At 49.2% G+C, this 140,293-nt stretch overlaps 5 protein-coding genes, 1 long non-coding RNA gene and 2 other non-coding genes across 12 annotated transcripts; 3 read left to right on the top strand and 5 right to left on the bottom strand.

Annotated features, from left to right (window-relative positions):
• Positions 1 to 704: 704 nt before the first annotated feature.
• TRNAR-ACG lies at positions 705 to 777 on the bottom strand. The gene has a single exon. It is a non-coding gene; the product is annotated as a tRNA-Arg (tRNA).
• Positions 778 to 1,657: 880 nt separating this feature from the next.
• TRNAW-CCA lies at positions 1,658 to 1,729 on the bottom strand. Its single transcript has one exon. It is a non-coding gene; the product is annotated as a tRNA-Trp (tRNA).
• Positions 1,730 to 12,064: 10,335 nt separating this feature from the next.
• LOC119150370 (gallinacin-11-like) lies at positions 12,065 to 14,861 on the top strand. The gene is made up of 3 exons (XM_037392868.1): positions 12,065 to 12,540; positions 13,487 to 13,615; positions 14,638 to 14,861. Exons 1-3 carry the CDS (start codon positions 12,486 to 12,488, stop codon positions 14,763 to 14,765), a joined length of 312 nt encoding a protein of 103 aa, XP_037248765.1. The 5' UTR covers positions 12,065 to 12,485; the 3' UTR covers positions 14,766 to 14,861.
• A 40,471-nt stretch (positions 14,862 to 55,332) lies between these two features.
• On the top strand, positions 55,333 to 67,305 carry CTSB (cathepsin B). 2 transcript variants are annotated; one of them, XM_037391378.1, is made up of 10 exons: positions 55,333 to 55,418; positions 61,054 to 61,205; positions 61,755 to 61,840; positions 62,253 to 62,367; positions 62,620 to 62,738; positions 63,453 to 63,538; positions 64,242 to 64,388; positions 65,072 to 65,188; positions 65,735 to 65,863; positions 65,957 to 67,305. In XM_037391378.1, the coding sequence occupies exons 2-10, from the start codon at positions 61,080 to 61,082 to the stop codon at positions 66,052 to 66,054; spliced, it is 1,023 nt and encodes a 340-aa protein (XP_037247275.1). In that variant the 5' UTR covers positions 55,333 to 55,418; positions 61,054 to 61,079; the 3' UTR covers positions 66,055 to 67,305. The 2 variants fall into 2 exon arrangements, with proteins under 2 accessions (XP_037247275.1, XP_037247276.1); XM_037391379.1 differs by lacking the exon at positions 55,333 to 55,418 and adding an exon at positions 57,270 to 57,315.
• Positions 66,180 to 82,605, bottom strand: FDFT1 (farnesyl-diphosphate farnesyltransferase 1). 2 transcript variants are annotated; one of them, XM_037391376.1, is made up of 8 exons: positions 82,431 to 82,605; positions 80,898 to 80,995; positions 75,825 to 76,008; positions 73,185 to 73,313; positions 72,519 to 72,710; positions 71,296 to 71,472; positions 70,873 to 71,025; positions 66,180 to 69,625 (listed from the first exon to the last, which is right to left on the bottom strand). In XM_037391376.1, exons 1-8 carry the CDS (start codon positions 82,545 to 82,547, stop codon positions 69,404 to 69,406), a joined length of 1,272 nt encoding a protein of 423 aa, XP_037247273.1. In that variant the 5' UTR covers positions 82,548 to 82,605; the 3' UTR covers positions 66,180 to 69,403. The 2 variants fall into 2 exon arrangements, with proteins under 2 accessions (XP_037247273.1, XP_037247274.1); XM_037391377.1 differs by lacking the exons at positions 80,898 to 80,995; positions 82,431 to 82,605 and adding an exon at positions 80,304 to 80,824 and having other exon boundaries at positions 69,332 to 69,625.
• Positions 82,606 to 83,572: 967 nt separating this feature from the next.
• Positions 83,573 to 88,931, bottom strand: NEIL2 (nei like DNA glycosylase 2). The gene is made up of 4 exons (XM_037392079.1): positions 88,016 to 88,931; positions 86,657 to 86,988; positions 85,233 to 85,429; positions 83,573 to 84,761 (listed from the first exon to the last, which is right to left on the bottom strand). Exons 1-4 carry the CDS (start codon positions 88,151 to 88,153, stop codon positions 84,445 to 84,447), a joined length of 984 nt encoding a protein of 327 aa, XP_037247976.1. The 5' UTR covers positions 88,154 to 88,931; the 3' UTR covers positions 83,573 to 84,444.
• A 3,065-nt stretch (positions 88,932 to 91,996) lies between these two features.
• On the bottom strand, positions 91,997 to 121,769 carry GATA4 (GATA binding protein 4). 2 transcript variants are annotated; one of them, XM_037392077.1, is made up of 6 exons: positions 120,903 to 121,769; positions 101,710 to 101,879; positions 98,885 to 99,010; positions 97,639 to 97,726; positions 97,228 to 97,370; positions 91,997 to 96,115 (listed from the first exon to the last, which is right to left on the bottom strand). In XM_037392077.1, the coding sequence occupies exons 1-6, from the start codon at positions 121,426 to 121,428 to the stop codon at positions 95,933 to 95,935; spliced, it is 1,236 nt and encodes a 411-aa protein (XP_037247974.1). In that variant the 5' UTR covers positions 121,429 to 121,769; the 3' UTR covers positions 91,997 to 95,932. The 2 variants fall into 2 exon arrangements, with proteins under 2 accessions (XP_037247974.1, XP_037247975.1); XM_037392078.1 differs by having other exon boundaries at positions 101,710 to 101,876.
• Positions 121,770 to 121,971: 202 nt separating this feature from the next.
• LOC119150549 lies at positions 121,972 to 125,793 on the top strand. 2 transcript variants are annotated; one of them, XR_005105119.1, is made up of 3 exons: positions 121,972 to 122,090; positions 122,899 to 123,208; positions 125,137 to 125,793. It is a non-coding gene; the product is annotated as an uncharacterized LOC119150549 (long non-coding RNA). The 2 variants fall into 2 exon arrangements; XR_005105118.1 differs by lacking the exon at positions 121,972 to 122,090 and having other exon boundaries at positions 122,874 to 123,208.
• The last annotated feature ends 14,500 nt before the right edge of the window (positions 125,794 to 140,293 follow it).

The following is a 140,293-nucleotide window of genomic DNA, read 5'->3' as shown; positions in this document are numbered from 1 at the left end:
CTCCCCTACCTCAGTCACTGTCCCTGGCACCCACCAGGCCCCTTTTGAACCAGCTGAAAACTTACCTGCTTACCCCCTCTCCTCATGCCTTGGTTGCAGCCCTCTCCCTTCCTCACTCCCTCCTTTTATCCCTCTCTCTTTCCCAACTTCATCAATGACACAAAATTTGGGAAAACACCCTTCCCTCATATTTGGCCAGAACCTCCCATTTATACCTATTGCCTTTCATCCTCTCATCATAAAACACTGTGAGGCACCTGGCTTGAGGACCTCCTCATAGATACAGGAGAGTTGCTACCAGGTCCTCATTGAAACCTCTTCTTCCCCAGGACAAATAAACCCAGTTCCCATGGCTTCTCCTCATATAGCAAGTGCTCCCACACCATACCATTTTGATCGCTCTCAACTGGCCTTGTTCCAGTTGATCACTGTCCTTATACTGGGAGGCCCAAAGCTGCATGCAGTATTCTAGTACAGAACAAGAGTAAGCAGCAGAAATAGAAGGGTGTCAGTAAGGAAAGCAGGAGAGTGATGAGACAAGGTGCCCAGCTCCACCATAAGGTCTGGAGGAACTCTTTCCTTCCTGCAGGGCAAGAGGACACCTCAGCAGTTTTGCCTAGCAGAAGGCCCCAAGGATGGATGATGGCCAGCAAGAAGGCAACCTTCGTGGAGAGAGAGAAGGAACCTCCCCAGGCTAAAAGTGTCGAGCCAGGCAGGAGTCGAACCTGCAATCTCCTGATCCGTAGTCAGGCGCGTTGTCCATTGCGCCACTGGCCCTGGCCCCTCACCACCCCTGTGGTCCTGGCAGGCTTCCTGTGTCCTTCATTCTGGAGAACTTCCCCTGAACCCATCACAAGGACACCAAAGAACATCCGAAGCAACATCAAGCAGTGACGAACATCAGCTGGACAATCCAGCCGCCCTGCGATTCAGCTTAGGCTCTTTGTGACCTGCTACAGTGATAGGTCTGGGAGGCCCTGTCAGAGATCAAATCGTACTCAAGATAGATGGTGTTCCTTGGTCTCCTCTTGACCACTGAGGAAATGATCTCTTCAAAGAAACCTATCGTGCTGGCAAAAAGTGGTCTGGTGTTGGTAAATCCATGATCCCTGTTTCCAGTCATTTTCATGTCCCTCCTCCATTTGGGCATGGCTTTCAGGAATATTTCTTCCACCGCCTTCATGTGGGCTCTGAACTGATGCTGACCAGATTAGAGGTCCCTAGACACTCCTTCTTAATCTTCTTGAAAAAACCTCTCATGTTATTCTTCAGAAAGTCTCCCTGTTGCCATGGTCTTTCATTGAGTAATTGCCCCTGACCCCCTCCAGAAATCCCCTGGACTGACTGTACCACCTCATGTTAGCCTCCTGGGCAAGTGTTGCCTGAGGACAAGTCCAGGTTCTCCAGGAGCACTTCAGAGAGGAAGACTTCTCTTCTTTCTGCTTGTTGATGAGGTCACCTGCTGCGGATACCCACCACGACAAGCCCCTGAACTGGAGCTGAAAGGAAAACTCTGGGCATCACATTTCCCCCTCCCCTCAGCCACCCCTGAGGTGCACCCTTATAGCTGGGCTGGCCGATGTCTTGCAGATACAGGCAGGGCAGCCCCCCAGAAAAGTAGGGGCAATACAGAGGGCGGCCAGTGGTGCCCCAGGGCTGACCCCGGTGTGATTTGAACACACAACCTTCTGATCTGGAGTCAGACGCGCTGCCCTTGCGCCACGAGGTCAGGGTGGAAGGATGCAGCTCCCCACCGGGAACACCAGCCTGGGTGGTGGGGAAGTCTTCTCCATGGGGACCACCCCAGGGGTGTCTGAGCAACCCCCTCAGCAAGGCTGTAGCTATGGAGAGAAAGGGGCAACCTGAGGAGAGGGTGGCCAAGGCCTGGCTGCAGAGAGGAGTCCAGGCTGCAGGATGAATATGCAGGGTGGGGTGGGGTGAGCCGCAGCGTCAGTGTGAGCGGGAGCCAGGCTCAGGGATGCTGTGAGGGAGAATGGCAGCCCACGGCAGAACACAGGGAAGGGACCAGGTCCCCTCCTGCAGCACAGCCAGAGATGGGGTTTGGGTATGTACCCAGAAATGGTGGTGGACAGTGTCAAGAGCAGGCAGCCCATGGGCTCAGTTCAGTCACAGCTGGCACTACAGCTCCTGAAGTCCTTCCCCAGCCACAAGCCTGTATTGGCTGATAATGGCAGCTAGACCTTCTGCAAGGAAGGCACGACATCCCTTCAGTGCAGGCAAGGTCCACCACCAGCTCTGGGTGCCCAGTCCTTTCCTCACTGGTAGTTAGCACAAGGTTGTCATGGACAAGGGTGTCAGAGAGGAGGTGAAACCTTCCTTCTTCCTCTTCAACTCCATGCCCACCCCAGCCAGCATGCTGGAGGAAGACTGAGGCAGGAAAATGGTGTGGGCACAATAAGAGCAGGGGGCTGGGGCTAGCAGGGCAATGGACAAACCACCAGGAGACTCCTGTCTGGCTCAACCTACTCTTGCCCACAGGCTGGCCGTGGTGGAGGGATGGGGATCAGGCTGTCCTGGTGTCCTTCTGGAAGTGGTGGATAATGCACCATGGGTTTTGCCCTGGCTCTGGCTTATCACCTTTCTCTGACATGTATTCTGCCAGCAATAACACATTTTTCTATCAGAAATCCATCAGGCATTTTTCCCAAAAACAGTTGTTGTTACACCTCATTCGTGAATGTCTCATTTCATCTGGCACTCCTGCAGACTGGATAGAGGCAGAGTGGCTGTGCCTCCGTTTGCCCCATTCCCTTTCTCTTTCTGAGCATGTTTTCTTCTGCTCAACCCATCTCTGCTTTGCTCCACCTCCAATTCATCCCACATTGTTCTCCACTGCCCCTGCCTTTGGCCTTGTGTCACAGATTCTGACACCTTTAAACTCCGTTCCTGTTTGCCTCAGAGCTCATATTAAAAACCTTATAGCTAGAGCTCTGACACCGTTACTAATATGTCTCTTTCCTTTTAAAGAAACTATTTAATGTAAGTGCACCAATTTGTGATGCAATGCTGAATTTATTGTTGCCATTAACAATGATCCATTTCAGAAAAATTCTTTAGAAATTAGGACAAAAATCAAGAAAATGGTTTATAAATGTAAATAAAAATTAGAGCACCCAAATAAGGAATGGCATAATTGATAGTTTAATGGATGCATTTATTTTCTGCAGTGGATGTAGTTAACTATCTATGCTTAAGGCATTTTGCTTGAATTGCCCAGCTAATGAGCTACTTGTCCACCATCTGTATGTACTGTGTACAAGTACATGAGAAGATATACAGTATTCATTTGGAAGGAAAGACTGTGATGATCTTTATTAGATTTCTACTTGTGGATAACTGTTTGGGAGCAAGCAACAACACTCTCACCTGGGCTAGCAGTAGGGTACAGTTTTACATGGAAAGGTTCTTCTCGTGTGCAAAAAGAAAGCACAAGACTCTCTGAAATCCTGCATTTTCAAGCTTTTGAAAATTAGTTTTATTTAAAAATAAATAAATAAATGACATCGTGTGGTTACTGCTTTCTGACTGTATGAGGCAGCATTGATTAGCAAGGCATGAAGCACTGGGGGAAGGTCTCCTGCGGTGGGATGCTGCTTTAGAAACTTGAATGTGTCTCGAGAGAAGATGCTTACCTGTGCACTAGGCAGCAGAGCTCCCGTTATTACTATAGTTACAAAGTTTTTTTAAAGTTATATAAATGATGTAACATCATAAGTTAGCTTTGTTAGTTATACACCCATCCTGAACGTGAGCAGCTCGCTCCGGTCCCTACAATCCAATCTCAGACACCAAAACCCGTCCCTGCGCTCCAAATGTATTAACAAACAACAAGCATTTACTACGTGAATGGTCGATGCTGAAGATGAGCGAAGAAGCAGGCACCTACCTTTTCCCCCTGAGCAAACCCTGCCCCACCAGAAGGGCCTTGCTGTCCCTTCCTCCGCAGCAAGTCGTCCCGCAAGAGGGAGCCATGGACCGGCTCACGGGCTCCGCAAGCTGCAAAGCCGGACCGGAGGGGCGTTCTGCTCGGTGGAGGATGCTCCGTCCCTAGGCTGCGCTGGAAATTCAGCTGGTTTCCTTCCTGGAAAGACGGTTCTTTCTCCACAGCCCATATTAGATTTTGGTTTTTCAGTCCCACTGGTCTCTGTTAAACTTTCCCCCCATCAGCCCAGGGTTTTCTAGAAGTGAAGCCTCAGATGTGGCCACAGGCTTCACCTGATGCCTGCTCCCTGCTGACCACCTCACAGTGGCACCTCTCCCAATTTATCCCACACTGGAGACACTCAGCTGCCTAAATTCAGATATCTAGTGTTGTGTTATGGGATATGCTGCCTGGTCTCTATTTGCCCCTTTGGAAACACTGAGTATCCCACACATTTCTGTCCCATGCTAATATCTTGGATGCTTCAGGACATCTGTAGTGATACTGTGTCCAGGCAGCTGAATCCTGCCTGAGGGTGGGAGTGAGCTCAAAGATTCGAACATTTAAAGTAGGTGTCTCCACACAGGGGCGTGTAGTCGTGTGTTAGATAGTTGATACAATATTAGGGCCATAAAGTATCTTGAAGAGATTCAGGAGATACTTCTGGACACTTGGCTTTGCTGTGTCTATTTGTAAACAGAATATATTGAAGTCTATATGGTATCAGTTGATAGAATACTGAAATTTTCAAATTTCTCAGCAGAACACTCCATTTCCCCCGCCCCCCTTATATTGTTATAAATAAGGTCAGGTTTTCAGCTAGCTCAAGGAGCACTAAACCCCAACTGCAATCAAATTCTGCTGATTTATATTGCCACTGCAAATCTGTGCAAGTGCTTGGGGGAAGCAGATTTATCTCTGTGCCCTAGATGAAACAGAAACAGCCATCTGTTTCAAGGTTGTTGATTCAAGGCCAGATTGGATGGAGCTTTGGGCAACCTGGTCTAGTGGAAGGTGTCCCTGCCCATGGCAGGGGCATTGGAACTAGATGGTCTTTAAGGTCTCTTCCAACCCATACCTTAGATAGGGTTGAAGTCTTCCTGTATCTCCATTGACCCTGAGGGAAAACTAGAAGATGGGGATAGATTAGACAGCTGGAATGGATTTCATCCCATCTCTTTTGGAGGCTGACAGTAGAGATCCCTCCATCTGAACTAGTCTTCTGCATTCCTTTTATAGTCAATGGAGAGAAGCAAGCACTGGATGAGCCTGCCAGAATATCACACTGTAGAAAGGACACTTGGCTACCTGAGTGGCTCCAATGCAGGCTCTAAATTGTAAACATCTTAAGCAGGATGAAGGGACCCCCACTTGTAATTTGGATTTATCTAATGTAAGACATACTCCACCAAAAGCCACAAAATTGAAGATCCCAAATCATGGGTGATTCATCTTAATAATGCTAATGACTAAAATAGTGATAAAAATGACCTAGCTCAGACTTTGGCAGTTGTTGGCATTTTCACACCCTGCATGGAAATGCATGAAAAAATCTCCAGCAGTCCTGTCTGCTGGTAAACTGGATGAACTGGAAACAGGCCTTTCCTGTGACCATTGCAACACTGAGCATGAGGAAGCAGTGACTTTATGGAGGGTTGGTGACTTTCTCCAGCCCCAGATGCAGCTCATTAGGCAAGGTGCAGAGCTTTCCCCATGTGTAAGTATTTCTTCTGTGATCTGTGTAAACTATGTCTTACGCCTGGAATAACCTGGGAGAGGAGGAGGAGAACAAAAAAGAGCAAGTGAAGTGCTGAGGCATCAAGGTAGAATGAGATGGCACTCCAAATTGGAAGACTTTTCCTGGGATAAAATTTCTGATCATAATTTGAAGGGGACTGTGACTGTATAATCATGTATAGTCTAATACTGAGGACATTAATCCCTAATGGCTAGAAATTATAGGGAAGGATTTTGAATGTAAGATAACTCAACAAGCACTCCTCTTCTACCAGGTTATTAACACACTCGAGATTTTGCATTTGTCCTTCATTTCCCATGGAAAAAAAAAAAAAGGTACAAACATTTCGAGCCCATCATTGCACAGAACAGGACCGTTTTTTGAAATTTTAAAAATAACACAGTGCTGGATCCTATCTGAGAGCTGAGATACTTCCTTGGCTTCAGTGGGAACTTGAGCCAGCTGAAGGTTTCTTGTCAAGGTCTTTGTTTCATCTATTTCCCTGGAGTGCCTGAAAATGGGTATAAATAGTTCTCCTGCCACATGGCTGCCCGTGACACTCAACCACACCTGTAGATTTGAAATTAAAAGCTAGCAAAGAAACCAGGAAGGCAGAGAACAATGCACATTGGCTAAGGGGAAGGTTTGTATTGTTGGTATCAAGGCCACTGGGTCAGAACAACATCAATAAATATCATGTATAGAATCAGGCTCAAGGAAGTGACACTGGTTTCTTCTGCTCTGACGGAGAACCTGTGCTGTCAGCTACCGTTTGTTTCACTATGACTGTTGGCAGTGCAGTTCACTGTACAGGCAGATCCTTATGGAAACTGTATCATTAATCTCACTTGTTCTGTGCTCTTTGCACACCTGCAAAACTGAGGGTGATGCTCGTGGCACCTGCAAACTGATAATCTGCACCTCAGGTATGACCCTGCTGTATGTCCTGTGATACAACAATGGTTCCCAAGAGAAAGCAATAAGGAGTAATGGGCATCCCATCCATAAACATACCAAATAATTTTATTCTGTTCCTTGAGGAAAAAACAAAAATCCTTTTTGTTTGTCAAACTATCCTTGAAAAGCCAGAAAAGTGAAAAAGCATTCTCTCAGGGCTCCCTGGAGAAGAGAGAGCACAAGCACTCATTTCTAGTTTATGGACCTCCCTAAAGCATTTGATCCTGTTTAAGAGAACTGCATGAGCACCTGGGAGTAAAACAATGGCTTTAGGCAACAGGTACAGGATCCTGCAGCACTGACCACTTTTAAGATGGTAAGAAATTACTTTTTAAGTAGAAAAATGGCATTTCTAATAATACAACAGAATTTCTGTGGAAATGAAGTCCTGGCAGCCCGAGCACAAACCAAGATGGTTAATTCCAGACTGCTGTAATGCCTTGTTCTTGGAGTATGGCACTAGCATTTGAGGAACTGAAGTGTGGCAGAGCAGTGGAATGTACACAACCCTGGGGAGACTTTCTGGTGATTTCCACATACTTTTATTTAAATGCATTATGAAACCAAATGCAATCTCTGCAGAAGTGCAGTCATGCATTCTTACTGACACATTTTCCAGAACACCCACTCAAACTGAAACCATGTGAGAAGAACCTTAATTAATCTGCACAGCTTTCTTAATAACTTGCTGCTTTACCTCTAAGGTGTAAGTTCTTACTTCTTTAATATTCAGATGTTTGCTCTGCATGATGTAAGAGTGGAGATGGGAGATGACTCATGGTCTGTGCTGGCTTGACCAGGATGGGTTAACTAGCCATCTGAATATTTGCCAAAGTGTTTGAAAGCAAAATGAGCAAGTGCAGCATCCTGGAGACATGGTTCCTAGCCACTGAGAAGATCTGTACTTTCCAGTGCAGCCTGGAGACCAGGGTCCAAGGCAGATTTGGCTTTCAAGGTAGGAAGCATGTGGCATAGTAAGTGGGGAGAAATGGGGGTAGAGGAGGTATGGGGCACAGGATTTTGCCTGTCTTTCTGATGGTGTAGGGAATGAGTTAAAAGGATGGTAGATTTGGGTTCAGGAGGTCAAGGGTGAACTAAAAAAAGGAAGAGCTGACGGAAAGCAAAGCCAAATCCCCAGAAGAAGAGTAGGGAGGTGAAAACCATTTTTCCTTGCTCCCATACATCCCAGGGTGTGCATGCAGTTGCTTTCAATATCCCCCTACATCTCCACAAGATCATGCTTTTGTGACACCCCTATCATAAAATCACAGAATGGTTTGGGTTGGAAGACACCTTCAAAGGTCATCTAGTTCCAACCCCCTTGCCATGGGCAAGGACACCTTCCACCTTGTAAGAAACTCCTCCTCAGCTTTCTTGCCGGCTCCTTTAGGTACTGGAAGGTGCTATAAGGTCTCCTTTCTCTTCTCCAGGCTGAATAACCCCAAGTCTCTCACGCTGTCCCATAGGGGAGGTGCTCCAGCTCCCTGATCATCTTCTTGGCCCTCCTCTGGTCTCAATCCAATAGGTCCATGTCCTTCTTATGTTGGAGACCCCAGAGCTGTACACAAGCACTGCAGGAGGGATTCCACAAGAGCAGAGTAGAGGGGCAGAATCACCTCCCTCGACCTGCTGGCCATGCTACTGGTGATGCAGCCCAGGATATGATTGGCTTTCTGGGCTGTGAGCATGCATTGCAGGGGCTTGCTGAGCTTCTCACCAACCAACACCCCCAAGTCTTTCTCCACAGGACTGCTCTCAATCCAGTCTCTACCCAGCCTGTATATGTGCTTGGGATTGCCCAAGTGTGCAGGTCTTTGTACTTGGCCTTGTTGATCCTCATGAAGTTCGCATGAGCCCAGCTTTCAAGCCTGTCAAGGTCCCTGTGGATGGCATCCCTCCTGTCCAGCATGTTGACCACACCACACAGCTTGGTGTCATCAGCAAACTTGCTGAGGTGCACCTGATCCCACTGTCCATGTTGCCAACAAAGATGTTAAACAGCACCAGTCCCAGGACCAGCCCCTGAGGAACACCAGTCATCACTGGTCTCCACTTGGACATAAAGTCTTCGCAATAATGCAATAATGCAATAATTTGAGTGTGACCATCCAGCCTGGGGTCTATCCGTGAAATACATGTCTCTCCAGTTTAGAGACAAAGATGTCATGCAAGACAGTGTCAAATGCTTTGCACAAGTCCAGGTAGATGACAGCAGTTGCTCTTATCCACCAGTGTGGTAACGCCATCATAGAAGGCCACCAAATTTCTCAGGCACCATTCACCCTTAGTGAAGCCATGTTGGCTGTCACAAATCGCCTCCTTATTTTTCATGTGCCTTAGTATAGTTTTGAGGAGGATCTTCTCCATGATCTTGCTGGGCAGAGTTGGGACTGACTGGCCTGTAGTTCCCTGGGTCTTCCTTTTTTCCCTCTTCAAAAATGGGGGTTACATTTCCCCTTTTCCAGCCAGGGGGAATTCATATCTCAGATATGATGGATGGTAGCTTAGTCACTCAGATGCCTAGCTCACATGGAGACAGCATGACTACGTGGTTGAAACCCACTTCAGTTTTCTAAGTCATGCCCTGCACTTTAATGCAGAAGAAACAGCAGGAGACATCATAAGACTTGCTCCAGAAGAGCCTGTTGGCTAAGGCAATGCCAAAAACCAACAGGAGAGAGTTTTGGACCTGTCTGTCTTGTCCCCTGAGGATTAATCACCTCACGTGATTAACCACCCCAGAGTAGAGCAAGGATCCTTTCTTAGTAAAAAAAATAATAACTTGATGTTTGTATCATTTGCAGCAGTTTGGACTTGAAGCTTTGAGGGGATCTGCAAATGGATTGCAGGTATTGGTTACGTTTATTAAATCATTCTGGAGAGAAAACAGCATGAGTTTCAGTTGGAGATGCTGGCTGTTCCTCAGCTATTTTCTACAGATGAAAGACAGGCTGGGGTTTGGTTCCTTCTGCTGATTAAAAGTCTGAATAAAACTAAAGCAGCACCACTTCATGGGCGGGGTTGTAAAGACCCAACTCTTACTTCCTTTGTGTCTCACACCTGCACAGCACAAAAAGTTTCATTTCACTACGAATGGAAATGTTCACATTAAGTGAAATAATGTATTTTATTTTCTAATGGTAATTTCATAGCAGTAACCTGGCGAAGTCTCAGCTCACTTCAGTCCAAATCAAACCCCTTTCTGTTTTCCAGCTTGATGCATCACTCAGAAGTTTACCTATGCATACAACATGTAGATTACTCGCAGGCAATGCAACCAGAAGCCCATTGATCTTGTATTTTGTGCCTATCCTTTTTCATCAGAGTACAAAATGTTTTCTGTGTACAGGCGTCAGGACCTGGGATGTCTTGGACAACTTCTGATGTGGTTTAAGAGGGAGCTGCAGAGTTTACTGCCACATAAATGAATATCTGATTGCAAGCTGCTTCTATAACAAATAAAGATGCTGTATGAAATACCCAGGAATATTCCCAAAGCATAAAGAAAAAGGAGGCGTGTTCTTAGCTTCAAAAATATTTCTGCTCTTTAACTTACACTTATTCGTGATCCTTTGATAAAAGGATTTTTCTTCTGTTTTTGATGTTGAGTGTATGTTTTTCCTGTTTTTCTTATGGAGTTAACTTCTCACACTGCTAGATGCAACAAATTGGTTTAAGGGGACAAATTCCTATTTTATGCACTATAGATATAACAAATTAGACATGTCATTCTGACAATGCACCAGATTTCTGTACCTCACACAAAGGAGGAAGTTTTGTATTTTATTAAGACTATATTTTATATGTTAACTAATATTTTACTAAGCTTCTGCTGTAACACATTTGTTGTAATGACTGAGACAAAAGTACATACATATAATTAATGATATATTCCCAGTTTCTCTGAAGACAATTATGTGGATGGTTTAACAATTTTGATTAATGTGTAAGATGAAGAGTTTGGAAAAAAAATCTTCTATACTTCACTTTATCAGAAGTTTCAATGGAGTTTTTCAGGTAAATCTCTCAAGAGGGAAAATAACTATGCCAGCTGGATATCTCAGTCCATACATATTCAGATGCACAAGACTAGATATCCAAGCATGAAAATTAGTGGAAGGCTTGCTCTTCAAAATAAATTTGGATTTTGTTACACCAAGGCAAGTCGTAGATGCAGCTTGCATTCACTGCAACAATTCATATGGAAGAAAGGCTTTCCAGGGCTATTCCATACAACACTGCTGGATAAGAGGACATCACTACTTTTTTTGTCTGACAGCTTCATAGCTAGCTCCAGTTGTTTTTCCCTGGGCTACTTAAAATTTTGTGTTAAACCTTTTAAAACATTTTAAAACTTAAATCCTTTATTGCTCCTTTTCAGACTATCAAGTACTGAAGAAAAGTGTTCAATTTACCTTCTTTACCCTGTTGTATGTGGTATAAAAAAAAAAAAACAACCATACATCTAGTGGAGAGGAACAGTACCCTGGGTCTCCTGCTTTACACAAGGCTAGCTGACACTGTGCTATTTTGTGCCAGGATCCCTTGCTACTAGAGGTGCTTTATTTTGTATTAAAGCTTTTGTTCATTGCATCACAAATGATTCTATAATCTCTTTTTTTTCTTTTTTTTTTTTTCCTTCTACACAATGGTCACAAACAGAAGTTCACCACTGAGAAGAACATTTAGGAACTGACCCAGTTGCCCACTTGCCCACACATAGAAACTAGAGACATCTGAGAGGCCCCATGACTTTAGAAATGTCACTGTCTGCCTGGGGCTGGTAGATATCATGCAGGAGCTATGGGGGATCTGCACCCTCATGGAGCAGCAGCTGGAGGCCAGATGGGATCCCTGAAGCATCTTTAATGACAATAGATGCCCTTAGCTCTGGACTTGGCCAGCTAAGTACAATTATGTTCAGTGCACTTGTGTGGGCTCCTAAGGTCCCACTATAGCTAAACAGGTGATTTGAGACCTAGAGCCACTAATTAAACACCTCATTCCCACACAGCCACATCCATTTTAGATGCCTACATCTCAGTGTGTGAGTGTAGCACTGATCACTGCCGTTGAGTGGTCAGTTGACCACACATGAGTGTCCAGTGCCATTGTAAATAAATGAGACCACACACATGGCCATCCATTTGCCCCTGTATTCGTATGCAGATTGTCTCAGAGATCCTGTGTCTGACCAGGTAGCCCCATGAGTTAAGGCCCCTAACTCTTTGGGCACCCCGCAGGAGTTAGGCCTGTATGTGTGGGCAACTGAATCGAGTCCATAATGTCAACCGACTAATGTTTTCAGAAAGAAAACTAGTTGTTTAGTTGGTTCAAATTTCATTATTCAGTTAGAAAAATTATGCAAAAAGTAGGTTCTTTGCATCGATGAATGGAGACTGCAAACATTGCAGCAGCTCCTTGCACCCTCTGCTATTCTCAGAATCATCAACAGTCTTCTGATATTCCAGGTGCCTTCCCTCCCACCAAAACAATGCCTAATTTTCTCTGGGTGGTCCATTACCAAGCATGTTGATCTTTGAAGTTAACAAGTAACAAAGATGCTCTCCATGTGAGTCAGTATTAAGAAGCAGCCTTCCCAGCGGCCAAGCAGGGAGGTGTAGTTACTTCTCTGCTTGCTTTTGTGATCTTCTGCCATTGTTCAGGTTTAGCCATGTGCAGCGGTCAAGCTGAACTCATTGCCTTCTGTACCCACCACTGCCAAGGTCCCCTGGACAGCCAGATCTGCTCCCACAGCCCTATAAATGCAAGAGTGCTCCCTCCTCCCCTGCTCAAAGGCCCTGGTGTTGTGGCCCTGGCTCCGCGCTGCAGCTGAGACCTTCCACCATGAAGTTCTCCTGCCTCATGGCTCTTCTCCTTTTCCTCCTCCAGTCTGTTCCAGGTAAGAGGCAAGACCCGTGCTGGGGTTTGCCTGTGTAGGAGATACAAGTAGCTTGTGCATTGGTGCAGAATGTACTCCTCCATGTTCTTCAGCTCCTTTCATTAGACCTATTCCCTATTTCTTAGTCTAGAAGCAGAAGTGAAAAATTAACGTATTGGTGGCCCGATGTCAAACCAGAACGTCCCCACAGAAGCCACTACCAGGTGTTGGCTCCTTACGACTTTTTGAAGTCTCTTTATGCCATTTTGTGGCACTATTGGAAGTTGGTACCATGGAAATCACTGCCTCTTCTTACCCCAGGGTCATAACTTGTCTCCTTTCTGTACAGTAAAAGAGTGGCAGAGGCATTCTCTTGTATTACTCAAGTTGAACTTCACCAGTGAAGTTTATTTAAGATCTCTGAATATGCTGTTTCCCCTTCCTCAGCCCTTCTGCTGCACTGACTCCTTTACTGACTCTGCTTTTAGCCTAGCTTTTCTTCATGCTTAATGAAACTCCCCATCCTGGAGTAAGGCTTTCAGAGAAGGAAAGAACTGGGCAAACGACTTGTCCCTATTAACTGGGACATATCCCAGCTTTTGATTTTTATTTTTGTAAGTCATAGGTACATCCCAGGGCGTACGAGCACCATGCTGCCCCTTGCACGAGCAGCCTGCAGCATTGCAGGCCCAGAACTTGGAAGCATCCAAAGGCTGGGATGTCCCTATTCACTACAGCATGCCTGCCCAGGATATGTTCAGAAATTTGCCATCAACAGCTACGTTTTTCTCTAGTTGTACAAAAGCCTTTCTTGGAGGCTGTTAGGTCCCACGAGGCTTGTCAAATCTTTCGGAAAAGCCGCCTTGGCCTTTGCGCGTATTTGTATCAGACCCCAAACCGGGGTCCATGAGGTTTCAGCAGGAGGAAGACCATGAGAAATGGTCTGGGAATCCCATTCTTCCCGTAGGTCTCAGCTTGCCCAAAGACACCTTACGTTGTGTTGGATACCATGGTTTCTGCTTCCATTCAAAATCCTGCCCAGAGCCATTTGCTGCATTTGGAACTTGCTCTCGGCGTCAGAAAACCTGCTGCATAGGTATGTGTGGAAACCCTGCCAGGCAGGCAATGTCTGGAGAGGAGATGACAGAAGTTAGCAAAGCACACTCTTACTGTCCTTGTCTCCAAATGGCCCAAGCCATCTCCCCCCACCTACAAAGACGGACCTGTCTGTTCCTCCACTAATGTCAGCATGGAGTACAGGAACAGAATGGCCATTTTGGGCCAAATACCATGTAGCCCAGTGTCCCATCTCCAACAGAACAGATGACCATGGAAATACAATAAAAATTATGGCACCCACAAGTCCTCCTTCCTTGATATATATTCCTATAATCATGTTAGAGGGCTGCTGACTGCATCCTCATGGCTATGTTTAATAGGTGCCGGCTGACCTCTTCCCTATAAATGTATCTAATCCTTGTCAGATTTCCTTATCTTTGGAGCCCCTCAATAGTCAATGTATATAATTAATCAACACATGCTTTATAGCCAACTTTACTTATCAGGCTAAGGTTCATCTGATTCAGCATCCTGTATCTGTCCGTGGCCAGAAGTGGAAGTTTCTGTACAGTTACTCTGTGTATGTAAAGTGACTATTAACGAACACCACAACCATATAGTTACACTTCTTTATATATTCTCCTGGATTTCATGAATTTGCAGCTCAAGATTTTTAGATTTAGGCATCTTTGTGTTTAAAAGTCCTTACTGGATTTTCCACCTTTAAATTAGGAAATCCTTCTGTTCATTTTATAACCTCTTCCCTCATAATTTTATTTAGTGCCACCTACTTATGTACTGCAAATGTAGTGTAGTCATTCTGCATCCATCTTCTTCATACCTTTACAATAGCTTTCCTCCAGCCATTTCTTTTTCAGGTTGGTGGGTCACAAATTCCTATTTACAGAAGTGCTCTGACAAGCCCCATATCCTCTGATAAGCCTTTGTCTTTGCTTTTGGAGACACAGTAACCAGAACTTCATGACACTTCCCATGCACGAGTTCTTTCAGATGGCGGTGTAATGTTTTCTGGTTTGACTTAAACCTTTTTCATTGCAGACACGACATCAAACTTCCACACTTGTCAAGATGAGGGGGGTCATTGTGTACCTCCACAAATCAAATGTCTGCAAGAACAGGTGGGACTTTGCCCTCACAGAGATTGGAAGTGCTGCACAGAAGTGTGATAAAGACCTCACGGAACTGCAGAAAACCACAGAAATGCATGGACAATCTCTCTTCCTAGTGTTGTAGAGAAGAGGTGTGGTGTTCTTATCATGCAAAGTGTATAGTTAACCAGACTTGACATGTTTCTTTACATAACAAAGGTAATAAATACTAAATGAACAGGTATAACAGTCAAATACATAAGGAAAGAGGCAGAATGTCTCTCTATTACACTCACACACAGAAATCCACAGAAATTTTGCTGTAACATCCTTGGAAAATACATTCCCTTGTAATCCAAAATTCTCTCCCCCTCTTCTGTCTCCTTTCCTTTCCTTTCCTTTCCTTTCCTTTCCTTTCCTTTCCTTTCCTTTCCTTTCCTTTCCTTTCCTTTCCTTTCCTTTCCTTTCCTTTCCTTTCCTTTCCTTTCCTTTCCTTTCCTTTCCTTTCCTTTCCCTTTCCCTTTCCCTTTCCCTTTCCTATAGAGGGCAATGTCTTCTCCTATTAAAGTGATAGAAACAAGGAGTGTCCAACTGGCATGGCCAGGCCATATGTACACTACTCAACTCCCATTCTCCCAAGCAGGATGTCAGTCAACTGCCCTTCCCCACCTCCCTCTTTCCACCAATAAACTGCACCCATTTGAGCCCAGGTACCACCTATGGGAAGTCTTCATGTGTGACTGGGCAAACCTATCTAAATTCATTTTATGTGGTTTGTGCTTCCCTCTGTGGTAAGTTTGAATTTATTAACTGTAGAAGTTTCATTCAGAATGCAGACAAAGAAGTGTTTGCTTCTGAGCATCATCTTCATGTGCTCAGCAGCTCCCAATCATGACTGCTGGCTTTCTAATTTCTCTAGTTGAAGGCGGAGTAGCCGGACATCTTTGCAAAGGAACACAAGGAGGGGTGGCATTCATCTCACAAGCTGTGGCACCTACCTTGGATGGGAGGCAGCAAACGTCCATTATTCTGTATCTCAACAGCTGAGACATCCTTTCCTCTGGCCTGAACTAATGCAAATGGCTTGTTCACGTCCCCACCACACACTTCAGAAAAGTCATTCTCTAGATCAGCATTTTAAACATCACCCTAGTCATCCTAGGCTGCTCTTCTGGTTTACAAAGAGGAACAGATCCACTGGCAACATCATCACACTCATCCCTCACTGACCAAAGAGTGACCCCACTTTTTGTCAGCCAATATTTAGACAGCTGAGATGACCTTTGTGAAACACTTTTTTCCTCCATTCTTAAGATGTATAAAATGCTACTGACCTCTGCCAATGTGAAAACTGTTTCAGTAACAGCATCATCTCTCCATAGGAAAGTCTAGGTAACCAAGCAAGAGCCTAACAGGGCTTCTTAGTAACTGGACCTGAACCCTCTTCAGATGAGATTTCCAATCAGTTGTTCAAACTAATTTAGTTAATTTTCTCCTAGAAGTATTCATGCTGCAAGAAATTCTTTGCACTCTCTTAAAATCCCTGAGGGTGTTTTCTGCCATGTCTATTGCTGATAGTTCAGGGACTATTTTAGGATTCTAGGTAGGTGTTCCCTGAGTTTGTATCACAAATCAGGCAGGTATGTGTGGCTTGGAGCTGTTAACAGCAGCACCTTTCTGAAGCCTTTTTTTTTTTTTTTTTTTTTCTTTACCTAAGATGGAGTACTAAAGGGGAATAAAGGTTTAGAAATTATCTGAGAATTTTTTTAAGCATTTTGGCTTTGACTGCTGTCTGCCCTTTGTATTTTTGGCTAAAGAGGGAAGGCAATTTATACAACTACATGCAGGGGAAAAAAGCCTCAAGAAAGGAAAAAAACCTACAAATATATAAGCATTATGTAGCAGATGCCAGCTCAGGCCTATGGTCTGCCTACACCAGTTAATCTGTGTTATTTTAGGAGTTTTAAATGTCAGCAGCTCTTCCTGGAGGAGTCTTGGCAGGATGAGCAAGAACAGAAAGACATGGAAAGAGAAGCAATGCTGTAAATGGCTTGTCTGCTTCAGAAGCCAGTAAAGGCAGCCAATTTTCTCTCATTTCTTAAGAAACTGAGTTTTCCTGAGAAAACTGTGACAGTGACTATGTTTGTAGGAAGCCGCTGCCCCTGGCACTCTGCTTCACCCCAATACTAAACATCGTGCACTGGGGGGAGTCATCAAAAGGAAACATCTACTTGCAGAGCTATCTCTCTGTTACAGTCTTCTTGATTAGCCTTATCTTACCTACCAGCATCATGCTGTTGTTATACTTGGTTGCTTTACAGGACTGAGGACAATTAAGCATTTTTTATTGAAGGAAACAGCTAACGAAGTGAAGCACAGAAAGAATTTGCAGGTGAGAGGCTGCTCTCAGGTTACTCCCCATTCCATTATGGCTCTGAGGGTTGAATGACATGAGCAGACCAAGATCTATACACAGAGAAAGCCAGCTGCCACAGCTGGAAAAGCTGGACAGGTTTGAGCACAAACCTGAAACAAAAGTGGCTCTTCCAAAGCTCAATGTATGTTGACGAAAATGCTTTGTTGATCTATCCTTGACGGTGTGTGGAAAGCAGAATGTTTAATGAGCCAAGGACCACCTCTTCACTGACTCAGGCATTCAGATACCCAGGTGTCCCTTATCAAACACCATGCCAAGCACCAACACTGCCTGCTCCTCCCCATGAGCTATGCGGGTTTTGCGGGGCAGGAGGATTTAGGTGATACTTAATTCATCATCAGTAGTGGTGGCTCTGAGTGCCCTGCTGAGCTGTTTACAGGTCGTGCCCCCAACCAGGACAGCTGCTTTAGCAGCCTCAGGAGCAGTTGCTATTACAGGGAAGATGAGCTCGCCACTGGTTATCAACAGGCATTACCATGCTGCAGACAGAGAGATATTCAGAGTTGGCAAAGGAGTCACCCATTGGAGAGTCATCCCAAGACTTCAGTTTGGCCTTGAAACACATGGTAGTTCTGCTTTCATTAAAATAAATTCCTGCTAGAAGGATTTTAGGGTACAAAGCTCCTTCTGCTTTGCTTCTCTGATCCCCTCCCATCCACCTCTCCCTAGTGCCATTGCAAGTTATTTTCCAGGAAGAATTTATTTTAAAATCTTAATAGCCTAGTTGCTTCTGTCTGGCCACCCACTGCTCAGCATCTGCACATATCACTGTCTTTCAGACAGAAAGACTCTCAGTGTGCCTAGGAGTACCAGCAACACTGACTCCCCCTTGGGACCCCCCATATCTACATCCATGGTGGCCTTTACCCAGCACAAATCTAACTCAAAATCTAGACATGCAAAGCATCAGACAAGCCTTTGAGATATGTCAAGGTTGAAGTCCTGATGTGAATTGCACCACCCAGGCGCTTTACTGAAGTGTGGACAAAATCAAATGTTGGGCTGTCTCTGGAGCTGTGCTGTGCTTGTAAAATACACAAGCCCAGGCTATGGTGCTGCAGCTGGATGGTCTATGGCAGTACGTTGTCAGTGTGGTCTTTGACATGGTTTTGGCTGTCTTCTTCCTTTTTTGGGAGTGGGGAAAGGTGTTTCAGAGGGATGGGGATTGATCATCATGTTTAGATCGGACAAAAGATGGGAGGGAAGGTAGCAATGGAATGATTTGCAAATCAAACCCAGATGCAGGAACAGCCAGAGGACAGGTGTCCCCTTTCCCTAATGACTCCAAAGCCCAAGAACATACTGCCAATCTGTGCAAGCTGGGGACAGAACCCAGGTCTTCCCCAGCCCTTATATCTTCTAAACTGGCAACTCACTCTTAGAAAACTCAGTACATTTTCATGCCAATTCATTATTTGAATTGCTAAAAATGTTCTAGTAAACTGAGCAATCTCAGGGGCTCTTGTCTAGCCCTGAAGCCAAATATCATAATCCAGCCACGTCCATCCTCTCCTCTAGAAACAGATGGCTGCATCCAGACTGCTTGATGGAAGCAATCCCTGATCCCAGACACACTTAGAAATTGTTTGAGAGAGAAATACTTAGCCTGGACAAAAACCTTTCCAGGAATATGCTAAGCATTTCACAGTTTGGTTGACCAAATCCCAGTGCTTGTATCCTGCCCTGTTTTATTTACTAGTAAGGATGTATTGAAGGAGTTCAAGCTTTGATAAAGTGAAAATGTAGGAGAGGAGATTAATACATCCTTTTTCTAATGGGATTTTTTTTTAAATGAAATCCCCATGAACTACTGAAATCAAGTGAAGTCAATAAATTGGCTTCAGTTTCTGTTCTCACTGAGTCTTCCCACATGTAAATACACCCCCAGTACCACACCAGAGTCAGCCTCTCCTACCTGGTCCCCAGACACATGGCTGGTGCCTCTGTAGCCTGTTTGCCACCTCCCTGAGTCTGAGTAGTGGTGTGCCCATGCAGGACTCAGTCTGCTCTTGGGTGCCTGGTGAGAGGTGGGAGATGTCAACACTGGTTGTGGTCCTGTGCAACAACAGGTAAGGACTGGTCAATGTTACACCATGCTCTGCTGCTGGTATATATGAGGAACTTAGAAAATGTGGCGTCCTGAAAGGTCCCATTCCAGCACATATGGCAGCTGTGGGAGCCTCAGATCTTCCTCAATAAATGCTCCCTTGTCCATAATCAACATAATGACAGTGAAAGTGAAATTGTTTTCTTACTTTGGCATGTCTTCCTTGCTTCTCATTCATTTCTAAGGGACATTTTTTCATCTGAGACCTGGAGGTGAATTGATATTGCTTAAAGCTGAGCATGAAGGTACTTTCAGAGCTAATGTGAAGACACTGTCCTCACACTGGTCCAGGACACTGGTGAACCAGGACACTGATGAACCAGGATGCTAATTCCAGAGGACAGTACAGAGGCATCCAGAAAGTTTAGATCAGATGTAGGACCTAAGACTTCCGATGTCTTACATATGGGCTCTCACCATTAAGCCTTACTTTCATTTTCTTTCTTCTCACTTTCTTTCCATTAGTTTTAGCTGATTTCGGTTGGGTGGTAACAGTTTGTAGTTTGTAGCTGCTTTGCTCATTTATTCAAGAACTCAGCTTCCTTGAATCATGAAGGAGGGCAATGCTCAACTTTAGCATGGGGGGGTGGGGTGGGGAAGAGGCACTGTAACTAGCAAGTTAATGGCTTGCTAGAAAGTTTCACTGAGCTGCTATCAGATATGAGTCAAAAGACTAAAGAACCTGCTATTCGCCCCAGATTGGGGCCTGTGTGCACATAGAGCACACAGAAAAGAGTATGGTCTGCACAGCTCCCAAGAAAACTCATCGAGGGACTCACCAAAGTCACCACAACCACGGATGAAAACCTTGCCATGAAAGCCATTCACCCACTCGCAAAGGCATGTTGCAAACCCAAAACACGGAAGGATCTGGGGGTGTGAAAGAGACGCATGGCTCAGCAGCCACGGAGACTGGTGGAGGACAAGACCCCAGCAGCTGCAGCTGCCCAGTCAAGTGTTCATCGTTTCTCAGAAGATGCTGGGTCAATGCCAAATGGAAAGGACAGCACTCAGATTTGCAGATGGTGTGCATCCAACTGACTGCTATGTCATGAGGTGATTTTAAAGCTAGCACCATGTTCCTCCAGCCTTCCTAAGACACACACAGCCACTATCCATGGACCAGGGCTATCTGGGGGAAGGAGGAGGGGCTCGTTGAGGTATATACCCCAACTCTGCCAAAGAGGTGTAAAGGTTCTTGCTTATCCATGTAAGTAAAGGCTTACTGCCCTCAAAACCCCGGCACTGAGTATTTTGCCTTTGTTACCCCTGATTTCATTAAGAAATGTTTCTCCCCAGTCCAGCTGCAAAATTTAGCATTAGTAGCCCCTGGAATTAACACAACAGTATATTTGGACATTCACCCACCCCTTTGGCATGGAGATATTGGGCACTGGATTGTCTATACTGTATTCTTAACCATTTCCACCCCATTTCCACTCTGGAGAGAACCAACTATGTACCTGAGTATGGAAAGCCACACGCAGAATCACACATGGTGAGGATGGGCCTGTCCACAACACTTGGCCCAGGGAACACAGAGAAGATGCTATTAACAGTGATAGTACTTAGATATCCACAGGTGTATAGTGTATATACAGTGCACTCGATATGGTAGATTGATAGCGTACATGTCCGAGGGAGATTTTAAGATGGCCATGCTTTAGGCTTGGGATGGACTGCAGAAGTCCCCTCAGACCTGATTTTTAACTGATTCTAGCAAGCTGCATGAATGGTGTGCTATCAGTGGGACAAGTCCCTTTTGGGAACAGCTGTCTCAAAAAGCAAAGAATTATTTCACACAGGCAAAAAGCAAAGAGGTGAGGTGTTCATGTTTTACAAGACTGCAACATGTCTTGCCCCTTCCATGCAAGCTCTTGTCCCACATCCAGACACAAAAGATGTCCAGATGTGCACCCACAAAAGACCCTCCAGAGACTCTTTGCGAGGCTGACCTGATCCACACTGTCATGGGCCACTGGCAGGAAAGATCTTTCTTTCCTGCTCTATATGCAGAGCTGTTACATTTCCCTGCATCCTTACTGAGTGGACCAGCACACAGGGCAGCAAGCAAAGGGTCCTGCCCTACCATGCACCTTCCAGTCTCAGAGACAGTAAGGAGCAGCAAGCAGTCCTACAGCCCCTTCAAGAGAAGGTACATCTCACCCTCACACAAGGGAGACAAAGATACAGCACACAGTGAGGCATGGGACCAGCCACGCTTTGTCATCAGTTATAAGGCATGAAGAGGATGAGGAGAGGGGAGCAATGTTGCTTGGGAGGGGGCCTCAGGGGATAAAATCCAGCCTACACCCCTCTGTTGGAGTGGAAACGCACTGAAAAAGCAACACATCAAAAAAATGGCCTGGGGAGAGGAGGTAGAAAAACTCTGTCCTTTGCAAAACCTGAGCAGGCCAACTGGCAACTGTTATCACAGTGCAGCAGGCAGTCTGCTGACTTGGCTGTTCCTTCAAGATCAGAATCTATCTGGCATGAAATGGTCCACAGCTTCCAGCTCTTTTGCCAGACCTGCCTTGCAGGTTTGCCCACCACACAGCCCAGAGGGGCAAATCCAAACACCACAGTGCTCAAACAGTTGTGCAAAGGTCCCAACCAGTTCCTTGCTTTAAACCCAAGGGAACAGTCCCACTCCCAAGGGGCTAGTTCTCACTCCAAGAGGGTGGTTGGACCTATTTCTGGTCCAGCAGGTGACCATGGAGTGAAGAGGTAATCAGAATATTAAGTGGACAATGAAAACGGAGGGTTTGCCAGCACTTGGCTGCCCTAGATCAGGCTGACTGGTCAACCTTTGAGCAAGATGCTTTAACGCAATTGAGCCTAGAGAAAGATGAAATCTGTCTTTTGTCCTTCTTGGCCTCAGGGCCCTGCTCAGTTGCCCACAGCTGGATATTGGTGCCACTGGAGATGACTCCAGGTATCTGGTTTTCCAGAACGTCTTGTCTGCAACTAACACTCATGCAGAAATCCACACTATCTAGGCATCGCAAGTGACATAAATCAAGCTCCTCATGCCTACTGATCCAGGACAGCAAACTTCGACTCTATCAGTCAAGTACATCTGAACTGCAGGTTTTTTAGAGAGAAGGGAATTTTTTAATTTGAAAGAACCTTGATCTTTCAACTACTCAGGTTAGCATGCATTCACACAAACAGTTATATTAACACAGCTGAAGGGACAGCAGGACCAGGCAGGGACAGCAGCTGGGCAAAGATAGCTGGACTATCACAGGCTGATTTTACAGCAAGAGCTGTGTATCTGTCACATAATTACCACCAAGTGGTGCATTGCTGAGCTAGCCAGCTCCCTCCTCCACCAGTGCTGTGTGCTCAATCACCCTTAGGAATGAAGCCTCCTAAATTCCACAGAAGCCAAAGCTGGAATGGCTTTTTTGGCAGGAAAAAAATCACACCCAGGTTTCAGCTAGAGAAAATATTCACATGAGCTCAGATTTAAAAAAATTAATCACTCCTAGCCTGCACCGTTCTCTTCCTTGCAGCTCCTCAGGAGTCTCTCTTTGCTGGACGCCACCCTCCCACCCATCGGCTCCCTGGGGACTTTGCTCCTGCAGGTGAAGGGCAGAGGATCCCCCTGAGCCTCTTTTTTCCACCAAGCTGCCTGCAGCTGGCAATCTACCAGTCCAAAATGCTAGCTGCCGGGGAGAGGAACCGGGGAAGTCGATAACCAGCAAACGTGAAGCAAGTCAACATTGTTTGGAGCCGCAGCACTGGGTCAGAACGACACGGAAGGTTTCTCAGCAGCAAGTGTTACTCCCGAGACTGGAATATAATTAACTCCTGCCTACTCCCTCCCTCTTCCCGGATGCCATCCAGCATGCCAGCAGCACACAGAAGCTTCTGCAAAATCTCACACTCAGCCTTGCAATTTTCCAGCAGAACCAAAGCAATGGAAATCCTTTGTTTCATTTTAATCTTCATCTCCTTGACCGGTCACGGTAAGACCAGGAAGGCCGAGGGTGGTAAACAGAGGTATCTGGGAACAGGAAAAATATTTCCTCACTGTGTAATCAAATCAAAACATTGTAGGTACTGAGGAAAGGTGTCCTGAGGTTTCTGGATGAGATAGAGGGTGAGGTACTTTGGCAAAATGCATGTTTTAATTCCTCAGGGTAATGCAAAAATAAGCAGGGAAGCAGCTGTGAAAATGGGGGACTTGGCTGCCTTTGTAGGAGCAAACTGGTTGGAGAAGCGCTAGACGAGACATCCTGTGCTCTGGGAAAATGTTTCTGCCTTTTCCCAGGCTGTAGTTGCCTCCTTGGTGAGGCAAGAAGAACTGCTCCAACCTCCTATGCGCAGCCTTTGCCAACATCCTGAAAAAACAACTGCATGATAAAATGTTCCTTGAGTGAGGTTGGCTCTGCATCTTGGGATTTTTAATACAGGTGTCCAAAGCTGTCCTTTGGCACGGGGATCCTGGGTGTGCTCCATGCAGCCACGCATGCCCGGGCTCCACGCACACTTGCACCGTTGGCTTGGCTGGCCAGGGACGTGGTGCCCGAGGAAGCCTCCTGCATTTTACTAACTAATTTGCTCCTTCTTTGTACAGGAGATGCGCATGGACCAGACAACTGTAACCATGAAGGGGGCTTGTGCCGAGTCGGAAACTGTGTTTCTGGTGAATATCTGGCCAGTTACTGCTTTGAACCCATCATTCTCTGTTGCAAAAGTTTGTCACCCACTACTGCAAAAAGCTGAAGATTTCCAAAGGAGCAAACCGCAATATGTGGAGAGCTGCAGGCTCCACTGACAAGGAATGACCTGCTGTTGCAAAGGAAATGTTGTGCCTTTCTGTGACTGTTGCTCTCCTGGAAGAACATGGCTGTGGATTCACTTGTTAACTTCCAAACACATTGCTTTTTGCTATTGCTGTGACTTTGTCGGAAACACTGTGACAAGAAATTGGGGCCACCCAAACTATTTGGCATCTGGTTGTTACCTGTCACGCACAGATGAGAAATTGCCTTTCTCCTTACCTGAAAGCAATAAACCTAAAAGTTTAACACAACAGCAAGTGGCCGTCTGTGACTCCTGCTGACACTCAGCAAAGCTGCTGGCGGTGGGATGCACTCTCTCCCACCAACCAGGAGTGAACACCGCAGCCCACACCTTCCCAGCAGAGCAGGGTGATGCTGTTTCCTTTGTTTCACTTCCCAGTGAACACAGTTGCAATGGGGACAGACTGTTTCCCCATCACTTTCGATGCAAAAGCTACCTGGTTTGACATAAAGTCAACTGTGGTCTGTGTTTCTCAGGCAAGCCCCCTCCCATATCTACTCTTCCTTTCCAGGCTGGGCCAGATTCTTACAGGCAATGGAAGGGGCTGGCCAGAGAAATAAGACACAGAAAAGGAGCAGGGATCCCCCTCGTGCATATAGACCCCTTTGCCCATGGGATTCACAGCAGGAATGTGCTGTCCACCAGCCAACACCTAGACCAGAAAATACAAAATGAGCAGGGCTGTCTCAGGTACGTCTCTCTTCCACAACACAGCAAGACCAAGGGAAAGCCCAAGCTGGCTTGTTTTAAACATGGTGGGAAAGGGATCTGAAAGTTGTGTGCCATTGCCTTTGACAGGCTCTCCTCATCCATGGACTGCATTTCTGGTGCTCCTCTGTAATCACCCAGCAATAATCCCAAAGCAATTAGCCTGTTTGCACCTAGCAGCTTTCTGCCTAAGAGTTGCATCAGCCTAAATCCATTAGCTCTCCAGATCCAGCCTCAGCCCTTCTGTGTTTTTTCAGCATGAAGTTTTGACACTCCCCTGCCTTTGTCAGTTAGCTCTTGGTCTCCCTTTCCAGGTAAAATATTTCTCTCTGGGTCAATCATTTCTGTGAAAGCCAGAAAACAATGATGTAATGAGAGAGCTATGCCAATTAGCAGAGGCGTTGGTCAGAGCCAGGGAAAAGTCCTCCCTGGGAGACAAAATTCTTCCTCTGATGAATCAAACGGGAAAATTCCCATTGACCTTACCCGGGTCAGGACCTGTTGCCAGAGGTCCAACAATTAATTCATCCAAGCGACTCCATTCTCCTGTGAGCAGCCCAGCTATTCTCCTCAGGTCATCATAACACAACCCAGGACACCAACACACATAGGGAGAGGCCAGCGCTCCCCTGGAGGTCTGCTGCAGTTGGATGAACTGGGTTACCCAGAGCTGGCTGTTGGCTTGGGAACCGATACTGAAAACAGAGACGAGGGCTGAGCCCAGAGCCAAATTCCTCCCCAGATCCAGCCCATCTCTCCAACACATGCTGATGTACAAGTAGAGCACAGGCAGGCTTTCATATCAAGGCACCTCTCCAAAAAAAACAGTTTATTTCTCACATTCATCCACAAAGCTCATGATTCCTGCCTTTTGAGGGATGCTTAGCCACCAAATTTATAGCCTGGTTTCCTCAGAAAGTTAAATTTATGGGCTCAAGTATCTCACCTTGTAACTCTCCCCACCTGTGGCTGGACCTTCTGCCCCTCTACATTTTGGACCTGTTGGCCAGCCAGATTTCAATCAGGGAAGGTGGGAATGCTCTGACAGTTTGTAGGCAACATTGCCTCTCTGGAAGTAATGTAAATGCAAGCTGCTGCTACAAGGCACGGTCCCACTCTCCCCCCAGTGTCTGTTCTCCCGCTTGCTGATCTGGCTGGAAATAAATAAATAAATAAATAAATAAATAAATAAACCCCAACAACAACAAAAAAAAAGAGCAACAAAACCCCATCATCATTTCTGTCTGATGAATAAGATGAACTGACTTTCCTTTCAGCTACCTGGCCTAACACAGAGGGGAGGAGAGAGAAAGCACTAAGGACGTGGTGGAGGGTGGAGAACAGCACCCTCCAGTCCATCAACGCTACACAGCTGCTCCTTGATGTGGTTTCTTGACCCATTAACTCACCTGGGGCAGAGAACCCAGCCACCAGCACAGCTCATGAGGAGCTGCTTAAACAGCATAAACAGTACAAGATGCTTTGATAAGGAATGCTGCTCAAATTAATTATGCCCAGGTTGGTGTACACTGTAACCCCAGGGAGGAGGACGCACTAAACTCCTCTGGCTGAGGGACCATGTTCACCCACTCAGCACAGAGCTGTTCAGCTGCATGTTTTCATTCACCATGAAACCACACCCCTACAGCCCTCAAACACCATTTTCCAACCCTTTATATCCAAATATCCCCCAAATATTCATTGTTTGAGGCACTCAGTAAAAGTCACCTCCCCAGTGTGACCCTTTGCCAGAGAACTTCCACCCATGACCAACAGTCCTGCCAAACTGGGACTGTTTCCCAGAGCAAAGACCCACAAGTGGAGTTCATCTGAATCCAACCTTTTACCTGCAGGATTGCATGCAGGAGTAGAAAGGACAGTCAGGCAAGCTAAGGGGGAAGCCAGAATGGCAGAATTAAGGAGAAGGTGAAGTCTACCATCCCTTAAAAGATACAGGCTGGTGAGAATTTAAATCAGGCTAGTGGTTCACTCTGAAGTCTCCCATGCCTTTATAGGAGAAAGACAAATGAGGAAGAGGATTTTTGTGGGAAAGGCTTGGTTAAGCCTTTAACTCCAGCTACCTGTACATGACAGAGCTCAGAAGGCTACAAAACAGGGGTTCTTCAGTACTACCCTAGCAGACCTATACCAGCTCCTAAGAGAGACACAAACCATCCAGACATCTTGGGAGGTATATTTGGCATCTTAGCAGCTATACGGACAGCCACGGCACAGCCCTACCCTCATTCCCATCTGTCAACCAGCACAAGCTTCATGAATAACTGGAGACATTAGTTCCCCAAAGTGTGGCGTGAACATCCCCCTCGCTGGAGTTTGTTTGCTGTTCCCAGGCAACAGGACAGTGTTTGTCTGGCAGAGAGACAGGTGGAGATGAAACCTTCCGCTTCTGCCCTAAAAATGCCATTGTAAACAGAGTTGGTAATCAGGAGCAGGACACTGGTGGGATGGGCTCCTGCTTGGGGAATGTGAGATCTCACAGCCTTGGGCAAGCCACCTAGATCCAGGTTGTCTCTTATAGCTGCAGCAATCCCATGCAAACCTGCAGTCACCTGCATGCCTGGCCCTTCCTTCACCCCCATGTGAAGATATCATCACCCTACCACAGCCCAGCTCCAGGGGCATGCTAGGAAGATAAAATGGATCTGGATTCAGAGGCTGAATCCATGCTTCTGAATTACACAAGTAAATCGAATTGCATGAGGTTCAGTCTCAGGAATTACCAGGTACCCACACATGCTGTCAGCAAACTAGCACTTTGCCAAACTGTTTCTTGGCAGAATTTGGAGACAGGCACATGCCAGGGACCACCCATTATAGACATGTGGATGAGGCCATGCAGCTGGCAGGGAAAGCTTAGCTGTGCAGACACAAGGTATACTGTGCCTATTTGCTGTGGGGCAAAGAACAGCATTTTGAAAAAAAAAAATAGGGAGAAAGGAGGGATTTGCAGATTCAGACCACATAAAGTGAAATATTATTCCACTCAGACAGCAAATAATCTGCAATATGTTGTGAGACCAGGAGCATAGGAGATTTCACAGGTGGAGTAGAGCATGATACAGGCTGAGGCCAGTATGAAGTGTGGAAGCCAAGGTAATCAGTGTGATGTGGCTCACACAGCAGGTACCAGATGTGTTTGAGATGTCCAGGGTATCAGCCCTGACCTCCAGCTGCCACAGCAGAAGGGCACATAGATCTAGTGTCACACCTTCCAGTCCAGTGTGGGTGTCTTGGTTACCCCAGGGCATCCAAATGCTAACAGATGCCGGTTTAGGTGTCTGACATGAGTGCTGGATCTCCATGAATTTTAGCAAGCACTTAGATGTCTTAAGGGCCTGAAGACCTATGTGTTTTCAGGGATATGTATGACCCACCAGACACCTGCAGTCCTGAACATGCGTAGGGTTTTGTGCTTATCTCCAAACATCTCCCCTGGGCTGACAGGGGACCTGGGGAGCAGGCAGGAGGCACAACAGAGCCTTCTGGACAGAGGCTGAGTCCAGAAGCATCTCTTGCAAAGCAGGACTGGTGTTGGGTGGTTTTGGTGGGATATGGCAGAAGTCTAAAGGATCAGAAAAGTGCTGAAACGTCTGGAGGATAAATGGGGTCTGAGCGTTCATAGTCTCATCATGCACAAGAACTACTGGGAAACTGGTGAGAGACACATTTAAAAAAAAGAAACAAAATTATTCCTTTATGTAACTGGTTGCAGTCCTATGAAACTCGCCGTCAAAGAATATTAGTGTGGAAGACTTCACTCTTCAGACCAGAAAATAGCCTGAGAGCAGAAAAAAGGTTGAGATAAATATCACAGACATACTGTGCTTACTCTAATTCAGACCTACCCATGTGGCCACTGTTATGGGCAGGAGGTGGATGGTCCCATGGACTGGGTGAAGCTGATTGTGTTGCAGTCTATAACGAAAGCCTGCCTAAGGTCATGGGAGGGGTGTCTGGGCCAGGGCTGAGCCCACAGATGAGCCCACGGTCAGTTCTTTATGGGCTGAACTTCAGGGCTGCATGAGTGCTTGCTGGGCTCTAGATTTGGTAAAAAGCCACCAGGGGGATGGGGAGGCAGAGGTGGCATTGCGAGCTGGCAAGGGTTCAATCACCAAAGCATTTGCTCCCGCTGGCACAATTTATCCCAGGCTGCATTTAAAATTCAGACTGCTCAGGTCCCGACCCAAAGGCAGATGAAGTCAGTGGAGACATCCTTCCCATATGGGGCCACGGGGTAGATGCAGATTGACTTGACTCCTCCTCCACCTCAAAACCTCTAAGGCACCCAGGAGCTAATTTCTGTGCCAAGTGCCGCTGAGCACAGATCAGCCTTTGTGCATGGTGGGCTCTGAAAAAAAATCTGGTGGCATGTTGGGGAGTGGGGAAGGGTGGGAGGCTGCCGGGCCAGCCCCAGTAGGCTCACCAGAGGCTGAGGCCAACACGGCATAGGGACCATGCCAGAAGGAGGAAGCCCAGCTGTTGTTTGAGCAATTACCCAGGGGACAGAGACTTCCATCCCCTGATTTCTGGGGAAATCTGCTTTATGTTGGCACTGGCTGGTTTTGGCTTTCTTTCCCAAGACACATTCTGCAGCTTGGCCCATGCACCACAGCTGCAGAGCAGGGGCTTGTGGTGGTGTGGAGGTTGCATCCTGGCCACTTTTTTGCCTGCCCCTGTGGAGCCTGCAGCATTCAAACAGCTCCAGACACAGCTCATCCTCTGAGATGGTGCTGCTCCCACCAAGGGAGAGCAGCTGAGCTAGAGATAAAACATGGCGTTTTGCCATCAGTCATCAGGAACACCATGGCCATGTGGTACTTTGGCTCTGTGCTAAACTTCCTGCATACACATGTTCAGACACGTCAGGTCACATACTCAGAGCAGGACACTGATATGAGCATCCACACGCTCCTCCCTGCTTGGGCTGTAGCTCAAGAGCTGCAATCTCATCTCTACTAGAGAAACTCTGCCCCAGCCCCATTGCACCATCTCTCTCGTTGGAGAGACATGGTGGGGTTATGGTCTTCCACCACCACACCAAGCAGTGCCACCAAATCTGCAAAGCACCCAACACTTGTAAAGAGGCTCTGCACATGCCCGTGCTAACAACCCCGCTACAGATGGGGTTACAGACTCATTTTCATTCCCTGCATTCGGTGTGGCTAGTTTGCACGACACCCTGTTCAAACAGTGTCCCGTGATCCAAAGTCCAGCTGGTGAAGGGCCCCTTATCTGCACTGTTTGATGAAGGTGATCCTTGTTCTGTTCAAGCAGCCTGAAGGCCGTTGGGTTTACCTGGCATCCAGCCTCCAAATAAAAAGCCATCAAGGTGACTTATTAAGGAAAAATGGAAGACTTAGTGATGCCCTCTGCTGTGTCATTGCTGTAAAAAGAAACCTTTATAAAGTTTTTATTTCCTCTTCCTCTATTTGTTATTGTTAGGGGAGATTTCTGCTTGTTATTTGCTGTGTGTTATTTTCCAAAGCTGAAAGTCAGGTCCCACCTCTACTGATTTCCTGGAACTGACCTGGAGAACTAGTACAGACCAGAAAGCCTGCCAGCTTTCTTGGGAGAGGTGCAATACACAACCTTTCCTAACGCTCCTTCTCCTGATAATTATGGAGAGGTATCCCAGCTTTCTCATTTAATAAATATATAAATCAATAAGATGCTAAATTGCCTTTTTTCTTGACAGTTGTAAACAAAACCTTGGCAAACAGTCTCTGCAGCCTAGAAATTGGGAAACGCAAACAGACCTTTGATTTTTTAAGGATCACATGATTTTCAAGCTAACTTTGTGTGTCAGGGAGTGCTGAAGAGGAAACTGGATTTTTTCATGCTTGACTGTGTCAGTGCTAAACACAGAGACTGGGAGCTGGAAATGGAAGAAAAAAAACCAACCACTTTGATACTGCAAACACTTGGATGGGATTTTAACATCAAATGCTCGAGCCCACAAACACAAGACTGGGTCAGCCCCAACATCCTGTCTCCAGGAGCAAGCAGTAGCAGACTCCCCAGTGCTCGGTGCAATTTGTTGAAAAAAACCTCTTTCTTTTTTTTTTTTCTTTTTTTTTTTTTTCTTTTTTTTTTCCTGTAACATGGTGTGTTCAAGAATGGGCACATCCCAGTGCAACTGTTTGCTGTCATGTTGAAATGCATCTGAGATTGACAAAGTTCCCTCTGCTCCAGGAGCATTACACAACCCCTCGGGCAATATAAATCCAGGACTTCCCTCTTCTCCATCTCTTCACAGCCCTTCACTCCTCCTCGTGGTGGAACCTCCACCCACATTCAGCCATGAAGATCCTCCAGCTGTTCTTTGCAGTCATTGTCATTCTCCTCCTCCAGGACATTCCCGGTAAGGACAAAATACTCCCAGGGGATTCTGCAGGACTGTGGAGAGAGAACAGACAGGTTCCTACCCTGAGGTAGAAAAGGACAAGACGGGGCCCTCAAGTCAAACCAAGGCTGACCTGACTCTTGCTTCCAATTTTCTTCTGAAATGGTCTCCATGAAGTTCCTGGATGCAGGTGTTCCAGGTTCATAGACTGTACATCCCCTCCTTTCCACCCCTCAAACCCACCCAGAAATGCTAAGCCTAAGCCAGGAGCTTGAGCTCTGCTCCTGACCAGGATACAAGCCTCATCCTCCACAAAGCAAAGAGAACACCATGAAATCAAAAGCATCTTTCAGGGGAAAAGAAGCAGGGGGAAAGACTGCTGGTTTATTTTTTTGTTCATGTTTTCTTCTGCGATTCTGTTTTAATAGAAAAATCTTCCTTGGCTTGGCTTTTTCACTGGTTGCTTGTATATATATGTTAGGAATTCAGGTTTCATTCAGCTGTGAGGTCACGATGATGTTACTAGGACTATGGTGGTATAACTTTCACAGAAAACAAACCTGATAACCAAGAAGATATTTACTTGCTCAGCCTGTTTATGTTCTTGTTTAGCTAACTGAAGTCCTAGGGATAAAGAAGGGAGAGAGAAGGGTTTGCCCACTCCACTGATGGTGGATGTCCACCACTGCCTCCAGAAACCCCAAACTTGGTGTTCCTGCTGTGTGTAAAGAGAAGCAGCACATACCCTTTTTATCAAAACAGGCAGATTTGAAACAACCAAACCAACGCAAAACACCAAGAAACCAACAATCACAAGAATCTCCAAACAAACCAATAGGTAAAACACCTCTATCAAAAAGACACTTCTCTGACTTTTGATATTACCTGAGGGATCTGCTTCACCTAACTCATCTAACCCAGCTTAGCCAACCCAGAGCTAGCCATCTCACCTAGGCTAGTCATTAAGAGACTCCCAATGCTTGCTGGAGGGAGGTGCTCCTCCCAAGCACATCCAACCTTCACCATGAAGCCAGCTGAATTTCCCTGTTGCCAACTGCAAGCATCTCATTGCTCAGCCACCAACACCAGCAGGGCTCCAAGTGGGTTTGCAGGTCCCCTAAGCAGGTCTTCTGTCCCCTTTCCCCCTGCAGCAAGAGGCCTTTCAGATAGCCAGCAATGCAGAAGTAACCATGGCCACTGCCGGAGGCTTTGCTTCCACATGGAGCGCTGGGAAGGGACCTGCAGCAATGGCCGTCTGCGCTGCTGCCGATGAGAGTGGCTGCGCTGCGATGGACCCTGGCACCCCAGGGGGACCAGCCCAGTGACCCTGCAACCACAACTGTACATAGATCTGCTCTCAGACACCTGCGCGCCTACACCAGTACCTTGGTTTGTGCATCACCAATAAACCTGTTGGGTTTGTATGTCCTTCTGGGTCCAAAGTGCAGCTGTGTTTCCCTCTGAGATGGACCATCCTGCCTAATGCTTGGGGTCTGATGCTGCTTGAGATGCGCTGGGGTATCAGGAACATTTGCGCAAGGCTGGCAGATATGGCACTTGACCAAGGGGACACCTGTGCCCTTCCAGTGTGACAGTAAGAGAGGGATCTTCTGGGCTTGTCCTAGCAGTTTTGAAACCTCTCTTCACCCATACCTCTATCTCTGTCTCTGTTACACCCTTTATCAACATTTACCTCTTGCTCTGTCTACAGAAGAGACCACAGCAGGATCCATCCTCTTCAGGGAGATGGATCCAAGACAGAGGTATGATTTAGCCTCCAGAAGTACCTCTTCCTCCCCCATAACAAGGCAAACCTGGGCGGATGGCTCAGGTTATTCACCTCTAACACAAGGTAAAGATGGGTGAGATGGAGAAATCCCACTCCCAGGGGCAAAACAATTCACCTGGCAGTTGCACCACGAGTATGGTGGGTTCTGTATCTGCCCTGCTTCTGCATGGAGTGATTCTCATGTGAAATCTTACTTGCATAGTGCAAGGTTTAAATGAAAAGAGAAACTGCTCATAAGGCTGATGATAAAGGCAAAATGAGCTTTTCTAGCCTCACTGCTATTTGCTGGTGAGGGATAACCCAGGCTGAGGGTCGTTGTGGGTCTGGGGACAGTAAAGGACTGAAGCATCCAACCTGACTTTGGACAGGCCCTGAACAGTGACACATACAAAGCACGTGCTTTTGGGGTGTGTGTAAAATAGCTGAAAAAAATGCGGTTTGCTTAGTGGGGAAAAAAGGAAGAAAATTTTCACCAGAGAAGAAATGACGAACACGGGTGTGAAGAAGGACGAGATACCAGATCCAGCAAACCACCACCCTGGCTGGGGAGCATCTCTGCAAACCCTGCTACCCTGGGCACCCAACCAAAAGAAAGGCTTGGGACACACGTCAAAGGAAGGGAAGGTGAGGCAAGGGAAGCAAGAGAAGGCAAGGCAAGGAAATTAAAGGAAAGCTCAGCTTTCCACCCCTATTAGTCGATGCCTGCATGGTAGGAAGACCATCTGGCCTCTGCTGTTCCCTGAGCCATGCCATGGTCATCTGGACTAGCCGGCACAGACCAAAACCTTTGGGGCACTTTCACCCATGCCTCATCCATGCAGTGTTTCAGGAAGTGAAAGAAAATAAACTCTCGTATTTCAAACCATATCACAATATTATGTGAGGGGCACCACTGCCTCTTTTCCTCCATATGCTGATCTGTTGAGTGGCATTACAAGTGGGAATGGGCCAAGGCCAAGTTCATTTACAGCAGCTTTTCGCCAGCGAGTAGATGTTGGCTGCAGTACTAAGCAGGAAGAGGAACTGCTCACCATGATGTACTCTGGAGTAGGATCCCAGGAGCAGGTCCTCACCTAGGAGAGGAGGTGGTGTAGGGTGAGCAAAAACAGAGATGTCTTGGAGGTGCAAGGAGAGAGGGGGCATGAAGGTATATGAAAGTCTTCTTGTGAGAAAAGCTGGAAGGTTCATCTCTGGAAACACATAGTGTGATATCTGGGACATGCAAGCAACGAGGTGGCCAAAATTCCCACCCAAAAGCTTCCTTGAATTTTGAAACCATCAGCTACACACCTGGCTTTAACCTAAACCCACTCCGCTATCTATCCCAGAGGGACCAGTCTTGTCCTGGAGAAAACAGAGGGAAACCAGTAAAACCAGTGACTCAACTATGCCGGTTGACACCTAGTGGACATCATCCGTCCCATGTCTGTCTGGGTTCTGAGCATGGAGTGATTCCCCTGCTGCTCCTACCACCATGGATTAAACCAGCAAGGGACTGGGCTCCGTGTGCTCCAGGGCTGCAAACACCCCTGTCCTTGCTCCTCTCGCTCTGCAGGCTGCAAACACAGTGGCAAGCCTTCACACAGTCCCCTCTCCTGGATGTTTCTCCTCTCCACTGAGTGACAGTTCGGCTCCTTGGAGGCCTTGGAAAGCTCAGCCAGAGGTCAGCAGCCACTCTGGCTCGCATGAGCCATCAGTCCCATCGAGCAGATAAGGCTCTCCTTGATAACAAGACCTGCCAGAAATGAGCCTCCAGTTTTTCCACCTTTTTGAAGTCTAGCCGGTGAAGTTTCGCAGAACTTTGTCTTTTTGCCAAAGTAACCAACTTCCAGCTCTAGCCTTCATCTTCCCTCCTTTTCCGGGACCTCCTCCCTGCCACCTTCCCTCTTCCTCCTCACTCCTCCATGCACACGCCTCTCGGTGGGGCTGATCGAGATTCTGGGAGGGGGCACCACGAGGGGCTGATGTCATCTGTTTTTGGCCCTGCAGAGAAGCAGGCGCTGCTGGGGAAGGCAGGGTTAGACATGTCTGCTTCTACCCCGCCTGGCGCCAGGAGCAACTGGGAACCTTCCTTTCACAGCCGCCTCTGCACCTTATCAGGGGCAGGATGACATCTCGGGGACAGGCTGCCGGGGTTACAAGGGAAAGGAGGTGGGGAGCCCCTGTATGCAAGCCTCGTAAGAAGCACGCCTGCCTGGGTGTGCGCAGGGATTGTGTGTGTGTGTGTGTGTGTGTGTGTGTGTGTGTGCTCACTGGCAGGAGCTGCAGAGGGAAATTGCTCCCAGCAGGATGGAGCCAGCTATCAGCTGCCACAGACAAGAAAATGCCTCTGTGCCAAAGCCCAGCCAAGCCAAGGGCGATGCCTTCACCCAGCTCAGCTCCTACTAAGGCCTGGGAGAGTTTAACCTCTCATATCCCAGGCAGCCAACCTGGAAAATCCTGCGTGACTGTCTGGAAAGTGTTTAAAAGCTGCCCCTTGCCAGCAAAGGAGGAGGCCAGGGCAAAGAGAGGGAGGTGATCCAGCTGCCCCATACCCAAAGCTTGCAGTCAACAGTGATCTCTGGCAGGGCTGGGTACAAATTTACCATGGAAATAGTTTGGAGATGGAGCATCAGGTCCTCTTCTAAATGTTTTTGGCAATTTTTTCCTAATTTGGAATGGAAAACCTTAATTCTCCATAAAACAGCAATAACCCCCTCTTTTCTTCTCTCCCCCAGAAGTGTGGTTTGACCAGAAAAGTATGAAATATTTTTGGCTAAACCCAAAACAAACTGTGCTTCCTATCTGCTACAACACAGCCCTTGGGAGGGAAAAGCCTTGTGGGACATGGATGCTGCAGCCCAAGGAGAGAGATGGTTCCCTACAGCAGTGGTCTTTTAATATATTTTATTTTATATTATTTATTAATGTTACAAAGAATATTTTTTCCACCACTTCAATGGATCATCTTGCTCATACCCCACTTAGGAGAGCAGTGCTCTAGAGGAATATGGAGACTTTAGGGAGAGGAATGACAGCCCCCAAGGCATGGGGCAGAAATGTAAACAATGAATGGTTCTCTTTCCAGTTGGAAAATTTATAAAATGTTTTGGGTTGTGGTTTTTTTGCTTAGAATAAACCAGATTTTCTGTAAAAATCCTTCTCACTTGTAATTACGGTGAGAAAATAGATGCTGAAAAACTCGGAGTGCTATAAAATCAGAGTCACTGTCAGGGACTCTCAGACCCAAGCCCTGTTTCAGAAGAGCCCCTCTCATCTCAGGCAGAGCCAAGCCCTTGCATCGGGTAAGCAATCTGAACATCTACGAAGCAAAGGCTTCTGTCTCCTTGGCCTCCACATCTCCCTTGAGAGCCAGAGGAAAGGCAAGAAATTATGTCTTACAAGGGTTTTCTTATCTCTGCGGATGGCAAAGGGAGCCCAGGGTGAGCTGCCACCACGGACACACTTCTGTCAGTCAAACGAACCTCTGGCAGCAAAATCTTGGCACTTTTTCTTTTATTTTTTTTTACCATAAGTAAATTGATGTCCTGTTTGTATGCCCCTACAAGGGGACTAAGAAAAGACTCAGCCACTGGGACTGCCCTGTGCTGACCTCAGCTGTCCACATTAGAGTGAAAGCCTGGCAGTAGGTCAGCCCTAGCATCTCAGAGGCTGTGTAATAAAGTACTTTCTTTTTTTTTTTTTTCCAGGCATAAATAAATGACTTCACCCTTCTGGCGAGGTGCTCTGGGCTTTTTTGGCAGCCCTACAGGGAAGAACAGCAGTGCTGGAGCAGTGCAGCCCCCCCAGCCCCAGGGAGGGAGCGCTGGCCGGTGGGGATGCTCCAAAACAAACACTGTGGCTAGCAGCTGTCAGGCTGCCCCCATCACGCCTGCAAAGCCACCTGCAGCCAAAAGCTTGTGGCTCTTCGTTTGGGATGAGAGACAATGCTGAATTTGGGGAAGGACTTTGCACCCCAGATGAGGAGGGCTGAACAAGCCCTTTCCCCTCTCCATCCTCCTCCCCAGGGCCACCACTTGCAGCACCCTTCCCCAAGCCCCACAAGCACTCGGCCCTTCCTCCAGGACCATGTCCCCATGCCTGGGATGGACACAAAAGCTGTCAGGAGGTTTTATTGTCCAGATCTTCATGCCGCTGTCAGTCACTCCCACACACTGGAAATGAGATATGTGTGACAACATTTTTTCCATCCTCGAGCTTATCATTGCTGAGAAGAGGGGAAGGGGCTGGGGAGGGTGATGAAGAGGACAGGGGAAGGAGGGGAGGTGCACGGGCATGAACACCCACATACACCATCTTTCACCCACCCCATGCTCCCCACATCTATGAAAGGAAAAGAAAAATGGGGTTTTGGAGGAACATGTTGGCAAAGCAGTTGTGTCAGACCTACAGCCTCCTGGCCCAGTAGAGACACTCCTAATTAAATTCCTTGGGTAAGATCCGAAAACACTCTTCCTGAAAACACATCTCAATTCATATGGGTGTACATATGGAGAGACCTTCTGCAAGGACGTTGGCTGGGCTAGCCAGACCCCAAGGCGTATGACCCCTTCCTGGTGTCAGACTGATCCTTCCCAGGACTGGTGGAAGCTCCAGCCAGCAGGAAATGTATTAATACAGCAAAAAGCTCAGCTGTATCAGACACGGACAGGGCAACTGGGGCCCCATCTCTGTGGCTGCAGTTGTGAACTACGCATTGCATCTCACTGGGTTTTTGCAGCGGTCACTTTTACAAAGCCCTGAGAAGGCAGGGTCTTGGCCCACAGCCCTGTTTTGTTGAGCAGAACCTGAAACCTGGCTTTCTCAGTCTTCATCTGGAGAAGACAGAGGGAGAAGAAGTAGGGCATGGTTCTTCAAGCCTGGCAATCCATCCCCAGCCTGGAGGACCTGATGCCACGGTCCTGGGGCACCAGGAACAGCAAGGTTTGTGGAGCTACAGGAGCTGTGGGGACAAAACCAAACCTGCAGCTGGACGACAGGAAGGCTTTAGAGATTTACAAGACTTGGTGAGCCTTCTGATACAGGTCTGGAGTTGGCAGCACTTGCAATGGCAACATATCTCAGTGAGGTCTGCAGGACAAGGAATTGAGGATACAGGTGTAATTTCAAGGGGTCTGTACATTTCCTCTGGAAGTCACTAGATTTATTCCAAGGTGGGGAAGTCAAGCATACCCCAAGTTTGCCATTAGCCTCTTTCCTCCCAAGTGTTGGATTTCTGCTTGGCCCCAGCAGCTCTTTAAAGTAGCCACCTCAAATAAAACATGGTTCCTGGGATGAGAAAAAAAAAATTAAATAACCCCTCCTGCCAAGCTGTTGCTTGGAAGCAAAGCCCAAGCCAACACTGTCCTGGTTTTGCTTCATGGGGAGAAGTTTGGTAATGCTATCTCAGCACCACAGGGAGGTAAATGCCCAAAGGAGCCACCTCTGAAGGCAGAGGTGAAGCTGAGGTCCCCCTTGCTGGCATGTGAATAGATTTATCTTCCCAAGGAGGGCAGTTGTGGATTTGACTGTTAAGCACATTATGGAGTCTCCCAGGCTTGTGTTTCCAAGGATGGGACTGGCTGACAACACAATCTTTTAATGTATGGTCCACAGTCAGGGGGCAGCCCTATCTGAGCACCAGACATCTCCTGACACTGAGCACAGGGGAGAGAAAACACCCTGGAGCACATGACAGGGGAAAAATGTGCATGTTTTGTCTGTTCAGTGATGTGGTTACTTCTGGTTGCTTGTGTGGGGAGGTGGCAGCTGTGCTTCTGTGATTAATGGGAGGTTTCACCTTCAGCATCGTTACTGCCAGGCTGCCTGTTCCTTGGGGAGCTGCTATCTGCTGGGAGATGATAGTCTTCAAGCACAGTTCGTTAGCAGAATCCCCCGGGAGGGTGGCTGACTGTGGTAGGTGAAGCACAGGCTGGAAGAGGGTCTTTAGTGTTTTGTGAGCTGACACAGTGGGGGATGACCCAAGGTCCTGCTGAGCATAGGCAGAAGCATTTTCCACTGGAGCTAACCCAGTTATCAGCCCCCACAACAGCTCTGTCACTCACCAGCGTCACATGGTGAAAGCTCTGAAAAAGCTCTCTCTTCAGAGACAGGCAGAATCATCCCACCAGCCATTGCCAGCCCCCAAGCCACCAGCTGGATCATCCTGAGATGAAACTGAATGCCAAAATACATGTGGAGACCTTCTGTGACTTGAGCATAGGACAGAGACCAGTGGGTTTCTCATGGATGGCTGCAGCAGTTACACTTTCATGAGGTCAGTGGTCATCCTTAGACCAATAAATGAGGTTTGTGAAGGAAAGTGTTATAAGGCAAACAAATATCTCCTAGTAGGGTGGGAAAGGAGAAGGTGCCTTGGACTGGGATTTTTTTTAATTCTCTCTTATCTGTACATGAGCACAATGCATCCATGTCAATGCTGTGCTGCTCTTGAGAACAGAATTGTCAGATTGCCCTTTCACCATCCAGGCAACTGAAGGGGTGAAGAATTTCCCTTGACACCCAGAAGGTCTTCCAAACCTGGCCATTCAGCAGATCAGTAGTCCAGCCTGGACCACAGGGCTGGCGGCCTGGCAGACAACAGAGAGAACTCCAGTTGTTTCCTTGCCCAGGTGTTCCTTGTCCACCTCTTTGCTGTTCTGTCTTCACAGCTTGTAGGTCACCACAGTGAGGAGAACCTGCTCTGAAGAAGTGGTATCTGCAACAGGGAAGGAAGGTGAGCTAATGGTAATGGAGGTGAAGGACCCACTGCTGGGGTCATAGGCCAGATAACACAGGTGAGGCATGAGCCAACTTGCATGGACCAAGACACAACAGCCCAAGTAGGTAGGAACCAGACAGGAATATATTGGCCAAGTGCCAGAGGACAAGTCACCACATGCCATCAGGAACAGGAAGAAGCCGGCTCTCATGTATAGCAAAAGAGCAACCCCATTCCCTTGCAAAGATTCTATATTTCAACCTGCCACACTCACATGTCTATGTGAACTGTCCCCAAGGGTCACATTACCTGAGCTGGCAGCTCTGCTCCCTGTGTCTGGGACTGTTCTTTGAACTCAAGAGGTATCAGTGGATGTCTGTAGGGCACCAAAAGTGATGGACTGGGTGCTTAGCAGACATTTTACATTTTTCTTTCCTTTTCCCCACAGGGCAGTGAGTACACAGATATGCTTGTTTTGAGGGATGTGGGAAGGTCCTCCATTAGCTGGCAAAACCCCATGTAACAGATGGTAAAGCCAAGGCACCCATGTACCACAAAGCCTTTTGGGAACCCATCCTTGTGGGCCCGTCCTGGCTTGGATCGGGCAACCAGCCAGCAAGAGCTTATGAGGCTGCAGACCCAACTCCCCAGTGTGCAAAATGAGCACGAGCACAACCAGGGTTCCCTCTTCCCTCCATAAGCAGTGGTGATACAGAAAGTTGGGAGTGCCTGTGTCATCCATTTGCCAAAATCACATAGGGCATCACTGGCTGACCCCAGCGACATGTTACAGCTCCCAAATTAACATTCAACCGTGTACTGATTAGCTAGTGAAATCATTTGCACGAGCCACAGGGGGAACAGAGAAGAAGCTTCCCTGGTGATTTGTCCTCCTTGAAAAATCCCAGGACTAAACCAGATCTCTGACTCATTTAGCCCCACTGCCAATAGACACACAGAGCAAAACAGCTACAACAACGTGTACTTTGAAGGAGGTGTTGCCTGTCTGGATGAGTGCGTGCAGTGGTCCAGAAATGTCTCTTGTTCCAGATGCTCCTCCCAGACACTGACAGAAATGCTGAAACCCCCAAAAATCAGTGGGTTTTTTCTGGGCTGAGCCTGCTTGAGCCAGCATCCCAGCAAACGGGAGGTCAGCAAAGCCTTGCTGTGGGAAACAACCCTATTTAAGGCTTGGCTCTCACTCAGCTTCAGGATAGAGTTTTTCCTACAGTATGTGACTGGGCACGTGGAGTGCTGGTCTCCACTCCTGCCTCTGAACAGCTTTGCAAGGTTTACTGCCTCAGTTTACCCATCTGTAGGGTGGGGGCAAAGGTAACTCTCTCTCTCCCCTCCCAAAGGGAATTGCTGCAGAACAGCTTATGAAAACACGGAGTAACTGAGACTGAGGGGGACCTCAGGAGATCTCTGATCCACGCCCTGCTCCAGCCAGGGCAGCCTAGATCAGCTGCTTTTGGAGAAAGCTGAAGGAGTGGTCCCAAGGTGTCAAAAAGCATTTATTAGATTTTTAAGAAATATCTTAGAATATTATCTTTATAATAACTTAAAATAGTAAAGGCTATCTTGGGACAAGCTGTCAGAGACAGCTATGCTGAAGAAAGTGATTTCTGGCAGAATTAAACCTCCCACAGAAACATCCTGTGACCCTGTGTGGTTTTTTATAACTTGCACAAATTGAAAAGCAAAAGCATTCAGCAAGAAAATTCCTCCATAGACTGTCAAAAAAAAACCCCAAACCCAAAAACAACCAAAAAACAACCCACAACCAAAAAAAAAAGTCTTAAAAAGCGATTTTTACTTCTTACAATGAAATTTCCCTGCAGAAGCATGGCTTTAGAATCTCTGAAGATCTGCACAATCCAGGCCTGGTATTAGAGTAGGCCTGTAATCAGAATTGTACTGAAGTTGCTGTGCTGAAGTTAACAAGAAAGGTAGCCTTGAGCTATTCTTGAATCCTGAGACCAAGTAATTATGTTGTGCCAACAGGCCGTGGCTGTAACAAGCTACAGCTGCTGGGAAAGCAGGTGCAGGGCCAAGAAAGATAGGGACCGGTACTGGAAAATAGGGAGTAACAAACTACAAGGCTGAAGCACAGCAACACAATTAGCGACATGGATAGAACGCTTATTTTAGTCATGATAATTAGGGGTGTGAGAACCGCACGCGTTTAGAGACTACTAACCAATTATATTTCTGCTTTACGAATATGCATGTGTATGGGTTCTATATAAGTAGTGTTAGAAACTAATAAAGTTGAGCAAGATGCATAACTCATATTGAGCGTCTTCTTGACTCCGGCGAACCCTTCTTCCAACACTTCCCTTCTTGGGAGTGGTGGAGGGGGTGAACCCATCTCCCTCTGTTTCCCTCACCACCTGGAGAAGATGGGTTGACTGGTGGTCATGCAGACCCCATGAGCAGGGCAGCTCTAAGCTGTTCACAGGGTCTTCCTGGGGAGCCCCCAGGCTGCCTCCCCCTCTGCCAGTCCCAGGGTACCCAGCCATGCCTGAAGAGACTGTGGGAGTTGGGCTACCGCTTCCCGGTTCTTATAGGCATTCATGTGCACCCTGCCACTGATCCCACTTCGCTCAGCCACCATGCGCCCACCATGGGGTCGGCCCCAACACCAGGGGACCCCCACTATCTCTGGCACTGGCTGAGACCTTGATGGGGGCTCATGGCTGTCTGACAGCACAGGAGCTGCCCCGTCTCCCCTCTCCCATCCCCCCGCTCTCCTCCTGACACTACCACCACCACGTCTGGCACATGCTTGGCGGTTTCTTGCTGACTGAAATAGCATCAGAGATAAGCAACCCAGCCAGGGATCCAGCAACGAATTTCCATTCAGAAAAACGTCCTCCCCACCCCTTTGGGGAGGACCACCCAGCCACCAATACCTAGTGTGACCCTCTTCATCTCCAGACTTGCAGGCCAGGGAGAGGGCATGTCGTGATGTGACCAAGGTCGCACAGCCTGCTGGTGGCAGAGCTGGAGGCTGGTGGGTTACCAAGTGCTCTCCCAAACCCAGTGCTGTTCATAATAGTGCTGTCGATGGAGTCTGGTTATGTTTTGCATATGTATGGAGGAAGTGAAGCCGCTGCAAGTAGACCATGCTTTGGGGGCTGGCTTCTGCTCTCACTTGTTTCCTTAACTCTTCCAGTGATGCTGCCCTTTGGGTGGCTCAGCAAAGGAGACAAGCATAGTCCTGGGCTCAGCAATTCCTGGACAGCAGTCCTGGAGCTGACCCAGCTTTGGACATTGCACTTTCATGTGCAGACTTACCCAGACTTTTGTATTGTTGGCATCTTACCACCTAACAAGCCATGAGGGAGCTTGTCCTTCCCTCCAAAGGCTTTCTCATCAGGCCCACAGAAACTGGTCTGGTCTCCTTGGCCAAAGACCACAATGCTAGTGTGACAGGGCGTTGTATGTCACTCGCTCTCTCCTTTTTATGTTGGAAAGAAAAGAAGGGCTCCTCCTTCACGCAGCCCACACATGAACAACTCAGCCCACCTTTCTTTCACTAACTAGATGCAATCTAGTATCATGGTCTTCTCTTGTCATGGCCCATCTCAGGCACCACCTTCTCACATCCCACACTCCACATCATGGCCACGATGTGATCACATGTCTACCTTAGACCCATCTGACAAGGATGCATGGTACCCATCTCTAGTGCATACTTGGAGACACCTAGGTCAGCAGTAGGATGCTGAGGGACGGATCACACAGCCCCTGGGCTTCCCTCATTATTTTCTCCATGTGACCTGGCTGGGCTTCACCAATTGTCTGTGGTCCAGCCTTGCCCACTGATGCCAGCTGGAGACTGTCAGGGTACCATAAGCACAGGCTCTGCTTCAGCATATCACTAATGTTAGTGGTGGATTGAGATGGACTGTGTCTAGAGAAAGCTTATGGCCAAGCTCTTCCTTTGTCCCCTCTTCTCAAGGCTGCCCAAGCCATGCCTGGAAGTGTCAGGGTAGTTTGGCTACCATTACCCAGCTCTTCATCATCTAACATGATGTCCCACCCTTAACCATAGAGATGGGGAGCCCAGGGGAAACATGAAGAGAGGAATAGAAGATGACCTTGTGGCACAGATGAAGGGACTCAGGCCACAGATACTGCACCTCTTACCTTTTGGCCCATGTCCCACTTCCCAGGTGTTAGAGGAACTGGTTCTGCCTTTGGTGGACACCAGCCATGTCCTGGCCAAGTCCACCAGTTCCCTATGCGCTTGTGGTTGTCACTCTAGGCTGGGATTTTAGTTTCCATTCCCAGTACCATCAGTGGTGGCTCCTGGATCAGGTTACTCAGATGATTCTGCTTGGGCTCATCTGCCCACATCCCTTGTCCAGCAGTGGAGGCTGGTGTGCTGGCTCCCGTATCATCACGGGGAACACAATCACTCTGTAGGTCTCTTCAACCTCTGGTGTATCTGAAGGATTAAGGATTGACCTCTTCCTTTCTGGGGTTATCATCTACCAGACCCCCACTGTTGCCAGGTTACCTTGGCAGGACACAGATAATCCCCCCTATCAAGGAGGGAATTAAATAAGTGCCTTTGTCTACACTTTTAAATTACTAGGTCCTTGCTTTTAACACTGACCGGGGAGCACTGAGCTCAACAAACCCTGGGCACAGTTTGGCCATCAGTACATTCCCAACAAGCTCTCCTGCAGTGAAGAGGTCTCAGACCTGGGATACTGCCAGGACCCTGTGGGTAGAGAAGTGTTTCTGAAGGGCCACCTGGTTAAGCATCCTTCCATTGCACCCATCTGTGCTTTGCGGAGGGTTACACCAAAGATCATGGTTACAGCCATGATCAGGATGGAAGATGGTAAGCACCTGGATTGGGGTTTTATCCATGCAGGTGTTGAAGACAGGCTGTGTGTTGGAGAAACTATGCAAAAGGACAAGATTTGCATGTGCCGTGAGCAAGATTTGCTCAAGGGTCATACCAAGAGCATAAGCCTGAGAGATCAGCAGGACAGTAGTGGTGTCTGCAGAAATCAGTCGGAAAACACGGGTTGTTATGTTCTGGCACAGTAAAATTAAACACCAGGACACGTGCAAAGGAAACCCTGAGGCAGGGCAGACCTGGGACATGGACACAAGCCCCTGTCTCTGATATGTTTCATCCCAGCAGGACAGCAAGGTGTTGGGTTCACATCAAGTCCTGTCCCCAGGACACTCCCGCTCTAGGGCTGTCTATGCACAAGGCAGTGATGGTCTCCTCTCGATGGGAAGCGTGCCACTAACAGGTTAATTAGCAGGGCTTCACCACATGCTAATTAAGTTTCCTACAGGGCTGTGTTTGGAGTTTCTCAGCCAGGTATAAGCCCTCATGGGTGTGTGACAGCTCCCTCACACACAGACCTGCTAGAGCATCCCCAGCTCCCGCCTTGCTGTGAGGTGAGACCTAACATGATGAAAAGGATTTTTCTGGGCTGCTTTTCTTTCAGCAGCTTCCTCTCACAGTACTATGTCTGCTGTAGGAGAAGCCATGATCTTCACTTCCCTCCTACCCTCCATTATTCCTCTATATTCCTCTTCCAGGGTCTTTTGCTTATCTGCCATCACCTTCCTGTTTTGCTTCCTTGCCTAGCACCCTCCAGCCTCCCTGGCTCCTGGACCATTGGCTCCTGTTGAAGTGCTTCCTACTTCTCTAGCTAATGTGCTCCCAGTGATAGCCCCAGGCATCCTGGGGGACCACGGGCATCCCGCAGGGCCCCATCGGGAGAGGATGGTGGTGCTGACCCCATGCCAAAGGAAACGGTGCTGGAAGGAAATGGTGCTGGAAGGAAACGGCAACGGCACTGGGATCCCAGAATATCTCCACAAAGGGTTACCCCAGGGATGCAGAGATAAGCAGAAAAAGCCTCATTTTGGGGGGGGAGGAGGAGGAGGTCAGGGCTGTTTGCCTGAGATGTTTGTGTGTCTTCTGGCATAAACACCAGTCTGGGCTTTCCCAGCAGGCGCCAGCATCCTTTTTGGGGTGGGGGCAATTGTTTATTCAGCCTCTTCTCACCTTGGGACGTGCAGCTCAGCACTGCGTCAGCAAGGAAGATGCTCAAAGCCATGGGGAGACAATGTTAGGAGGGCCAAGCCCTGACACAGCAGTTCCCAGGAGAAGTTGCCTTCTTTTTTTGGTGTTTGTTGCCTTGGGTGGGTGCCAATTCAAGGTTAGGACCTCACTGTGCCAGATGCTGGAAAGATTCAGGGCTGTCCCTTGCCCCTCAGGTGGGACCTACAGGCACTTGGGGCACACATGGGGCCACAAGTGACATAGCCCAACCTGTGGGACAGCTGCCTGCCTTGCGAGGAGTACCATAGGTGGTGTCCACCATAAACCTTAGTGGGCCAGTCTCAAGAGCCCATGGCTCTTGCAAATGCCAGCACACAGTATTTGATGGCTACCAGTCGTCAGAGAGGCTGCAGATGCTCCCTGAGCTCAGAGCAGGCAGCCAGGCCCCTCTGGGAAGACCCCATGGTGTTTTGTCAGCCCTCAGATGCTGAGGTCCATCCCTCAGCAGGTGACCAGGTGCCTCAGCACAGTGGAGGCTGCAGCCAGAAGTCACCACCACCTATTTCCCCATCCCAGAGGCTCTTTGTCCCAGAAACCTCCTGCAGCCAAGTGGTGCTCTGGGGTGGGGAACAGCAACAAAGACTTGGGAGATATCCAGGCCCCTGCTGCACAGGTGCAGCTGGAGACACCAATGGGACTGTGCAAAGGGCTGTGTGTTGGGACATCGGCTTCCCTTACCCGAGGTGAAGAAGACCACCTCATAGCTAAAGATGACCCAATTCAATCTAGCTGACTCGCTACCTCATCAGCTGGGGAAGAAAGCCAGCTGCCAGCTTCCCCTCCAAAAACTCAAGACTTGTCCAAAGTCCCAGAACAGCATAATTTTACACTTAGGTCTCAGTTTCAATACATGCATGTGACTCTGTCGCAATGAGTACAAAGCACGCTCGCTGTCTCAGAGCCAGCTCCATCCGTTCTTCCCAAGCCAAACCTGCTGCCTTCCTCCTGCTATATTTATCTGAATGATTTAGCTGGTTGGAAAGTGCTTGGGGAGGCAGAGCAGGGGTGGAGCGACCTTGGAAATCAGCCATGGGAGAAAACCTGCAGCCGCCTCTGTCCTGATGTGGCTGTTGCAAGATGCTCTCACCTCTCCCTCGGGGTAATTCCAGTGTAAAGCTGGGAGGCTGCTCACCATTTGTTGAACTGCTCATGCTCCGCAGATAATTTTAATGTCTTTAGTGCCCTTGTGCATGGCCAGCTGGGCTCGTTGTCCTTGTGCTGGAGACCTGCTTGCCTCCCAAACCTTCTTAATCCTCATCTCCAGCTGGAGATTTCCAGGATGAGCCGGTGCCACTTTTCTTCTGCCCAGGAGATCATGCGAAGCAATTTGTCCTCCCCTTGTCCATCAGTCCTGTCCGTCTGAATCTACAGGGATAGTCAACCTAAAATGGGAATTCTTACTGACGAAAGTGAGATTGGTGCATTGTAAGTACCTAAAAAAGTTTGGACACCTCCACGCTATCCTGTGGCAGAGACACCAGAGGAAAATAACACACAAAACCTTTCCAAAACCGCCACGGTGAGAAAGGACAATATGCAGTTGCCTTTTAATCCTCACTTTTTTGCAACCCTTTTTAAGATCTTCCTAGCTGGAAGCCCTGCCCGTGCCAGTCAGGAGGTACTCACTCAAATCTCTGCAGCTGCAGATGTTGAGCAAGCTTCGCATGTGACTTCTGCCACGCGCCACAAGCACATGGGCTCTTGTTGGGCAACTGGGTTTGCAGCAACAGAGTTTCAATCCTCTTTTCAGTAGAGATTTTATGGTGTTCAGCTTCCTGTTCACTCCTGATGCACACACCCCTTGCGTTTCGGTTTCTGATGTGTTTTTTTCTTTCTGTGCTGCGATGAAGCAGGGCTCTGCAGTCACTTTGTTGAGCTGCCAGCAGGCACTTTGAATGCTCCCATCAGTTTCTGTGAGGGTCAATACTTGCTAAATACTGTGCAACGAGGCTGTTCCCAGCTTGAGCAGCTGCCAGCGGTGTCATTGGGCTGGGACTTGATTCAATCTCTCCTGTAGACACAGATAAGGATGCTGCAGCTCCAGTACCTCATCACCTCCCGACTCTCCTCGCTTCTGAAGTGGATCTGCCTTTGTTTCATTTAGGAAGGGGCATAAAGAGGAGGGGACCCACTGAGCCCATTCTGCAAGGACAGAGGGCAATGACCACATCTGGAGAGGGTTAGGGCCGAAGGTGAGGTGAACCCTCCCTGCTCACCTCTCCCCACTCCCTCGGGGGGGATACTGGGGGGAGGGACATTCCCCCATCAGAGCTTGAAATGAGATGGGATGAGATAGCCCCGCTCCCTAGAGGTATTCAGGACAGCAATTCCCAAACAGATGGGGGAAGAGGTGGTGGAAATCACCCTCCAGGGATGAGTCCTGCTCAAAAGCAGTGGGGCTAGGGCCAGATTTCACAATGCCCTGGGAAACGGCAGCAGGAGCTACTTTACTCTGCAGTTGTCTGCCTAGCCAAGAAAATATGCTCCACACATCCCTTTGTAAAGACTTCCCGGACCACGAGATGGCATCAAAAACCAGTGCAACCTGAATCAGACTGGTTTCCCCTCTGGTCTGGCCTCATCCAGCAAACCCAGAGGTCCCCGGTGGGAGCCTGCTGGGATGGATGGCACAGTGCGTCCCTCCTTGCAGGCACCTCCTTTCTGCCTGTGGGAAACTCCCCATTGGCTTCCTTGTCCTGCATATTTTTTCTAAATAAATTACAATGAAGTTAAAAGTTCTTCCAGTTTTCCCCATATCCAAAATAGGTCCAAGCTAGCTTTTAGGTACCAGTCTCACCCAGCCCGTAGTCCCTTGCCGCTGACCCTCAGAAAACCCTCCCAGCACTTTGCCCTTCCTGCCCCAGCTCCTTACAAATGACCCTGATTTCCAGTCCCACCAGTCCTCCTCCTATTTCCATTTCCCCCCTGAGGCTCATGTATAAACAAAGCAAAGAACAGGGAAAAACAGGGTTACCAGGAGAAAATGGGTCCCGGGTGGCTGGCGTGCAATGGACCCTCACACGTCACTGAGTGCCTGGCATGGTGCCTGATGAGATAACCTTTCATTGGAGCACCAAAATCCACTCATTTCTGGAGGATCTTGGGAGGTTTCTCTTCCTGCCAGGAGCCAGCAACGCTTCTAGTCTTGCAGGCAAGCAAAGAGTGCAGGCAGCATGGCCAAGTGGTTGCAGCAGGGCTCCCCATGGGCCAGGACTTCTGCTTTCTCCATCTGGGCTCACTATGGAATGGAGCCTTTATGCCTCAGTTTCCCTTCTGCAAAGCAGACACTAATAATGGCTCTACAGAGAAACTTTATCCCCCTGAAGCTGAATTCTGCATGTACAAGACAGCCTCCATCCCTATATCACCTTTCAACCCCCAACACAATACAGAATATCTTGACCTACCCTACCCCACCACCCTCAATGTGTGTTTCATGCTATGAGCAGGAGAGATCAAGAGATGGAGATAAATCCAGTGACACAGATAAGAGCTTGGCTGTCTCTTCGAATAGACAAGGGCAAGTACAGCCCCATTCCTTGGCCAGCCACTCTGGGAAAGCATCTTCCCCAACCCTGAATCAGGAGGCAAGACTCACGTGAGTGTAGGAACAAGCCCCATCAGCCAAAAGCCCAGATGCGCACTTTGCTCGGGCTCTTGCCTGGGCCACGGCCAACCTCAGAGCCTGCAGAGAAAGGCAAAACTGTTGAACACCCCCCCAGAACAGGCTGTGCCCAGAGCTCTCCCTGTAAGGTCATGATGTCAAAGTTGCTCTCCACAGAAGGCACACTGCTCCTGCAGAAGAGCAAAGGACACAAAAAGGGGGGGTGTGGGGGTGTATGTTTGCTTTATCTGTCCCTCTGCCCAGCACTCACAGAAAAAAATTCTCTGGATGTAAATTTTTGTGATGTTTGTCAGTGCCCAGGCTTCTCTCACTTCTTCTTTCCAGTAGGCTTCCTCCTCTGAGGTCAGCTGGAGGTTTCTTTTTGAAGCACAAGAGCTGTTCCCATCCTTGGCTTTTCTTACACAAATCTGTCATCTGAGCAGGGGGTGACCGCAGAGGGCCACGGAGGCAAAGTCAGTTCCTGCTTTCTGTCACAATCCAGGACGGGCAGATGGATATTGCAGCCAGGCAGCTCGAAAGCACAAGCTCAGCAAGTGGTGGAAAGAGCAGGTCAGGTGCCTGGGGAGAGCCGCTGAGATCGGAGCTCTTGCTGCTGCTCTTGAATTTCCTGGAGGCTGGGGTATGATAGAAGCAAGGCCAAAGTCAGGCACGTACCACAAGTGAAGCCACAGCATCTGGCCCAAAGTGTCTGAAGCTGCCTGACATGTCATATGGAAAGCAGGTGGGAAAGGTGCCCTAGAGGTAAGGTCTTTCCCCAAGAGGAACATCTTGGTCTACCTGGGACCGTAGCAGCTGCCCCAGCCAGCTCCACACTGATGGGGAGACAGCACTGGGGAGTTGGCTCAGCCCAAAGAGCTAAGGAAGAAGACCTCTTGGTGAGGGACAGAGTAGATGGAAAAATTTCCCATATCTTCAAAAATCTGCCAGAGTCATGGAGGAAAGATTGTCACACAAGTCTACCTGTGACCCCAAGAGTACCACAGCCAAAAATTGCTGGGAGAGCTGGCAACAGAGGTCTGGCCACACCAAACAGCAGAACAGCAATGTTCACACCAGGATGCTGCAAAGGTCTGTCTCAAACCAAACATAGGATGAGCTTTGCTCTCAGCCTCTCTTATGTGCCAGGCATGTAGACAGACATTTCTGCCTTTGGATGAGAGCCATTTGCCACCTCCTTGGGTACAGCATAGACTTAGTACAGGTGATCATTTGCTTGAAGTCAAGGAGACACCCCAGGAAGACAAGATGGATGAAGCAAGGGAAGCAAGGAGAGCTTTTCAACAGAAAATACGGAAAATGCTATTAGTGTTTAAATTAGGCAAGGATTTTGCCTTGTGTTAGAGCCAAGGAACAATTTTTTTGCTGTGCAAAGAGACCTAAGCTTTGCAGAAGCAAATGGTGGCCCTGACATTGCCTTTCCACACCAAGCTGGGGCCAGCAGGCTCTGCCCTTGCCATCTCTCTGCTCACCCAGACCTGGATTCAACTTGTCCCAGTAATGGTGGGAAGAAGCTTTTTGCTTATGTCACCCATTCCTGAGTCAGCTCCCAGCAAAGTCACCTGCTTCCTCATGAGTTTGGCTGAGTCACCAGGTGCTGCAGCTTGCATAACCAGACCACAACATTTGCAAGGATTTGCAGGAACGGGGGGCAAGAGTGCCACAGGATCCCCCAGAGCATCAGCAACATAAGGCAAAAGGGGTGCACAGGGGATGGAGCACACCAAGACACCACCACCCACACACACACTTTCCACCTGCCTTGCTGAATGGATGGAAATCCAGGCTTGGTGTGGGGTTTAGTTCTGCTGATGCCTTTATGGCTCAGCCAAGCGCTGCTGCCTCTTGCTCAGCTGTTTTTGGGTTAGATACGGACCAAACCTGCAAAAGGGGAAGAAGCAGAGCTGCAAAACCAGGCTCAGCCCTCAGAGAAACCCTTCCCATGTCTCCCCCATGGCTGAGGAGCCATCCCCTGTGGCATTGGAGAGCTTTACTTACTGGCATCCACGACAGGAGCACACAGCTCCTGACCCAGCCAGCAACAGGGAAGCCCAGCCAGCCTCTTGCTCAACGCAGGCAGCAAAGCTCATTTTCTGTCTGGGCTGAAAAATCTGGTCAACAAACCCCCATATGCCACTGGACAAGCCTAAATCCACTAGAATTAGCCAACAGGAGGTCCAAGGCATGTTTCAGTGAGTTTTCTAAAGCCACATGCTCCAGCAATAGCTCTGGCATCTGTTGAAAGCTTGGAGAGCAAGGATTTGAACTCCAGCTGTCCCAGCTCCCATGGAGAGGTGAGAATTATGTCGGTGTCTAACCCTGCCAGCAAGGATTTATCAGACAGGGTTATGGCTTTCTAAAAATCCTGCTTACCTGTTGCCTTGGGCAAGTTATTTTCTTGGGCAGCTGATCCAGCTGTAATAACCATTATTATCCCCATCAAAACCTAACTGATGAGTCACAGGAGATGTTCTGCTGCTGTGAGGGTGTGCAAGTCAGCTGCAAAATCCACAGAAACAATAGCTTGCTGTTAGAGATGCAGATATAACTCACACTCAAATAAATTAGTTTGCAAATCGGGGTACAAGGTGTATATCTGATGCACCTTTTAAAATCACTGAGAGGTTGCTTTTCTGTTTCATAGATGAAAAACCTAGCTATGTTAGCTAAAATGACAAGGGAGACCAATCTAGGCTGGTTACTTCTCAATTTAACATAATAAATGCTGAGGTGCACCCTTGAAGTAATGTCTCTTGGGCCAGAAATGCATTCCCATTTCATTCAATCTTTTCATTCCATTTATTTCATTTATTGCACAAATGTCCCATGATAGGTCACCTGCAATATTTTGTGGATTAGGTGATTCAATGCCCCATGACAAGAGGGATGCCAAGAGGAAAACTGGCATTGAGAAGAGCTTCACGCCTATCCTAAGCCAAACTATGTGCTTATTAAATAAATCTGCATTTCACACCTTTGTCGTAAGCAATAGAGATTTTAAACCCTGGAGATGATAAAAACATACTTGCATTATTTAGGGCTTCTTTATTTATATTTTTGGTGGAAGATCAATACGCGTAGAAACTTTCTGTCTTAAACTTAGAAGTATGGGTCCTGCAGCAGCTTCTTTAGGAACTGTTTGCTGCTTGATGTTGAAGCAGGGACACCATGAGTCACTCAGCAGCGATTTAACAAGCAATAAGAGGATGTCGCCCAAAGTCTCCTGGCTATTTTTCTTATCTCATTCTCATAGTGGCGGATTTTGCTTCAAAGTCTGAAGTTTGCTATGGCCTGAGCAAATGCCATTTACTTCTCTGATACACTTACAAAAAAAAAAAAATCCCTCAAAAGCAAAAAAGGGGGTTGTTTCATACCTGGTTTGGGCACACAAAGGATTTACAGGTTCCTTGGAGAGCATCTCCAATGGGGAAACTTTCCTGGTTGCATTCAGCTTCATATATAAACACAATGTATCTCAAAAATTAGCGCATTTTCAGCCCAAACCGACTGACAAAGGGATGGCAACTTCAACACAAAGTGGGAAGAAAGGCCAGCGGTCTGTGCGAAGTTTCAGGCTTTTGGCTCTTGAAAAATATATGTAGAAAAACAGTTTGCTGCTCCCTGCCCCGGGCAAACAGTGGAGGACATTGGCATAGCCCAAAGGATGGGCTCCGGAATGCCGCGTAACAAGGCAGACTAAAACACATCTTATAGGCCTGCACAGGCTTAAAATTGCTAATATCCAACTTCTAGGCAAAAACCTAGTTGGAAATAAGGAGGTATTGGGAATGAGGAAGCAACCACAGCAAGTTACTGAGAAAAATAAACATTAGCCATGTCCTGACTCCAGCCCCCCAGCATCGCATGCTGTGCCCACATGACTGGCAGACTGAGGACGTCAGAGCCGGGTCACACAGAGAGCAGGGCAAAAATCGGGTTCTGTTGCCTGTGTTTAATGTCAACAAAACCTCATAGGCAAGGGAAAACTGCAAAATCAAACGGCAGTGAGTGTAGTGAGGAAATCCTGTGTGAGTCAGAGGGAGGTTAGGCAAGTTACAAGTAATTAATTTACTTTTTTATTGTTATTTTAATTGCCAAAGCATAAATAAAGCATAGTGAGGGACTTTACTCTTTGCTGGTTAAAAATTATATGTAAAGGCAGGCAATGGTCTAAGGGCCTTTGCATACAGCATATCGAAGCATAAATACACTTAACCACAGCAAGATCATCTCCAGTTTTACTGCATAAATACTGGGACACACATTCAAGTGTATTAAATAATATTCCTTTGATTTTTTTTCAGCACCTCACTAGGAAGCCTTCCAACACAAAATCAATCTTTAAAATGTGAATGTGACCAAAAAATGATTGGATATAAACGGCAGCAGGGGAGGAAAAAGTATACTCACTGATCTTCTAGAAAAAATATGTAACAAACCTTCCAAAAAGTAGAATGCAAATTCTTATGTAAAAATAAGTATGAAGCATAATGCTCATAAAAAAACCAAGAGAGAGGGATGTCACCAGCTGCCAAGGGAGGCATTTGTTACCTTGCAGAAATGCTCTCAGGTGGCTGGAGAGTCTGAGGCAGCCTTGCCCAGGCACCACAAGCAAAGCTGGAAAGCTGGGAAGAAACATGGATTAATCATCTGCTTTTACTGCATCCTGTTCGGCATCTGCTTGTGTCCTGCCACAAAGCCTGCGCTCCTGTAAGGCATCTAAAACTTCTGAAAGTCTAGAGAAGCCGGTCAGCAGCACTGCATCCCTTCAGCCCCTGCAGACCAAGCCCTTCTGCTCCCTCTGTGCAGCACCGAGCGCCACAGACCATCCCTACTGCCTTCAGCTACTGCAGAGGAGGCCTCAGCATTCCCTTTTCAAATTGAAATGTCATTTCAATCCCAGGTGACTCCCTTTGCCAAGCTTTGATTTTCCCCTGGTTGCCGGATGTCAGTAGACTTTTGATCACTGCTTAATTATTTTCTACTCCAGGCCAAACGGTCTGTCCATTCCTGAGAGTGATGAGGAATATATTTTATCCCCACCTTCTCCCAGAGAGGGCTGAGGAAGGGGAAGGGGCTAAAAAAAACCCAAACAAAAACAGATGGTCTTTCTCATTAAAGGGAAGCTTTAGCATAGTTGTGGTTTAGAGCAGGGATTGAAACTGGCTCTTAAGATGACCTTTATGTGCTGTACATACTGCCTGTGAAAATCAGCCAAAATGAGGGGGAAAAAAAGTTAGTTAATGCAGTAACACAGCAAAAAATTGCTGAACTTCCAGAGAAAAACTTCAAAGGAGGCTGGCGGGGTGGGCAGGGGACAGAGGAGACAGGTTGCTGGAGAGAAGCAGGCAGGGTGTGCACAGGATGGAGCATCTCTCCTGCGGGGTCAGGCTGAGAGAGTTGGGGTGGTTCAGCCTGGAAAAGAGAAGGCTCCGGGGAGATGTTGTTGCACCTTCCAGTAGTTAAAGGGGGCTTATAAAAAAGATAAGGACAGACTTTTTAGCAGGACTTATAGTGACAGGACATGGGGGAATGGCTTTACAAGAGAGAGGGGAGATGGAGATGAGAGATGAGGCAGAAATTCTTCCCTGTGAGGGCGGCGAGGCGCTGGCCCAGGCTGCCCAGAGCAGCTGTGGGTGCCCCATCCCTGGCAGTGCTCAAGGCCAGGCTGGACGGGGCTGGGGGCAGCCTGGGTGGGGGGAGGGGGCCCTGCCCGTGGCAGGGGGGTGGGAACTGGATGGTCTTTAAGGTCCCTTCCCACCCAACCCATTCTGTGAGTCCATGATTGCGGAGGCACGCAGGTGGGCTTGAGGAGGGGATGCAGGCGGGATGGAGGTGGGATGGCAGGGGGAGGCGGATGGGATGCACGCGGTGTCGGGCAAGGCGGCGGGCTGGCTGGTCGGAGGAGGAGAACCGGCCGTGCTGGAGGCAGGCTGGGGGCAGGCTGGGGGCGGGGAGCGGGCGGCGGGGGGCGGGCAGGCTGCGGGCAGGATGCAGTCACGCTGGGGGCGGGCCGGGGTGACTCAGCCGCCGGGAGCTGCCCCTTCCGCGGCCGCCGAGGGAGCGCGGCGCCGTGCGGGGCGGTGAGACCCGGCGGGGGCGCGGGGGGACCCGGCGGGGGGGGGGCCCGGGGGGGGCGGGGGGACCCGGCGGGGGCCGAGCCGGGCCGGGCATAAGGCGCGCGGCGGGGCGGGGGTGCGGGCGCTGCGGCGGGGGCAGGTAAGGGGTAGGGATGCCGCGCCGCGCGGGGGACAGGCGGGGGGGGGCAGGGATGGGGTATCCCCATCCACTGCCTCCGTGGGGCGGGGAGCAGCGGAGCGGGGCGAGCCCCGCGCCCGGGGGATGTTGCGGAGCGGCCCTTGGGGGGGCAGCAGCGTCTCCCCAGTTTCCCAGCGGCGTTTCAGGGTATTTTTGGCCGTGGCGGATCCAGGAGGGATGCTCTGCAGCTCAGGGGTGAGGTTTGTTGCAGGGAAAATGCCATTAACCCTCAGTGCGCCTCAAAACCAGCAAACCTTGTAAAAATGTCGGGAGGAGGGAGGGACTCTTGTTTTTGTAATGAAGATAGGGAAAAAACCCCCAACCAAACCTCAGTCCCAGCCCTGACGCAAAGGAGGCCGGTTTGGCACCCACTGAAGTGCTTCTGGGAACATCCCGTGATGTGCGGCCGAGCTTGGGTCTGGCACCAGGACCACAGCTTGGAGACGGCTCTAGGTGGGTGCTGCCTTGCACCCATCTGGCACACCGTGGATCGGCCCAGGCTGCGCTGCAGGCAGGATGCAGCAAAGATCGCCTCCTTCTTGTGTTTACCCCCAGGCTGCAAAGTTGGGGTTGCGGGGTGTCTGCTACAGCAGCTGAGGGCTTGTGCAAGACTCAGGTTTATGGATGGGCCTGTAAGGAGGAGAGAGAGAGAGAGGAAGAAAAAAAATTTAAGTGCAGCTCCATTTGGGAGGAATCTTGCGCTTTCTGTGAACATAAGCTGTAGATGCGAGCACCACAACTTGCCTCAGGATGTATTTATTTTGTCAGATACCTAATCTGCTAGCGATTCGGCTTTCCTGGAAAGGAATGGGTATGGGGCAGAGTGACTCATGCTTTTTCTTCTTTTAAGACAAAAAAATCAAGCTTTGATAATGCAGCAATAGCTGTAATGAAGTCACCAGGCCATGAGTTTGGTGTGCCCAAGCTAACCTGGCAGCGCAGCCAGCTGAGCTGGATGGTGTTGTTTGTAGGCTTGCTTTATTGTGGCTTAGAGTCACACACAAATACTGGCAGCCAGAACAAAGGACAAAGCTGGGTTTCGGTAAAGGGCTGCTTGCTGAAGGAGGACACATGACTTGAGCTTTGCTGAGTACCTCTGACCCTGCAGGGGTGGGGGTGTTGTAGCTGTGGGGGTGGGGACAGCCGTGATCATCCTTAAAGCCTTGGAAAAGGGTGTGGGGGTGCCTCTGTGCCTGGAGGGGTTTGGCCCAGACACTGGAGGAGCTGAGGTGCTTCAGGGCTGTGACTTATCTCATGGCCTGACCTGCCTGAACTGAGTCATTTGAGCTGGGCTTTGACTAGCCTGTTTGGGGTTTGGGTTGGCTGGTTTTGACTGTGCAAAGAAATGCCCAGCTAAATGGGTGTTGTGAGCTTTGATTTCTGGGTGATGTGAAGAAAGTCTTCGTGGTGGGACTCCGCAGCGGTGAACCACAGAGGGCTTTGGTGTTGCCGGCACTCTGCATCTCCCTTGGGTGCTGGCTGGGAGGAGGCTGTGGGACCCTGCTGATCCCCGGCATAATGTGGTCCAAATAGTTGGAGCTCCATCCCTGGGAAAGCAGGCAGGGAACTGCAGCTGAGTCCAAGATCTCTTCGTCGGGAGGGATGGAGAAGGCATCTGGGTGATGTCACCTTCCCTCCTCCCTGTGTCCCTGCAGGCAGAGCTGCAGTGAAGAGGGAGTGCGGGTGGGTGGTGCAGCACCAGCCATGGCCATCTCGCTTCAGGTGCTCCTCTCTCTTGCACGCTGCAGCTGCTCTGAGCAGCTCGTGTTGGAGGGTCTGCAGTCTCAGTGCTTCCTCTTCACTGGCTGGAGGGGGGGGGGGGCTCAAGGGCTGCACTCAAGTGGCCCAAATGCCCTCTTTTTAAGCAACCAAGCCGGCTGAATTGCCAGTCTTGCCCAGGGTCAGCTGTACTGATGGATAGATAGCAGCTTTCTGCAGTTCCTTCTTGCTCATCCTTCAAGAAATTGCATTACCCCAGCTACTTTGCATCCCAAAGCAGGGGGCAGGGAACTTGTTTTCAGCTCCCAGGTCTGCAGCCCTGTAGGAGGTGCAGCAGCTTGGGCGGGCTCTTTGCAAGCCTCAAGCATCCTCCTGCCATCTGGAGAATTCACTGGGGCAAAGCTGCAGTGTCTTTAAGTCCGACAGCCATGCTTTGCTTCTGTTTCCAAGCTACTAAGCTGTAGTGGGATGTGACCCATGACAACAGCCTTTGCCAGGGTCATGCTGAAGCTGCAAGGGACCTCCAGAGGCATGGGGGGTGCAAAGGGAAGGGTTCTCCTGGGGGTGCTGGAGAAACTCCCCTGGCCTGTTCACTGTGCGGAAAGAAGAGCAGATCTCTGTTGGATGCAGCAGGTGTTACACAAGTTTGGTTTTGGTGCTGCTCTTTTGGTGACATTTAAAACAGCTGTGGGTGTGGGGAGGGGAAGGTGTGTGTGGAGGAGATAGCGGTGGTGGGGGAAACACACGTGATAACACTGACATAGGAAGTGTCTTGCTGCTAGTATCTGTGGGGAAAAGGGGGTGATGGTGGAAACCAGCAGCTTTTTCTTAACTTGCTGCATTGCCTCTGGGGCTGCTTTGTCTCTGGCTGCATGTGACTTGCTGTCGGTGGACGTTGGCCTGTGAGTCCCATGCCTACGTTCTCTACAGATAGATTTACAGTACACTGGGGGCTTGCTCAAGCTGGGGGTGTGGGTGGGTAGGGAGGAAGAAATCATATGAGATGAAGGATTTCCCCTTCCTTCTCCACCCAGATCTTGGGAAGCTCTGTGCCATCCAGCTGAGAGCATCAGCTCCCCGCTGAGACGCTGTGGCCACAGGAGACTTCATAGAATCACAGAAAGGTTTGGGATGGGAGGTTAAAGGCCAGTCTAGTCCAACCCCCCTGCAGGGACATCTTCAAGTAGATGAGATTGCTCAGCCCCGTCCAACTTGGCCTTGAGTGGTCCCAGGGAAGGGGCATCTACCGCCTCTCTGGGCAACCTCTGCCAGTGTCTCACCACCCTCATCATCAGGAATTTCTTCCTTATATCTAGTCTGTATCGCCCCTCTTCCAGTTGAAAACCATTCCGCCTTGTCCAATCACTACAGGCCCTACTAAAAAATCCATCCCCATTTTTTTTACAAGCCCCCTTTAGGTAACGAAAGGCTGCAGTAAGGTCACCCCAGAGCCTTCTGTTCTCCAGGCTGAACCACCCCAGCTCTCCCGTGGCCCGTGGGGAGGCTTCGTGCCTGTAGGAGACTTGGCAAGAGGCTCGTTAGCTGGAAAACCCGACTGGCTCCCCGGGTGTTTTGAGTTGTGCTGGGTGAGGTCTCTCTGTTTCTGCTGGGTCTGCTGGCAGCCAGCCATGGCGTGCAGAGCTTAAAAGGCGAGCACCCGTTTGAGGGGAAACCTCCTCATATCTTTTTTCATGTTGGTCTCGGGTTGCCCAGAGCTTGCAGTCTGCAGCTGGTGTGGTCCTGGTAACCTGAAGCTGTGAGATCTCCTGTGTCTGTCCATCAAGAGCTTGGCACAAGCAGCAGTGTGATGCAGGAGGCTTTGCAGCATGGGGTTCAGCATGTCAGCGAATTGACAAGCATCCTGCTGAAAACAAAAGTGTATCAGGTGGCTTCAGGCCTCAGAAATGCCTCCCTTCTGTGCTACAGAAAGTAGGAAATTGCCTGCAGGGAGTACAGAAGTTTTTCAGGTTTTTTGTTTGTTTGTTTGTGATTTTTGTTTTGTTGGTGTTTCGGGTTTTTCTAAGATTTTTTCATTAGACAAGGTGCTTCAGCACAGGCTGGCCACCTGCAGGCTTCTGTGGCCATGTTGAAGGGGCACAAGGTAAAAAATCACAGTAGCCTTAGAAATATATATTTGTTTTTCTGAGTGTAACCTGCTTCCTGCTGCATAAGCAGTGGAGCATGGTGGGGACACCAGCAATGCTAGCGAGTCCCTTATCCACGAGAAGCTTCCAAGTATGCAAATACATATGAAACCCTTTTGAAGAGGTGAGATTTAGGGGTAGGAGGACCCATGTGCTGCTGAAACTCAACTGGCTTTTGGGCTGAGCATCCTGCTGAAAGCGCAGAGTGGGGGGAGAAATAAATAAATGGTGGAAGGAGGAGGGGGAAAGGAAAAAACCCAAGCCCCTTTATACAGTTAGCTGCAGCTGCCTGGGCTTGTCGCTGGCAGAAAGTAGGACACTCCTGCTGGGTTTTCTTCTCTGTAAAGGCTAAACTTGGCTGCGAGTGGGTGGAGGCAGGCTGCATGGAGATGCGTGTGTGTCTCCCCATCCCCTGCGGCAGCTCGGTAAGCTCTGGTGCCACAGGGATGAGGAGCTGCTGGCAAGAGCTGCCTGCCCGGCTGCTGGGGCGTATTTGCCCAGAAGGGTTTAAGCCCAGGCTTGCAAAGGCGATGACACATTCAGCTCGCTCAGATGAGTAGGAATTAAAGCCTGAATATCTCTGCTGTCCAGGCTGTAGTGGAGTATCTGAGGTCTTGGGTCGCTCACCAGGCTTGGAGCTCATCAGGATGGACGTGGCAGTGGTGGAAGGGGAGCTGGGGGGCTTTTCAGGAGGAGAAGGGTGCCCTGGTGTGTTTGCAGAGATCAAGCAGCTGGTGGCCTTGCTGTGCATCTGAGTCAGGCGTGGGGATGAGGAGGAAGCAGCGAGGAGGAAGCAGCGGCTGCTGGCATTGGGGGTTAAATTCAAGGATCTCTGGGCTGGATGATGCATTCCAGAGGCTGTGGCCCACCCTTGAGGTGCTCCTGGATTTCCCCTGTGTTTCTGTTCCACAGAATGGGACTTTCCTGGTGCCCTGTGCGAAGGGATGTGGCTTCAGAGCCTCTGCCATGAAAAGCCCCCGTGGGAGGGGAGCGCAGGCAGCAGCTGTGGGCAGCTCCCGGTGCATGCAGACCCCACTCAGCATGGGCAGGGGGGGTCCCTGCCCCAGGGCTGTGACCCCAGTCAGGTCCCCAGGGCAACGGGCTAGCCAAAATGAGGCCATAAAGTCCAAAAATGTGGTTTAGAATGATCCCTTCAAAGGGAAGAGGACTGCACTAGGGCAGGGGCTAGCTGGTCCCCGGGCCTGCAGTCCTGCCGGCCATTTGCCATGGAGGCGGGGTGTCACTTATTCTTTGTCCTAGTCCTTATTCTCCGTTTTTGTGGAAGTAAACATAGCTTTTAATACCCTCCAAATCCCTTGGATCTGCTTCAAAAGGTATTTTCCTGCAGCTACTAATCCTGCAGTGGTAAAGAAACAGGGTTGCCTTGTCTGATTTCTTCTGAGCTGGAGGAGGGGGTTTATGAGTCCTGTACTGTGTCTCTCCTGACCTTTGGAGTAAATCGGGATTGGGAGAGACTGCGTGCAGCCACGTGGTTTGTCATCCCACGTGTTACTGTGACGGTCCTTCTGCCAAGCCCTTGCTCGCAGTCTGAGCCTGCCTTGGGAAGGTTTCCAATGATGCCCATATCTGGCTGCAGGTGGAGTGTCCTGTTCTGTAGCCAAAATGTGGCCATCCGTGTCCATCCTGTGTGCCCTGGTGGCCTTCGCCAATGCTCGCAGCATTCCTTACTACCCTCCTCTCTCCAACGACCTGGTCAACCACATAAACAAGCTCAATACCACTTGGAAGGTAAGTCCCGGGTTTTTTTGTGGTGGTTTTTGGTTTTTTTTTTTCTGGGATGCATCGCTCAACAGTCTCTCTGTGGGACTCAAGAGCCAAGATTTGGGAGTCTCACCACGGTGGTTGCATTCAAACCAGCCTTGTCCTAGGTGAGTTGGTGCTGTCAGGGATTCTTGTGGTGGCAGTACCTGTGGAGCTTCTCCTCTTTGGAGCAGAGCACTGATGAATTTGAAGAGTAGGAGCAATGCTAAGAGGAGAAGACTCTGTGGAAGGCTGGAAACAAGCAGCACGTGTCAAGCTGTATTGGTGACTGGCCAAACCCTCCTTGGCCAGGCTGCTGTGACCAAAGCCTAGAGCTGGACCATAGATTATGGGTCATGATGCACTGATCCTGGAAAGGGAGGTGTTCTGTGTCTGTAGGTAGCTTGGTCTTTGGCCCCTGGGTTTTATAGCAAGGGTCAGGCACTGGTTGGGTTTGAGGGAGATCTGGAGCTGGTCCCAGCAGTGCACTTGGTGGCTGTGAAGAGTCATGTCCTATTTCTCTGTGTCTCTTCCCAGGCAGGGCACAACTTCCGCAACACTGACATGAGCTACGTGAAGAAGCTCTGCGGCACCTTCCTGGGCGGGCCCAAGCTCCCTGAGAGGTGAGTGCCAGGAGAAGGAGATGAAGGCCCTGTAAAAGTTTGTGTGGATGCTCCTGGTGTGTCTGGAGTGGGTGAGGATCTCACCTGGCAGAGGAGATGTGAGCAGGGTTCCCCTGGGTGCAGCTTGTTGGACATCTTGCATGGAATTAAGCACAGATGCATGTGTGGGGGGAACATCCATCCTCTGTCATGCCAGATACTTGACCAATAACGTAATTTGTACTCCTTGAAACTTAAAACGTTGGTAGAGCTGCCTACCTGGTTTGAGGACTTGAAGTATTTATTCTACTTCAGTAAGCAAACAAGAGCCCTTATCCTCCAGATCACCTTCAGAGGAGGTTGGAGAGTCTTGTGCACCCAGTCCTGTTACTCTGGTGTTCCTATAACAGGACTTCTATGTTCTCGCTTGCAGGGTAGATTTTGCTGCAGATATGGAGCTGCCTGATAACTTTGACTCCCGGACGCAGTGGCCTAACTGTCCTACCATCAACGAGATAAGAGACCAAGGCTCTTGTGGTTCTTGCTGGGTAAGAGCATGGGTGGCTTAAGGTCCTGCCAATGCAGAGTTTGCTGGACCAAAAACATGCTGTTGAGTTTGCGACTGAATTACATAAATGGGGTGGTGGGGCACGGGAAGTCCTGCAGTGTCTGAGCTTCTTCTGGGTGGGCTTCTCCCAGCCAGGCTTGTGCTTGCTGCACTCATTGCCAGAAGTTTGCCTGGTTTCTCTCCCGTGGCTGGCTCTAATGGTCTTCCCTTGGGTTTTTGGGGCTGCCTGCAGGCTTTTGGTGCCGTCGAAGCAATTTCAGACAGAATCTGCGTTCACACAAACGCCAAGGTGAGCGTGGAGGTCTCAGCGGAGGACTTGCTGTCATGCTGCGGCTTCGAGTGCGGCATGGGGTGAGCTGCTCTGGGTTCTCGTGCGCTTAAAAGGTGGGTGGGAGGAGTGGGGCCACAACCTGAAGATGCTGACCATTTCAGCCCCATTTTCCTAGTCTCCCTAATGAACAGGAAGCCCCACCAGTGGTTTATGCTGTAGTTGCTGGGGTTAGGTGGGAACAGAAAGTTGTCTGCGTGGACTGAAAGTCCCTGAGGGCCACGTCTTGCCCCAGCAGCAGTGGATGATGATGGCTGGTGGATGGAGGGCAAGCAGATAACGATGCTTTCCCATGCAGAGTCGCCGGCAGCCTAAGCCAAAGGAAGGATCTTTTAATAGCCCCAATGCCTTGGTTTTCAGGCACAAGCCAAATTTTGCCTGTGGCTTTTGCAGTTGTTGAGAGCGGATGGGTGTGGGGGATGGGGGTGGGGGGTGGGGGCGTAGGGGTGTGTGTGTCTCCAAGTTGTGTGGCTTTTGCTGCCTCTGGTGGCAGAGGCTGACCAGGGACCTGGTGAAGCACCACTGCTTTGGGATTTGGAGGCATGGATGCTCTTAGCTCCTTCTTGCCCTGAGGCTTTGATGTCTCGAGGCCTAGAAATCCTGGGGAAGGCAGGGACAGGCTTAAAAAGGTTCAACATGCTGAACGCTTCCCTTCAGCCATCCCATGATGGCTCCGTTTCCCCTCTTCTCCCAAAAGGGGGGAAGGCTGGAGCTGGAACTGCTGCTTCTTTCTTCAGGTGCAATGGTGGTTACCCCTCTGGCGCATGGAGGTACTGGACAGAGAGGGGCCTCGTGTCTGGGGGTCTCTATGATTCCCATGTGGGTAAGTCCTGGTCAGTACCCTTATGAAAGCAAAGAGGAGCATCTCTGTTACAGCTTCATGTCCTTCAGGGTGCTTCTCTTCTGGTCTGCATCCTTGTGGCTGCTCCTTCCTTCAGATCTCTGCTCAAACACTTCTGCTATCCCAGCTGGCTGCTCCTGTCCCCATGGCTCCTTTTGGTCACCCCTTTAGGACAAGGGCCCCTGAAGACCACCTAGAGTCAGGAGACCCATCCAGGAAGGGAGCACAGTAGCCTGACTTAACAACCCCACAAGGCACCTGCTTCCGTAGCAGGAATGAATCAGGCTGTGAATATTTTGGTGGTGGTGGTTTTGGACCAGTTCAATACACTTTGGATGAGGGCAGGAGTCTTCCTGGCGTGTTTCCCCGTCAAAAAGCAACTTCTAGACTGGAAACGTCTGCTTCCTCCTAGTGTGGCCATAAGTTGGTTCATGTTTTCATCTTTTCCATCACCTTGTCAAGAGGGGAGATGGCGGGAAGCAGGTCCAGAAGGAAACTCATTGCCAATGCAAGGATTGGCCATCTGGCTGTGACGGACCTGCTCTTGCTTGCACCCCATGATATGTGGGGTTTTGGGGTCAGAAAGGTTGTGCCCATTCTTGGAGCATATGGTACTTCCTCCAGCATGGCTGATAGACAGGGGTGCTTGGGGACAGCCGGTTCATGCTGCCTCTGTCCTCAACAGGCTGCCGTCCCTACTCCATCCCACCCTGTGAGCACCATGTCAACGGCTCCCGGCCACCGTGCACTGGGGAGGGGGGAGAAACCCCCAGGTGCAGCCGGCACTGCGAACCAGGCTACTCGCCCTCATACAAGGAGGACAAGCACTACGGTAAGGGAGGTGGCCTCCAACACCGCTCAGTGCACAGCAGCTCCAGAGCTGCTCCTAGTGGTAGCTTGGTGGGCTTGGCAGGGTTGGACCTCATCCTAAACTGGTTTATGGTGGTTATTTTCGTGCCCTCGGGATGGGTGGTCCTGGAGGAAAGATAAGCCTGGCAGATGCACAGTTTGTATTTGCTGAGACCCAGCTGAGTTGGGGCGGGGCAGGGACGGGAACTGACTTGAGTCCTCGTGGTGCACGTGCCTGGGTTGAAGGGCATGGTGCTGAGCCCTGTGGGATTACGCTGTCAAAGTCACCTCCTTATTCCTTAGTGGTAGCCAGCCCTATACATGTAGGATAACCTGGCTGCTTCTTGGAGATTTGTCTTAGCCTTGAGTAGTTTGGGGTTTTTTGGAAGTGAGGGTGTGTAAGGAGAAAAATACCCAGTGAAGCTGTCTGAAGTAGGTCTGCGGGTACGGAATAGGACTCAGGTTAAATCATTTCCTCTGGAAGAGGATGGTTGGAGCCCACTTTTCCTGCCTGTCTGTGTCGGTGCCTCTGGAACCTTAGAGTTTGAATTTAACCTTTAAGTGGAGAAGGCCTCTTGCACGGACATGCTGAGCAGTCTCTGCAAGTCCCAAGACCCATGTGGCCTGACAATGCTGTATTAATGGTGGGACTTTTTTCCTCCCCAGGCATCACATCTTATGGTGTCCCTCACAGTGAGAAGGAAATCATGGCTGAGATCTACAAGAATGGCCCAGTGGAAGGAGCCTTTATTGTCTACGAGGACTTCCTGATGTACAAGTCTGGTGAGCATCAGCACTGAGGCTGTAGGGAGCCCCGTTCCCTGCTTCATCCATAGGTCTGTCTTTTGTGGCCCTTGTCCTGCTACTCAAGTCTGAAAGGAGACTTCAAGTTCACGCTTGAGTATCTGGTGTTGCAAGAACGTGGGGAGATACCATCTCCTGTATCCATTGGTTTCTGCTCCGGACTGGCTCAGGGAGGAAGCCCCAATGGGGAACCCCCAGAACTGCAGCTGAGAACAGCAGCTGGTATTGTAGGTAAACTCCTGGCAGATGGCTCTCCTGGTGTGGACCCTAATTCCCTGTTTGGAACTGCTTGGTATGTGCTGTATTTGGGCCCCTTGCTGAGCGTCTCTAGGTGTCCTTCATGTTGAGCTGATGCTTGGCATCAGTCCTTCCTCCAGACTCTACACTAAGCTTCAGGTCCGCATTTAACCAAAGCCACCTTCTCGGCTGGTCTCTGAGTTTTGATATCAAACGTCTCATGAGCTGTCAGCGCTCTGAAGTGTGGAGACACAGCGCCTGTTGATGTGTTGACTTGTTGCCTTGCAGGTGTCTACCAGCACGTGTCTGGCGAGCAGGTTGGAGGCCATGCAATCCGGATCCTGGGCTGGGGGGTGGACAATGGTACTCCATACTGGCTGGCTGCCAACTCCTGGAACACCGACTGGGGAGACAATGGTGAGGTACCCCTGGGGGCTGCCAGAGGGAACCCCCTCCCCATTCTCCTTGGTGCGATGGGGAGGTTGATTTTTGTTCTTGCTGTGCTTCCAGGCTTCTTCAAAATCCTTCGAGGAGAGGACCACTGTGGCATCGAGTCTGAGATTGTGGCTGGCATCCCCAGCACGGAGCAATACTGGAAGAAGATGTAACCTTGATCAAACCACAAATAATCCTGAGCCCCCAATGCTTTTAACTGGTAGCAGATTGGGTGCAGAGCCCCTTTCTCCTAAGAGACTGTAGTTGAGGTTACTTTATTAAAGCTTTTTATGTTTTATTTTTTTTAATGGTATGGCGGAGCTGGAAGTGAAACTGCTCCCTGCAAGCCCTCTGCTCCTGGTGAGTCACAGCTGTGGGGCATTCCATGCTCAAAGGACTGCTGGAGGGCTTGCTGGCCTCTTGCACCATGGCAGTTGGTTAGCCTGCACCCTTTCCAGACCGGTCTGTTACCGGGAGGGTAGGAAGCAGTAGTTTTGCTGGTACTAGGGATGTGGTGGGGCAGTGGAGATGGACCCTGCTGGGAAACCATAGTGGGGGTGATTTGCGTACCCCTGGCTGGGTTGGTCTGTTAGTGCCCGATATGTTAGCGTGTGCCTTGAATTGGCTAAATTTAGACCTATTAATGACAAAATACTGACAAACTTGATGAGGGGCTGGCTCTGCCTGGAGCTGTGTTAAGGCCCCTTCCTGCCCGCAACAAGCCCTTTGTGCGTAGTTTGCTCTGCTCCATCCATTTGGCTGCTTTTTAAACCACTTGTTCGTCAGCTGTTTGTTTAGGGTTTTTTTTTTTCCTGCTGTAGTTTGAGGTTATCGATCCTAGGGAAGGGCCTGGCTGGAGGTCCATGAGCCTTGGATCCAATGTCTTGCAAGCATCTAGGAGCACACTGAAAAGAGCAAACCACCCTTCAGCCATGGCTGGGCAGGTTGGTGTGCAGCAGGTCACACCTCAGTGGGGGTGCTGCACCCAAAATTGGTGTGATGCTTTGGGACTGCGGGTGCTGAACACTGACCAGAGATGAGGGATGTTCCCCATGTTTGCTGCAGGGAGCTCATGCAGATGCTTGGAGGTATCTCACTAAATTGCACACAATTGAACCTTTTTTTTTTCTTCAGCCACAGGCATTAAGAACAAAACCCCTTATTTTTGTTACTGGGGGCAGATGTAATAGCCATGTAGGAGGAATCGTGATTTGTCAACACTAATATAGCAAAAGAGCTTTTTTTTATTATTATTTTAAAGCACAAAGTATATTGCTGAGCTGAGGCTACATGCCTGAAATGTGCGAAGCAGGCTCTCCCTTGCACTTTAAAATAGCCCCTTACCTCTGCTTACTCAGACACCAGTGAGACAGAGCTGTGGTGTATGTGATTGGAACAACTGTGCCAATAAATGATTTCTCCGATGTCTTTGTCTCCTGGCCCTTGGTTGACTTTAGACCCCCTCAAACCATTCTCCTGTTCCCTGCATTGTGGAAACCAGGCGAGACCCTTCTGTCATGCCAGCGTGGTCAGTCCCAGCCCTGCCCTCTGGCTGTACTGGTGCCAGCATGGATGCAGCCACTGCCTGCAGCTTGTGCTGCCTCCTGAGCAGCCCCTGGGCATTGCCCACTGGTCAGGGGAACGTGCTTCAACATGGGCGAGGGTGCAGCCAGGGCTGCCCCCAGCACCTCTGCACGCTGGCATGGAGGGTGCGTGGTGAGACGGATGTACCAAGGCACCTGCAGCCCCCGGCTGTGCCACCACTCCTGCTGCCTGCAGTGCAAGGGCCATTAAAAATTTATTTACCAACCTTTAGCTCTTTCTCACCCTGGTTACAATTCTTTTAGGCCTGGCACGCAGCGCTTTACTGTGATGCCCTGAGTGGCGGCAAGGACGCATCTGCATTTCATCTGAGCTGAGGGCTCATATCTTGGGGCATAGTGAGGAATTACTGGTGTAAAAGAAATGACAGCTAACAAAAAAATAAACATACCAAACACTTTTTTCTTTTTTCCCCCCAAAGAAAACTTTTAATTTCAACAAGACAGGAAGCTGCACAAAGAGAGCTACCGCAAGTTTCTTTTGAACAACAGCTTAAAACTATCTACATTGGTACTTGTGGAGTAGGGGTCCTTCTTCCAGTAACAGCCTGGCTGCAGGGGCTTTGCCTTGCAAAGGCCACCAAACTGCACCTGGCAGACAGCTCTGTCCCGTACCAGGAGATGGGCTGACCTTCCCTTCGCAAAGGCAAAAGCACCATTGGAGGAGGGGCGGGTGGGGACCCTGAAAACAAATACCCACCCCAACAAAACAGGACTTCCCTTTACTGCGTTGTTTCCTCTTGAAGTTAAGTCTAGCACAGTAGAAACCTCTTCCAGCTTGCACGTCAGTCTAACCCGAAGTGTCATCCCAAGCTGGAGCTAAGTAGGCCAGGGAAACCTGCCCTGGCCACCCCCTCGGTGGCTCAAGCCTTCCCAGCCCACCCTGCTGCCTTTTCAGGGTGACCAACTCGCCAAGGCCCCCCAAGAAGCACCACGTGAGGGACAGCACGGTGCAAACCCTTGCTCTCCTGGCCTTGCAGAGGCACCTGGCGCTGCTGCAGTGGTGCTGCCCTGCCATGGCCACCCACCCCCTTGGGCTGAAGAAGTGGTGCAGAGCCCAGACCCTGGGTCGGGTACGGGGTGATTAGCTCAGGGCCATGCGGCAGCCCTTCTCATTTTAATCACCTCCCAGCCCTGAAAGCATGAAGCTCTGCAAGTACAGGGTGCCATGTGCTGGAGGGCAGGGATCTGCAACAGGCTGCTTTCAGCAGGGGGTGCATTAAAGTCGAGAGAGCATCCCACCTCCTATGAACTGAACATTAAAAGGGCTTGTGTCAAGCCTAGCAGCCTCCTTCAGCACAACAGAAATGTGATTGCCTCTGCCTGTTTCCAGGCTGCAGGATGTCTCAGCCAGCCTGGGCTGAGGACCAGAAGGTGGCCAGAGCTTTTTCCCTGAATAAGGAAGCATGTTCCTCTCCTGGCTGAAGCAGCAATCCTTCCAGTGTGGAGCAGGCACCAGAGGCAATGAAGAAGAGGCTGCCTAAGAAAGGGAGGCAAAACCCAGAAGGTTTTGCTCAGCTCTGAGCTGGAAATGTGTCTCAAATCTCAAGCAAGAAAAGAGGCAACTGGAGTTTCTATTTAAAACCATCCTAACAAAAAAAAAAATAATTCACATAAACTGTCCAACAGGACAGGGAAAAAAAAAAAATCAACTCCAAACAGTAAGACTCCAATTAGTGTTTGTAACGATCCAAGCAGATGGCAAGGGTGGTGAGGAGCGGAGTCTGGCAATGCCACACCATTGCCCTGGGGCTGCAGCTCACCAGCATCCCATCCTCATCGCCAGCATCCCATCCTCATCACTGGCCCAGGCCCTGCGGCACCTCGGGTGCCTGGCCATCCACAGCGGCAGGGGGCGAGGAGTCTCCTGCCTCCACTGCCCATCTGCCAACCATCTCTCCCCCCGCCCGCCCGCTGGCCATCAGTTCTCGCCCGCCTGGACGTACTCCTCGGTGGCCTTGGAGATGGTGCTCAGGTACTGCCAGCTCAGGGCGGCCAGAAGCATGGCGCATGACAGGTAGATGGGGGAGTAGTGGTGGCGTGATGCCATGGGGCTGCCGGGCAAGCTCATGGCACGGATGGAGGCGATGACCTGCTGTGTCTTGTTGGATGACGGGTCAGTGCTTGGGATCTTCTGGTAGATCTGGGGAGGGAAGAAGGAGTAGTTATGGTTCCTGCTCAAGGTTAAGGGGACAAACAGGTGCAAGAGGAAGCCTTAAGGGCCACCACATCCTCAAGAGCAACCTCAGTGGTGGACTGCCATGGAGCAAGAACCAGCTGCAAGGGATGCCTGGATGGGGCCAGGGCCTGCTTCCCTTGAGCACTGCACTAAGCCAAGCAGCCTCTTGAGGGCACCCCGCGATGGCAGATGGACCACGCAACCGCAGACACAATCCCTCAACCACAGGTGGTGCTGCTGGGACCAGCGGTTCTTGCCCCCAGCCCTCACCCACTGCCGCTGCGCTACATCCCACTTCAAACCAGTGAGGATACCCCAGTGGTGACCAGCAGCTGGTGTGACTGCCACCCTCCATCACATAACACCATGGTCTTTGGGTTTTTCTCTTCGTGGTCTGCAAACCCCATGGCTTTTGGGATACTTGTCTGCACGGTTCTTCAGGAAGTGTGCACAGAGAGCCTCTTCTGGACTAAGGTGCTGAGGTGTGTCACTGTCCCTTGCCATGGGGTTGGCCAGCCCGCAAAGGGAGCTCTAATAACTAAAGGGTCTCCCTGGTGCAGAAGTAATGTCTTTTTATTTAACAGCCCTCACTGGATTTGAGTTTGGGGTTGGGTTTTTTTACCCCCCGTGAAACCATCCACCAGTTGTTCCACCACATGAAGTCTTAACCTCCACTGTACCCTGAAGCTGGGAGTCCCACTGCTTTAACCACCTGTGAAGAGCTGCTCTTACTACTGTTGGCCACACAGCACAAGGAAACCACCACCACATCATGCTGCCAGCTGCAACTACAGACACAGAGAAAACAAGACTGCTTGCCGGCGCTGCCCATGGGGAGACGATGGCGCCTGTTCAGAAGTGTGCTGTGGGGAAGGTCCCCTGTGCCTGCCCAGCCCAGGTGAAGCCCTGATTCCCTTCTGAAGTCCTTCCACTGAAGTCCTTCCACCAGAAGGATGGCAGGACTTCAGTCTCTACCCCTCAACACAGGCACAGACCAAGGGTACGTTCAAGGGAACCCATCAAGCACCCAGCCTGGTCCAGGCCAAAACCAGTGCCAGCACTGAACCAACTAGGATTCTGGGAATCCTAACATTCCTTGAATCCTAGGATTCCTAGGAAAGGATTAACAGATTTACATGTCTTCTCAATCCCACGCCAGGAGCGACGATGGGACCAGCCAGAGAGTACTCAAAGCAAACTGTTCAACTTACCTCTTCCACATACTGGTACATGATGGCTTTGACAGCTTGTATGTTTGTGGCATCCATCATGAGAGTGACGGCTTGTCCCTTCCGGATCTTCACTACACCCCTGAAAACCTGCTTGTTGTTATAGCAAGCAGCCAACGTGGCAATAGCCATCACCTAAGGAGAAACATGAAGAGCCCTTACCGCACTGTGGGGAGCTTGTCAAAGGAGTAACCTTGGCCCTAGTGAAATCAATGGCAAGACATTCTGGAGTGGAGCCACAATCTCACCAGCAGCAGAAATCGTAGGTACAAGGACAGAAAGAAGAGATAGAAGAGATGAAGAGTAAAACCAGCTAATACCAACATGATAAATAACCTCCTTCACTTCCAATGTCTCATCAGCTGGGCTGCAGATGATGAAGAACCACTTAAAAACATAACTCACCTGGGGGATAGCACAGAAGTTAAAGACACTCTGGTTTCTCAGGCGGGATAAGTATGTGAGGACATCAGGGACATGGTGGAGGGCATTGGTGATGAGCTCATTCAGACACTGGACAGCCATATCAATGTTCTCTGGTTTGGCAAGATCTGAGAGCTTCTTTGCGTATCTGCTCCAAACCTAAACATCAAGATAACGACTCACAAGTTGGAGGGCACATGCATGCCTTAAGAGAGACATCACTAACAGTCTGAGGTCTGGGAGAGCAACAAGAACCGCCAGAGACCCACAAAAGCCTTGAAGGATTGAGGCTTACTAGGCTAAAGAAAAGAAGGGCGGGCAGGCTGCAGAGATATGACAGTGGCCTTTGTATATACAAAGGGATTGTAAAGAAGAAAGATGCAACTCATCTCCCATCTTCTCTAGCTACAGCAAGGAAAAGGTGAGTCACACATCGGGCTCACGTCAAGAAATACTCTTGAGACAGGTGAGCCACGTGGAAAAGGGAGAGAAAAATTCTTGGAGAGCCTGAAGAAGAGCAGACAAACATCTGTCAGGCACAGGCAGAGCTGAATCCTGCCTTTGGGAACCAACTAGGTACCCTCATCTCACACAGGCTTATTCTCCCTCATTCCTAACAACCTAACAGAGAGGGGGAAAGGAAAAGCTGCTCAATAAATTCTTGGTGGTGTGGGGAGACATCACCTTGTCCCCACATCTGTACCCAGACAGCTGTAGATAGATGTGGAACTTGTCAGCCGGCTGTCACTACAAGAAATGTTACTATCAAGAAGATGTACAGCCAACAGTAGTGATCTCACACAGCACAGCTTTACTGTAGGGTTTCAGTAAAATTAAAGCAGACGACCATGTCTCTCCTATTAACTTTGATCTACAGGGACATGAGAGATAATGCAATTTTAGCTGTGCCCTTTCTGCTGTGCACCCTTTAATGCATTCCCAAGGCAGGTGTCCTGGGAAGCATGGATGGTTGGCTCCATCCATTATAGGTCTTGGACAGAATATGAAAGACTGTCAAGGGACACCAACAAACAGTGGGAAAAAACCTGGCTTTGAGGATTTCAAAGGGAATTCCAGCAGGAACCCTTCTAATCAGAGGATGCAACTCACTGTATTGGAGCAGCGACAGCAGCACCTTCAGTCCTAGCGCATTTCCCAAAGAAGGACAGCAGAAACACTCACCCCAAGGCAGTGCTTTCCCTCACCTCTCTGGGCCAGAACTCCCTTCCCTCCAGCTGGTCCTCCAGATAGTCACGGATTATGTTGGTTTTCTGCAGGAAAAGGCCCATGGAGTTTGCCAGCTCTGTGTCCTGCCCAACGATAGGATCTTCTAGCTCTGATGCAGAGAAGAGACGGGAAAGGCCAATCCCCACCAGCCCAGCAACGTAGTGACAATACTGTGAGGCACCGAGAAAGGAAGGGACAGAAAAAACCAAGATAAAAGGAACAGTTGTTACAAAATGCTGCCTATTTCCCACAGCAAGTTCTGAAAAAATGATGCTCAGAAGTAATTGACAGTGCATTTTCTGCAAGTTCTCATTGCCCTCCCTAGAATGTCTCAGCTTTCCCATGGCCAGCAAACACCTTACCAAGGATGTCCCACCAAGCTGCCACTCTGCCTCCAGCAGCTGAATGAACTGCCCACGGGGGAACAGTGGACATGATGGGTGACCCAAAACACGTGCTGGTAGGCAACAACCACAATCTGCACTGTCCTCCTGTTAACCACAGGGCCAGCAGTCTCTTAAAGCCTTCCCAATCCCACACAGCCTCCCTCACCCAACTGAACCCTCTGCCCACAGGGATGCTCCATCTCCTCTTTCCCCAGAGACAAGGTGGACTCTACTCACGTTCAGTCTGGGCTGACTTACCTTATCCCACTCATGCTGAGAATCCACCTTCTTCTCCAAGAACTCTGCCATCCCAATGCCCATCTTGTGGCAAATATCTGAAATCACATCCTGGTAGACCTTTGACAGGTTCCTGAACTCCATGGAGATCTGCAGCACAAATGAACATGGAGCGGGTGGGGGAGGAAACAAAGTCAGGAAAAACCAGCAGAGCTCCACATTTATTAAGAAATCAGAAAAAGACTGTTTACCAGGCTCTTATGCTGCCTTGGCTGGAGACCTAGGACAACTCCAACAACCAGAGTTGTTTCAAGGCCCTTACAGGAGAGGCTCAGTGTGTTCTCAGTCTAACACTATGTATGGTCTCTGGCAAGAGATCAGACACAGCAGTATCTTTGGGAAGGCTCTGTGGCCTTGGGCTAGTATCATTTGGGAGCTACAGAACAAAACTAGCTATGCTTGGTACACAGAGCTGGGTTGGGTTTTTTTGTAATTTGTGAGAGCACTCCATTATTTCAACCATGGGAAAAGACCAAGGAGGCTTCTGGTGTCCTGATCCCCTGAGCCCTCTCCAGCTCTGGCTTTGCAGGACACTCTTTGCACAACTGGAAAGGCATCAAGCAACAGAGAAAGTGTGAAATCTTTCTTCTGCATGTCCAATAACATGATGCAGTGACTCAATCCCTTGTCACAGTGAAAAGAAATTTAAAAGTGCATCCCTCCCCTTCCCAGAACTGTGGAGCACCACATTTTATTGCACTAAGCTTTATTCTCCACCAGTGGGTAACTGCAGCCAGCCCAGGGTGTGCGTCTGATAAGGACAGCGGTCTGAACAACTGCTGCTCAGGCACCACTGCAGACCCAGGCTCTCCTCCTGACTCTATCCACAGCTGGTGGCACGTCCTTGCCCTGTGCCTCACTCTGTCTATAACATAAGCATATCGACTCTGCTTCTGTCTCAATGGCTTCAATCCACTACCCAGAGAAGCACGACTTGCAAGTACACCTCTGCCAAATATTATTAAAACCATACCTGAACATGAGCTCAGATTGCGCCAGTGAATAACCAAGAGAGAACAACTAAGTGCCATAAACACCTTCTCAAAAGCTCTTCTAAAGTACCAAGTCATTCACACACCTGCTATCTCTCTATCATTATACATCAAAAATCCTCTGACACAGTCACGCCCTATAGTGCATCTCCCTCCTAGGTAGGGCACAGCCACTGTTATCCCAATGCTGAGCATCAAAATTTACAATACATCTCAGTTTTCCAAACAATCACCCTATTCCTGCTGCTGGGGAAAGCCTGGTAAGGGTACAAAAAATTTAAAATGTTAAGAAGCTGAACAAAATAGAACTTCCTCAGAAATGAAATGCTCCTCACTAATTATTATACTTTCTCTTAAACAGAACTTATAATAAACCCAGTTATTACTGATCAACACAAGCATCAGCAAAACTCCAGCATTCACCGAGGGCCGCTCCTTGGCCCTCACCGAAACCAGACATCTGTATCCCACCCAGCAGAGCCCAGCCTTGCCTTCCAGCCACAGCATCTCCATGGGCTGGAGGCTTAATGGTCCATCCCCTCTAGGGTGACTGGCCAGACAGATTCCTCTTTCTACTCTGTGGGTTCACATGGCACTGGGAGATGCTGCATCTCGGCGCAGCAAAGCTCCACCACCCCACCGCTTCTGCTGGGGCTGAAACCTGGCAGGAGCTGAGGATGAGCATCATCGTTTCAGCTCTGCTGCCTGCCATCCTGAGCACCTTCAGCACAAAGTCAAGGCCCTACAGCTACATCTGCACCAGTAGCTTAAATATCAAGTACGGACTCAGTCCCCTGCAGCTACCTCCAAGCAGCATGGTCCCTGACGTGCTTCTGACCCCAAGCAATCCCCAGGCAGTGCTTGGGAAGTCGCGTGGGTCAGAAAACACTTCCCAAGGACAGTCTGCGATGCAACCATGCTGTTCAGCACGCTGAGAGAGTGTAATGGCTTGGACATGGCCAGACTTTCTCAATCTGCCTCCAGGTCAAAGAACAGGCTCTGATACTGCTTCAGCTTGCTAGTGGAGATGCAGACTCTCTGTGGCTTCCTTTTAGATGGATCCTTAGAGCAATAAGACTTTGGGCAATATTGTTACCAACACCCAGGGGAGCTTTATATCTCATAAGCATGTTAAAGATCTGCACAGAGACTCCTGTAGCTCTAGGGCACATCCTGCAGGACCACTGCAAATGCTAGCCTATCCACAAGCCGGATGGCCAGACAAGCTTTCCTCCTCTCCCTACCCTGTTAGGGATCACAGGACACTCAAGCCAGGCAATGCACAGTGTTCGACAACAAATCCAAAACCGCTGTCTGCAAGGCAACTGTCACCTACTCTTCCAACAGCGGAGGCAAAAAGCCACTTTTTAGAGCTGGAACTTTTCCACAGACAGATCATCTCTGGCTCATACAGAGAGTTGCACAATGTCTGGGTTTCTCCCCCCAGCTCTGCATCAGCCCCACGTGCAGGTGATGGAGCTCTTTGAAAGAGCTATGGGCACACCAGGGACTCAGCGAGCTCAGCAGGCACAGGCAGGTGTACATGGAAAGACAACCATGCACACAAAGGTGACACAAGGCAGCTGAAGCAAGAAGATGGATGCCTTACCGTTGGGAAGTCTTCCAGCACCTGCCGGTCCTTCTCCTTGCTCTCCATGTATTTCCACTCTGGTTGATAAAGATAGGAGTGAAACTCATGCAGCATCGGGACCTTTATATCTAAGCTGATGCTCATATCATCCTCTATAGTGTCCAGGGCACGGAGAACTAGGTAGAATATACAGACGGCATGTCTGGGAGTGGGGAGGAAGAAAAAACAAAAATCCCTTACTCAGGATTGCCTATTAGGCAGGACAAACAGCCAAGATGAACCGCACAGCCTTTGGCAGACGCACTGCATGCTCAACATGGCACACACTGGCACTGCCAGGTCATTGGTGCCTTTGGAGGATGTGAGCACTTCCAGCACAACTCACTTTCCCATTTCAAGTAATAAAATACTTCAGTCATTGAGCAGAAGAACGCAGTGATGTGGACACCTTCCCGGCTCCCACTGTTGTACCCTAGCATCTCCTAGTTTGGAAACCAGCTTTGGTCAAGGGATGCCCACATGCAATAATCCCTCCTCCATCAAATCACAGAATGGTTTGCATGGGAAGGGATCATTAAAGGTCATCTTGTCCAAGTCCCCTGCAATGAGCTGGGACATCTTCAACTAGATTCAGGGTGCCAGCTTCCCCAGCCCTCACCTGGGGACTGTGGCTGTCCCCCACAGTGCAGGAACATAAATGAATTAGAAACATGCTGCTCAGAATCCCAGGGTCACAGGAGCAGGTTAGGGATGGAAAGCACCAAGAGCAGCACTTCCCACCTACCTACATTGCTCATCATCTCCTTGAACCTCCACTCTGAGCAACAGAGGTGCCTTGGCACACAGTCCCTACGGGCTGACTGCTGCAAAAGCTGTGGCATGCCTGAGCTGGGTTAGAAAACCCAGGTTTTTTCCTTCATGTGGAGAACTATGGCATGGCTTTTGGCTAAGATGCGTACTGGGGAAGGGACAGGCCTGTAAGGTCTCCCCGGGTAGGACAGGTCCCTGCCAGGTCCAACCCCGCAAGCAAGATTCAACCATGCAAGCAAAGCCAGCGCTCGCCAGGACCCAGAGGACAGAGCCTGAGGTCAGTTCATCGGAAAAAGCAAATACAAAACAGGGAAGGGGAAAAAACGCAGGTGTACTTTTCCTAGCGTTTCCCATACTCTGCACCCAGCACACTTTCATCCTATTTGGTGGGAGGGGGGTGTAAGGGGGTGCCTCACTGTGCAACAGGAACATTAAGACTCACAGCTTAGAGCCAAAACCACCCCGTATTTTCTATCTCCGTGCACAAGACACTGGAGCCAGCCCAGGTGTCCCAGCACCCCAGTGGGAAGCTGCTGGAGAGCCACTCCCTGGCCCTACCGCCCCTGCCTTCGCCACCCAGGCTCCGTATTTCTGCATGTGGAGCAATAACAGCCCTGATGGCAAGAAATACTGGCTCCAGCTCCAGGATTTACATAAAACAATCCCCAAGTGCTAAATGATTAGCATTGATAATGCAGTTATAATGCAATGATAAGCAGTGATGCGTCAACAGGATGATGCATTTATTAATTGTTTAACAAATGAAGAACAGCTTGGACTGCTTAAATGCTAATCACTAGGCAAAAGTGTTGCTCTCCCAAGATGACAATGTGCAAGCGCTGATTAAGTTGCCAGGGAAAACTGACTGGTTCTTAGGGCCAATACTGTTAAATTTTGCATTTTTAGCTTAACTGAAGGGTATTTAACACATCCACCAAACCACACATCTGAGTGCTCATGAGCAGCTCTCTTCATGCCCTCCTGTTCCTTCACAAGACTGAGTTTTTTCCATTTCAACTGGGTTGCAAAGGTTTATCTGACACGATGCAAGTGCCCAGGACTCCCTGCTCCCTTCTCAGCAGCAACTTCCACCCGCAGCAACCAAGAAAGGTGGAGCAGAACCTGAAATGCCATCTCAGAAGCATGTCTCACATTGACACTGTCCCAAGGGAAGAGCTAGCAACAAGTCCAGAGCCCAGCATAATTAAAATACTTATTTAACCCCACTTCTGCATCCAAACCTTAACTGCATCCCTAGTTTGCATCATACACTGAGCTTAGCTCTGTGGTGCTTCGGGCAAATCAAAGGAAGAAATTTTTTACAGTGAGGGTGGCGAGACGGTGGCACAGGTTGCCCGAAGAGGTGGTAGATGCCCCATCCCCAGAAACATTCATGGTCAGGCTAGACAGGGCTCTGAGAAACCTGATCTAGTTGAAGATGTCCCTGCTTATTGCAGGGGGCCTGGCCTTTAAGGGTCCCTTGCAACCCAAACCATTCTATGATTCTATGAAACATAAAATAAAAACAATTACATAGTGAACGTGGTCTGCCTGCAGCTCCCCATTTCTCTGCAGGGTTCCCAGGCACCATGCTCCCAGCGGGGCTCCAACTTGAGATCCATGGGGATGGCAGGGGCCAACCAAAGCCAGTCTTCACCAGAAAACCCATGCAGCAAAGCTGGCAAGAGGACACTCTGGCAGTACCTCCACTTTATACAACGGAAGCACTCACTTCCGAAGGGCGAGCCTGGTTTCATCTCAGGGCTCAAGCTCCAGCCCTGTCCCAGGCACAGCTCCCCCTTCCCAGGGGAGGAGGTCTCCCTTCTCCTTGCCACCATTCACCCTCTGCCAGCCCCACAAAGCAGCGGAACCTACAGGAATGGATCCCAAAGGGTCCCAGGGACAGGCAGGACCCTGGGGCTGGCAGCAGGGGAAGGCAGGAGCATCCCCTTCCTCCTCTCCACCACCACGAGCAACGATGTTGGCTCATCACTCCACCACCCTGAGCTAGGATGTTGGCTCACCACTCCTCTCCACCACCACCAGCTAGGATGTTGGCTCAGCTGCTGATGAAGCTGCAGTTTTGAGCCTCCCACCGTCTAAGAAAACACCCTAATCATGGAGCAATGGGCTGGGCAGGGCCCTCGCCAGCAAAACACACGGTTTATGGGGCCAAAAAACATAAGCAAGAAGGAATGAAACATTTTAGCTCAACTACCAATAAATATCCTGGTGCAGGAAGCACCACTCCAAGCGCTCATCCAGAAGTTCTCCGTTTTCCTACAGTCCTTGGGGGATGCATGGAAACTCTCCCCAGGGTAGGGATGTGAACCACGGAGCAAGAGCTTCACACTTCCCCAGCCTTCAAACAAGGAGATTTCACTCTACAGAAGTTGCAAACAAAGCTGCAGCAGGGCAGGGGACTGGGCTGTGGCAAAGGACAGCGTGCTTGGAAGCAGACCCCAGGCAGTGCTGCATTTCTCAGCATGACACGGTTGTTTCAGTGTTGAATCCTACCACCAGCTCCTTCAACCAGCAAGCACAGAGGCAAATATTAAGTAGTCCATAACCAGAGAGGTTCAGTTTAACCCCCTAAAGGAGATAACATCAACAAAAGCAGTTCTTTGACACAATCCAGCAAAATCAATTCCTTCGTTAAGCTTGCTGCTCTGCCTGTTTCTATATTCTGCCTGTTTTGCATTTCCCTCTTTTGTCCCTGAACTCTTCAGCAGAGCTACTACACTTTGAAAATTAGTTCCTTCTGCTCCACTACAGAGCCAGCTGCAGTTCAGCAGCAGCCCTCACACAGCCATACGTTGCAAAGATCTGGCAACAGCTTTTTCAGGATGCCACGCAGAAGCTTCTGTGCCCTGAGGGGAGGGAGCCTTCCTGATCCCAGCAAGCCGCAATTCAAGAATTAAAGAACAGAAAAGACAGACGAGAAAGATAACTGCAGGATGATCAAGGCAAGCACACCACATACCGACACTGCTAACAGGTTTCAAGGTGTTTTATTGGTTGGCTCTTTTTTTTTTTTCTTAATTTCTACATTATGTAATATACACCGAGCATGGGGAAAAAAAAGTTTAATTCTTGGCCCCACTTGTACCTTTCCACTCAGCCCCAGCCAAAATCCTGAATTCCTTTGCCTTTCCTGTCAAAACAGGCTGCAGACACCATTTCATAATCAATGGACAACTCTGGGGCACCATCCGAAATGCCAAATTAGGGCTCAGAAACCCAAAAAATAACCCAGTGTTCAGGCTGGCGCCCGCAACTGCTCAGCGGAGTTGCAACCGCAGCATTAGACACATTCAGTACAATTTATACAAACCCATAATTTTGATGATTAACCCATTCTGGGATTAACTTGAGAGATCTACACACTGAAATCAGTTACTACTGTGTGAATATAAGGCATTTATATAAAGCACATTTTATATATATATATATATACACACGTATGCATGAGGCCACAGGCCAGCTGAGCTTTGCGTCCTCTGGTACAACAGCAATAATTATGACCAGCTGAAACTTTCCTGCATGGGTCAGCAAAATTTGTATGGCAAAAAAATGAGTTGTGCAGCAAGTCCGTCACCCCCCCCCTCCCCGTGCCCACATAGATTTTGAGGCAGCTGCTTCCAGGCAGCATGCAGACCCTCGGTTAGCCCCAGGGTTTTTGCTCACCTCCTCCCACTGGCACAGCCACGTCCCTCCAGCCAGCCTGAAGGCCGGCGCCAGCCTTGGCACCGCTGGGACACATTCCCAGGGTGTCATAAACAGCACACGGCCAAGCAACGAGTTTAAACCGTCTGCTGGTGCCCGTCCCCAGGCCTGCTGGGCCCAGGAACCCAGCTGGGGGGTGGGGGGGGGGAATCATGCGTGACAGCCAGCTGGGACGTGGGAAACCCCACGTCCAGCTGCAGGGGGTGGGGCTGGATGGCGGCTCTCCCGGCCAGCCCAGCCCTGGACCCCCATGATCTGCTTGCACAGGGGTGGAAGGGGAAGCGTTTCCAGCAGCTCAGCTGAAGGAACATGGCATAGGGGGAAACTGCACAGACCACCGCCCGGCTGGCTCTGCCGGGGAGACCCTGTGCAAGGGGGGCCTTGCACCCACCACTTCCCGGGGAGCCCCAGCGCCGGGGGGGGGTTTGCACCCACCACCTCCCGGGGAGCCATGGTGTCAGGGGGGGCCTTGCAGCCACCACCTCCCGGGGAACCCCAGCGGGGGGGGGGACACTGCACCCGCCCCCTCCCAGCCACCCCCCACCTTCCGCTCACCGCAACTCTCCGTCCAGGGCCTGGATGACGGCGGCGAAGCTGCGGCTGGTCTGGTTGAGGTAGCGGTAGCAGGTGCGGAGGCCACATCCCAGCGAGTCCTGCGGGCAGAGCGGGGCGCCGGGGGGCGGCTGGAGGCGGGCGGCGGGCAGCGGCGGGGCCGGGGGGGGCGCGGGGGCACCGCGCTGCTGCTGCGCCCGCCGGCCGCCGCCCCGCAGCCGCCCCAGCGCCCGGGGGGGACCCCGCGGCGGTGACAGGGCCAGAGTCCGCTTGAGGAGGGCCACGGCTTTGGAGCTAGCCGCCATGGGGGCGCGGCGGCGGGGGGCTGCGGCCGCTCCGCCCCCCCCCCCCCCCAGCCTGCCCGCCCCCTTAACCCACTCGGCGCCCGTCCCGGCCGAGCGCCGCGGCCCTGCCGGGCACGGAGCCGGTGCGATGCACGCAGGGCACCGGCTCCGAACAATGCACCGACAGTCTGAAGCCGGTGCAAAGCACCCGGGCCGTGCAATGCACGGAGCCGGTGCGATGCATGCAAAACACCGCGCCCCTGCAGGGCTCGGGGCCGCTGCCATGCACACATGGTACCAGCCCCGAGCAATGCATGGAAAGAGCAAAGCACTGAATGAAGCTGGTGCGGTGTCCGGAGTCGTGCAAGGCACTGGAAGCATCAAGCCGCTGCGAAGCACCCCGGCCGTGCAATGCACGGGACCGCTGCGATGCAAGCAAAGCACCGGGCCCCCGAGTTACTCGGGGCCGGTGCGATGCACGTAGGGTACCGGCTCTGAGCGATGCATGGAAAGCCTGAAGCCGGTCCAAAGCACCCGGGCCGTGCAATGCATGCAAAGCACCGGACCGCTGCATCACTCGAGGCTGGTGCGATGCACGCAGGGTACCGGCCCCAAGCGATGCACCGACAACCTGAAGCCGGTGCGAGGCACCGGGTTGGTGTGATACTTGAGGCCGTGCAATGAAGACGTAAGCATAAAGCCGGTGCGAAGCACCCAGGCCGTGCAACCGGGTGCAATGCAGGCGAAGCGCCCGGGCCGTGCAATACGTGGGATGCGCGACACCGGTGCAAAACGCCCGGGCCGTGCAATACCCTGCGTCAGTGCCATGCACGGGAAGCATCACGATGATGCACCGCTCGGAGCCGGTGACAGCGGGATCCTGCAACGCCCGGAGCCGGTGCAATGCACGCTGCGAACTGCATCAGCGTAAAGCACTGGTCCTGTGCAACGCGTGGGAAACCTGGGGCCAGTGCAAAGCACCAAGCCCGTGCAATGCACGCAGGGTACCGGCCCCGCGCAACACCCGGGAAACTCGAAGCCGGTGCAATGCCCGCCGGGTCGGTGCAACGCATGGGATGCACCGAGCCCGTGCAAGGCGCACACAGCCCAGCCGGTGCGCGGCCCTGCAACGCTCACCTATGGCAACGCCGCAGCCGCGCAGCGAGATGCCAACCCCCTCCTCCCCCGCTCTAGGCATCGGCGGAGATAGCGAAGCGCATCCCCCCCCGGCCCGGTATCCCATCCTGCTCACCGGGTCGATCCGCGGCATGATGGCACGGTAGCCGCCCATCTTGAACCGCAGGAGGTTGTAGATGTCCTCCGGGTGGCCCAGCCATTTCCTCAGCAGCTCCATGGGGGCCGCGTTCATCCCCCCCCCGCCGCCGCCGCCCTGCGCCCGCCGCCCCCCCCACTCCACCCGCCCGGTGCTTAACGAGAGCCGGGTGGTGCCGCCTCCGCCCCGCCCCTCCGCCAATCAACCCGCTCGTCCCATCGCTCGGTGGGCCGGCGGGGCATCCATTGGCCGAGACGCGCTCGCACCAGGGAAGCGCCAGCCAATAGAAAGGCGGCGGAGCTGGTGTGACGCCGGCCGGCCGGCGGTGATTGGGCAGCGGCTCCACACGCGGCGGCGGCGGGAGGATCCGGGCGGCCCACGCGCGGCCCGGCCGCCACGGAGCCCGGCCCACTCTCTCACTGAGGCCCGGCGCGGGGAGACACAACACCTGCCCCGCCCCGCTGAGGCGGCCCCGCACTGCCACCCCCCACCTGAGGCAGGGCTTTTATTTATTCCTTTGATTTACGTCACGTCTCATCGTTCTCCCCCGTGGTACTTCTCTGGGGTCACCCTCCACTGCTTCGAGCCAGGACCTGAGGCCTCCAAGCAGCTCCCTGCACCCACACCCCCCTTCAGACACCCAGCTGCCATCTCATTCCCTCAAGCTGTGAGGTTTAGCTTTTGGGCTGCTCTGTGGGTTGTTTTTGAAAGGCACTGGAAAGACCATGCTTCATTCCCAGGCCTTTGCTAACACTCTGCAGGACATGCTCAGAAGTGACATTAACCATCTTCCTTGGCACCATAACCCCGTTAATTGGATTATTCTGCAGTTTCATAACCTGGGACTACTCAAGGGCCTCACAGTTCACAGGGGAGAGTCTGTCCAAATCTTGCCTGGGAGGCAGCCTACCGCCGAGGTGTTTAACTCCAGCATCCCCAGTTGATTTACAATCACCTTTAGATCCAGTTCTCTTGCACAGAGTTTTCCTGCTGAGCCACCCTTACATGGCCTTGGAAAGCTGCAGGTACCATCCGCTACAGGGCGGCGCCAAACACTAGTTTCCCCTGTACACCTCACTTTTTAAATCCAGAAAAGACACACTGAACTAAAGACAAACATCACCAGCAGTTCTAACTCCAGCTTTTATTTTTCACAGAAGTCAACAGTCTGTTCAAATAAATCCAGATCCTGGGAGAGAGGACAACAACAGATCCTGCCTACTGCATAGACACACACAGCTCAACAAAGGAGGGACCACATCATCTGTTTCCAAGGCTTTCTGCTTTCAAGTTACCTTGGAGATCATGAGTTTTATGCAATCTCCATCATAAAAAAAAGTAAAAATACTGTGTTCAACAGCAAAATCTGGAATTGGAAGTTTGTCACAGAACTGAAACCTGTGGGGGCAGAGATGAGCTCCATCAAGCACTACTGAGGTTTATTTTCTCCCCTCAAGAGGAAGCAGCTGTTCCTGTAAGAGCTGACAGAAGGAACAGCTCTTACTTTTAACCACACCTAATTGCAGCCCAGCACACAGGTATTCAGCTACAAGCAGAGGCAGGGTTATCTAATACCAAGTTATTTAGGCAGAGGGATATACTCCTTTCTACAAACTCTACCACACCAGGGTCAAGGGATAAGCTCACTTCAGACCACAGTAATTGTCTCCTCAACACCCTATGCTTTCCATTTACTGTAGTCTGAACAGGCTGACCAGGACTCCTCAGAACTGGTCAAACCATTTGCACTGTTGCATCATTGTGACAAAAAGAGTAGACATGTACCACTGCTTCCCTTTTTGCACCCAGGGGCACACAGTACTGCAGTGATTCTTGTGACTTCCACTAAGCACTTAACTCTGCCAACTCACTGTCCCTAAGGAGCAAACTCAACAGCCTCAAAAGAAACCATGAAAACCTTCTCAGGACAACTAAGAGCATAGTTCAGAGACCACCTAGACACTCTCCAGGAAAGGAGGAACACTAAGCCAGGTCACTCAGTGACTGGGGAAAGATCCCTGTCCCCTGACAGCACTGCAGGCTGGCACCGAGAACACCACCATGTGAGTCTCTTAAAGCTATTTGAGGGTCCAAGGGTTCCTTTCATCACTGTATGCCCGAGGGGACACTGCTCCTTCTGGTAGATCTGAAGATGCAGCCTTTTGTCATGCAGCTTGCTGTGCAGCCAGTCAAAGCTAAACTGAATGGCATAGTCAAGCAGATGCTCCAGATCTGAGTGCGCCAAGAGAGAGCCTTGTGTTAACGGATGGATCTTGGCCAGGTACAAGATCTCATTCTTAATGATGTTCCCTGGAAACGGTCAGAAATAAGGAGACAATAAGGATATTTGTTATCAAGATGATGTAGACCTATGGCTCCAGTCTGTGACTTCTGCCTCAAGGACCACAGCTAGCAATGCCACTGCCCCTGTCAGAGGTGGCATACAAGAGTAGACTTACAGCTGCGACTGGACTGGATGATGTTCTCTTCCCACTACCCTTAAGCAGACCTTCCTTTCTTCCACAAGTACAAGCCAATCCACCCACACTAAGACAGTTCAGTGGGCACTGCACCATTGGGCTTACAGGGTGCACCCAAGTATCTGAAGTGGCTACAGACTGCAAGTCTTGGAACTCAGCGAGATTACCACATACCCTCAGCTGGATCAACCAGAAGCCACAAGGCTAAGGAGAAAAAGGCTCAGACATGCAGGTCTGCGTCTGGAGGCATCCCACCCGCCTTCCTCTATTTCTTGCTCTTCCATTATGCCCTGGAACTCACCCAGCCCTGAAAAATATCTTTGGTCTAAGAGGGTGTAGCAGATGGGATTGGGTGCACGGAGGGCATCCAGTGCCTGGCCACGGTGGAACTCCACAGACAGGATGTCAGAAGCAGGATTCGCCCTCGGAGAGGAGCACCAGTGCATTCGGCAATTGTAGAAAACAAGGAAGCCTCCACTCTCAAAGTGCAGAACCAGCCTGGGAGAAACAGAGAAGTTGAAGTCTCATCAGAAACATCCCTGAACCATTTGAATCTTGCTTTGGCTGAAGAAACTTGCACAGAAAGAGTGCAGCATAGCAATGGAGTGAAAAGCTACTGGGAGGTGAGAAAAAAGCCTGTACAGGACAAACTTGAGAAGAATGCAGCGAGGCATCAGCCCTCACACATGGCTACTCATTCTCATGAGACCCAGGGAGACATCTTGACGTACTAGTCCCCCAGGCCTCCTCAGGCAGGAGGACTGCCACAGTTCAAGTGGGAATCAAAGGTCATACCCTAGTCCAGCTGCTGCTTCCCTGCAGCTTATCACTGCACTTACTTGTGTGCACAGGGTGACAGCAGGCACTCCAACACACCAGGCCACCACCTTAATTCAAAGTAACATCTGTAATTATCTCAGCCAAAAAATTTGGTGTGAACCCACACAGCTTGTGGACAATTGTTCATGCTGCTGCCCTGTGGTCCCTAGCAGAGAGAAAGCAGAGGCAGGGACAGGTATCAACACCTTGGCTCTCCTCAGCAGGCAAGCCAGATGACCAAGGGCTCCAGCAAGTGGTAGGGTCCATATGTCAGGGAAACAGATGCTGAAAGTAGCACACAAAACTATCTCAAATTACTTGTATAGAAATAAAGCAATTCTTCAAAAGATTGCAGGATGGGGGGGCATGGAGTTTGTCCCCAAGGAGTACAGCACATACACAGGGGCCAGACCCACCTTGTGCATTATTAACCACTCAGACTAAATGGCTTACAAAAGCAGAGTCCATACAATCTTCCAATATTTATACCTTGTTCAGTACACTTCCAGTGGGACTTAGGATACAGACTGTAGTCCATGTTTTCAATGCACTGCTGCCTTTAACAGCATCACTTCAGCTGCCTTAGATGCATGCTATTTATCCAAGGCTTTTTTTAAAAGGCATGTAATTGGGATAAACTGGCATTTTGTGGGCATGATTCAGTCTGGCATCCTAAAAGTTTATCTCTATGATCCCCAGGCTGGCAGGCAACATGCATCCTGCAAGTGCACTGTGGATTCCCTGGCTGAACACACCCACTCATGCCATCTCTCACACCTACTTATCTTAATTAAGAGAGAAAAGACAAGGCTAAAAGCATCCCTACAAAAATTTAGAGACAGAAGAGTGTCTCTCCTTAATGAGAGGCAAGGAGAAAGCATAGTTTGTGAGGAATCCACTAAATACCTGGGTACAGGGTCCTTCCAGTCTCCCCTCTTATTGGCTTTCTTTGCTCTTGAGAACTCATTTGCCCGAACGCTGCCAAACAAGCCAAAGTGGAAGCGCAGCCAGTTGCCTGGACCCTCTGCTGCATCTGGCACTTCAGGTCTTGAGGGCTGGAGTTCCTGCAGCTCCTCATCCTGGGGATGTGTCTGCGGAGCACAAACCTGTTCTTGCCCTTCCTGAGCAGGACAACTTGCCCCACTAGCAGCCTCTCTTTGCAGCACTGTCTCTTCTGCAGTTGGTCCTAAGGGACCTTCAGCTGCCACAAATGCCAAGTACAAGTTCTTCCCATGAACCTGAGAAAAAAGGTGGGATGTACTGAGGATCCATATAACCTCTGGTTGTTTCCATACAAGTGACTTTTCTACAACATCCTTTTGATAGAAGGCAAATCACCCCACCCCAAACACAGGATTTATTAGCATCTGAGCCATTCCCATCAGAGCTGCAGCATCCCTTCCTTGTCTACATGAAGCACAAAGCGTTCAAATGCCACTCCAATGTGAAGCTCTACCAGAGGCTCCTGTCAGGCCAGAGACACACCAGGAGAGACACACAGGGTTCTGAAGTCTGTCATCACTGCTTTCTGTTTGCCTCCCCACTTTGTGCTGGCCTCAAGTGTCTCAGGCTAGGGTGACCTAACTCAAGGGTGGCTCTGAAGGCACAGCCTGGCCAGAAATGACTGCTGAGCAGCTCACATCTATGCCCCCAGCTGAGACTATCATGTAATCAGAGCTGAGGCTGCACCAGCACTTGGTCAGTCAAGTTTAAGTCATTACCTGAGGGGAGTCAAGCAAGTGAAGCCCCCAGCAGGACTGACCCAGTGTGACTATCTCACAAGTGCCCACAGCACAGACATGTCAACCTAGCCAGGTGAAACCCTGCTCTGGTATAAGGGAAGTAATCATGCAAGTTCACAGCTGAGGGAAACAAGGCTGCTGCTTCTGACATCTGCATACTGAAGAAATCAACTCTCATCTACAAACAGCCCTCACCAATACCAACTCCTCATCCCTTGAGAGGCACAGAATTAGCATGACTGACTCAAAACTGCAAATAATTTTGGGTATCTCCATATCTAGCCACATCACTGCAACAGCCTCTCCTTGCAGTAACCTTGATCCCAGACTTCATAACACAGAATGGTACTCCAAAACAGGCACTGCACCCATTTAGCAGCTATAAACAAAGCCAATGGTCCATCTCAAACACAAACTTGGTGTCATTTGCAGGTTGTGCACCTTCCGTGACCCAGACCCAGGACAACGGTGGTTTGCCTCAGACTTGTCATGGACCAATAATTTCCTGTCAAGTACAGCTCACCTGAGAGTCCTGGAGCCTCAGAGCATTCAGGTCATTCACACTGATCTTCTGGCTGCTTCCCCCCACCTTGGCCACCACTTGTCCCACAAAAGGGGAGGTCAGCAGCTGGAACTTCCTCACTGATGGGCCCTCTGGCATCTCCTGCAACTGTTGAGGGAATAGCAGGTCCTTCTCACACTTGGTGCCTTGAACTTGAAGGAAAGTTGCAACTCAGAAATACACAAAATCAGAGGCTGAGCTCACCACAATCTCCTCACCCCTGTCCTCACTCCAGTCCCTGTGGCAAAGTCCACAAAGAGATACAGATTCCTTTCAGGCCCAGGGAGGTGAGGGGATTTCTGAATTAAGGGTATCCCCAAGGACAATCAAAGAAGGCCCTGAGCAACCTGCTCTAATGGTAGTTTTTGCCCCACAAGCAGGAATTTGGCCTGGGGATCTCCTGAAATCCTTTCTTACTGCAGGTTCACTAGGAGTCATAGAGGACCTAAAATCAGACTGTTTAGCATCTCTGTCCCCACCGACAACAAAAGCTTAGCTGACTCCAACCATTCCCTCAGTTACAGCCTTGACGTCCCAGTACAAAGGAGAAATGCAACCTTACATAGACATTAATGAACCAAAACAGGCCAGCGAGCCATCCTTTTCCCAATACAGCTACCATGACAAGCGCTGCTCCCTGATCAGCACTGGAGTTAGTTCATCCCCTCCCCTTGCTTTACCAGCTGCTTGCCCCACTGACTGCAACAGCATGGGGCCAGTTCGGGAGCATTCATACACTCTACTAGCAGCACCTTGAAGTCTCCTAGCATCAGAAGACTCTGGATGAAGGGGAGATGAAGCAGCGCCATCCCTACAGCACCCTGTAGCTCCCTCCAGGAAGTCACACCAGTACATAAGGAGTTGTTTCTAGCATGAAATCCCAGTCGCATGTCACTTGCAGTTCTGAGGACTGGGTGTACAAGAAAACAGGCTCTGGGACAAGGAAAGCACAGTTTGGCTTTCATCCCACAGTGCCAATTCTCCCTGCAGACTAATCCCAGAGACCAGCACTGACCAGAGGCTCGGCTTCAAACTCCACAGCACACAGTACAAGGTTCAGAGTGCTTGATGTGAAAATCAACAGCAATCTTGTGCATGGACACCCCATCAGAAGAGGCATTCCCACCTCATGCTAGCATCTCAGCTTCTCCACTGTCTGACCTAGCTCAGATACAGCAGCCCACACTTGCATCAGCTCAGAGAGACTGTGAAACCAAAGCCTTCAGTGCCACATGCTCCTGCCACATCCAGGAGAAATCCTTGTGCACTGAAGATCTTAGCCCAGAAGAGGCATCTAAGCCAGCAGCTACCTCCACAGGGCTGTGAACAGCATTGATGTATGGACATGCCCTCAACAGGAGCAGACAAGGCAGCATGGCTGTAAAGCCCTCATGTGCTCCAGCACAAATCAAATCCTTTTTGGAAGGACTCAGGAGGAAAACACATCAGGGAACATTACCTGGATCCAAGACATGAAACCAAAGATATCAATTGGTCGTACAAACTAGCTTTACCAGGAGCAAAAGTCTGAGCTTCATTCCTGCATCACCTAGGACACAGGATAATTAGTCACAGACCTGCTCCAGTTTCACCCAAAAAAATCTACAGTTTGTACAGACTTTACAGAAAAGCCTGTTGCAGGTCATCAGCTAAAGATGCTCCTGCTGCCAAAGGCACCAGCAGCAATCTGGATCCCTGGGAGCAGCATTGGCTGCTGGACACAGGTCACCCAAGGGGTCTGTCCATGCCCTTTGGGTCTTCCTCCTGACTATCCAGGCACTGGCTTCATGTCAAGCAGCATGGAATGAGCCCCAGGACCTCTCACACAGCTCAGAGCCCAGGCCCCAAGGAAGCTCGTCACCTGCAGAGCTGCACAGCTCTGATTGCTGCTCATTCAGGTCACAACAAGCTTGTCAAGAGAGACTACAAGTGCCGAGTACTTTGTAAGGTTTTAACGCACATACTCCCCCTGCTGTAACCACTCCGGACAGCAGAGTAATGCTCCTGTTCTAGAGGAGAGCCTAACCTTTACCCCAGGGCATCAGAAGAACCAGCATCTGCTGTCTCTGGTTCTCCCTACTTCACCTTTTTACTCTGGACCTACTACAGTCTCTTCCAAAATGGTCCCCCTGCAAGGAGGAGAACAAGCCCCAGCCCTCTCTTGCAGAGCACAACACCCATCTCTCAAAGAGCACGACCACTGCACCCCAGAGCCTGTCCCAGCAAACCACCTGAGCTGGTACCACTGCAGGAGAAGTCATCCCCACATATGGGCTCATTTCCAGTCCTTGTGCTCAGACAGAAGCCAAACACCCACACTGGAGCATAACAAGGATGAAGCTGCCAGGTTCATGTACCTCAGCACAACTTTACCTACACACCCGTGCTGCCAGCTCACCTGCACACAGGGATGGCAGCCACACATCTGCTGTGGAGGATGTCCCACCACAGCTTCACACACCTGTCCAAGGCTCCTGCAGGGATTTCAAGGCAAAGCCCAGACCCTCCATGTGTAATTAGGTGGGGGGCAGAACTCCCCATCTTCTCACATTCAGCCAAGCATCAATTTGCAGCTCTCCAAGACAACTGAGCCCAGAGCTCTCATTCTGTTCTCACCCATGTCTCCCCAGGGCAGTGGGGGTACCCACTGCACTCCCCCCCAAGCCCCACATTCCTGCATCCAGCCCCCAAACCACTGCCCTTCTCAGGCCCACCCTGTACATGCATCAGGGGAGCAGACCACACAGCCTTTCTCCCCTACTTTGTTGCCCCCCCCTTCTGTTCCCCCATATGCATTCCTCTGCCCCCAACCACCTCCCACAGCATCTTAACCTACCCCCTAACATACCTACCTGACCTCAACATAACCTTATACACCCAAAACCACCCACCCACTTTTATAGGGGAGGAGGACCTATCCCACGCCCATCCCTCCCCCTCAAATAGCAGGGGAGCGCCTCAGCTGATGATGATGGTGGGGTGGGTTTTGTTTGTACTTGTCCTACCAGTTGCACTGGTGTCCAGGGCCTGGTTGGTTTGGGAGGGAAATGGAGCACCCTAGGAGGAAGATTGGGTGCCTGCTTGTAGGAGAGCTGTGCTCAGCCACCTCCACCCTCTGCAGAAGTACAGCACTTGCTGGTAACATGATTTGGGCTTGAGGGTGGTGCCTCTGAGTTCAGCTGAAAGAATTTAGGCTGAGCAATAGCCTATTACACACAACCATGTTAGTGAGCAGACTAAAAAGGTAAGTCATGATGGTATTTAAGTGTCCTAAAGAGTTTTTCCCTTGCCCCTCTGTACTAGGGGGATTACCTGCTATATAGAAAAAATATTGGGTGCTTTCACCCCTTTGTATTAAAATCATAGAACAATTTGGGTTAGAAGGGACCTTAAACATCATTTAGTTTCACCCTCTCTGCCATGGGCAGGGACACCTTCCACCAGATCAGTTTGCTTCAAGCCCCATCCAGCCTGGCCTTGAATTGCTGCTCTGTTGCTGGGTCTGTCACTTCTGGTGTTTGTCATCCTGTGTTGGTCATCCAGTTCCTACCTACGAGGGGGCTCTGTGTGACTCCAGAGCTGAGAATGTTCAGTCTCTTGCAATGACTCAGTTTTTGAGTCAATTTGCCAATGATTTTGTCTCATCAAAATCTAATGTTTATTTGGAAAAACATTTCTACTGTAAAGGTGGTCAGACACTGGAACTAGAACCCAGAGAGGCTGTAGGTTTTCCATCCTTGGAGATATTCAAAACTTGACTGAACAGCACCCTAAGAAACCTGATATAGTCCCATTTGACTTAAATTACTCTGTAATTCTGTTGTCATGAGCTCCCTAGGACAGGACCCATTGCAGCATTGCTTCTCCAGGTGCACTTCATATGTGATCATCCCAGCTCCTGCCAAGAAGCCCACGAGCGTAGTTAAGAGTCAAGCAGCAGCCTTCTGGTTTTATTATCATTGTTTTATTTCCATTATTTCTAAAGGTGTAAAGTTATGTGGATTGGTAGCCATACTACTTCATAATATATATTTTTTTACATCTTTAAATAATTACAGCTTGTTCAGTTAGTTGGTTTCCCTCTCCCCCTTACAAGTAAGTGTCTGTGTCCATGTGACCTTCCCAGCTAACCTGGGAAGCTTCAAACTTTATAGGTGGGGAGAACAGAAGCAAAACAAACCACCACCCTGACATAGTCACAGTTTCAATGTTACTTTAACAGTTGTGGATTGGTTTTAAAGCTCCCTTACAATATTCATGAGCTCCTCCTGATTGCACCCTCTCCAGCCAGCCCATAAGATTGCAAGGGAAATATGGATCTCTTCTGATCAATTTACAAAACAATAACTGAAGTGATTCAATATATTGCACTTCCACAAAGGGGAAAGACACTTAAAAATGGTTAACTGACCTTTCTACCCCTCTGGCACCCTGCCCCGGTTCTCATCCGCCCATCTCACTCTGCTGACCGCTGAGCCATTGTGAAGGTTTGGTTTGGCACAACCAAACCTTGTGCTGCAAACCTTTCAACACCAAAATTTGCGTGTGTGATTAGTGATGACCTCTAAGGGAGCAAGTCCTGCAAAGGCATTTATATACGTGTTTAAGTGTTTTGCAGGACTGGGCCCTTCCCTCTTACTCATTAGAATCTAATGTTTATTTGGAAAAACATTTCCACCATGAAGGTGGTTAAACACCAGAACAGACTGTAGAATTTCCACCCTTGGGGTTGTTCAAAACTTGACTGAACTGGACCTTGAGAAACCTGATCTAGCCCCTTCTGATTTAAATTACTCTGTAATTCCCTTGTTACAAGCTCTGTAGAACAGGACCCACCTATTACGGTGTGTTTGTACAGCACCTAGCAGGGTGGTGCTCCATCAGAGGTCAGCCTCCCACCATCTCGGTATCAGTGTTAGCCAGAATGTGGCAAATGCTCCTAGACCGACCACAGCTCTACAACAGTTTTGGGTGATTGAAAAGAACAACAAAACCAGACGTATGTGGACTTTTACTGCTTGTGGTGCAGAAGGGGAGATAAAAGAGCCAATTTCACTGAAGAGAGCCAAGTTTCCTCACAGCCTCCAGGGGTTCTTGTAAATGCTCCTCATTGTGTTTCAAGAACTATTTTTAAGGTTTTGAGGAAGGCTGAGAACCTTACCATGGCCTTCTAGATAACCTGAGGAAGCATAGGGCAGGCCTATATCCTGCAGGGCTTTTCCCCTCTTGCATTGCAAGCAGGCTCCTTTATGGCATCTCAGATTGTGTTTTAGGGGCAGGAGAAAAATTCAGCCAGGGAGTTTGGCTTTGAGGGTAGGAGGAGGAGCACAGTAATAAGGCAAGGTAGACAGAGCTTCTGGGAGCATCCATATGGAACAAGAAATGGGACCTGTGGTCGGTCTGGACTTTAACTCCTCTCCAGGAGGGCACCTATTCCCCACCCTCTCAGGTGTCCAGGGTAGTTCTAGGTATCTCATTAGTGTGCATCAGCCAAGTGGCATCTTTGTGGTGCATGCTTCTCTGTTACAGACAGGAATTCGCAGCCAGATCCCAGAGAGCTCAATTGCCATTTACAAAGGAATATAGTTCAAAGAGGAGGTTGGCTAAAGACCTGAATGCCTGGGGAGAAATGCATTTATGTTTTCACCCCAAACTGGTATTTTTATATACTGTTTCTGGCCTCTTCTCTGCAGCCTACCAGGCCTGAGCAGAATCACAGGATTTTGTTAAATTTTATTCATGTTTCATGAATGCCTCTTCCTTGTCTGTAATTAACACTAATGAGGCTAGACCCTGCTTTAACTCAGCAAGACAGAGTGGAAACTCTGGTGCAAACACCTTCCAGCCTTTAACATGGCATCGCTGCCATGGTGTTTCACTCTGGGGAGTGCAGAGGGTCTGTCAGCCCTCCAAAACCCTGCAAATCTGAGTTACACAGAGCACAGGGAATGTGGAAGGGTCCAGGTCTCTACTGTGACTCCAGTTCTAGTCTTTATCTTGACCAGTCCAGTTGAATCCTTCTCCTTATAGAAGATTTTCTACCATCAGGAGGAAAATGGAGAGTTCAAAGACAATACAATGCCATTCTTTTGCTTCAAACATGTACGTGGCTTTCCTCTTCACCAGGCCATGCATCTTGGTGTTTGAGTGGAAACATTCTTTGTGGGAATGTTAAACACTTGGAGACAGAGAATGGCACATTTGAGAGGGATGCACAATCCCTCTTCTAGATTTTCACTTGGCAGTTGCATTCTGGAGTCCTGGATGGAGGGAGGAAAAGAGGAGCAGGGAAGGCAAGAGTAGTAACAGAGCTTGGGAGTGGACAGAAACAAGAGTGGATAATCTTGTAGGATGAGGTCTCCCAGGAGTTCTCTGCCTGGGCAGGCAAAGCTGTCCCTCCTCAGAAATGTTGATGAAAATGTCATGGCAAGCATCTGGTGAAGCACTTAGACTACACAGGAGAGCTGTGGCATCTGCAATGCTGGAGTTTGTTAAGCACATGCTAGAGAAAGAGCAGTCTGGGCTAGGTTAGCTAGAATTGATCCCTTTGGGAAAAGGGAATGAGTCAGTGAGCTCTCAGCATCTCTTCCAACTCCATTTGCTAGGATTCCCTGGTTGCTGAGAGCCTTATGGGCAAGAAAAACCACCAGTCTTAATATTCATGCATGAATGGAGTTATACTTCTCTTGCAGGCAAGCAAGTCTATGCACATGCTTGGTACAGAAAATGGCCCCTGCCTACCTCCATCACAGGCTGAAGCCTTTGCTTGTTGCAAAAGGTGAAATCCTAAAGGGTTAGATTTGTGAAGTGGTCATGACCCAGCCTTTAGGTGGAAAGTGGGCACTCATAGTACAGCCGAAAAGAAAGGACAATCAGATTTCATCAATGACATCAAAACCAATGCAAAACTATGCAGAATAATTAAATTAACTGTCTCAAAAGCGATGGCACAGCAGCGTTGAGAGAGCGTCTTTCACTTACTGTGCTCTTAAATAATCTCTAGGCCTGTCTTGTAGCTATCCATAAGGGAAGAGCCCAGCGATTTTCTCCAGGATTTGATAACCAATGTGGGTCTCCTCTACGTGCTTCCAGAAGGTTCCTTCTTCCAAAATCCCCCTTTGACTTTGGACAGACCTTCTCCATGCTTGGCCAACAACCTTTTGGAAACAAGTCCCATGGGTTTGTAATGATAAATAGGAAAGGAGTTACTATTAAATAGACATTCATTAGCTTTTCAGACCATCTAGGAAAATGAAGACAATGCTCTAGATGTGTGAGCTGAAGATGTATGTGGGAGGATCTCTTCTCCTCTCTGCCTTAGATCATATCAAATCCACTAAAGCCACCACACCATGTCTCATGAAGTTTGTTCAACAAACTGTTCTGGAACTGGCTCCATTTGGTGGAGTATCACTATTTGAGTAATGAGAAGATGATGGCATTTTCTTCTGGTCAGGAAAAGAACGGATGGTGACAGAAGAAAAAAAAAAGTCTCTGCTGCACCATTGTCTGAGTCTTAAATGCCAGTTATTTTTAAATAAAAAAAAAAAAACAACTTTAGAACTGTGTCCATCTTTGTGTTTCTGGCTATTTCATAGAAGGTGATGACAATCAAATAGAGAGGCTCATTTAAAGTGGGAAAAAAAGGCACCGAATCTATTAGTTACTTTGAGATTTGAGTCTTCTCTGTTCGTTTCATAAGAGCTCTCCTACACCTCAGATAAGTCAGTCCTCTTTACCTCTTTGCTGGAACATCTCACAAGGAGAGAGAATGCAGGAGAGCAGGGGAGGTGGGAAACAACATTGACTTGATGATTACATGGCATCTTCTTCATCCCTCAAGCAGATCCGCCTGAAGTTCATGGGTGGAAGACCAGGTTATGTAGTTATGATGTCCCCATGATTTTCAGCTAACACGAGGCTGTTCCAGGAGTCCTGTTTGGAGCTGGTTTGTGGAGACTGGCTGATGGCTGACTGGTAAGCCTGCGGGGAAAGCTTCAGAGCTGAAATGGCAGGGTGAATAGATGATCCATGGCCAGACATGGAAGAGACTGAGAATGCCTATGGAAAAAGAAAACAGCTGTGAACAAAGCTTCAGACCACAGAGGACCATATGAATCCCTTTAGGGGGGTCTGGTGCTATTGTAATAACACAAGTAATGTAATGTAGATTTGCTGTAGAGCTGCAGATTGAGCTTAGGCATGATACTTTGGACAGGCTCTTTCCTTCTTGTTCTAGACCCTGCTCTTTCCTACTGCTGCATACAGAGCATCTTGTTGTCTTCTAAATGTCAGAAATGATCATTTTACCTCTCAAGGCTTGAAATTTCATTGGCCTGTGGCTCTCCTAGCTTTCAGATGGCCTCCTGTGGATTGCAGGACCCACTCACAGTGCTGCAAAGTGCTGCAGGTGCAAGATCGGTCCAGCACAACACTCCACCATGTATTTTTCTCTCCAGGGAGAAAACTGGAGTTCTCTGCATGAACCCAAAAGGAGACCAGCTATCATATACTGCTGTCTCATAGTCGTGCTGTGTGATGATTAATCAGGGCATAGTTAGAAAACCCACACACAGATCAGCTGCCAGAGCTGGGTGTTGCTGTTGTGTGGATGCAGTGCTAATCTCAAGATACCTAGTGGTGGATACAGTACAGAGCACACCACCCTGCGGCCTTCTGCCATCATCCTGGCTTGCTCTACCTTCGCAGGGGCTCAGTTAAGTTTGTGCTGTGTGAGTTTATTCCCCTCACACTGCGTTTCTCAAATAGTTCCACACACAGACAGACAGTGCAGAGAAAGTAGGGTAATATTCCCAAGTTTTGCCTTGCTCACGACAAATCAAATCATAAAAAGGGAATGAGCATTTTCTTGCTATGGGACCTATATAGCTGCCCAGCTACAAGGAATTTCATGTTTTCAACAAAGCTACTACTTCTTGTGGTCCATTCAAAACTACCACACATCATTAAAAAGCTATATTGTGCTGCAGACATAGTGACAAGAATGTGGGGTTTTGCCCATCCCAGAGAATAGATCTCTTACTGTGAACCCCTCGACCCCTGGGTTGAAAAGAGGCAGCCTTTTTCTACAGAGCTTTTGAGGATGTTCTTCTCACCATGTCTACCACCCTAGTTCCCATCTTTGTCCCACTGCCACCATCTCCCCTCTGTACCTGAGAAATTGGGCTGGGGTGCCCATAATGAGATGAGAGCCCAGGTTCTGTTTTTATGGGGCGCATTTCCTCAGTGGGCATGGTGCTGCTGCTGCTGCTAGTGGAGCTGGTTGTTGGGGTAAGACTCTCACTGCTGGATGGACCTGTGAGGAAGCAGATGATAAACAAGGCTCTTTCCAAAGACCTTTCAGTACAGAGCTGTCACCACCCATCAAGAAATTAGTGTGGGTAAAATTAAGAAAATAAGCAGTGGGAAGGGCTTTGTTACTGCTGAAAGGCATTCAGGCATCCCCTGTTCTTGAAGAATCAGCCCATTTTGTGCTTGAGTGTCTAACTCACATTACATGATAGTCAGAAACACACGCACACACACGTATACACATGCAATAAACTCCTCCATTCAACGCTTACCTGCTGGCGTCTTTGTCTTGTTAAGGTTCTTCGGCTTGCGTTTCCTTGTCTGAATGCCCTCTTTTCTCATTGCTAAAGGCCTTGGAACCTATGGACCCAAATATAAAAGCACACTGGTTTCTCTATGTCCATAAGATCATCTAGGAGAACATGATTCCAGCTCTACCTTGTAGGCTCTGTGAAAACCAGCTGATTTAATTGAAAGCAACAGGATGGAGCCCAAGTTCACTGTTCAGCACTGCTGTGTGAAGATATATGTCAAAGCTAAAAGACAGGCAGCCAAATGGGAATAGATAGGCTTTTCACACCGTAGGCATTGCGTGTTTTAAGGCCAGAAGGGAACAAAGGCTCATCTTATTTAATTTCCTGTTTAATTCAGAGCAGAAGATGTCTTTCTTGCTAATGCTTGGTTTCTGGAAAGTTACCAAGCTAGTGTGGGGTGATGTCCCTTGGGAACTGATCCCACTGAGGTAGCCACCCTCATAGTCAGAAACACTCAGGGAAGTCTTGTTGGGTTAGGTACGGTTTCCCCTCATCCTTGTCTTCCAGCTTTAACCTGTCTCTCCACTCTGAAACACTGGACACCACTGAGAGCATGGATGTGTATAAAAACCCTAGGAGAAGCAACGAGAAGCAGAATGGGGTTTGCTACTAAGCAATCACCAGGGTGTTGAAGGCCTCTGTCTCTATCATAGGGGTGGCCCTATTGCCACTGACTGATGGGAGAAGGACTGGAGATGTTTATCTTGAAGTCGTGCTACGCCTTGGACTCTAACAGAACTCTTCTAGATGTGTCAGACATGACATAGATACATGAAGCCCCCCACTGACAGGAAAATATCTGGACACCCGTGCAAGAGAAGTCTTCTATCAGTCCCATGACAAGTCTAAAACCAAGTCTGAGCTGGGATCTGACACCCTGTGTGGAGAAGCTCAGCCCTTCTTTGTGCTTCTGACTCAGATTTTTCACTAAATTGCCTGAGTTTAGGTGGGAAGAATCTGAGCTTCGTTTTATTGGGTTTTAAGACTTTGATGCAATGAGTAGTTAATTAGTATGTGAAAAATGCCCTGCGTGCATCATCCCTTGCCAGTACAAACTTGGTGTAATGTTGAGAGGGACTAAAGCCCAGAGGGATGGCAGGAAAAACAGTTCCAGGAGAGCACAGAGTTGCACAAGAAACCAAATCCCCAGCTTGGTGCTGTCGATACCCTCCCCATAGAGAGCAGAGAGCAATAAAGGTGTTACCCCATGGAGCTTCATGTAGAGTCCGCAGGCATTACAGACGGGCTCTCCCTCAGCATTTCTGCGCCAGAGCGTAGTTGTTGTCGTGTGGCAGTTGGCACAAGAGAGGCCAACGCGGCGGGAAGCCGACTGCAAGAAAATGCAGAGGAAGAAAACATATCAGCCCTCCACCACGACCACCAGCATCATCTCAGATCCCAACAAGCTCACTCCAGCATGCCTCAGGTTCTCCTCTCCTCTTGCCTCTCTTACTTCTCTGCTGCAGTGGATAACACTAGTGTCTTTTTACTCCCTTCTTGCCTTTCAGCTTCTGCTCCACTGACTTCCCACTGCCTCCTGCCTGCCAGTGCTGCACAGACAGTTCAGCTGTCCTGGAGTATCTCAGATGGTGCCAGAGACATCGCTTAAACAGACCCCCAGATCTCCAGCAGAACTAGTAGCTGCTTAGAGACCCACTGCATGTGCACACACCTACACTAAGATGTCTGGATCTCAGACCCTCCTGCCCTTTCAGGCTCCCAAGCCCTTCACCTTCCAAGCATTATGGCGTATCCCAAGAAGAAGTTACCAATGCCATGAATGTTACATACTCCTTGTTGGCTTTGTGTGATGTTGCTCATGTGGCTTGAGGGGGAGATAAGAAAAAGAGTGCTTCCAGCAGCAGCATCTTCCTAAAGATAAAGAGGGATAATTGATAGGAAACCCCACTAATGAATCGGTGTGGGGAACAGGCCTTCTGAAGTTCCCTTTTTGGGTGAGCTAGTTTAGCCAGGCTCAAAATGCCACAGGAGAAAGACAATGGTCTTGAAACCATATAAAATACAAGTTTTGAACTTGGAAGCAGAGTGGGAGGTAGAGGAAGAAAAAGCCACATCCTCCACGCCTCCCTGACTCTTCTCAGCATCCTTCAAAGCTCAGGTCTTATGAGGTTGAGGACAAAGTCTGGATTGGCAGGGGTCAAATTCCCTCTTTGCTTGCTGATAAACTGGGGACTGAACAGAAGTACCAGAGCTGTGTGAAGATGCCTGTTCTTGAGGTCCCTGAAGAGGAGCCTATAGGGAGGAAATCTGGTGGTCTTGGACATCTAACCAGCTCTGCAGGCCTGAATTGCATAGCTGGCAGCTATTTGATGGGGTGAGAGCCTGAAAGATGAGGACCTGGCAGCTGCCAGGGATTTCCTCTGTGATCTTTGCTACAGCTTTCTCTCTGTGTCTTCTCCCTCATTATAAAACAGGATCAGTTAATCTGCAGCTGCAGAACAATAAAAATTGAAATTCGAGTGCTTCTTAAGACTTCGACAGCTGGAAAAACCTTGTGGTGCAGAGAAAACTAACACTCCTTTAGTTGTAACCTCACCATGTATTAGCTTCAATCATCAGACTTTGTAAGTGGACCAAGAGCTTAAAGGAGAGCTTGCAGTAAAGGCAAAGATCTCCCCTTGCAGGGCCTTCTGGCATATCTCAGTCTCTGAAAAAAGGGGTTACACAGTGACAGGTTAAACCCAATCACTTGTACTGAATATATTTATTTATGTAGACCAGTTGGCATTATTTTAACGAAATATTGCATGCCTAGACTTGTCCTTTTCTTCATGGAAAGTCTCTTCTAGAAGAAAAAGCAGGAATTTGGCCATTTTTGCCAGATTTCCAGTTTGCCAGATGCCCAGCCATGTGACAAAAGTGCAGGTACAGATACGTACAGTTCATGCATTTATATTTCTCATGGGGTTTTCCAAGCCTTACCCCAAGGCTGTGCAGAGTTAACAACGTGCATTGCTGCTTGCCCTGAGGGACCAGCCCTGGTACCCAACGGGCCATTCCTGACTACACAGATGTACCCAAGGATAACATGTAGCAACCAGTAAATGAAAGGGAGCGAGGGCCTGGGTGCCAGGGTGCAGACACTGCCTGGCTCAGTCGGTGCAGGATCTAGGAAGGGGTTCTCACAAGAGGGCGCTGGGTGGCTGTGTCTGGTGGCAGTGCTCAAGCCACCAGTGCCATTTTTGACACTTGGAGGGGAAGTCTGTGTTTGAGCGCAGGCAATGTGAAGGACAGGGCAGGTTGGGGATGGAGCCTCATGGAAGACAAGGAGTGGGGAAACGTGACCCTCAGGGATGGCTTCTTGGCTCCTTTCTGCCTGGGATCATTGATTGCAGGGTCCACGTCCCTGCAGCAGAGACTACAGAGACCTTCCCACAACCCCTCAACAAAACCAGCAGGTACAGGCAGGAGGATATCAACACTGAGATGTTCCCATCCCTTATGCATACCCCATCCTAACCCCACAGGCATTGGGATGCCCTGACCCTGCAGGCTTTGGGGTGCCCTAACCTGCCCCATAAGCTCTGCTTCAGCTCACCCAGTGGAGCCATGAGCGGGGTATCCAGAAAAGGTGGCCATTCACCATGGAGTGCGAGGGGTCATGCAGCAGTGACTGGGGAATAAGGACCCTGAGGGTAAGAGGAGATGGACTAGTAGTGCGGTGGAGCTGAGAAGAGTTTCCACTTGTCTTAATATGCCTTCAGGGATACTAAACCAAAGACTGGCTTTTGCTAAACTGACACCACAGTACTGCCCCTTTGTCCTACAACCCCTTCCACTGGCCAGCCTGGCTGTCTGCATAACTGGTCAGGACAGTACAAGGTCTTGGAGTGTACCAAGCACAAGACAGTCTGGCTTATTTTGGAAATCTGGACCAAACCCACCTAGGTTAGGCAGCTGGGAACCCAAGGAGTTGAAACACTCCTGGCATCTCCACCTAGCTGAGGTCTTTTTGCTTCTTCCTTGCACACAGCCTTGCCCCACATGCGTTGTGTGATCATGACTTACCAGCCTCCTCTGAGGTTTGAACAAGGGCCGGTTGATGCCATTCATCTTGTGGTAGAGCCCGCAGGCATTGCAGAGGTAGTGCCCCGTGCCATCTCTCCTCCAGAGTGGGGTGGACATGGCCCCACAGTTGACACACTCTCGCCCCTCTGAATAATCATCGAAAAATTCTGCTGCCATGATGAGAGAGAAGGGAAAAGAGTTGGTTACTTAGGCAGCTGTACATTTAATTTCTGGTCTGGTTCTCAGTTTAGCCCAGAAGTGGCATTTCAAGAAAACACAAACATTCAGATTTTATAGGTTGCAAGAAATAGCTCTTCCTGGGATTATTGGGAAAAGGATCCCCTTTCCCTGCCATACACTGTTGGCTGCAGGACTTCTGTGGCAGCAGGGATATGCGGGAACATAGATACAAGGAGACAGAAACAGAAAACTTCCCTTCTGCTCTGATGTTATCCAGTTTTCAAGAATGGACATATCCAGGGCAAACAGATTGGGGCAGGTGAACAGCCATGTTTACAGTCAAGACAAATTGCCTGTTACTATGGACAACCACAAGCCTGGACCCACAAAGCAGAACTGCCCAGAGATCAGATGCCTGAGCATCTCTCAGCGGGGCTCAAGGGGGTGTGGGCAGGGAAAGCTGTGCCATGTGCTCTGCTCCCCTACAGGACTTCTCCTCACCCAGCCCATGCCAGCTCCCACCCAGCCTCTCTGCAGACGGTAGCGGCTGCAGAGAGCCAAGAGGGAGAGATGTTCATCTAAGACCTACTCTCTGCGATGAACACCTCCTGAACTACAAGAATCTGCATGTATGACCCCAGCTCAGACTGTCAGCTAACAGACATCATTGAGCATTGATGTGTGTCAGAGGCTGAGCTTTTGATGCAGATTTCCATCGTGCTTGATGTCATTCTCTAGAGCTTGGTGCGTTCACCCACCATGTTCCTGGTTCATCCTCCACCGGGGCCCGGCTGCAGCTGTGATGTGAGTGTGAGGACAATTGCCCTGGGCCGAGCCAGTCCAATCCCTCTGACTATGGCAGGTCCATATCATCTGCAAGGCGGTGCAGAGGTCAACACAACACGCCTCAACTGCATAGTCATTTGGAAAGACACAGGTCAGTTCACCCTTGGCTATAATGCCCTCAAGAGGCCAAGACCTTTGCCTAATAAAATATAAACATCATCTATAGGCCTTGCTGAGATGTAAATATAGCTGCATCCAGATGGCATGGCCCTTGAATATGCATGTTGATGACAGTCATCCCACCTGGAGAATATAGGCTATTGAGTTCAGCTTGAGGATGGATTTCTTCTGTTACAAAACCATTCCTTGCTGCACATGGACATGTTCTGTTATAGGCACCAGAAAGGGAACACTATATGGTAAAATAACTGGGGAGAAGAAGATGACAAGACAGCAAAGGGTTCCATTACTTAGCATAGGCTGGGAATAAGCCAGGCTGCTGAAAAAATTCCCAACAAACTGCAGCGCACAGGCGATGTTTGGAGACAGTAAGAGACCTTTGCATCGGGACCTTCAGCCATTATAGGCCAGTGCCCCATTAACTCTTAAAATCTTATTATGTATCTTGCTACTTTTTGTGCTTGTCCGCCTGCTTCTTATACGAGTATCTCAGCTTTCTGCTGGAAGGCAATAGTTCCCCAAAGAGCAAACCCACAGAATCTGGCTTCTTGCCAATCTGTGCCTTGACCCCATGTGGATTCTCTGATATCTAATAAGGGTTATGCTCAAACATCAGTCTTATTTTCTCTTTTCTCCTGACTATTTTTGGAAAATCTGCAGGAAATTAAGTAACCATGAAACAGGCAAAAGATTAAAAAATTACGAAAGTGGCACCAGTAAACAAAGACTCAGAGAAGATAATTCACATGAGCCTAATTCTCTCTAGAAAACCAGGCTAAAAAAGGCAAGGGATTACACCATGTGCCCATGGGGAAATGATAGAAAACAGTAAATGAGCGTACCCAAGGGACTCTGGAGACAGAAAATAAGGAATCCAGCATCTTCTCAGCACCTTAGGAAAATCTCATTACCTTTGAGCAATTCTGGTGGTTTAGGAAAGATGGCAATCCCTCAAGGTTATTTTTGTACACATGGATTCAGTGATACCATAACCATAATGCCTCACTTTCCCCTTTAAAACCATAATTGAGTCACAGCCAAAATCTAGATCAAATAAACTTCCTTTGAAAAGAGAAAGGATTGGAACAGCTGGTCAGGAAAGAACTCATTTCCTTGAAAAATCTCAAGAAAGGAAAACATTTCACTACTTTTTTAATCTCAAAGTTGTTGAAGCTTTTGATTATCATTTTCCAAAGAAAAAGCCAAATTATTTTCACAGTAATTTTTGTGCTAGAAGAAAACCCCTTCTTCTTTGAAAATAATTCATTACAAAGTTGTTGACATAATCCAGTAAGAATTTAGCAGAGCAGAGGTAGTCCAAAGGTAACAGCTAAAACTCCTGACCAATTTGAGTTCTGAGTGTGACTAATTACAAAATATCATCTCTCCTGCAGATTTTTCCACCAGAAAACCAAAATCAAACGTTTTCAGCCAGAGAAAAAGGAGAAATTTCTTAACAGTCCCTCATAAATTAAGAGTTGAACTAGCTCTTGAATAAGAAGAGCTCCCTCAAAATGGGTGTAATATGAAGAAATATCGAGCATGGGTACACTTCTATTTTTAGAAGAAAACAGAGGATGTAGAGTTGAACCAAGGCAAAGTATAAGTCTCTTATTTTCTGACAATAATCAAATTTGCTGCTGAATATTAAGCGTTATTTCCTAAGAGTTTGTGTGATACCCAGCTTCAGTGTCCACAGTATTTTCATTGTTGGTTTATCATCAGACATCTAAAGCACCAGTACAAAGCAGTTTTGAGACCTGCTCTCCTTTTTCATCTGTATTTGTTCAAGCTACATTCTCCACTATGTGTTTGGTGGTTTGATTGGTGGGGTGTTTTCAGTTTCCACGGGATTTGGACTGGAGCTTCTCTCTTGAGGGACTTTTACTGGTTTAAGTGTCCAAAAGTCCTCTTCTGCTTCCATAGTAATAGCATTTGTGTGGTTTTCTCCTCTCAGCTGCAGGCAAAGGTGATCCTTGTGAACGTTAACAAACAGGAATCACTGGTGCTGGAGACGGGGAAGGAACAGACTTTGTTCCCAGGGCACACTGAGGCTCCACGCAATGGGTGGCTCTCCCTAATCACAGCCCTCATGGGGTGATATCAGATGGGTGCGTCCCCTGCATGCACCACCCAGTGCTGAGTCAGAAGATGACATCTGTAGAGTGCAACCTCATTAAAACCATTCCTGGAGCCCCATCAGAGCAGAGGGATCTCCTTGACCTCAAGAGATCTCACCTGGAGGACAATTATCCTCTCCATCTTCAAAGTATGCTTAATGACAGCAAAGGATGTGTCTTGGACACCACTGGACACCGGCTTAGAGAAGATGATGTAGGCTTAGTGCATGCCCTTTAGTGAACAAAGGGCATTTGGGCCCCAGCGGAGAAGTGGAAGGCAAGAGACTGGATTTATTTCTAAAAGAGGTACTATAATTTCACAGCATCACTAAACCCAAGTTTGAAGCTGCCAAGAGGAGCTTTCTGAGCTGACCTTCTGGCCACACAGCTGAGACAGCCCAGCTGCTCTTGAAAACCTGAAGGTCTACAAAATAATGAGAAAGTGTCACCCGAAGAGCTGCAGCCCATGCAGCTTGATGTGGATGGGTGTCCAAGACCTAGGAAACTCAAATGTTCCCAGGGCTCAGAGCCCGCAGGAACGGTGATCCACTGGCAGGCTGAGCTATATTAGGCATGGAGGTCACTGGGCTTCAAGTGCACTAATCGTTTAATTTGCCATTGTTATTAATAATGGGGATTAAAGAGGCTCCCCGGGAAAAAGCAGCGAAGTGTTTTCTTGGCTTCTGTCTCGGGGCTGGTGCTCTAAATCCCGGCATTATGAGATCCCCTGACACTTATTCCTTGTACTTAGCAGCCGGGAAAGGAAACGTTTATTCAGGCAGCAAATTGCCTGAGCGACTCCCGGAGGGCCTTGAACAATGCTGGGGAAAGGAAAGGCTCCCCCAGTCGCACTCAGGGCAATAATTTCCGTTTTGTGGCACAGGAGCCGCTGCCTGATAATGGAGATTTATGGGTCCGTCTGGTGACCTCTGTAATAGCCTCTCTGCTAGAAAGATTTACTCCCTCTTCCAAAGCCAGGTATGGCCAGTGTGGGACAGGGTTGAGGAGAGGATAACGTCTGATGGATAGGCTGAGAAGGACACTGGCCCATGGTTGGAGTAGCCTCCAGTGTGGTGAATGGCCTCATCTTCCTCTTTGAACGTATAGCACCACCAAATGCCTTTGCCGAGCCCTTATCTTGGATAATATCAATCTTGGGATCATTCAGTACTTCTTATGGGCTGGGTCCCTGGTGTTGACTAAAGCTAATGGCCTTCTACTTAGTTCTTCATAAGATCCTACCTCTGGTCCATGAAGGAGCTTCTCATGTGAGAGCATATCATGAAATTTTGCTGAACAACCCAGCTGGTGGAGAGGATGGATTGGGTCCTGTCCCTATCCTGGTCATCAGTTTGCTGTGTAAAAGGAGATCTTTTTCCCTCTCACACCTAGAATTTATGAGGACTGCAAGGTTGCCAGAGCAGGAAATGTCACTTGTGTGTTGCACAACAGCCTCCTAATCTTGGGTGAGGCCTTGAGCATGCTAATGTCGGAAATACTTTCCACAATGGGACATTCAGTCCCCAGGGAGCCAGGAGTAACTCTTAAGTGAGGTGCTGGGGTCTGGTAGAGAAAAAGCATTCTTGGGTATGGCCCTTCATGGCTTTTAGTCATTGGGAGTGGTCCTTCACATTCGCCACCGGGTCTACAAAAATCAACTGGTATGGACAATGCAGGGCTCAACAAGAAAGCAGATCTGAGCACCGCCAGCCAGCCCACACCTACAGGCACTTTATCCAGCATGGATAGGACATGACAGCATCTCTGACCAAGGACACGGCCCACCCAAAGTCTGAGTACTTTTGCCTTCCCAAGCAGGAGAATCAGATACCCTCTTGCAACCAAGTCAGCTCATAGGGAGGTTGCCCAGGGCTTGAGTCTGAAGAGTGGCTTGAACTGCCTTCCTTGGGTCTTCCCAGCAACTCTGCAAACCCCAGCTCTGCCAGTCTGACAGTATGTCCATTCCTAGGTCCAGACCTTCTGGGTTTGTTCGGGCTTTTCTTTGACAATCCTAAATCTCTTAGCCTTGGAGAGATCATCTTGAATACGCGAACCTGATGGATCAGGACCCAAAAGAATAATAACAATAAAAGCACCTGCAATAGAGAGATTTTGAATCCTTCAGTTCAGAGCCAGCAACCAGCTTCCAAGTTTATGTTCCCAAATCAACTTCTAGAAGGGGACAAAAAGCCCTCCCTTCACTGGTTTTGGTCAGACAACAACGAGGTTGTCCACCTTCTTCTGCCCTCCAAGCCCCCTCCTGCCTTCACTCCCTCTGGGTAAAGAAGAATGGAAAGAGACTTCCATTAATACAGCACTGGAGTTTTGTTTACAGCTGGAGGGACACTTGATATCAACATTTCCCCCTGCAGAAGTGTCTTCTCAACCCAGAGAAGCAACTCAATAAAGGAGAAGCTGTTCTTCAAACACAGCCAAGCACTTACAGGCTTTAAACAGACCCTGAGAGCAGTTTTCCCTGCAGTGAAGCAGATTCCTAAAACAATTTGTTATGATAAGAGGTGAAAGCCACGATCCTGTGTATATGTGAATCCCAAATGGACTCTCAGGGGCACTCACAGCTGAAGGCAAAGGACGTTGGCCCCTTGGACTTATGGACATCCTAGGATTCCACCCAAGACACCATCACTTTCTTCTTCAAGGCAGAGACATGACTGCACAGCAGGGGGAAACAGGTTTTGCCACTCCCAGTTGCTCAGGATGGTTTGTCCCAAATCCCAAGATGGTTTCCATTAAAAAGTGACAGTGTGGAAATCCTTCCGACAGCTCAAACCTTTAGGGGTCCTTTCAATAAGCCTTTTGCTGCAGCTAGTGGGGCTGAAAAGTCACATCTATTTCTTTTGAAAAGGTTGAGATGCTCCTATGAATTGCATGACTCCAGAAGCTGAAGTTTCAAGTGGAAAAGCCTAGCAAAAGCTTTCTGGTCAGATCACAGAAGTTACAAGTGTTGGTTGGTTCAATACTGTGGCAGAGCAGGGCTGAACTGGAAAGGAAGACAGCACCAAGAAACAAGGAGAGATGGAAGTAGAAAGGGCAGGGAGGGACTCTAAACAAAAGAGCCCAAATTTATGCATGGGAGAGATCTGTAGCCAAAAAAAAAGCTGTCAGTGAGCCTTTCTTTTTTCAACATCATCAGTTTGACACATAGACTGGAATCAGAAAGCTGATGTGCATTATCTTACCCTTCAGCTAATGGAGCCAAGGATGTTTCTGTAAATACAGGTTCTGCCTGTTGGCATTCCCCCCCACCCCACCCCCACCCTCTTCTCTGTCTGTTTCCCCTCTGAACAGAATTTGGGGAAAATTCATCCAGGACCCCACTAGGACCTCCCCATATGGGACCTAGACATGGGGAGAACAGGAGAGTGCCTGTTTGAGTAGTGCCCGTCACTGAGTTGGTTGCTGGTGGGAGTGTGGCTCCCTGCACTCCTCTGATTTGGATTAACAGAAGGCATCACCTGTGTGACTGCTGAACTGCAGGAAATGGAGAAGCAGGTAAATTCCCTATGCTTAGCCAGAAACACAGTTTCAAGCAAAACACATCATTGTGCAGCTTCACAGAAATGGCTTCATGCTGTTCCAAGAATGTTTTGGGGTTTATCTGACACATCTGCAGTGGAGAAAATGGTTGGTTGCTCAGTTGGCTGCCTAGATCAGCTTTCCCCCTGCAAACCTAAAGACCCTGCTTAGTGCTTAGGAAACATTCACCCTACAATCTGGCTGAGCCACACACTGCTTTTAAAAAGGCAAAGAAATCTGGGGGTTTTTTTCCCTTGCTTCATGAAATACCACAGCAAGACTGTTCCTGTGCGGCCCTTCCCAGACCAAATGTTTCATGTCAAGGCAAAGGGAACATTGTGTCCCTCCCCTGCAAAGCTCCCTCCTCTGCCTGCGGCAAGCCAAGGTCTATGGCACACACCATTGCCAACAGCCAAGAATACTCCTTTCCTTCATGGATATGTTTTCCCTGGTTTGAAGGACGGTGGAGTTAGAAGCAGCCAAGGGACCAGCTGAGACTGTATGCAAGAGGGGCACAACAGGAAGGTTGGTCACATGCTGGGCCTGGCTTTGAGTTCAGGCTTGGCTCTGCAATAGGCTTCCCTTGAGCAAGGCTTTTCATCTTGCAACACTCCTCTTCCCCCAGAGAAGGAGCAAAGGCTCTTCCCTGCCTCACTGGAGGGGGCAACAGGACCGCTTTCAAAGGCCACAGTCACAGATGTGGAGACAGTGGTTGGAGGAAAGGTGGGTGGAGACGGATTGGATTCCTCTAAAGCAGATTCAAACAAACTGCCTGGTTTGGGAAGGAGCAGGAGAAAGTCCTGGGGGACTGGCCAACCTCATTGCTCAGAAAAACATTGACAGCTGTCTGGCACACCAACACTACCAGACTCCAAACCATCAAGCCCAATGGCTGTACCAGAGCTGTGTGGAAAGCCTGTCAACCCACACACTAAAGTACTATGTCCCACATCCAAAAGGTACACAGTCTGCTATACAGGAGACAGGCATGCACACATCCCCAAGAATGTAGGCTGCTTTGGGTTGGAGCACTTGCTGGCCACCGCTTTGATAGCAACCTGGTGTCCAACAGCAACTTCTGCTGGCTGTCAACTTGTGTGTGAGTGAACTCTAAGGTCTGCTTTCTTTTGCTGGGATGCATGCCTAATCCCACCCACCAAGATGACCTCGCCTTTCTTACTTTTACTTACAATTCTCACACTTGTAAATATCTGAGGCTCTTCTGATAAACAGGAGATTCCTCTGCTTATCGACTGTCCAAATATTTTTTAACAAATCTTAGATTAGCATGGAGAGCCCAGGGAATGGCCAAAATGAGGCTATCCACAGCCTGGGGTCTGCTTGGCAGGAGGCACCTGGAAATGGTTTTTCTCTCTTTTGACAAAGGAAAACCAGCTACAGCATTATCCTCCTTGAAATATGGCCCATCTCCAAATGGACATGTCTACCAGAGGCTCTTCTTGCAGGGAAAGGGACAATGGGGAAAAAAATGTAGAGGGTCAGAAAAGTTTAGGATTTTCAATGCCATGATCTCACCTAGGCAGCTATTTCTGGGTTGAACATAGGCAATGGATCATCTCCATCATGTGCAGCTGTGTGTGGTGTGCCCACAGGAGACCGCAAGCAGGTGTGCTGTGGAGGCATGCCAAGCTGCTGCTCCCTGGCTGAGCCATGGGAACTGGACATATGGCTACTGGGAGACTGGTGAATTGGGGCCAGTTACTGGGTAACTGGTGAACCCTGACCCTAAGCCCAGTTAACAGAGTCTAGCCATGTTCAGATGCTCTCGAACCCCAATCTACAGGGGTGACATACAAACTGCTTCCGAGGACCTGCACCAGGAGATGCTTGGGTCAGGCTCAGATGGTCTGTGCTTGGACCATGCCAGGAGCTGTGCTACTGATTGAAGAGCGTGGTCTGTTGGGCTGCCACGGCTGGCATCTGGCACTAGTTCATCATCAACGGTGGCACAGCCATCACGTGCTCTTGGTCCACTTGGGGTCCTACAGAGCAGATGATGAGCTGAAACTCCTTAAACAATGGGAACAAAATGGACTGTGGTCATACATCCTAGTGCAGCATCTGTCTGTCTGACGGTGACCATCTGGTCTGCCTGTAGGAGTAACTACCAGCACCCAGGTGGACCAAAGCCAGAGCCAGCTCTGGGCCCAGGGAAATTGGTGCTGTTTGGGATCATTACAAGGGCATCAGATAGCCAGACGTATGCCAGACCACAGAGCCAAACTCTTCCCCATAGTGGGAGAAGGCACAAGGGGGTGCAGCACAAACCACAGGCTGGGCGTTAGGAAAAGCGTTTTCATGAGGGGGTGGGGGAATTTCCATCCCTGGGCATTTCCAAGCCTCATCCAGGTAAAGGTAAAAGGTAAAGCCACAGCTGACCTCAGCCACTGCTAGTAGTTGTCCTGCTTCAAGCAGGAGGCTGGACTAGAGGTCTTCCAATCTGCATGTCTATGACCCTGCAACTCCAGAAACAGAAAGATTCTTGGGTTTGGGTTTTTTTTGCCCCAGACTAGCACAGATCAGACAGAAAGACATTTATCTGAATCAAATGGGCAAAATCCTCCTTGTAGGAATACAATTAATTGTATTATTGTTATCATATGTGTGCATGTGTATTATACATGTGTAAGTGTATATGTACATACATATGAATGTATATATTTGTATATTTACACATATACCATGTCCTGAAGAATGCCATTGTAGCAAGCTAGGAGTCATCTCTAATCAGTTATTTCTGGTTTTGCTGTTAGAACTACTATTCTATGGCTATATAGAACATACCTATATAGAATTGTGTGTGTATATATACATTTATATATACGTGCACAAATATAACACACACACATATATATTTTAAGACTCTCTTTGTATATAAAAAACATATATATACCATGTGTAGGAATGTAAGAAATAGGTAAGGTATATATGGTTCCACATGTCTGAGCCCTCTCTGAGCATGACAGCAGTAACCAATACTGAGGATCATGTGCATATCCAAACCCCTGCCTCAGTTTTCTTTAGTTCACCAATTTAGACACAGGCTCTGACTCAAATTTGGAGGTGTTGCACTGACAAATCCCACTCAGAAGAGTTACACCACAGTAAGTTAGGCCAGATCCTGGCCTCCCTACGGGACACCAGCCAGGGACAAACAAAAAGGTGTTTACTACAGTTCATCACGTTACAGGGGGCAGTCAGTTTGTCTAACCCCTGGCCCTTCTCTTTTCCTCTTTTATTAGTTATTCTGAACGTTAAGTCAACTCAGCCCCTGAGTAGGGTGGGAGGATGGAGCAATTCCTCCGGCTGCCGATAAAGATCTTCAAAGGTCAGTTCGCACAGAGACTGCAGCCCAGGCCAATGAAACTGCAGGTACCGAACTTATCAGGGCAACGTATAACTTGCAGTTTTTCTAACTCAATTGATTGGACTTTTTATCTAAAATAACAGGTATTATAAGATAGGCGAAAGTTGAGATAAGGAAGAAAATTGAGTAGGTCTTGAATCAAGATCAACTTGGGGACAGGTTCAAACTCCCACACCTGCCCCAGAGGAATCAATGAAAATTTCTTGGCATCATCTGCTCATTTTGAAATGCTGCTGAAGTTGAGTGAACTTTGAGACCGCGGCGTTTATTCTGTGATTATAATTAACCTGCTCACCCGTTGTTATTGATTTCGCATGAAGGGAGGTGACAGAGTCTGACTGGGATGTTGGTGTAGGAATAGAAATGCTTGGGGAGGGCAGGCAGCAGGGCAGGCAGCTAGCTCTGCCAGAGCAAGACCCTTCCCTGGCTGGGGGCAAAGGGAAGGGGGCATGAGGGGGATTTCACCCTCCTGCTTGTGGCCCTGCTTGTGCTGGGAACTGAGAAAACCCTTGAGGCCAGACCTCCACATCCAGAGGGTCTGGGTAAATCACAGCATCAATGATCTGCCCCACTGAAGCAACGAAGGACCAAACATGGGAAGCCCCTAGAGAAATTAACCTAATATTTGTGCACAGGATCCAGGGCATCCTCCCAGCCCAGGGGAGCATGAGGAGGAGACATCACCGCAAGACAGCTGCCCCTCTTGTGCTCCACATCACCAAGGCATGTCCCAACTCAGCATCCATCCCAGCAGCTAGTCCCTCGAGCAGCCAGCCCCTGGGGCCAGCACTCCCTTCCCAAAATAATCTCAGGAATCTGGGGCCAAACATGTCATTTGGAGGAGTCCTGATGTCTGGGGCTCATCGCTTCACCGACTTTTTACAGCTCCAGTGCTGCAAGCCGTGAATATTAAATAACGATGGCTCCCTGGGTTGCAAACCAAAGAGCCTGGCTTGGAAACTCACAGGAGTTTAAATCATAAATATCAGGTTGGGTTTTTGTGTCTTCTAGAGTTTCAGCATGAAGGAATCAGAGTTTCCCAGCTTTTCTCTTGTCCAGAAAAACTGCTTCTTCCCTTCCTGCAAATATAATAACATGACTCGGGAAGCTGGAGCCTGAAGGAAAACCGAGGTGCACTGAAGCAGGAGGACTGGCAGCAGCCAGAGGCAGGCAGCTGAGAAGCAGACAAGTGGGAGGTGTCTCCCAAACTGTTTGGAGATGTTTGCAGAACCCAGGGAGACAGCCACTCTCCCGGCCGTTGAGGCCAGAGGACAACCTGGACTTACTTAAATATTGTTATAGACACAGCCAGAGAGCACCGTGCAAGACAGAGCTGTGAAAAAAAAAAAAAAAAAAAAAGGCAAGAATTGGCAAAATCTTACGCCAAGGGAGCGGCCTGGTCTCCTTCTGACCCTGCTACTCCATCTCTGCACCCAACCGCTTCCACTAGGCTTGAGTTTTAACCTTTTAGGAGTCTGATGGCAACAGGCAGCAGCCCTACCCCAGCACCCCGTAAACACACTGTGCTGCGGCTAGAAGCATCGACCCGAGGAAAACAGCCGAGCTTTGGGAAGAAGAGCAAGAGCAGGCATTGACGTCCCACTGCGGGACCTCTCCTGAAATGCTCCCCCAGCAGACACCGACTTAATTCCCAGGGATTAGGAGGAAACATTTCCAGGCAGCAATTTTGTTATCCCAGATTCAGAAGCGTCCAGTACCAGTCCCTGGTGGAGACAGGAGATCAGCCCCACCGCATCTCTTAGCCGGCTGCCCTCACCCCACCTCTGGTGGAAAACTTACTTTTACTTGACTTTCCATGAATATTTTTTTTCCTTCTTTCACAAACAAAATGAATTTCAGAGTCTCTCCCAAGGCCAGCATGAGCTGTTTGAGCCCAGCTGGCTCCGATAAGGGGCTCACCAGCTCTACTGGTCACTAAAAATAATTTTGAAAAAAAAGCACAAATCTCTACATGCTGCAACATAAAAGCCAAGTGGCCACTTTCCAGAAAGGAAAAAGAAAGGTCCCACTGGCCTTTGGGGCTTCACCCCCCCCGAAAAAACCTGTAACGGCCCCATATAATTTGCAAGGAACTGCATTTCTTCCCTATGGAAGCTTCTTGTATGGGCCTGATCCTGCACCAGCTCCCGGCAAACACCATTTTGCTTTAAAACAGAAATGGTTTCAGCTCTGAGCAAGAAAACTGGGGGGTTTTTGGAGGTTGGGTTTTGTTGTTTTTTTTCACAGTACATACTGAATCTGGTTGCGGGGGGGAGTGGTTGGAAGGGCTGATCCTGCAAACCTTGCCTGGGTGATATAGCAGCATCTGCCTCAGGAAGACAGAAAAAACAGCAGAAAGACGGAGGAAGGACCCAACTTTGCCCCTGCTCAGGCAATGGATGTGTCCTACATTTAGATGTCCATATAATTAAGCTAAAAACCCCTCTGTGCCAGCAAATAATTGAGAAAAACATAAGCACTGGGCATACCATGGAAATAAAAAATTATTTTCACTTCCAGCTGACGCTGCCCCAAACTTGGCTTTAAAATCTAGACCTTGACAAAACCTGAAAGCTGAAACATTTCAGTGTAGATGGAAGGCTCAGATCTATGTTCAGCTTTGAAAATCTCTGCCCAGCTCTTCTTTCCTAGCAGATCCAGTGCCTGCCCACCCGCCTGCGCTTTTTTGAGATGAGAAAATCCAGCTCCAGCTTATCATTTTGAAAAAGAAATCCCCACTGAGTGCTCCGAGTGTTTAAAAGGGTGCAACCGCATGGGGAATGCTGCAAAATCAAGCATACCCTGCAGCAAGCGACCTTCTGAAAAACTGCAAGAGACAAAAAAAAAACATTTCTGCCATATGAGACCTTCCAACGGCATCGCTTAGCACAGCAGAAACATGGGGGTTTTCAAAAGAGCCTTTAATGCCACTTGTATGAGCCCCTGCAAAGCCAATGATGATCAAATTATTTTCAAGTGCTGTCACGCTCGTGTAAGCACCCATGTATAAAGACCTCACTGCTCAGGCGTGGCAAATAATTGGGTTTAATTTGTCATTACAGATGTATTTACAGCTTGGACCGGTCACCATGACCGATGATTTGGGGAAGACTTGTAAAGGCCAGAGAGATTTTAATATTTTGCCGTAATGCTGGACGTTATCGTAGAGAGCTGCAAGGTTTTTGTCTCACAAAGGGGACCTGCAAGGTCTTTTTCTTCACCCCTAAAAAAACAAACCCACCAAAAAAACTCGATCCACCCTTATAATGAAATTTGCTTTTATAATTTGGGTTAATTTTGGAGGCAAGAGCACGTTCTCACCTCTTTCCCTGGTTATTTAAGCAGCACTTCACAGTCACACACCAAAGGCGTATTTACACCTTCCTGCCAGACAGAAACATGAATTCAGGATCCATCTACATGGCGAATATTTGGCATTTCCAATCTCCCTTTTTGCAGTCCTACAGGCATAATTACACACATCCCCCCTGCCAAAGCATGCCATACCTGTAACTACCTAACCTTGCCATTACAGCCGAGGGGCTTTGGCGACATAATTACGTTACTGGGCAATCACACGTCCCGTCCCCGTAACACGGGGCCGGCACAGCCATCCCAGCAAAAAATACATTTCTGTTTCTGCCCTCCCCAGCATGAGCAAAACCAGCCACTTTAAGCCCACAGTCTGAGCTCTTGACACCGATCCCCACCCGATTTCGCAGGCAGTGGTGAGCCCCAAATGGGAGGCAGACACTTCACTACATCTTTTTATGTAAGGGTTGCAAAAGCCTCAAAGGACCCACGATGTTCAGCTGCATCTCCCCACCTTCCTCTGCCTCGTGCCCCCCAGGAACATCACTGAGCAGAGGAAGATCCCCCTGAATATCCCATTTTTGCATTTCCTTTGCAGTAAGGAAATTGTAGGGTGGGAAGGACACACTGGGCTGACATGTGAATTTGGGAACAAAACCTCTGAAAAATTATATATTTGCACCCTTTTTTCCTGTGCGTGCAAAGCTCTGTGGGGCTTGAGGAGCAAAAATTTCAGCCCAGAGCCCTATGCCAATGAGACAAAAAGGTTTCTGCAGGTTTGGGGACTACAGTATCAATTTTTTTAAAAATAATTTTTCCTTAAAACTGCATTTTTCCACCTTTATTTTAAGAGCCCCTGAACACATCCTCCCCTTGCAGCAACAGGCTGCCGACCTTCAGGCACAAAAACTTGCTCATCTCACTGCATTGCTGCTTTTTCACCCAGTTTGGGGTTTTATTTGCTGGTTGGTGCTTTGCTGATGTTTGGGTTTTTTTAAATTATCCTTAATTTTTCCGAGTGAGATGTTTTGCCCATTCAAAATACACAGCTGCTTTTGGGATAACCAGTTTTGAGAAGCCCCTCTGTGCCTGCTGAGCAAAGGTTTCTCCGACATCAGAAAGGCACGAGGCAGCAGGATCGGGCCCAATTTCCTTTGGGAAACACTGCCTGATAAACATGTGTTTCCAAGGTTTTTGCCTCTTTCCCCCAAAACTGGTGGAAATCAATATGGAGAGAGCAAAATATAGGCTGTCTCATAAAAAAACTATTGCTGTTATTCTTGCAGGGATAAAGACACGCACATGAGTGCGAGTGCAGAGGAGAAAAATAATTAATCCTGGCTTAATAAAGTCTTAGATTCAGTGCCAATATCCACTGCCTGAAGTTTTACTGCTTTACAAAAGTCCATGAGCATTTATAATATATTATATACTACACCATGGCTGTTCTATGCAAAATGCATTTGTATTCAGTAATAAAGTGCAATTTTTGATTAAATAATTGTATTATTAATAAAGGTAATATAGTGCCCATGATTTTTGGTTGTTGTTTTATTCTTCTTGTTGCTTTATTTACAATTTAAAATATACTATTTGGGGACTGGGGGGGTAATAATCAGTTGTGTGTCTGAGCTTGATCTTGCTTAAAGATCAGAAACCCTAATTCTGTGGGTTTCATCCCAAATCCCAGACTAACCAGTGACAATTAAATTAGGCAGGAGAGCAGAAGGTGGCTTGAAACCCACAGGGGGGAACAAAGCCCTGGGCCAGCTTTCCCAGCCAGTGGAGCCGAGGCGAGAAACGCAACCACTTGCAAAACAGGGGATGTAAGGTCCCATGCAAAATGCAAGACATGTCCTACGACCCAACCCTCCAATCTACAGCCCCATCCCTGCATCCTGTGTCCCCATCCCTCTATCCTTTGGCCCCGTCCCTCCATCCTATGCTCCCATCCCTCTGTCCTATGACCCTGTCCCTCTGTCCTACGGCCCCATCCCTCCGTGGGCAGGGACAGCAGAGGTTCTGGGCTCCCCTCATCACCCACTACCCCACAGGGAGCAGGCACCTTGTCCTTAGGTGCATGGGGAAGGTCAGGGGACACTTGTAGGGCAGAGGGTTGTAACAAATGCCAATGAGTCACTGGGAATGCCGGCTCTGGGATGCTACAGGGCAAATCTCTTAGCATCCCTATGGGAAAACTTAAGATCTGGTTCACAATCTCTCCCCCACCAGCAGTAGAGAAGACATTTTCCAACCCAGCGTCTGCTCCAGGCTTTGATCTTCCCAGATGCTGCTGCTGTGTTCAAACAGTGCCTGCTTGAGGAACCCTGACTTGGACTTAGTCGAAACAAAATGCAAAGCACCCATCAGAAATACCCATAGCCCCTCACCCCCACTTACTCCCAACCACATCAACCTTCTCAGTGCCACAGAAAACAAAACACACACCCCCCCCAAAAAAAAAATACAAAAAACAAAAAACCAACCCAAAAACCTGCTGCTTTTTTACAAATAGCAAAACTGCAGGGGGTAGGGGGGTCGCAAACCAGGATGTGGCCCTCCATCCCCAGCCTGGAGACATCCAGGAGGCAGCAAGCGGCAGCGACTCTACACGCCTGGGCTCCCGTGCCGGCCTCGATCCCTGCTGCCCTCAGCCTGGGAAAGGGGGAAGGGGCAGGCTGCCTGACCCTGCGAATTTTGGGACAGATTTCAGGAGCTTTTTGGTGCTGGCAGGCAAGTCTCCCGTATGGGGACATGGCAGCGGGTCCTTTTTATGCCTCATTAAGTCGGGAATTCACTGTAACCCCACCCCAGGCAATGCCTGGAGCAAGTTCACGGCCTCAACCACAGGGTCTGATCCTGCCCTTCAGGGTAATGAAATAATTCACCAAATTTACCCTGAAAAGCCCAGATTTGGCATTTTGAACTCACACCAGGGAATGTTTTTCAAATCGGCCCATGTGATTTACCCACCCATCCTTCCCAGTGCTTCACACGGCACAGCTGCATTGGCACGTTTTAACCCTGGCCAAAATTCCTCTTATTAGGGAAAAACAAGATGTTTATTTCTTTAAGGATCATTTTCTTTGAATACATTCTCACTAAACTTCTTTTCCTGGTGCATTGCTCTACAGCAAGGAAAAAAATGTCATGCCCACTTGCATAGACTGCATATCTGTGTCTGCATATTCACCTACACCTGCATAGACTTGATCTTCATCATTAAAAATTGATAATAATTAAAATTCTAAAGATCCCAGGGGTGCTCTGCAATTAGCGCTATCCAGAGGTGGTGGTTCTCCAGGAAGCAAAATCACTGGAAGAAAATGAGAGTGCTGCAAAAATCACTGGATTTAACCCAGCCTTGCACTAAGGATTGCGTTTCCACCTTGAGATTCCTCATTGTGCAGGGAATAAAAATATTTTTAGTCCTAAGGAATGGCAAAGGAAGGAGTAAGCACTGCTGTGCCAGGGACTGCTCAGATGCCGAGCCAGGCTTGGATGTGTTATTAAAGTGGGTCTGTCCACGACGGTGTGTGTCACCCCCCTGCTACATCTTTCAGTGCCTTCAGTTTTTCAGCCCATCGGGGCTTTTCACCTTTGCTCATAAAAAAATCCCCGCTTCTCCCCACTCAGAAACCACCAGCCAGCCTTTCCACGCTTCATACAACCCCCTCTGTACCTGCAGCCTACAGCATTGCCCCAGCATCTAGAGGGGAAGGCAGCGGCCACGTCCCAACTCAGGGAGAAGAGGGGAAGGGGAAGGTCTAGACCTTAAAATAGTTGCCAGGGGAGCTGCCTTCCAAAAAAATCCTGAATTTAAATTAATCCTGAATTTAAAACTCACCAGCTCTCGAGCAGGTTTGTGTTGGTTTTTTGGTTTTTTTGGTTGTGTTTTGGTGTTTTTTTTACCAAAACCCAAGCACTTTTTATTTAAAAGCCAAGTGCTTTTTCCACCTTCGAGGCAGAGACATGATTAGACCCACGCTAATAAATCCCCCAGTTTCTGCCGTGCTGCCCTTGGCGATGCTGGAGATGATACTGTGAGTGCAGCACCCGAATCAGGACCTGGCGATGAAAAGGATCCCAGCTCCTTCCTCCTTCGTTAGCGACTGCTAATGTTTTCTGGACTGGTTCAATTCATCCCATCTTCCTGGTGTTATTTAAGGGCCCAGATAAAAACCACTTCTTGCCACCAAAATGCAGGCTGCAAGACCTGCAACGCAAACAGCTGCGTAACACAGAGCTTGAAACCCCAAAATCACTACGCTTAATCTCTGGCACCTTAAAATCTGCCAGGTGTTTTTGCAACTGCAATTCTTCATTTGCATTATTTTGTCTTTAAGTTATTTTTATTACTAAGAACCCTTCTGAGACCACTGCAAAAACGTAATATATTTTTCCCCAAGGGAGAGATGGCACTGTAGCCAGATACAAATGCACATATGTCCTTGTTGAAAATATCCAATTATTATTTGATTATTTGATTTGTGCTGCTTTTTTTCCTATGCTTTCTACCTTCTCATGGCTTCCCAAAAAACTTGCCTAGTTGGCCAAAACTTTACCCTTAAAGGTAATCTGCCTCTGATTTTTAGCAATTTCATAATGCCCAAAGAAAAGCAGAAGGCTTTGGCAAGGCCAAGCCTTCACCAGCGCCCAACTTGCTTTTCTGTAGTGCTTTAAAATAATACTAAAGATAAAGCAAATCTTGCTAGATACGATGGAAAAATTACCCTCCAAAATTCAGGTTAAAGAACTCAATCTTAAAATTTATTTGCAGACAAATATGAGTCGTTTTCTTTGTTAACCCCGACCCCGAAGCTGACAGAAATACCTTCATAGAGAGAAGGCAGGGAGGAAAAAAGGGTTTATGAAACCGCGATACAAATATGTGCCCCGCATTTCTCTCCCCTTTTCTCCTTCTTCCACCATACCAAATACAAAAGCAATTTTTTAAGCCATTCGGGATGATTTCTGGCTGTGGGACCTGGGGCGCATATTGAACCGAAAGGTTCTGAGATCAGGATCGGCACAAGAGATCAGGGCTGAGATTTTATGGGGCAAGCAGACACTGAAATACAGGGCTGGGTCAGTCAGATGTGCCTGTGAGCCCCCCAGGAAACACGATAATCAATATCTTCTCAGCACCAGATTTCCCTTCACTTTCCCTTTCTCTAGCCAAAACCGACCTTTCAAAAAATTTTAAAAAAAGATGTCACATGCAACAGCCCCAAGGAAAGATCTGGGATTCACAGGCCAAATTTCATTTCCCTATTTTCCAAATAAATTTTCCCTATTTTACACCTGAAGCAAGACCAGGAAGGGACTGCCTGCATGCCCATGGAGCACTGTGGTCCCATACACTGTGGACATCCCCTAAATCCCCTCAGAGCTATTTGTAGACCCAGCAGGCCCTTGTGCAGTAGCTCAGCACATCATTTCTTGCCAGTCCAGACCTACCCTAAACTACATTTATTTTTTTTAAAACTGTGGTCCTTGAGGATAATTTGAAATGGCAGTTTTGCAATCAGAGAGGAGGCTCCAGCAGCGACATCCTGAATATGCCGAATTTCTCCCTCCTGCCCTTCTTGCCTCCTCGCCTGACCCAAAACAGGGTGCGTGCACAAAAAATTAGGGGGGGCAGTGGGGCGCAACCCTCCCTCCCCTATCCCAACCCTGTCTGCGCTCACCTATGTTGGCATGCCGGGCGGCTGCGGGCGTCCCTCGGCTCTGTAGGTTGTGCAGCATGGGGCTGTCGAAGGGCGAAGAAGTCCAGGTCGTGGCCATTTCAGGGCTCATATAAGCTGGGTAGGGGCTGGAATAGGAGCTGCTGAAACCCCTGCTGTACTGCTCCCTCCCGTTAGCAGAAAGGTTCAAGGAGCTGCTGTAAGCCGCCGCAGCTTCCCGGGAAGAGGTGGCAGGGATGGGGGTGCTGGTGGAGAAGGAGAACCGAGGTGACATGGGACGATGAGAAGATCCAGGGTTGTAAGCGGCACCTTCGGCTCCGGGTTGAGTCCAGATGGAGTGGCTGGAGACGGGGCTGCCTTGCTGGGAAGAGCCGCTGCTCTGGAGGTATGGCAGGCTGGGGAGCATGGAGGTGACCCTCGTGGTGGGCACATAGACGGGGGACGCTGCGGCCGCGCTGTGCATGAAGCCACCTGCCCCCTCGTACGCTGGAGGGCCGGGGTTAGCTGCCATGGCTAAACTCTGGTACATCTCGCGATGGGCCTTCCCAAACCCCAGCCGGGTCCCCAGCCACAATCCAGAGCGATGGGGAGCGAGTGAGAAACCCCCAGGCTTCGCTTTCCCCTGTGGTCAGCAGTGGCCAGAGAGGTTTCGCAGTGCTACAGCCTTCCAGCCAAAACCGAAATACCGCCAGAGATGCGATTTCCGTCCACCCACCCCCCTTCCCCACCACCCACCTTCCCCACCTTCAGCAGGTCTGGCCGCCTCTTCGAGACCCCAAGCCAGAAGCCCAGGTCCCTCCGGAGGAGAGATTTAGCTCCCGCCTGGCTTTAGCTTCTCCCACTGGGCTCCATCCATCACCTCCTGCTTTCCCCCCCCCCCCGCTTTCCCCCCCGGCTCCACGATGGGGCTGGGCTGCTTAAAACCCTCGGTCAGTCTCCTCCCCGCCTTTCCCCCCCCCGCCCCGTCCAACACCACCTCCGGGGGAGGCAGGGGATGATGCGGCCGGGATGCGGGAGGCAGCGGCCCGGAGCCCCACTCGGGGCGGAGGAGATAAGGAGGTTAGAGCAGTCTTGGGTGGGGGGTGTGTGGGGGGTGGGGAGGGTGTGAAGGGGAGAGGGGCACACAGCCGGGAAGGTGAGAGACAGCGATGCTCTCTCCTAAGGCCTGGAGCAAAAAGCTTTGTCCCGCAGGTACGACCGGTGCTTTAAGCTGTTAATGGCCCGGGCTGATGTGGGCTGGGGGGGGCGGGATAGAGTATTAAATTAGGCAGACAGTGGGGAAAGGGGGGGAAAAGGAGGAGGAGGAGGAAGGGTGACTCGACCCTCCCACCCCGCGCCCTCCCCACGTGTGTCCGCACCCCCCAAAGGCCGGCCACGCGTGGGGACGGGTGCCTACAAGGAGGGGGGGGGGGGGCATCACCCCCCCATCAATGCTGCCTGGACCCACTTGCAAGTGATGGCATGTGGGGAGCAGACCCCTAGCAGCACCCACAAAACTTCCCCCCCCGGGTGTTTATAATTCCTCTCTTCCCACCACCACCCCGGCTTTTCCCGCGTGGGGAGAGGCTGGAAGCGCAGCGGGGTGACCCACTGGGGACGGGGATGCTGTGGGGACGGGGATGCCGTGGGTCTGGGAGGGGGGGAGGCACTTCCCAGAGCCGGGGGGCAGGGTGGGTGCGGTGGGTGCTTTTTCTTGCCCATCGTGGTTTGGTTTCTGATTCGGGCTCCTGTGACGGGAGGGGGGTCGGGGTGGAGGTGGGGTGTGTGCATGTGTCTTGCAATGGTGAGACCCCAAAACCCACTTGTGGCGGAGGTTCAGGGTGAAATACCCTTCCCAAGGAGGATCTGGGAGGGGGGTGAAACCACCCGAGGTGCTGTTTTCCCTGCAGATCATGGCGGGATCCTAGAAAACCGTATCACAGCCGGCGAAGGGCTGGAGTGGGGGTGGGGTGGGTGGGGTGTATTATGGCCGGAGAAATAACTCTTGGGACTGATTTAGATTGAACTAGCAGATTCCCCCGGCGGAACCCCTCCGCTGGGCTGAATTTAGCAGCAGAAGAGATAACCGGCAGATAAGGACTGATACCCCCGAGGACAGCGGGAGACGGGCAGGCGGCCGAGGAAAGGGGGAGAAGCCGGAGGCAGCTTTGGGAAGGGGTAAGGATGGAAGCAAGCTGGGAAAAAGGGGGTTTAAGGGAACCTCTGCTTCCCTCCGCCACCCAGGGGACGGAGGAGCGGCTGGTTCTGTGCGTGTCACCGGCCTGGGATGGAGCGTTTCCACGGGACTCTCAAAATGAAGCCAAAACGGAGTGAGTTCCCCTCCTGCCTTAAAAATAGTAATGATTATAATAATAATAAAAAAATAATCGACCCCAAAAAGGAAAATCGAGTCCGTTTTCAAGCCTGAGGAGACAACAGGAGGAAGCTTTCAGGGGAGGCCCATGGGAAGGGGCTCGCCGGGTCCCAGTGTGACAACGAGGGAGAGGAGCGAGGGGACAGAGAAGCGCTACCCACCTTCGGTGCTGGGGGGGCGAGGGGTGGGAAGGAGCGAGGCCGTGGGGCAGGACACCCCCTCTCTGCGGGAAAGGCAGAGGGCTAGGAGATGCCTGGCTCCTGCCTGCTCCTGCTTCGTGGGAAGGGGGGGCGTTAGGGGCAGCGGGACTCTGTGTTGCTCCCCACCACCATCCCCCGGCCCCCCTTTGGCTTCCCAGTGTGGCCAGACTCCCCAGTCCCACTCGCTGACTGGTTTGCCCACATCACGTGGAAGTGGGCGGCGATGGGAGGTAAAAGTGGGGGGGTGTGGGGGGGCAAAGGGGGTGGAGGTTTGCTAATATCTGTTGCACCATCAGCTGGGCGCCAGGTTTCATTGCGTTACGAAAAAAAAAAAAAAAGAAAAAAAAAAAAAGGAATAAAATAATACAATCAAACCACCACCATGGGCATGGCCACACGGCTGGCCCCGTGCTGCAGGCAAAGTCCAGCCGGGCAGCCCTACTCCACACCTCCCTGTGCACCTGGAAGGACACCCATGCCCAGCTCACAGAAGTAACAAAAGGCATTTACTGGGGGGGCATGGACACCCTCCCACCCCCCACTAGCTCCCCAATCGCTTTGGAGGCAACCCCCTGCCTTGGAGATATTGCAGGGAGGGGGGGGTATCTCCAAGCTCCTGCCCCAAATTCTCCATGGTTCGAGCAAAGAGATGAGGTTACAGCTGCTCTCCCCTCCACTCCAGCCTGTTTAGGGGTGCCCCCCCAAAAAAAGAAAACCTGGACACCCATCTTTTGCCTCCTGCCTCCTCCCTGTGCACTGCAGAGGCCGCTGGGTCTTAAAGTCAGTGGTGCAGCGCAGGGACAGCCCAGGGCAACTGCACCCCTCCACCAACGTGGGGTCCCGAGGGGCCAAAGGCCACTGGGGGGTCAGCCCCTACCGGCCCCCTTCTCCCAGGGGCTCATTTGAGAGCTGCCGAGGCGTCCCAGAGCCCTGCTCCCCGGGAATAATGCTCGCACCCTGAATATTTCCTACACTCCAGCTCCAGGGTTTCCCTTGGAAACTGGGGGGTCCTGGCAGGGAAGCGGTGTGGGGGGAGTCTGGCAGTGGCTTTTGGGACTTGGAAAGAAAAATAATCCCTGAGGAAATTAAAAATCTCTGTATGGAAAAGGTGGAGGGAGGAGGGGGGAAGGGGGGGGGGGGAAAGGCCGGGGGGGTGGGGGGGAAAGCGATTTATTGAAGCAGGGGCAGAAGGCAAAGGGAGAGCTCCGGGGAAGCGGGACCGGTGGGGATGCTACAATAGAATAAAACGCAGCTAGAGGTAAATCCGGGCAGATACACAAATATAGGCACGAAGATGATTATAGGCACGTATAGAAATAAAATTACAGGGGCAGAAGTACAGCACAGGGAAATATCGGCAACCGTGCCGCTGTGTGCCTTGCAGATCTTTGTACTTAAAGCATACGGAGGAAATAGGTATGTAATAATGAGTGTATAGTTATATACATACCGATACAAACACTGCGTATAGATGGGACTTAATGCATGTTGGACACGGGAACGTGTGTTACTATCAATATGTATATACTCCCATATCTGAATATCCAGTGTAATTTATGTCACGCTGCGGGCACGTGTATATATAGAAATACGTTGTTGAACATAGGGCCATTGGCATGCACAGAAAGAAAGGATAATTCAATATATCGATGTCTTCTATTATTTTTTTTCTTCTCCAAAGCAGCAGAGTATCCGGCATTTCAGACACGCATCTCCCTCTCCACGCCTTGCAAAATCCCTGGTGATTCTCTCTTTGCTGAACCTCCGTTGAATTCCTACTGAATAACAGCCCTTTCCTTAAAAAAGAAATAAAAAATCCAGTTAAACCCGATTAAAACCGCCGGAGCATCTCCCCCAGGAGCAGAGCCGATTGCAAGGACCTGCTTTGGCTTTGCCTCATCCAGGAAAAAACAGGAAAAGAAAAAAGTATTCCGAGGTCGGTTTTGCGTGTGAGTGGCCGAATTCAGCTGCGTTCAGTGGGAAATATCGGCCCTTGGTACCGAGCACGGCATCCCGGGGAGCGCACCCCGAAAAAGCAGTGCCTTGAGGAGTCGAGCCGACCCCCAGCCGGGCGGGAGAGGATGGATTTGGGACACTTTTTATCTCCCAAAACAGCAGAGGATGGGGCACAGCGGAGCGCAGCGACAGGAAACAAAACCCTGCTCTGCACTCCGGCATTTTTATTTTTTCCCCCTGCGATTCCGGAGCGCGCTCGCCCGCAAAGCGAAGCCGTTAACGAAATCTGGGTGAAAATAACCCAACGGAACAAATCTCAGCCTTTCCACTCTCCTTTCCAGGCCCCACTTCTCCCCCAGGGAGGAAATAAATCGATACGATGCCAGTTGTTTTGGTTTCCCACCCCGCATCGAATTCCTCGGCGGTTCTAGAGTTAAAACTCCGGGTGTTGATAGATGCACCCGCGAGTAGCAGGGAACTTAAAAATAACACCACCACCACCACGCCGCCAAACATTAGGTATTGGGGCTGAGGGGAGAGGGGGAGAAAGATTTATTTAAAATTTTCTCCTCAGGACTTTGCCGGAAATTGAATTTTTTAAAAATCACGAAAAAATTCTTTAAACAGTGGGTAAAAAACCCCAAACAAACAAAACCCAACAAAAACCCCAAGCCAAACAGTATGGTTTTGGCAGAGTGAAAGGACTAAATGCAGCCGGCGGCTGCTGTGCCAAACCTGCACGGGGATGGGGGGTGTGAACTTGTTTTTTCTTTTAATATATTATTTTATTTATTTCATGTCCTGTGTAAGGAGGGTCTGGGCGTTACGGGCTGCGGGAGGGGACGCGCCATCCCGGGGTAGCGCAGGGCGCGCAACCGGGCTTCAAAACACCGGTGCCCTCGGCTGCGCGGCATCTACGGGCGGTATAGATCCGTAGGGACAGACTTAATACGTATGTAGGGATAGACCTTCCGGGATACATCTATAGGGATCCATCGATAGGTACAGGGGCTACGGAGATGCAGCCCGCGGTGTTTGCACGGCGCTGTCTTGTATTAGAGCAGCCGGTGCCGTTGGGGAGGTGGAAGGCGGGGGGTGCACGGATGCACCCCCGGCTTTGAGGGCAGGATCAGGCCGGGGTGGGGGGGCTGACGACGGAGGGAGGGGGGTGTCCAGGCGCCCTGCGAGCCCGGCGATGTCTCGGGGCGGCACCGCGGCGGAGCGCACCAACCTCCCCTTGCCTCCCCTCCAGCCTCTGGGGCTCTGGGGATGGAGGGAGGGGGGGGGGAGGGATGCCGCTAACCGCCCACCGCCCCTGCCCGCCCCCCGTCTGGCCGAGACGGAGCAAGGGGGTGACTCCCGAGCATTAAACCCCAGTGGAATACTGTGCCGTGTGTGAGTATGAAACAGTCCTTCCTCCCGGGGGGCTGATCCTGGCTCTCCCCATCCCCCGGTTAGCCTTGCAGTCCTTGCTCTGGCACCACCTTGCACCCCCTTGCACCCCCCTGCCCCTATCGGGACATCCCGGCCCAAGGAAACCCCCAGAGCTGCAGGGGTCCCGGCTCTGGCTACCACCGGTGCCCGGTTTATCAGAGGCCCTTGCCACACCTTCAGAGACACTTTCCTAAATAAACATCACATCTGTTCACAGGATGACAGTGGTCCTAAAATGCACCCCCCCACACCTCCACTTATACCCATCCCCCCTCCCAAAGACCAGGTACTACCACTTGGAAGAAGGGTGTCCAAAGAGCATCATGTGATGCTCCAGAGGCATTTCTAAATTGTTTTTGACTGCCCCCAAATATTGTTATTGCTTTTTGGTTTTCTCTTCCCCACGTACCCCCACCCCCACCCCCCCACCCCCCCAAATGGAAATAAATACAAATGACTTCCTTAAGGACAAAGCTGTGGGATGCAGGGTGCGTGGAGCAGTGTGCTTTGTGCTCCGATGCAGCAGGAGTGGAGAGAGGCTGAGCAGTGAGGGTCAGTGCTGGGTTTTTTGGGGGAGAGTCAGGATTCAAAGCCCACGTGGAACCAGACTCTTTAGGGAAATGGGGCTACATGATGTGAACATGTATACCTTTGTGTGATGCCACGCATGTCTGCACCACTGCGTGTGAGTGGAGGATCCCTGCTGCAGGTGACAGAGATGTCCCAGGGTATACTGAAAATACCGTGTGGATCAATGTGCTATGTTCCTGTTCAGCTTTACTGCCAAAATCAAGTGAATTGAGCCTCAAATATCAGGGCTCTGCATCTCCCAGTCTGGGACCCTCTCAACTGGCAGGGATCTGTGAAAGGTCAGTGCAGAGAGGGCTTCCCCCAGGCGCAAGGGGCTGTGCCGTGGGCACATGTCACTGGTGGGTGGGGGCATCCCCCGGGGCTGCTGGCACAGGGATGAATAGGTGAGCATCACCTCCAGGGGTGGGGTGATACCACAGGGGTGGATGGAGGTGTGTCAGCCCTGGAGTCCCCGTTGCCCGCTCACACCACCATCCACACATGTGGTTTTAGTGTCATTATGTCAAAGCACCAATAAAACCATATGTGTGGAGCACACCTGCTTATAAAATCACTTTTATGGCTGTTGGGTACCACTCAGGCCCAGGCAGTAACAGTGTCCCCATCCGCTCCTGTCCAGCAGTCACAGCAGTAGTGATGGAAAGCCCCTTCCCATGTTGGAGAGGCTGGAAAAGCCTCCTGCAGCAGGCAGAAGGATGAGCTGCTTGTGAATGCATGGGCTGGAGCCCTGGCAGTGCAGAACGCCAGTCAGTATCACTACCCATCTATCCATCTAGCTAGCCATCTAGCCACATGTCTATGTAATTTTCCAGTCATTCCTATGTCTATTTGCCTATTTGTGCCTACCTACTTGCCAAAATACCTATATATTTTTCTATACCTAGGTATCCATGTGTCTATGTCTCTTTCACTTATATGTCTATCCGCCTACACCTATTCACTGTATATCCTTATCTGTCACTGTATCTCTGTGTGTGGCTGCACTGGTGTGTCCCTCACTGGATGTCTATTATGGGTCCGTGCGTTAAGCCCCGACCCACGCGGCAGTCAGTACCACCCCAGCTATGGGGCTGCCCGTGCCCCCAGGCCTGTAGGACTCCCTACAACCCATGACAAATGGTGCTGCCTGTGACCTCCCAGATCCATGGCTGCCTTGATTCTCTGGTCTGCCTGTCTCACAGACCCACAGGGCAGTTTGTACCCCTTGACAAGTGATGCTGCTGCTACCCCAGACCTGTGGGGCAGCCATGGGAATGCCTGCAACCCCTGGTCTTATGGGGCTGCCCATGTCCTGACCCATGGGGCTGCTTACCCCAGATCAACAGGGCTGCCTGCAACCCAACCCACGAGGCTCTCTGCACTCCAACTTGTAGGCTGCCTGTACCCCAAAGACCCCTGGGACTGCCTCCATCAGGACCCACAGCCCTGCCTGCACTCTGCCATAGCTGTACCCCGAACCCACTGCTCTCCCTACAGCTCAGACTGATGGCGCTGCCCACACCTCAGACCCTCGAGCCTGCAAGCCCAGCTTAGGGGGCTGCCTGCTTGCAGCCCTGACTCTCAGCCGTGCCGAGCCGTGCCGAGCTGAGCCGAGCCGAGCCGAGCCGTGCCGTGCAGTCAGCAGTGCCGTCGGGGCAGCGAGGCCGTGGTTGTCAGCCCCTATTGATGAGGTGTGGGCTGATGGCAGGGAGCGACGGCCGTCCGCCGGCTTCACTCCAGACTCCCCGGCGCTGGGGTCAGCCCCCTGGCCAGCCCCGTCGCCGCCGGGAAGGGAAGGGCTGGACCTGGAGGGGATGCCCCTGCTCCCCCTTCTAGCATCACACACCAGGTGCTGGGCTGTGACAACTGCAGCGGTGGGGTTGGATATGATGAGAAAGGGCCAGTCTTGACCCATATCCTCTGCCCCTGAGTGGCAGATGCTGTGTCAGGATGGAGGCTTCATCTCCGATTTTCTTCTGGACTGGAAAAAAACTATTCTGAAAAGGGGAAAAAACAAACAAAAAGAAAAACAGAATTGAAACGACAGAGCTAAACAGCAGTTTTCCATATCGATGCTCAGGACTCCAAGCACTGAACCTCCAAGGGCCAAATCCATGTGAAATTGTCTCACACGAGCAAAGGACAAACAGTTTCAGGTGCTGGCAGCACTGAGCAGTAACACCGTAGGTTGGTTTGACCTTGGATTAGATTAACAGGCAAACCCCACAAAACACTGATAATTTTAAAAATGGAAAACTTGAAAAAAAGGCATAAAACTCCCTCATTTTCTTCAACAAGGCAAAAAAAACCCTTTGGCGCAGGGTGAGCATGTGATCTAAGGCTGACAGTGTCCTCCAGCAAGGGACACTGGAGTCGTCTGGGAACTCTCTATGAACCTTCCTCTCTTCACCTGGATCTGTCACAGACAAATTCCTTGAGCCTGGAACAGTGCTCACATGCAGATGCTCACACAGCCTCCCCCAAATCCCCTGGCCTCAGCTTTGCAAAGGAAAGGGGACCCAAACTCCTGTGGGAACTGGGGACTTAAAAGCCTCAGGCACCCTTAAGTGTTAGGGTAGCTGCATGTGGGAAGCACTCAGCTCCATCAGAGCTGGGGATGTTTGGGATCAGAGGCTGGATAAACGGATCTGTTGCTATTAAATAGTTGTTAATCTCCAGGTGTTGCCAGTCCTTTGGATTATATCTAATTTCCGTGTGATCTACACAACAATTTCTGGAGTAGAGGCAACACCACGGACATTTTTTTATTTCCTAATTAATGTCCACCCAACACTCCAGAAATGTCCCACAAAAAAGCTGCTCAGAGCACCCCCTGTGCTGCTGATCTTCAGCGAAGTTGATCACTGCAACCTTCCCTGGCTTCACTCCCAGCAGCAGGAATTCAGGCTATGCCACTGAGATTCCTATGGCCGTGCAAATAAAGCTTCCAGTTTCCCTTTACCATCAGGAGGAGTCTGCTCGCTCTTTTGCTTCTCCACTTCTGGGTTTGTACTGTAAAGAAAAATATCACCAGTGTTGATATTGCTGATGCATTGGCGTGACTGGACAACCACGGAGCTGATGCTCCCTTAAATCTGCTGAAACCCAGCTTGGCTTTGGCTTTCAGACTCAGCATGAAGCTTCACACCAACCTAGGACTGCTTTCCAGGGTGGAAAGTCTCGAGTGAAGGTGGCATCTTGTCACCTGTGGGGAAAAGAGAGGAAATACACAACGTGCTATAATCGTCAAAGGCCCTGTAATGTGAAAGTTCAATTTATCGTGAAATTATATTGTTACTGTTAGGCAAAACAGCAGTGCAGCACACCATGGAACGAATGCTCAGGTATGTTGGCAAATTTATATCTAGTTAGCCCTCATTCTTAGATCATTAATGCATTCTTAGATCAATAGTGTTGATATTGTTAATAAACAGTAATACATGTTAGGCAATGCACTTGGAGACAGATGCAGCTCTGATTTCTTGTCCATCACACAAACTGGGAGGGATGCTGTGAGTCCTGGGGCTGGCAGTGTGGGAGGGGGAGAGGCGGACTCCTGGGCATTACTTGAGTTTTGAAGATTTTTACTGGGAAAAAAACCCAACCAAACAGTCAGAGGCAGGAGGAGCCTGGACTTGAATGTCTGTAATTCTAGCTATCATCTGCCAATCAATACATCAATTTATCTATTGTTCCAGGTGGCAAAAAAAATTAGATACATGATATGCTTATACATGCAGGTATTAGATAAAATAAATTAGATACATGATATGCTTATACATGCAGCTATTTGAATTTGGAGTCTACCTGGCTGAACAGACGGTGCTTTGGGTAGGTGTATATACCTCTTGGCTTGCAGGAGAGCACAGCACAGGCTCAGCCCCATGCTGTCCTACCCTGGCCAGGTACCAGGGACTAGATGGATGCCCTAAGGAAGGTACTGGGAGATGTTGTCATTAAGGAAAGTGAAACTTCTGCTTGAGCTGGACAGTGTGAGCTGCATCTTGCACCTGCTGGTGGGATCTTGCCCTGTAACCAGTCTGAGATTTCTTTGGCTTAACATTCTTGCCAGTAGCGCAAAACCAGTAATAAAGGAGGAGCAGGAGTGCAGGGAGAGGGCGTAGCTTTTATTAGACCAGTTGACATCTTTAGGAAAAAAAAAAAAAAAAAAAGAGAGAGTATGCTTTTGCCTGACAGATCTCACATTTTTTAGGGTGAGCAGGGTTCCCTGACATTTCAGAGGGGCTAGGCAAAGGCAGAGGTCTTCCTTTGCCCTCCCATCTGGGTGGTCACCATCTTCATGGTTGATGCTAAGGGTAATATTGCACTGGTGAAAAGATATACCAACAGCATTTCAAGTAAGGGGGACAAAGCAGAATTTGATTTAGTACATAACAGCAAAGATTTCACTAAAGCACAGGTCTTTACATGTGCTGGAAAAACGTGTGTCACGTACCCTTACTGGTACCCAAGGGGCTAAATGAGGGATGGCCCCTGTGTTCTGCCATGGTACCTCCAAGAGGGATATCTGACCTTGGGCTTGCTTGTGTCGATCAGCTGTAGCTCCCTGGGAATCACTCCTCGGCCATATGAGACCAGAATCAGGCTGGATAATTTCTTTTTTCTTTTCTGTTTCTTTTCTCTCTTACAAAGGATCCCTGGGCCCTTTATAAAGATTACCAAGTTAAGCCACACAACAGCACTGCAGGGTAGGTAGATCTTCATATCTGGGAATACAAGGGAAAGGATGATTAAAGGTCTTGTGGGGGACAGCAGATCCAGGATGGGACCCGCCTCTCACAGAGCACTTAGTCCCGTGCCTTACTTAACACAGGATTATGTATTTTTGGCAGAACAGCTGTGAAGTCTCACTGTAATGCTAGTGGGACATTGGAGCATATTCCAGTTGTTAAGACCCAAAGATACGTAAACCATCATGGAGAAGTGGTTGCATGCACCCACGGAGGGCTCCTCTGCAAAATGCATACTTTTGATTTACTGTCTTCTGACATGCCAAAAGGGCAATATTTAGCACCTTTCCATACAGACTGTGGTAGAGCTGTACGTCTAATGTTCACTCAAGGAAAAAACACATGTCAGAAGTAGAACTGATTAGGAAATGCATTTTTTGGTTCAGTGGAAAATCTTCCCAAAATCAAGAAAAATATCATTTGTGTTTCATCTGGAAGAGGAAGAAATACAAAATTACCAAACTGGGAGGTTCAATCTTTTTGTATTTCTGGCTGGACGAAACTCTGAAGTGTAATAGCTTTGTTCAATTTTTTTTTTTTTTTTAATTGAATTTAATTTCACTTTGGGGTTTTTGGTTTGGTTTTGGTTGGTTTGCTTGTTTTAAGAAGATTTGAAGACATTTCTGGATGAATTGCTATTTAAACTCAATAAAAAGAAAAACTGGGCTTGAGCTGCTATAAACAAGAACTTTAATCATTTTTAATTGTCTTCAGGTACATCTAGGGTTGAAGTTTTGTTCTTGAAAGGGCAATATAATGGGATCATGAATTCAGATGGGCTTTACTAATTATAACTGAAATTTTTTTGAAATATTTTCCTTAGCTTGCAGTAAAAATGTATTCCTTCTTTCCAGAGTCGTGGTTGTTTTTTGGGTTTTTTGGGTTTTTTTTTGTTGTTGTTCATATAGAGAAGAAAGAACATTTTCAAAACTCTGTCTTCTTATTGCACGCCTGCACACCTGAAAAGCCTTGGCTGTTAACAGCATGCAGTCGGAAAAACACAGAATGGGCAAAAGATGTTATGTTTTACATTGTTGCAGACAAAACCCAAACTCACAAACAAAAAAACCCCAAACACCCAATGGGACCTTTGTTGTTTAACTGTTTATTTCTTGGCTTTTCATCTTCCATGGAAAATGTTATTAAAAATATAAGAGCTGCAGCTCTGCAGCACAAATACCAGGATAACAGAGAAGTCTCTGATGTTTTTTTTCTCACTTGCTTGCATTGGATGAACATTTCTGTCATCACCCCTTGCAGATGTTTCTTGCACTCACCTGTTCTTTAAACAAATCTCAGCATTGTAGTTGGGTCACATCATCCCTGGCCTCGAGGCTGTAGGTGAGATTCACATAGGAACAGAGGTTTTGCAGTTTGTTCTGCACGTCTTCATATCCCGTTCACAATAAATCACAGGTTTTTTTCGAGGGCACCCTAAAATCTTCCATTTTCCAGTGACCAGTTTTGTGAAGAGCATCTTTGAGCCTTAGCTCAAATCCTTGGGATTTCAGCCCCAAATCAGAGATTTGTGAGCTAGTGTGCCATGCAGAGCTCTTTACATCTGACGGAGCCTAGGCGCTGTGGCTACAGGGGAGATTCTTGGAGAATGGCTCTCACCATCTCTACTTTCTTCTGAATTTCAAGGCTGGGGGCAAAATTCAGGGGTTGTTTGTAAGCATGGAAATTTTTCTGATCCACCGCTTTCCTCTGCTGTCCAGATGTTCCTCCTGTGAATTGCAAAATGAATGTCCCACTTTCATCCTCATCTGAACAGGATCAACCCAAGTTATACATATACCACATCCACTGCAGGCAGGACCATGGCTGAGTTTTAGCTGGTGAAAGCAAGGCCACAGTCACACCCCTTAATCTTCCAGGGTTAGCCCCCTTCCCTTTTTCCAGGGGCCCATAGACTGAAGCTGGTAAAGTCCCATTAAATGCAGAGATCAGGAGATGATGGCAGTGGACAGCTGTGGGTCTGCTTTGTTCTGCAATTCTCTGCTAAGGGTCTCCTGGCAGATTTTGAGGCAGGATGTCTCCTAGTAAGTTTAGCCACAGTGGAGCAAGGGTTCTGGACATCAGCTACAGGGGCAAGCAAACACATATTCCAAACCATTCCCATGAGGTGGCTTGGCTGTTGCCACTCTGAGTTGGGAGCTGGAGTTCAATAGGATGGGTGTGGCCACCTGGCCAAAATTCAAGCCTGGCTCTGTTATAATTTACTTGATGTTCCTAAAGATGCTGTGGCCAATTCCCTTAGCTCTGCTGTGAGCTGTCCAGGAGCTTCTGGTCAAGTCATGTAGGCTTAATGTCACTCTGCAGTCACTCCAGAGGGTGCTTCTCAGGTGAAGGAACTGTCCCTCTCTGTTGGTTACCGACAATAATTTAGACACACTGGGAAGCATCTGAAGTGGGTCCAGCTGGCCTCCAGGCCAGGTCATCCTTTTAAGAAATGGGGCTTTTTTCCTTCCCTTGTATACAGTTGGCCACCAGTGTTAAAAACATGGTGGAAGATGAGGACATCTTCTGTTGGTGATTAATTTTTTTTCCAGAATTCTTAGACAATTTCAGGTTTTTCATACGAGCGTTTCCACATTTTTATCAGTTTTTCCTGGTTTCTCTCTCCCCTACTCTCATTTTTTCCTCTCTGCTGCTGGTTCAATACTGGAGCCCAAATGCCTTACATATTGCCATTTTTGGGGAAAACCCCCACAAAACAATAGAAGTATTTGAGGGAGAAATCTACCCTTCAGATTTGGCCTGATTTGGAGCCTGGATTATCACAGAGCTTTTACTTTTACTTTTTTCTTTCTTCTTCTCCACCCTGTTCTTGTTCTGTCAGATGAGTTCTGATCTCATCAAGATCTCTACAGGTGCTTATCTCTGCTCCATTAACTGGAAGAGGGTTGCTCAGTAAATAAAGCCAAGGGAATGGTCACGTCTTCAAAAGATACCAGGACTTTAGGTGGAAAGGTATCTCTGGCCAAGGCTGCTGTGTTTGGCTGTCAGCACAATAATGCCCTGACTTGACTGGTCCTTTACAGCATTGTTGGAGGAGAAGGATGTCCTTAAGGCCTGGGAAACCCTAGCTCAACTCTCAATTGTCCTGAGGCTTCGGAAAGGCCACTGCACCTCCCTTGGGACCTCAGTTTCTCATCTGCTAAAATAAAGGTAGTAAAGCCCCATGGGGTGCAAATGGTGAATCTTTGACTGCGACATGCTCTCCACATAGCCAGACTCTGAGATGGCCGAGGGGACATTCATCCCAACATCCAGCTTGCAGACAAGGGAGGGAGGGATTTGACCATGCAAACAGAGATTAGGCATTGATCAAAACAATCCTGAATGGGTTTATGGATAGGTCTATCAGTGGCTAGAGCTTGGTGCCCTCCCTGAGAAATCTGGAGGGCTGATGGCTCGGCAGTGCCACTGTGGTGATAAGACGATAATGCTGACAAGAGAAGTTATCGGGGTTGGGGACAATGCGAGGACATAAGCAAACATTGGGCAGTGTCATTGCAAGAAAGGCTTTGGTAGTCCGTGGGGTAATGCTGTCTTGCAAGGCAGATGCTGGGAGCTGCCTTCTCTGCCCGGTGGTGTTGGGAGGGGGGTCTGTGTGTCCTAAGGGTGACTGTGGCAACCTTAGGTCATGAATGATGGCTGAGGGTACAGCGTGGTGGCGTTTGGGTGAAAGCACTGGAAAATCAGTGTGCAAAGCAGATGTCTTGGCCCCCCTCACCAAGTGTACTGAAATCATCAGTTCTCAGCCCAACTTTGTGCTGGAGAAGGCTGTTGGAAAACAGTCTCTATGTTATCTCTGTGTCTGTAGCTTCCTTTTAAGAAACAAAACTATGTGACTGTGCTGGCTGCACGTTCGTCCAGATAGTGTTTACTTTTACTGATTACTTCAAACCAGATTTGGGAAAGGTGTGGAGGCCTGCAGGTAAAAGCAGGAATAGGTACCAGGTATCAGGATTCATAGACCCTGGCTAGAAGCAATGCTGAGCCAGGAACTCTGTGTGTCTGAGCTATGGGCAGGCTGCAAGACTGGCTAAAGGTGAAGCAGGTGTTCTGTTCTAAGGAAAATCACAGAGTTTTATTCTCCACCCCCCCAAATGAAGGGTTTCTAGCTTTCCCATAAAGAGAAACCTGCTCTTAGGAGGTGATATTTTGAGACAACCAATATGCACCCCTTCCTACTGGGTCTGTAATGAAAATGAGATCCCAGAGCTGAGAGCTGTCGGCCGGTCCCTGTGAAGCTCACACATCTAAATGTTCCCATCAAAGCAATAGGAACATCCAGAAACCTTGCAGTAATTGGATCATGAAGTGCAATCTCCTGTGATTAGATCAGGAGTGCTCTGCCAGGATTACACTAAATCAAAATAACTAATCAGATGGCTAGAAGAGGGAGCTCCTCTTCATTTAAACTTCATGAATTTCCTGTCCGCTTGCCAGAGCCCACAAGTTATGCACTTAAAGATGCAGAGGTTACTGCTAGTGAGCACAGGCTATTGCTGCAGCAAGAAAAAACCTTCATAAGCCACACAATGTGAAGAAACAAAATCCAGGCTCCAACTGTCCCCAGTGTGCCTTGTCTACAGAAAATACGTAGCTGCCTGCTGTATTTTCTATTCAGGTTGTAAGGCTGCTGCTCTGCTTTACGAGTCTCCTGGGACAGCTGGGGTCCTTCACTGCTGGGCTAAGTGGTGGCATTCCTCGAGGGTAAGAGGAGGGAGGTAAAGGTGCTGATGATGGCTGGTTGGACAGGCCCATGTGGTGTGCTAGAAGAAATGCAAAGAAGTGACTATTATTTTTTATCAAAAAATCAAAGGTTTCTCAGAAAAGTTTCAGAGGTCTCCAGCTTATGCTGTGCTAGATGAGGGGTTTTCAGCTCTCATGCTGCTGCTCAGAAGAACGTTTGTCTAGAGGGAAAGCCACATGTTTCCTGCTTAAAAAGAGTTTTACTAGCAAACACTGGGCATCCACAGGTTTGGCCCTGCTTAGCTGTCGCTGAGGTAATGCTGATGATCATTTGTTTACATCTTCACCTAAATGAAGTAAGCCAGGATGTTTTGCTGGTGATGTTACTTCTTGGGGAGCTGGACAACAATACTGTGAGCCAACCTTTCTGTGCCACTTGTCTGTGAAGGCCATACCACCTAAACCTCTGTAAGGCTTGGCATGGAGCTGAATTTGCAGCTACCTTGTCTTATCTAACTGAGTAGCTCCATAGATTCACAGGGGAGGACTTGAGTGAGTGAAGATTGATGGGGCCGAGCCCATTGTTTGGGAGGTATAACTGGGTGGTGCTGTATATACTCATCTTCTGGCAGTGTGCGAGCAAGTGCTTGGTTTTAGGAAGACATATACCATGGCAAGGTTTCTTGTACCAAGTTTTGTGTGTCTTAGAGGCTGAGTTCCCTGGAGTTTGCGTGGTGAGCCACACTTTGGTTGTGTTGGCCAAGGTGCGCACCATCTGATTCACCATAACCATAAAGAGGTCCAAGCCCTGATTAATGCATTGTGGAAGGTAGGTGCAGGGATGCTGACCTGGTTTCAGGAGCCCTAAAGTTGTCCTTACCACAGCCTGAATTTATGTGGACATCTAAACCTGTTGGAGCAGGAAAGACCGAAAATGTTCTGGGCTGCAACTACTCTACGTAGCGTAACTTCCCCAGAAGGATACTGTGGTTTTAGCCAGAGTTTTTCATGACAGCAGCTGAACACACTTCCTACTGTTAGGAAGGTGCTGGTTTTTTTAAACAGAAAATCCCCTAAAATCCTGTCAATTTTGGTTTGAAAGCAAAAATAAGGGAGTTGCTGTCAGCAGAAAGCTCATTCAGCTTAAAACAAAAGACATTCCAGCCAAATTAAATAATAAAAGAGGTGATAAAACCCACCTGCTTTTTAACTCCAGGTTTCTGTTTCTTCTTAAATCAGATCAGTGTATTCAAGATATTGAGGTCAAGATTTTTTGTGTGGAATTATTGGGCCAGATCTGTATCTATTTCAAATAGGAAGAGGCATATCATTCTAATCATCATCATTTTATGATGCTGCACATCCCGTTTCACTAGCCAGTCTCAGGGGAAGCAGATTTCCCTCTTGCTTTACAGGAGGGAAAATCAGAGCAGAAGACTTTCCTGAAGTTCCTCAGAGGGTGAGGGAGAGGGCTGGGAGGACAGGCAGAACTCTGTGCCTGTTCGTTGGTCTGGGCATGAGATCATGCTTCAGACCCAGACCTCTTGGCTGTGTCTCAGAAATGGATCTGCCAGTTCCCAGTTCCTGACATTTATTGGCCTCCTGGTCTAGATGGAAACACTGGCTGTGCAAGAGGATGGTGAAAAAGGGAGGAAGGAATAGTAACAACACCTGGGCATTCAGCACCATCTCAGCCCCCCATAGTGTTCCCCAGTGGATGTCCAACCACAGCCATGTTTCACCTGTAGCAATACCCATTCTGACACTTCTTTACAGGCAGAACTTTGCAGTGGCACAACTGCAGCTTGTGCAGTCTGCCAGAGACCTAAATTTGTGCTGCTTTGTCTGTTTCTGGAAAAACTTGGAAACAACAGCTTCTCCTGAGACCCAGTGTTGGCATTCCATACTTTGACATTGAGGCTGCTGCAATTCCCAGCTGACCATGGAAGAGGGTCCTTCTTGGAAGGATGTATAAAAAGAAAGGACTTATTTTGCTGGTGGTTTTTTGCTTGATGTTACCAGAGACAGCAGGATGCTGCCAGGAGGTGGGCTGCAAGAACCCTGCATTAAGGATATATCTAAGGAGCCTGTATGTGAGCAAAATGGACAGTAGCTAATTGGTTTCAAGGGCTCTAAACACCTCTGTGACTAGCAGTGTATTCTTAATTTAGGGAATGGACATGTCACACAATGTCCATGCAAACCTAATAAACCTGGACTGAGTGAGGGGTGCATCTCTTGGCAAAGCTAACTCAGTTGCAAAGCCTGGGACACACAAACAAGAAGTGTGGAAGCGGTTTATGATACCTTGAGACAAGGGGACACTTGGAGGAAACCTGGAGAAAGGTATGTGCATAACTCTGGGACAAGACACAGCGAGAAATCCAAGGATAAAAGAGGTTTTTTCATTAAGGGCTGCCCTGATTAAACATGAGTATTGTTCTCACCATGGAATGAAGACGATCAGTTGGAAGTAGGAGCCTCAGTTGTGTTTGGTGTTGGACAAATATATCCTGCTCCCCCAAAACTGACAATCTTTATAACCAAGAGAGAAACTTTGTTGAAGGGGAAAAAAAGAGGTGAAAATAAGTGGAGGGACTTGCCCAGGGCTAAGCAGGATGTGGTGAAGTCAAGGAGGGCACTGTGGTCTCTTGGCTCCTGCTAGCTGCACCAATCTGTTTCAGGAGTCAGGAACGAGTAGTGACAGTAGATAATGAATGGAGTTGGTGCATTTTATTCCTTCCCTTTTCATGATACCCTTGGATGCTTGCACATGTGAATGGAAAGGATGTTCCCGGGTCCACAGAGGTCATAGTGCAACCATTTCACTGGGGTTTGTAGGAGATCTTGGGAGACTGCTCTTAAAAAAAATCAAGATATCCAGCAAAGTGACCTATTTTGTGGCTTTCCCATTGGGGTTCCCCCTATATGGTTGGGTTGAAAATGACAGACTGTTTTTTAACAAATCATCCTGGTATTTGATTCAAGCCTGGGGGAATGGTGGGTAGGTGAGCTGTAAAATGGTATGTCTTTCAGCTCCCAGCCTTTGCCTTGGAGTTAGATAACAGGAACAGCAGATAAGAGGAAAAGCGGGTCTTTAATTCAGTAGAATTTCACTTAGTGTGAAGGAAAGTGTCTAGTGAGATAATTAGACTAAGCCAGGAAATAGCCTTTTAAATCTCAGCTCTCCAGTGCTAAAAGTATATTTAGCATTTTATATATATGCACATCTATATATCTGTCTTTCACTATGCCACCATAAATCCCCTGCCTTCTAGCAGTTTGGTGGCCAAGAAATTCTTTTAAACTCATAAAAATAAGCCAATACAACAAGCTGCCTTTTCAACTACAGAGGCTGGAGCATTTTATATCAAACATTCGCACCCTCTGAGGACACCTGAGGCCAACAGAGCCACAGTCTTTGCT

This window comes from Falco rusticolus, chromosome 6, assembly GCF_015220075.1.
Source record: "Falco rusticolus isolate bFalRus1 chromosome 6, bFalRus1.pri, whole genome shotgun sequence".
NCBI classification, from domain to species: Eukaryota; Metazoa; Chordata; class Aves; order Falconiformes; family Falconidae; genus Falco; species Falco rusticolus.
Note: the sequence above shows the minus strand (reverse complement) of the source record. Positions and strands in the feature narration are given on the sequence as shown.

What these genes read in the sequence shown, in the direction of transcription:
- LOC119150370 (XM_037392868.1), top strand. Translation starts at nt 12,486, where the DNA reads ATGAAGTTCTCCTGCCTCATGGCTCTTCTCCTTTTCCTCCTCCAGTCT. An exon ending in CCTCCTCCAGTCTGTTCCAG is followed by an intron (nt 12,541 to 13,486) that starts GTAAGAGGCAAG and finishes TTCTTCCCGTAG; the next exon opens with GTCTCAGCTTGCCCAAAGAC. An exon ending in TCAGAAAACCTGCTGCATAG is followed by an intron (nt 13,616 to 14,637) that starts GTATGTGTGGAA and finishes TTTTCATTGCAG; the next exon opens with ACACGACATCAAACTTCCAC.
- CTSB (XM_037391378.1), top strand. Translation starts at nt 61,080, where the DNA reads ATGTGGCCATCCGTGTCCATCCTGTGTGCCCTGGTGGCCTTCGCCAAT. An exon ending in GGGCCCAAGCTCCCTGAGAG is followed by an intron (nt 61,841 to 62,252) that starts GTGAGTGCCAGG and finishes TCTCGCTTGCAG; the next exon opens with GGTAGATTTTGCTGCAGATA. An exon ending in CAAGGAGGACAAGCACTACG is followed by an intron (nt 64,389 to 65,071) that starts GTAAGGGAGGTG and finishes TTTCCTCCCCAG; the next exon opens with GCATCACATCTTATGGTGTC.
- FDFT1 (XM_037391376.1), bottom strand. Translation starts at nt 82,547, where the DNA reads ATGAACGCGGCCCCCATGGAGCTGCTGAGGAAATGGCTGGGCCACCCG. An exon ending in CTCAGCATGAGTGGGATAAG is followed by an intron (nt 72,711 to 73,184) that starts GTAAGTCAGCCC and finishes GGTGCCTCACAG; the next exon opens with TATTGTCACTACGTTGCTGG. An exon ending in TGTACCAGTATGTGGAAGAG is followed by an intron (nt 69,626 to 70,872) that starts GTAAGTTGAACA and finishes TTCCCTCCCCAG; the next exon opens with ATCTACCAGAAGATCCCAAG.
- NEIL2 (XM_037392079.1), bottom strand. Translation starts at nt 88,153, where the DNA reads ATGCCAGAGGGCCCATCAGTGAGGAAGTTCCAGCTGCTGACCTCCCCT. An exon ending in TGAGGCTCCAGGACTCTCAG is followed by an intron (nt 86,989 to 88,015) that starts GTGAGCTGTACT and finishes CTTTTTTCTCAG; the next exon opens with GTTCATGGGAAGAACTTGTA. An exon ending in AAGATATTTTTCAGGGCTGG is followed by an intron (nt 84,762 to 85,232) that starts GTGAGTTCCAGG and finishes GACCGTTTCCAG; the next exon opens with GGAACATCATTAAGAATGAG.
- GATA4 (XM_037392077.1), bottom strand. Translation starts at nt 121,428, where the DNA reads ATGTACCAGAGTTTAGCCATGGCAGCTAACCCCGGCCCTCCAGCGTAC. An exon ending in CAAGACAAAGACGCCAGCAG is followed by an intron (nt 97,371 to 97,638) that starts GTAAGCGTTGAA and finishes GCTTCCTCACAG; the next exon opens with GTCCATCCAGCAGTGAGAGT. An exon ending in ACCCCAGCCCAATTTCTCAG is followed by an intron (nt 96,116 to 97,227) that starts GTACAGAGGGGA and finishes CTTTTTCCATAG; the next exon opens with GCATTCTCAGTCTCTTCCAT.